The sequence below is a fragment of the Bubalus bubalis genome, chromosome 5 (genome assembly GCF_019923935.1).
Source record: "Bubalus bubalis isolate 160015118507 breed Murrah chromosome 5, NDDB_SH_1, whole genome shotgun sequence".
NCBI classification, from domain to species: Eukaryota; Metazoa; Chordata; class Mammalia; order Artiodactyla; family Bovidae; genus Bubalus; species Bubalus bubalis.
In genome coordinates this window covers 32687953-32832131 of record NC_059161.1, presented here as the reverse complement: position 1 = coordinate 32832131, position 144179 = coordinate 32687953, and positions in this window count along the sequence as shown.

Sequence of the window (144179 nt, the reverse complement as noted above, 5' to 3'; positions counted from 1 at the left end):
GTGTTTCTGTTTAAAGACACCTAATTTAATTTATACTTCTAACTCATTAACCTTGAACTCACTGCCAACTGCATTATAACTGGTGCCTGAATGAAACTTATCTAACACATCTGTTTTCTCCATAAGGCACATCAAACCTTCTTAGAAACACTGGAAAGGGCTCCACACTATGCTTGGGAGCATTTTTAAAGCAAAAACACGAACAAGGGGCACCAAAATGTGAAAAAACATGACACTAAATAGTCCATTAGAAGGACAGCTGTTTACTGCATGAGAGCTGAAGCAAGATGGCAGACCATAGTCTTAATTACCTCAGTTGCTCTGTGTATGTCCATGAATGCCAGTGGAAGGCCATAAGCACTGATTTTGGGGTTACAAATAAGTTTTAGAGAGTATATCAATATGCAAATACACAACCTGCAAATAATAAGAATCAACTGCATATTCAGTTTTAGTAGATATGGACACAGAGTTTCCAAAGTGGTTGTACAAATTAAATTTTTGAGAAATGAGTAGGTGAAACTGACATTTTAAATTTCATTTTTTAAAAGGTGAGTATGACAGCCTTGTCATAGTCAATGAAACTATGAGCCATGCCGTGTAGGTCCACCCAAGATGAATGGGTCATGGTGGAGAGTTCTGACAGAATGTGGCTCACCGGAGAAAGGAATGACAAACCACTTCAGTATTCTTGCCTTGAGAAAGCCATGAGCAGTATGAAAAGGCAAAAAGATATGACACTGAAAAAATAACTCCCAAGGTTGGTAGGTGACCAATATACTACTGGAGAAGAGTGGAAAAATAGCTCCATAAAGAATGAAGAGATGGAGCCAAAGTGAAAACAAGGTCAACTGGTGATGGAAGTAAAGTCTGATGCTGTAAAGAACAATATTGCATAGGAACCTGGAATGTTAGGTCCATGAATCAAGGTAAATTGGAAGTGGTCAAACAGGAGATGACAAGAGTAAACATCAACATTTTAGGAATTAGTGAACTAAAACGGACCAGGATGGGCAAATTTAATTCAGATGACCATTGTATCTACTACTGTGGGCAAGAATCCCTTAGAAGAAATGGAGTAGCCATCATAGTCAAGAAAAGAGTCTGAAATGCAGTACTTGGGCGCATTCTCAAAAACAACAGAATGATCTCTATTCATTTCCAAGGCAAACCATTTAATATCACAGTAATCCAAGTCTATGCCCCCAACCACTAATGCTGAAGAAATTGAGGCTGAACAGTTCTATGATGACCTACTAGACTTTCTAGAACTAACATAAAAAAATATATATCCTTTTCATTATAAGGGACTGGAGTGCAAAAGTAGAAAGTCAAGAGGTACCTGGAGTAATAGGTAAGTTTGGCCTTGGAGTTCAAAATAAAGCAGGGCAAAGGCTAGCAGAGTTTTGCAAAGAGATAGCAAACACCCTCTTCCAACAACACAAGAAACGATTCTACACATGGACATCACCAGATGGTCAATACTGAAATCAAACTGATTATATTCTTTGCAGTCAAAGCTCTATACAGTGAGAAAAAATAAGACAAGCAGTTGACTGTGGCTCAGATGCTGAACTCCTTAATGCAAAATTCAGACTTAAATTGAAGAAAAGAAAGTAGAGAAAACTACTAGATGATTCACATATGACCAAAATCAAATCCCTTATGATCATACAGTGGAGGTGACAAATTAATTCAAGGGATTAAATCTGCTAGACAACATGCCTGAAGAACTGTGGGTGGAGATTCATAACACTGCACACGAAAGTGAGTGAAAGTGAAAGTCACTCAGTCCTGTCTGACTCTCTTCGACCCCCTGGACTATACAGTCTATGGAAATCTCCAAGCCAGTATACTGGAGTGGGTAGCCTTTCACTTCTCCAGGGGATCTTCCCAACCCAGGAATTGAACTGGGGTCTCCTGCATTGCAGGCAGATTCTTTTGCAAACTGAGCTATCAGGGAAGCCACAACATTGCACCTGGCAGTGATCAAAACTATCCCCAAGAAAAAGAAATGCAAAAAGGCAAAATGGCTGTTTTACAAATAGCTGAGAAAAGAAGAAATGTGAAAGGCAAAGGAGAAAAGGAAAGATATTTCCATCTGAATGCAGAGTTCCAAAGAGTGGAGAGATAGGAGAGATAGGAAAGAGAGATAGGAAAGCCTTTCTCCATGATCAATGCAAAGAAATAGAAGAAAACAACAGAATAGAAAAGACTAGAAATCTCTTCAAGAAAATTAGAGATGCCAAGGGAATGTTTCAAGCAAAGATGGGCACAATAAAAGACAAAAATGGTATGAATCTAGTACAAGCAGAAGATATTAAGAAGAGGTGGCAAGAATACACAGAAGAACTATACAAAAAAAAAAGATCTTCATGACCCAGATAACCATGATTGTGTTATCACTCACCTAGAGCCAGACATCTTGGATTGTGAAGTCAAGTGGGCCTTAGGAAGTATCATTATGAACAAAGCTAGTGGAGATGATGGAATTCCAGCTGAGCTATTTCAAATCCTAGAATACGATGCAGTGAAAGTGCTGCACTAAATATGCCAGCAAATTTGGAAAACTCAGCAGTGGCCACAGGACTGGAAAAGGTCAGCTTTCATTCCAATCTCAAAGAAAGGCGGTCCCAAAGAATGTTCAAACTACTGAACTATTGCACTCACCTCACAGGCCAGCAAAGTAATGCTCAGAATTCTCCAAGCTAGGCTTCAACAGTACATGGACTGAGAACTTCCAGATGTTCAAGCTGAATTTAGAAAGGGCAGAGAAACCAGGGAACAAATTGCCAACATCTATTGGATCATAAGAATGCAAGAGAATTCCAGAAAAACATTTGCTTCTGCTTCATTGACTATGCTAAAGCCTTTGACTATGTGGATCACAACAAATTGTGAAAAATTCTTAAAGATATGGGAATATCAGAGTATCTTACCCATCTCTTGAGAAATCTGTATGCAGGTCAAGAAGCAACAGTTAGAACTGGACATGGAACAACAGACTGGTTCCAAAGTGGTAAAGAAGTATATCAAGGCTGTATATTGTCACTCTGCTTATTTAACTTAAATGGAGAATACATCATGCAAAATGCTGGACTGGATGAAGCACAAGCTGGAATCAAGATTCCTGGGAGAAATATCAATAACCTCAGATATGCAGATGGCACCACTCTTAAGGCAGAAAAAAGCTGGCTTAAAACTCAACATTCAAAAAAGAAGATCACAGCATCTGGTTCCATCACTTCATGGGAAAATAAATGGGGAAACAATGGAAGCAGTGAGAGACTTCATTTTCTGGGCTCCAAAATCACTGGATGGTGACTGCAGCCATGAAATTAAAAGATACTTGCTCCTTAGAAGAAAAGCTATGAGAAACCTAGACAGTGTATTAAAAAGCAAAGACATCACTTTGCCAACAAAGATCCGTATAGTCAAAGCTATGCTTTTTCTAGTAGTCATGTATGGATGTAAAAGCTGGACCATAAGAAAGGCTGAGTGACAAAGAATTGATGTTTTTGAACTGTGATTTTGGAGAAGACTCTTGAGAGTCCCTTGAACTACAAGGATAGCAAACTAGTCAATCTTAAAGGAAATCAGTACTGAATATTCATTGGAAGGACTGATGCTGAAGCTGGAGCTCCAGTACTTTGGCCACCTGATGCCAAGAACTGACTCATTAGAAAAGACCCTGAGGCTGGGAAATATTGAAGACAGGAGGAGAAGGAGATGACAGAGGATGAGATGGTTGGATGGCATCACCGACTCCATGGACATGAGCTTGAGCAAGTTCCAGGAGATAGTGATGGACAGGGAAGCCTGGCGTCCTGCAGTCCATGGGGTCACCAAGAGTCGGACACGACTGAGTGATTGAACTGAACTGATGACTGTTAATAGGTGAAAGAGTTGTTTGCGCCACATTCACATTGGTCTTTTTTTTCTTAATTTTATAAACTGCAATAGCCTCCTAAGTGGTCTCACATATTCTCTTCCGCCCCAGTAATCCATTCTCCTCCCTCAGCAGAGATCTCTTTTAAAATGTAAATACTATGTCACTCTCTTTCCTGAAACTCTGCAATGAATTCCCATTTCATTTGGAATAAAATCCAAACCTGGTTGAGGCCTTTGTGATCAAGTTTATCCTTGCCCCTCTGACTTCAGCCCCTCTCATTCTGGGTGGTGTCTCACCACAGTAGCCACACTGGACTTGTTGGCTCCTTGAACACGTATGCTTACTTTGTATCAGAACCTATGCCACTTTCTTTTACTTCTGCCTGAACGCACTGCCCCAACATGTTCTTAAATGTAGCTATGCTCTTCACTCAGATATATTAGTTTGAATATCTTTATATATTACCTGTCTTCCTCCTAGAGGCCTTCTTGTAGGTGTAGTTGTTAACATAGTGGTATGAGTTTTCATTTCTGATAACAATTACAGTTGAGCATCTTTGCATGTTTGTCAGCCATGTGGATATTCTCTTCTGAAAGTGCCTGTTTATGGTATTTCCTATTTTTCTATTGGGTTGTCTGTCCAGTGGATATTTAGAAGTTAGTTATCTATTCTAGACATGAGGCCCTTGAAAGACATATGTATTAAGAATGTAGTCTCTCATTTTGTAGTTTGCTTTGTTCATTCTTTCAGTGCTGTCTATTGTTGAACGTATGACCTTAATCTTAATATTATATAATTTTATCACATTTCCCCAACATGCTTAGTGCTTTTTATATTTCATAGTAAGAAGATCTTTGAGTATTCCAAGTTTACAGAGATGTGTTTGGACATTTAGGACTCTAATGCATCTGGGATTGATTTTTCAGCATGGTGTGAGTTAGAGATGAAAGCCTATTTTGTTCCACATGATGTCAACTTGACTGAGCCCCAGCTATTGAAAAGACCATGCTTCTCTTACTGCATTCCCATGTCAATTAAATGAATTGAGTTAATTATTCAGTATCTTTCCACAAAGAATGTCTCAGCCACAACTGACTTCACTGATAAATTCGTCCAAATATTTAAGGGAAAAATAACACTAATTTCATGCAAACTCTTCCAAACAATGGAAAAAGGAAGAACACTTCACTTTCTTTTTATAAGACTAGCATGCCTTTGACAACAGACCTGACAAGAATGATATAAGAAAGAAAAATTATAGGCTTATCCCTCATGACCACAGATGAAAAAAAAATCTCTAAACAAAATAATACCAGATTGACTTTATAAATGCATTTTTAAAGGATAAACCCTAATATTGAAAAAAATCAATCAGTAAAAATTGCTACATTTACATAAAAGGATGAAAATTATGCCTTCACTTCAATAGTGACAAGAAAAGCACTTGACATGCTCACCCATTCATAAAGAGCTCTCAGCAGATGATAAAAAGAATGGAACTTCCTTTATCTTATGAATGCTGCTTACTACAAATATTATGCTTAGTGGTGAATTAGTGAAAACTTTCTCTTTGTAGAAGGAATAAGACAAAAATGAACAATTCAATACAGTTTCTAGGAAAGAAGACTGAAGTCTCTGAATTAATTATAGATTTACTTAACTTTCATTTCAGTTCTACCAGTTTTCTTTAGGTGTTTTCAAGCTTTGTTGTTAGGTACATGCATATTTAAGATTGTCAAATATTCTTAGCAAATTGACCCTTTAATCATTTTTAATGTCTGTATTTATATTTGGTATTAGTTCTTCTTTTGAAGCCTACTTTGTCTGAGATTAAAATAGCCACTTCAGCTCTCTTTGGATTATTGTCTTCATAGTACATCATTTTCTATCATTTTTCTTCGTTCCTTCCTCCTTCCCTCCCTTACTTCCTGCTTTTCATAAAAGCTTTATAGATATACAATACAGTTGCTATAAAATCCACCTTTCAGTTTATACAACTCAATTTTTTTTATATTCACAGAGTTGTACCACCATCACCATAATCCATTTTAGAACATTTTCATCATCATGGAAAGAGATCCTGTACACACAGCAGTCACTCTCCACTTTCCCATTCTTCCCACTCTCCATCCAGACCCCACCCCTATACCACAGAGCCCTAAGCAACCAAGCAAACACTAATCTTTCTCTATGCTGCAGCTGCTAAGTCACGTCAGTTGTGTTCGACTCTGTGCGACCCCATAGGTGGCAGCCCACCAGGCTCCCATCCCTGGGATTCTCCAGGCAAGCATACTGGAGTGGGTTGCCATTTCCTTCTCCAGTGCATGAAAATGAAAAGTGAAAGTGAAGTTGCTCAGTCCTGTCTAACTCTTCGTGACCCCATGGACTGTAGCCTACCAGGCTCCTCCATCCATGGGATTTCCCAGGCAAGAGTACTGGAGTGGGTTGCCATTGCCTTCTCCGAATCTTTCTCTTGTATACCTGTGGTGGATTCATTTTGATATTTGACAAAACTAATACAATTATGTAAAGTTTAAAAATAAAATAAAAAAAAAAAGATTTACCTATTTTGAACTGTTCATATAAATGTAATTATACAGTGTGTTTTCCTTTGTGACTGACTTCTTTCACTTCAGTTCAGTTCAGTTCAGTCGCTCAGTCGTGTCTGACTCTTTGTGACCCCACGAATCACAGCACACCAGGCCTCCCTGTCCATCACCAACTCCCGGAGTTTACCCAAACTCATGTCCATTGAGTTGGTGATGCCATCCATCCAACTCATCACTTAATATCATGTAATTTTTTCAAGGTTGATCTGCACTGTAGCATGTACCAGTACTTCATTTCCTTTTATTGCTGAACAATATCCCATCATAGGCACATTGCATATTTAATTTTCTCCGTTCATTTGTAGATGAACATTATGCTGGCTCCACATTTTAGCTATTATAGATAATATTGATATAAACACACTTGTGTTATGGTGTGGATGCACATTTTTATTTCTCTTGGTTAATAGTCAGGAGTGCAAATGCTGGGCCATATGGCAAGTTTCATGTGTAACTTTTGGAGAAACTATCAGGCTGTTTTCTAAAGTGGCTACACCATTTTACACTCCCATTAGCAGTGTCTAAGGTTTTGGATTTCTTCACATTGCCACTAACATTTATTATTATCTAACTTTTTATTGTAGCTATCTCAAGGTTATAAAATGATATTTTTTCATAATTTTGATTTGTATTCCCCATATGAATAATGATGGCATGCATCTTTTTAATGTGCTTAGTAAATAAACGCTTAGTTGCTCTGTCATGCCTGACTCTTTGTGACCCCATGGACTATAGCCCACCAGTTTCGTCTGTCCATGGGGATTCTCTAGGCTAGAATACTTGAGTGGGTTGCCATGCCCTCCTCCAGGAGATCTTCCCAGCCCGGGGATTGAAGCCAGGTCTCCAGCATTGCAGATGAATTCTTTACCATCTGGTCAACCAGGGAAGTCCAATATGTATTTACCGGCCAGGTGTATACCTTCTTTGGAGAAATATTTATTAGGCTTCTTGTCCATTTTCTGGATTAGGTTATTTACCTTTTTAATATTGAGTTGTATGAGTTCTAAATATAAAATTTGTCAATAAAAAATAAAAGATTGGACATTAGTGTAGAATGACTTTATTAATTTTGTAATGGGAGAAAATGAAAGTCAATCAGTTGTGTCCAACTCTGTGACCCCATGGACTATACAGTCCATGGAATTCTCCAGGCCAGAATACTAGAGTGGGTAGTCTTTCCCTTCTCCAGTGGATCTTCCTGACCCAGGAATTGAATCGGGGTCTCCTGCATTGCAGGCGAATTCTTTACCAACTGAGCTATGAGGGAAGCCCAAATAAGGTATTATAACAGGAAAAATTCTCTGACCATAAATCTTAAAGCATCTCAGGCAGAAAGGGATTTACTTTACAGGGAGGAGTAGGCAAAGATAGAAAAAGCCAGTTGTGGAGACTGAGATGAGCAGATGGTTTGACTGGACAGTTGAGCCTGAAATGTTTGTCTCTGCGGTCAGTCAATTCTCAAAAAGGATTTGTGCATGTTCCAGTGCTTGTCTAAGCTCACGGATGGGTCAAGGCTCAGGGTCGTCAGGAGGAGAGAAGACTAATTCAAATTTAATCAAGCAAAGTTAGCAAGCATTAAACCCAGATTAATCAGTGTGGCCAAACAGTTTAACCAATTATTTATAAGAAAACAAATGACAATTTTGAGGGGCTGTGTCTAGCTTTGTCATTGATAAACAAGGTTTTCTTAAAGTATTAGCTAAGTCATATGGAAAAGAGTGGTTATTTGTAGCTAACCATTTCCTGAAATACAAAACAGTGGAGGGATTTCATAACCATTGTTGTTTTGTAGCAACTCACGACTGAAGTGACTTAGCAGCAGCAGCAGCAGGTAAAATTCAAAGGTCTCAAGTAAACTCAAAGTTTTTCATCCCTCATCTTGAGTCTAAATTGATTTTTTTTGCCATCCTATGAGTAGTCTTTTTACTTAATTGATAGTGTTCTTGGAAGAAAAGAAAATGATTCTTAATTTAATGAAGTTTATTTTATCTGCTTTTTTCTTTGCTTGGTTGTGCTTCTGGTGATGTATCTAAGAAATATTGTCCAATTCACAGTCATGAAGATTTATTCTTAGAGTCTGTAGTTTCAGCTCTTATATTTAGGACTTAATTTGAATTTACTATTGTATATGGTGTGAGGTAGAGGTGAAAATTCATTCTTTTATATATGTATATCCAGTTTTCTCTGTGCGATTTATTGAAAAGACTATTATTTCCCCATTGTTTAATCTTGTCATTCCTGTTAAAAGTCAGTTGACTAAAAATGTGAAGGCTCTTTTTGTTTTTCACAATTCCATATTATTGATAAGTGCCCATTCTATGCCAGTACCACATTGCATTAATTACTATAATTTTGTAGTAAATTCTGAATTTAGGAAGTGTGAATCCCATAACACAATTCTACTTTTTCAGGATGTTTTGGCTATTCTGGGGCCCTTGAATTTTCATATGAATTTTAGAATCAACTTGTCAATTTCTGCAAAGAAGTCAGCTGGAATTTAGATGAGGATTACATTAAATTTGTAGATCTATTAAGAAAATATTGCCATCTAAACAATATTGAGCCTTTTCAGTCATGACGTGGATGTCTTTCCATTTATTTAGATCTTTATTTTCTTTCAACAATGTTTTGAAGTTTTTAAAAGCATTCAGTTCAGTTCAGTTGCTCAGTCATGTCCAACTTTTTGTGACCCCTGGGACTGCACCACACCAGGCTTCCCTGTCCTTCACCAACTCCAGGAGTTTACTCAAACTCATGTCCATAGAGTCAGTGATGCCATCCAACCATCTCATCCTCTGTCATCCCCTTCTCCTCCCACATTCAATCTTTCCCAGCATCAGGGTCTTCTCCAATGAGTCAGTCCTTCGCATCAGGTGGCCAAAGTATTAGAGTCTCAGCTTCAGTCCTTCCAATGAATATTCAGGACTGATTTCCTTTAGGATGGACTGGTTGGATCTCCTTGCTGTCCAAGGGACTCAAGAGTCTTCTCCAACACCATAGTTCAAAAGCATCAATTCTTCGGTGCTCAGATTTCTTTATAGTCCAACTCTCACATCCATTGGGTCCTGGCTCAGACGGTAAAGTGTCTGCCTGCAATGGGGGAGACCCGGGTTCTATTTCTGGGTCGGGAAGATCCCCTGGAGAAGGAAATGGCAATCCACTCCAGCACTCTTGCCTGGAAAATCCCATGGATGGAGGAGCCTGATAGGCTATAGTGCATGGGATCGCAAAGAGTCGGACATCACTGAGCGACTTCACTTCACTTCTCACATCCATACATGACTACTGGAAAAACCATAGCTTTGACTAGACAGACCTTTGTTGGCAAAGTAATGTCTCTGCTTTTTAATAAGCTGTCTAGGTTGGTCATAACTTTTCTTCCAAGGAGCAAGTATCTTTTTATTTCATGGGTATAGTCACCATCTGCAGTTACTTTGGAGTCCCCCAAAATAAAGTCTGTCACTTTTTCCATTGTTTTCCCACCTATTTGCCATAAAGTGATGGGACCAGATGCCATGATCTTAGTTTTCTGAATGTTGAGTTTTAATTTTAACTCTTTTACTCTCCTCTTTCACTTTCATCAAGAGGCTCTTTAGTTACTCTTCACTTTCTGTCATAAGGGTGAGGTCATCTGTGTATCTGAGGTTATTGATATTTCTCCCGGCAATCTTGATTCTAGCTTGTGCTTCATCCAGTCCAGAATTTCTCATGATGTACTCTGCATGTAAGTTAAATAAGCAGGGTGACAGTATATAGCCTTAATGTACTCCTTTCCTGATTTGGAAGCAGTCTGTTGTTCCACGTCCAGTTCTAACCATTGCTTCTTGACCTTCAAACAGATTTCTCTGGAGGCAGGTCAGGTGGTCCGGTATTCCTATATCTTGAAGAATTTTCCATAGATTGTTGTGACCCACACGGTCAAAGTCTTTGGTGTAGCCAATAAAGCAGAAATAGATGTTTTTTTGTTTTGTGTTTTTTTTTTTTTCTGAAGTTCTCTTGCTTTTTCGATGATCCAATGGATGTTGGCAATTTGATCTCTGGTTCCTCTGCCTTTTCTAAATCCAGCTTGAACATCTGGAAGTTCATGGTTCACATACTGTTGAAGACTGGCTTGGAGAATTTTGAGCAGTACTTTGCTAGCATATGAGATAAGTGCAATTGTGCAGTAGTTTAAGCATTTTGGGGCATTGCCTTTCTTTGGGATTGGAATGAAAACTGACCTTTTAAGAGTATTAGCCTATCACTTTACTGCATAAATTTACTCTAAAGAATATTATTCTTTTTGATGCTGCTGTAAATAAAATTGTTTCCTTAATTAATTTTTTCATATTTTCATTGACACCACTTAAAATACAATTGATTTTTGTATATTGATTTTCTTACATCTTGAAGTATTGCCAAACTCCTTTATTAGTTCTAATAAATTTTCAGTGTATGCCTTAGTATTTTATATACAATGTCATGTCATTTGCAAATAGGGATAATTTTGCATTTTCCTTTCCAATCTGATTGCCTTTTATTTCTGTTTGTTGACTAATTTGCCCAGCTAGAACACCCCATAAGAATGTGACTAGAAATGACAAGAGTAAAAATTTGTCTTCTTCCTGATCTTAGGGAAAGTAATTCAGTCTTTCACCAGTAAATATACTTTTAATGTAGAGTTTTTTAACGATAACTTTTAACATGTTGAGGAAGTTCTTTTCTCTTCCTAGTGTGCAGAATTTTGTTTTGTTTTTATCATGAAAGAGTGCTGAATTTTGTTAAATCTTTCTGTCTATTGAGATCATGTGATTTATATTGTTTAGTCTATTGATATGGTACATTATGACAATTAATTCTTAGATATTACACTAAACTTTTTTATTCTTGTGTTCTTAAATTTTCACATATTTGTGAATCTCAAATTTTCTTTCTGTTATTAATTTCTAATTATACTCCATTATGATTGGCAGGCATATTTGCTATGATTTCAGTCCTTTTCTGCATATTGATTCTTGTTTTATGGCCAAACACATGGTCTACTCTGAAGAATGTTTTATGTGCTCTTGAGAAGAATGTTTATTCTGTTTTTTTGAAGGTGGAGTTCTCTACAATGTCATTAGGTCTAGTGGGCATATATTCTTGTTCAAGTCTTCTATTTTCTTGTTGACCTACTACTGGCTCAATTCATTATTTGAAGAGCAATATTCAACTATTTTTGTTGGTTTGTCTATTTCTTCTTTCAATATTGTCACTGTTTTCTTTTTGTATACTGTGGCTCAACTCTTAGGTGCATATATATTTATAATTGTTATATCTATTATTACAGATTCACTTTTTATCATTATAAAATGTTCCTTTTTAGATCTAGCAAAATTTTATGTTTTAAAGTCAATTTTGGCTGACATTAGTATAGTAATTCAAGTTTTCTTATTGTTGCTATTTGCACGTATATAATTTTCTATGCTTTTTCTCTTAACCTATTTATACATTTGATTCTAATGTTTGTCTTTTGTTGTTGCTCAGTTCAGTTGCTCAGTCACGTCCGACCCTTTGAGACCCCATGGACGGCAGCACATCTGGCTTCCCTGACCTTCACCATCTCCCAGAGCTTGCTCAAACTCATGTCCATTGAGTCTGTGATGCCATCCAACAATCTCATATTCTGTTGTCCCCTTCTCCTCCTGCTTCAATCTCTACCAGCATCAGAGTCTTTGCCAATGAGTCAGCTCTTCGCATCAGTTGGTCAAAGAATTGAAGCTTCAGCTTTATCATCAGTCCCTCCAATGAATATTCAGGCTTAATTTCCTTTAGGATTGACTGATTTAATCTCCTTGCAGTGCAAGAGGCTCTCAAGGGTCTTCTCCAACACCACAGTTCAAAAGCATCAGTTCTTCAGCGCTCAGCTTTCTTTATGGTCCAACTTTCACATCCATACATGACTACTGGAAAAACCATATCTGGGACTATATGGATCTTTGTTGGCAAAGTGATGCTGTTTTTTAATACACTGTCTAGGTTTGTTATAGCTTTTCTTCTAAGGAGCAAGTGTCTTAATTTCAATGCTGCAGTCGCCATCTGCAGTGATTTTGGAGCCCAAGAAAATAAAATCTGTCACTGCTTCCGCTTTTTCCTCAGCTATTTGTCATGAAATGATGGGACCCAATGCCATGATCCTGATTTTTTGAATGTTGAAGTTTTAATCAAGCTTTTCACTGTCTTCTTTCACCTTCATCAAGAGACTCTTCAGTTCCCCTTCACTTTCTGCCTTTAGAGAGGTATTATCTGCATATCTGAGGTTGTTGATATTTCTCCCAACAATCTTGATTCCAGATTGTGAGTCATCCAGTCTGGCATTTCTCATGATGTACTTTGCATATACCTTAAATAAGCAGGATGACATTATACAGCCTTGATATACTCCTTTCCCAATTTTGAACCAGTCTGCTGTTTCATATCCAGTTCTAACTGTTGCTTCTTGACCCGCATATAGGTTTTTCAAGAGGTAGTTTAGGTGGTCTGATATTCTCATCTTCTTTTTAAAGAAAATGTAATTTTATTTTTTCATTTATTTATTTTAATTGGAGGCTAATATTTTACAATATTGTGTTGGTTTTTGCCATGCATTGATGTGAATCAGCCACAGATGTACATGTGGTCCCCCAACCTGAATCTGCCTTCTTTCTTCCTCCCCACCCCGTCCCTCTGGGTTTTCCCAGAGAAATGGCTTTGAATGCTCTGCTTCATGCATCAAACTTGCACTGGTCATCTATTTTACATATGGTAATATACATGTTTCGATGCTATTCTCTCAAATCATTCCATCCTTGCCTTCTCCCACAGAGTCCAAAACTCTGTTCTTTACATCTGTGTCTCTTTTGCTGTCTTGCATATAGGGTCATCATTACCTTCTTTCTAAATTCCATATATATGCATTAATGTACTATATTGGTGTTTCTCTTTTTGACTTACTTCACTCTTTATAATAGGCTCCAGTTTCATCCATCTCATTAGAACTGACTCAAATGTGTTCTTTTTTTATAGCTGAGTAATATTCCATTTTGTATATGTATCACATTTCCTTATCCATTTGTCTGCTGATGAACATCTAGGTTGCTTCCATGTCCTAGCTATTGTAAACAGTGCTGCAATGAACATTGGGGTACATGTGTCTCTTTTAATTCTGGGTCCTTGGTGTGTATGCCCAGTGTCCATCCCTACACACAACACAACTGAACAAGTGAGCCTAAATAAGTGGCCACCTTTGCCCTCCTGTGTCAGGGCAGAAATTAGGCACTGAAGAGACTTGCAAACAGAGGAGGCCAAAATAAACAAAGAAGGGGGAACACTCTGGAAGTGACAGGTACAACAAATTAAAACCCTGCAGTTAATACTTAACTGTGCATTTGAGGGACGTGATACTCCCACCTCTTTAAGAATTTTTCAGTGTGTTGAGACTCACATAGTCAAAGGCTTTAGCATAGTCAATGAAGTAGAAGTAGATGTTTTTCTGGAATTCCCTTGCTTTTTCTATGAACCGAGCAATGTTGGCAATTTGAATCTCTGATTCCTCTGCCTTTTCTAAATCCAGCCTGTACATATGGAAGTTCTCAGTTCACTTACTGTTGAAGCCTAGCTTGAAGGATTTTAAACATTACCTTGCTAGCATGGGAAATAAGCACAATTGTACAGCAGTTGGAACATTCTTCAGCATTACCTTTCCTTGGGATTGAAATGAAAACTGACCTATTCCAACCCAATGGCCATTACTGAGTTTTCCAAATTTGCTGGCATATTGACTGTAGTGATTTAACAGCATTATCTTTTAGGATTTAAAACAGTTCATTCATTCATTCATTCATTATGTACTACTTTCTTTTGTATTAAGTGAATAATTTTTAGTATAAAATTTTGCTTCATTTAGAGCTTGATTCACTATGTTTTTGAGAATTATTTTAGTGGTTACTCTGGGGCTTATTATATTCATGATAACTTATCAGAATCAGATTCAAATTTATGCTAACAACTCCAGTGATATTTAGAAATTTTATTCTTATTTAACTATATTCTCACTTCTCCCTTTTTGTGCAATCATTATAATACATGTTACATCTATATATTTTAAAAACCCAGCAATACATTGTATAGTTGTTACTTTATATAATTTTATATCTATCATGGAAACTGAGAAAAAAAGGAAAATCATATTTATATTTAAAAAAATTATATAACTCTAAATAAAATTATATAACTCTAAATTATAAAACTCTATAAATATAGAGTTTTCATATTTACCATTCTGATTATTTTCATTTTCCTGTAGATCAAGTTATCATCTGGTATCATTTTCTTACTTCAGTGAATCTTTGGTCTCACCCACATCATTTGTATAGTTATTGTTAAATGAATTACCTTTATATGTTTTTATAGATCTAGTAATACAATTATATATATAACATATAGTCTTACACATATACATGACTTTTACAATTGCTTTAATTTTTTTTTTTTGAGCTTTTTTCTGTTTTGCATTTTAATTTTATTTTTTAAATATAAATTTATTTATCTTAATTGGAGGCTAATTACAATATTGTATTGGTTCTGCCATACATCAACATGAATCTGCCACAGGTATACACGTGTTCCCCATCCCAAACCCCCCTCCCTCCTCCCTCCCCGTACCATCCCTCTGGGTCGTCCCAGTGCACCAGCCCCAAGCAACCAGTTTTAAACAATTAAAGGATGAGAAGAGATGAAATATTTACTTTCATGTTTTTGTTTTATAATTACATACATAACTTTACTAATGCTCTTTGCTGTTGTTGGGTTTTTTCTTAGTTTTTTCTTACTGTTTGTTCTCAGACTAAGAAAAACTAACTTTAGTATTTCTTGTATGTTGGGACTGCTAGCAACAAATTCTTAGCTTTTGTGTATCTGGAATGTCTTCATTTCTCTTTCATTTTTCACAGATAATTTTGCTGGATATAGAATTCTGAGTTTGAATATGGAATATATGAATATGTCATTCCAATGACTTGTGGCCTCCATGGTTTCTGATGAGAAATCAGTTGTAATCTTATTGAGAATAACTTGTATGTGATGATTTAATTATAATGTGCCTTGGTGTGAATCTCTTTGAGTTTATCAGACTTAGAGGTTCTTATATGTGTAAATTAATGTTTTTTTCATCAAATTTTGGAAATCTGGGCCATTACTTATTCCCACATTTTTTCTACTTCTTTCTATACCTCCTAGTGTGTAAATAATAGTACATTTGATGGTGTCCCACATTTTCTGAGGCTGTGTTCACTTCTTTATTTTTTCAATTCCAGAATTTCCATTTGATTTTTTCTATAATTTTTGTCTCTTTGTTGATATTCTCTATTTGATGAAACATTATTTTCATATATTCCATTGGTTATTTATGTATGATTTCCCTGAGTTCTTTCAATATATTTTAAATGGTTCATTTAGATATTTTTCTAGTAGTTTCAATGTTTACTCAGGGGCAGTGTTTATTAATTGCTGTTTCCAATGTATGAACTATTCTTTTTAATTTCTATTGATCCCTCATATTTGTTGTTGCTGTTGAAAACCAGATGTTTTGGATATTATTATGGCAAGTCTCTAATTCAGACTCTGTCCCCTCCCCAGGGTTTGCATTGGTGTTTTTTGTAGTACTTCCTTTTAATTATCTGTTTGTTTAGAGATCTTAATGACACAATTTTGTAAAGTCTGTCTTCTTTGTCACACGTGCCCATGTAGGCTCTTTTCATTGCCTCAGCAATGAAATCAGCAACAAATTCATCTGCCTCTAAAAGTTTTCAGCAGTCCTGTAGTTTCTACCTCAGCATTGGAAGAAGCTCCAAACAAAGACAAGTCCTTTGAGCCAGTTTTCCAAGGAGCCAATGGAGGGGTCAAAACAAACAATCGCGATTCCTTGAGGATAAGGTCTTTTCAACTCCCTCTGGTACTGACTGGTACCTGTACCAGTATTGTGAACTGTTTTCTTTAGAATTACCTCTGAATGAGCAGGAGATGGCATCAGGGTAAACTAAACACCACAAAGTTTGCTATTTTTGCTGAGATTCAGTTGTTTTTGTTTGCTTGTTTCTTGGAGAGGTTGTTTTGCTTTTTGTAATGAAGCATTACCATGGTTTCTATAGGCTTTCATTTAATTTTTAGAGTTCCAAGAAATTGATTCTAACTTTTTGAGTTCTTTCCAGATTTTTCTTTTCTTTCTTTCTTTCTTTTTTTTTTTTTTTTTCTGCATCTGTTCCTTTGTTTTGGCTAATGGACTCATGGTGTCCCTCTTTTATTTTCTCTGACGTCTTGTAACCATCTTTTGATTTGATTGCATTATTTTTTTTCTAATTTGTTTTTTCCTTAGGTTAGTGATTTCAGCACTTATTTTTTAAAACTTCCTTTCTTCTACTTTCTTTTTGGCTTTGACTTAATCTTCTTTTCTAAATCTTTTTCAGACAGAAATTTAGATCTTTGACATTTCAACCTTTCTTTTCTTCCAGAATATGTATTTAAGGCCAGAGATTTCCCTCTAAGTATTATTCCAAGAGTCTTTGGTTGCTGTATCATTCATTATCTATGAGATAACAAAATTTTAGGGGGAAAGAAGGAAGAACTAATAAAATATTTGACTAATCCTAAGTAACACAAGAAAGCAGAAACAAGGAATATTAATCAAGTCCAACTGTAAGTTGTAGGATGGCAGATATAATCCAATTGTATTAGTCACTATGCAATATATAAATGGACTCCATGTCTCAAGCAAGGTGAAGATAATGATCATCAAACTAGAAAAAAGTTTATATGCTACTTACAAGAGCAATATGATTTAAATGAGAGGGCTCATAGAGATTGAAGTAAACATAATAGGGAAAGACTAACCCTTGAAAATATCAGTGAAAGAATGCTGATAGAGCTGCACCTAACATTATACAAAGTAATCTGTAAGGCAACTAGCACCACTAAAAATCAAGACATTTCATCATGTTAAAGGGATTAATCAAGCTAAAAGTTATCACAAACCTAAATATACAGATACCCAATAATCTCAGAATATATGAATCCACAATAGCCGAAACCAGAAGAAAGAAGATCAACACATAACCAATGTGGACAATTTGACAAACTCAGTAATGAATAACATGAGAAGATAAAACCTGGGAAGAAAATATGTCTATATGGAACAACAAATATAAGATCCAATGGATATATAGAAAACATTGAACCCAACAACAGAATTCACATTTCTTTTTCAAGTGCATGGGGTCACTTACCAAGATTGACCATATGGTGCCCCATGAAGAAGCCTCAGTAAATCTCATAAGATTAAAATTATTAAAATAATTCAGAGTACATTATCTGACCACAATGGAATTAAGCTAAGAGTCAGTAGAAAATCCCCTACTGCCTAGAAATTAAACAACTCATCTCTAAATAATTCATAGGTCAAGAGGAAATTACTCTTAAAATTATATTTTGAATTGAATGATAATGGAGATATGCCATATGTGGGTCTCCCCAGCATCCAGCTAACCCAGACTTAATCCTTGCCCAGAGGTAGGTCTCTAGAAACCTGCTTCAGTGATAAGCCCTGTGTGTGTATTCCGATTGGCCCATGTCCCTGTTTTGACACATGCTAACATGCCCGAAGGGCAGTGGCCAAGAGGAGTTACCCCAAGTCCGAGGTCAGGGGCTTGGGCCGAGAGTGCCAGGCTGTGACAGCGCAGGAACAGCTGAGAAGAGCTACCCAAGTCCGAGGTCAGGGGCGACTACCGAGAGGAGCTACCAAAGTCTGAGGTCAGGGGTGGCGGCCGGGAGGAGCTACCTCATGCCCCCACACCCGAGGCCAGGGGCGGCAGCCAGGAGGAGCAACCCCATGTCCAAGGAGCGGTGGCTGCATGTACGCAGGAGGGCCAAGAGGAGCTATCCCACGTTGAAGGTCAGGAAGGGCGGCGGTGAGGAGATACCCCTCGTCCAAGGTAAGGAGCAGTGGCCGCACTTTGCTGGAGCAGCCGTGAAGAGATACCCCACGTCCAAGGTAAGAGAAACCCCAAGTAAGATGGTAGGTGTTGCAAGAGGGCATCAGAGGGCAGACACACTGAAACCATACTCACAGAAAACTAGTCAATCTAATCACACTAGGACCACAGCCTTGTCTAACTCAATGAAACTAAGCCATGCCCATGGGGCAACCCAAGACAGGTGGGTCATGGTGGAGAGATCTGACAGAATGTGGTCCACTGGAGAAGGGAATGGCAAACCACTTCAGTATTCTTGCCTTGAGAACTCCATGAACAGTATGAAAAGGCAAAATGATAGGATACTGAAAGAGAAACTCCCCAGGTCAGTAGGTGCCCAATATGCTACTGGAGATCAGTGGAGAAATAACTCCAGAAAGAATGAAGGGATGGAGCCAAAGCAAAAAGAATACCCAGCTGTGGATGTGACTGGTGATAGAAGCAAGGTCCGATGCTGTAAAGAGCAATATTGCATAGGAACCTGGAATGTCAGGTCCAGGAATCAAGGCAAATTGGAAGTGGTCAAACAGGAGATGGCAAGAGTGAATGTTGACATTCTAGGAATCAGCGAACTGAAATGGACTGGAATGGGTGAATTTAACTCAGATGACCATTATATCTACTACTGCAGGCAGGAATCCCCAGAAGAAATGGAGTGGCCATCATGGTCAACAAAAGAGTCCGTAATGCAGTACTTGGATGCAATCTCAAAAACAACGGAATGATCTCTGTTCGTTTCCAAGACAAACTATTCAATATCACAGTAATCCAAGTCTCTGCCCCAACCAGTAATGCTGAAGAAGCTGAAGTTGAACGGTTCTATGAAGACCTACAAGACCTTTTAGAACTAACACCCAAAAAAGATGTCCTTTTCATTGTAGGGGACTGGAATGCAAAAGTAGGAAGTCAAGAAACACCTGGAGTAACAGGCAAATTTGGCCTTGGAATATGGAATGAAGCAGGGCAAAGACTAATAGAGTTTTTCCAAGAAAATGCACTGGTCATAGCAAACACCCTCTTCCAACAACACAAGAGAAGACTTTATACATGGACATCACCAGATGGTCAACACCGAAATCAGATTGATTATGTTCTTTGCAGCCAAAGATGGAGAAGCTCTATATAGTCAACAAAAACAAGACCAGGAGCTGACTGTGGCTCAGACCATGAACTCCTTATTGCCAAATTCAGACTGAAATTGAAGAAAGTAGGGAAAAACAACTAGACCATTCAGGTATGACCTAAATCAAATTCCTTATGATTATACAGTGGAAGTGAGAAATAGATTTGAGGGCCTAGATCTGATAGAGTGCCTGATGAACTATGGAATGAGGTTTGTGACATTGTACAGGAGACAGGGATCAAGACCATCCCCATGAAAAAGAAATGCAAAAAAGCAAAATGGCTGTCTGGGGAGACTTACAAATAGCTGTGAAAAGAAGAGAAGTGAAAAGCTAAGGTGAAAGGAAAGATATAAGCATCTGAATGCAGAGTTCCAAAGAATAGCAAGAAGAGATAAGAAAGCCTTCCTCAGTGATCAATGCAAAGAAATAGAGGAAAACAACAGAATGGGAAAGACTAGGGATCTCTTCAAGAAAATTAGAGATACCAAGGGAACATTTCATGCAAAGATGGGCTTGATAAAGGACAGAAATGGTATGGACCTAACAGAAGCAGAAGATATTAAGAAGAGATGGCAAGAATACACAGAAGAACTGTACCAAAAAGATCTTCATGACCCAGATAATCATGATGGTGTGATCACTGACCTAGAGCCAGACATCCTGGAATGTGAAGTCAAGTGAGCATTAGAAAGCATCACTATGAACAAAGCTAGTGGAGGTGATGGAATTCCAGTTGAGCTATTTCAAATTCTGAAAGATGATGCTGTGAAAGTGCTGCACTCAATATGCCAGCAAATTTGGAAAACTCAGCAGTGGCCACAGGACTGGAAAAGGTCAGTTTTCATTCCAATCCCAAAGAAATGCAATGCCAAAGAATGCTCAAACTACCACACAATTGCACTCATCTCACATGCTAGTAAATTAATGCTCAAAATTCTCCAAGCCAGGCTTCAGCAATATGTGAACCATGAACTTCCAGATGTTCAAGCTGGTTTTAGAAAAGGCAGAGGAACCAGAGATCAAATTGCCAACATCTGCTGGATCATCAAAAAAGCAAGAGAGTTCCAGAAAAACATCTATTTCTGCTTTATTGACTATGCCAAAGCCTTTGACTGTGTGGATCACAATAAACTGTGGAAAATTCTGAAAGAGATGGGAATACCAGACCACCTGATCTGCCTCTTGAGAAATTTGTATGCAGGTCAGGAAGCAACAGTTAGAACTGGAAATGGAACAACAGACTGGTTCCAAATAGGAAAAGGAGTATGTCAAGGCTGTATATTGTCACCCTGCTTACTTAACTTATATACAGAGTACATCATGAGAAACGCTGGGCTGGAAAGAAGCACAAGCTGGAATCAAGATTGCTGGGAGAAGTCTCAATAACCTCAGATATGCAGATGACACCACCCTTATGGCAGAAAGTGAAGAGGAACTAAAAAGCCTCTTGATGAAATTGCAAGAGGAGAGTGAAAAAGTTGGCTTAAATCTCAACATTCAGAAAACAAAGATCATGGCATCCAGTCCCATCACTTCATGGGAAATAGATGGGGAAACAGTGGAAACAGTGTCAGACTTTATTTTTCTGGGCTCCAAAATCACTGCAGAAGGTGACCGCAGCCATGAAATTAAAAGACGCTTACTCCTTGGAAGGAAAGTTATGACCAACCTAGATAGCATATTCAAAAGCAGAGACATTACTTTGCCAACAAAGGTCCGTCTAGTCAGGCTATGGTTTTTCCTGTGGTCATGTATGAATGTGAGACTTGGACAGTGAAGAAGGCTGAGAGCCGAAGAATTGATGCTTCTGAACTGTGGTGTTGGAGAAGACTCTTGAGAGTCCCTTGGACTGCAAGGAGATCCAACCAGTCCATTCTGAAGGACATCAGCCCTGGGATTTCTTTGGAAGGAATGATGCTAAAGCTAAAATTCCAGTACTTTGGCCGCCTCATGCGAAGAGTAGACTCATTGGAAAAGACTCTGATGCTGGGAGGGATTGGGGGCAGGAGGAGAAGGGGATGACAGAGGATGAAATGGCTGGATGGCATCACTGACTCGATGGACGTGAGTCTGAGTGAACTCCGGGAGTTGGTGATGGACAGGGAGGCCTGGCGTGCTGTGATTCATGGGGTTGCAAAGAGTTGGACATAACTGAGCAACTGAACTGAACTGAACCAAAGTGTCTAAATATCTTCCCCTCACTGGAGACACCACTGTGTATCTTCTATAGAACCAACACAATACCACAATCCAGTGTTTGCCTTCAGTAAGTCTTTGTTGGCAGAAAATACCTATCATTAACCCCTCTGATTCTCCTTGGTAAGACTATGCTTGCAAGGTGGAAAATGTTCTTTTATTCTAAGAAGAAGAAGAGTTTGAAGCTTTAGAAGTCTCTGGTCACCCTAGTAACTAATTCATGTTATTATTCATGCTTTTCAAACTCTTTTAAATCACCACCTCAAAGATACTTGACTTCCAAAGGACAGACTTCTTCCAAGTGGAAGTTTAATTTCAATTACTGTATCTGCAGTCCTATTCAAAATACCCTCAAGCGGCATACTTAACATAAAAGTCTGTTTAATTGCTAGCAAGTGGTAGAATAATCTTTTGAAACAATATAGCAAACATAACATAACATAATTAATTGAAATAATCTCAATGTGTTTCATGTGGTAATAACCACTTATGTAAGAGTAACACCATAGGAAAGAAAGACAGGAGAGAGGTAGTGGTGTATGTCTTAAGTGGCAAGCTTTACTAGTAATTCCTTCTACCCTTTCACCTGCTAGTCAATTTTGTATACTTCTGCACTTATTTTCAGCTGAATGAAATGAATCATTACCATATAAGCTGTTGGATGAATTGAATAATTGGCGGTGTACTTATTATCTTAGTCCTTTGAATTGAATGCATGAAACTAGAATTCAAAAACTGAAGCAGAAGAAAAAACTTAACTGGAAGGTATTTTTTCACAGGAACCAGGAAAACAACAGACTCATTCATTCATTCATAAATTCAAGACCCATCAAATTACTGATTTACACATGGAGTTCATGATTTTATTTGACTCTACCACAAGGCCTTTCCCCTGGTGCTAGGAGAAATATTAACAACCTCAGATATGCAGATGATACCATTCTTATGGCAAAAAGTGATGAGGAAATAAAGAACCTCTTGATGAAAGTGAAAGGGAAGAGTGAAAAGGCTGGCTTAAATCTCAACATTCAAAAAATGAAGATCATGGCACCTTGTCCCATCACTTCGTGGGAAATAGATGGGGAAACAATGGAAACAGTGACAAACTTTATTTTCTTGGGCTCCAAAATCACTGTGGATGGTGACTGCAGTCCCAAAATTAAGAAAACACTTTCTCCTTGGGGATAAAAGCTATGACAAACCTAGATAGTGTAGTAAAAATCAGAGACATCACTTTGCCAACAGTAGTCATGTATGGATGTAAGAGCTGGACCATAAAGAAGGTTGAGTGCTGGAGAACTGATGTTTTTGAACTGTGGTATTGGAGAAGACTCTGGAGAGTCCCTTGGACTGCAAGGAGATCCAACCAGTCAATCCTAAAGGAAATCAACTCTGAATATTCATTGGAAGGACTGATGCTGAAGCTGAAGCTCTAATACTTTGGCCACCTGATATGAAGAGCTGACTCATTGAAAAAGACTGTGATGCTGGGAAAGATTGAGGACAGGAGGAGAAGGGGCAACAGAAGATGAGACTATTGGCTGGCATTATTGACTCAATGGATGTGAATTTCAGCAGACTCCAGGAGACAGTGAAGGACAGGGAGCCTGGTGCACTGCATCCGTGGAGTCACAAAGTTTGACAACGATTTGGTGACTGAACAGAACAACCACCACAAGGCCACCTAAACCTCGGCCTCCTCTGTCCCAGGCATTCTCTCGTGTTCTCCCTTAGACCCTTGGACAACTCTTTGTAAATAAGGAAGCCCAGGCTCAGAAGAGTGAACTCACTACAGGTCTTGCTAATGTTTGGTGCCTTACTGTGGTGCAGAGGGCACAGGTATCAGTGAGCTTTGGGTTTAAGGAAAGGCAGGAACTGAGGTTGTTTTGATGGTACCTTGAACTTTATTTTACTAATGTGAACCTTTATTAACGTCTTTACTGAGTTTGTTACAATAATGCTTCTGCTTTATGTTTTGGTTTTTTAGCCACGAGGCCTGTGGGATCTTAGCTCCCCAACCAGGGATCAAACTCACACATCTTAAGGAAGGTGAAGTCTTAACCACTGGACTGCTAGGGAAATCCCTAGAACTTGCTTTCATCAATTGTGAGATGACAGACACAGACAGAGACAGCTGTTTTTGAAAGAAGAGTTTATTACTCACTATTCCCAAGAGGAGGGGCCACATGTCGACTAAAAAAATGCACAACATGAGAGTTGCGAGTTAAGTTTATTTGGGGTGAAATAAGGACTGCAGCCTCAGAGACAGCACCTCAGATAGCTCTGATGAACTGCTTCTAAGAGGTAGTGGGAGAAGGTCAACATATAAGATTTCAGTGAAAGGAAGTTCAGTGAAATCGAGCACTTACTTTACAAAAGATATTCTGCTAGTCACAAAGAGCAGATGTCACTGTGAAGGGATTCAGTGTTTTTCTAGATATGAAGAGATGCAAGGATTGGGATTATGAAATCAGTTCCTGAAAATATCTAATTATCTAAAGACCTGTTCCACCAGTTTCCCTGGAGCACAGAGAGCCTCACTCTCTACCCTGAGTTCCCTTCAGGGGTGTTGAAGGTCACAGGGTTCAATCTCAGCAGAGGCAGAGAGCAAATGCTTTAGTTGCTGTTTATCAGTCACTGGCAATTGCTCTTGGCAAATGCCAGTAGGTATTTGACACACCCCATGCCATGTAGGGCCACATGGGCACCAGGGTTGGTCAGGAAGCAGGAGGGGCAAGGGCAGTGCATAGTTTAGAGCCTTAATTGCAATTTACACAAGAAATGGATGAAGCATGGCCTGCAATTTTAGGATTGGATAGTTTGAATTATCTCAAGGGTTCTGGGCTATCAAGGTGGTTTCTGGTTATCTGATAACTGGCCCTGAATGGATTTAGGGTAGGGACTTGGCATATAAAAGTTAGATAAAGGAGGTTGGTGGAGAGGAGGGCTTTGGACTGATTGATTTGTTTGTGGAAAATGTGCTTCCAGGCAAGTTGTTTTGGTCTCTAGGAATTAGATGACCCTGGGAGGGTGGAGGGGTGGGGGTGCGGGGGTCTCTTACCTTGATTTCTCCCAAGGTAAGAGAAACCCAAGTAAGATGGTAGTTGTTGCAAGAGGGCATCAGAGGGCAACACACTGAAACCATACTCACAGAAAACTAGTCCATCTAATCACACTAGGACCACAGCCTTGTCTAACTCAATGAAACTAAGCCATGCCCATGGGGCAACCCAAGACAGGTGGGTCATAGTGGAGAGATCTGACAGAATGTGGTCCACTGGAGAAGGGAATGGCAAACCACTTCAGTATTCTTGCCTTGAGAACTCCATGAACAGTATGAAAAGGCAAAATGATAGGATACTGAAAGAGAAACTCCCCAGGTCAGTAGGTGCCCAATATGCTACTGGAGATCAGTGGAGAAATAACTCCAGAAAGAATGAAGGGATGGAGCCAAAGCAAAAAGAATACCCAGCTGTGGATATGACTGGTGATAGAAGCAAGGTCCGATGCTGTAAAGAGCAATATTGCATAGGAACCTGGAATGTCAGGTCCAGGAATCAAGGCAAATTGGAAGTGGTCAAACAGGAGATGGCAAGAGTGAATGTTGACATTCTAGGAATCAGCGAACTGAAATGGACTGGAATGGGTGAATTTAACTCAGATGACCATTATATCTACTACTGCAGGCAGGAGTCCCCAGAAGAAATGGAGTGGCCATCATGGTCAACAAAAGAGTCTGAAATGCAGTACTTGAATGCAATCTCAAAAATGACAGAATGATCTCTGTTCGTTTCCAAGGCAAACCATTCAATATCACAGTAATCCAAGTCTCTGCCCCAACCAGTAATGCTGAAGAAGCTGAAGTTGAATGGTTCTATGAAGACCTACAAGACCTTTTAGAACTAACACCCAAAAAGATGTCCTTTTCATTGTAAGGGACTGGAATGCAAAAGTAGGAAGACAAGAAACACCTGGAGTAACAGGCAAATTTGGCCTTGGAATACAGAATGAAGCAGGGCAAAGGCTAATAGAGTTTTGCCAAGAAAATGCACTGGTCATAACAAACACCCTCTTCCAACAACGCAAGAGAAGACTCTATACATGGACATCACCAGATGGTCAACACCAAAATCAGATTGATTATGTTCTTTGCAGCCAAAGATGGAGAAGCTCTATACAGTCAACAAAAACAAGACCAGGAGCTGACTGTGGCTCAGATCATGAACTCCTTATTGCCAAATTCAGACTGAAATTGAAGAAAGTAGGGAAAACAACTAGACCATTCAGGTATGACCTAAATCAAATTCCTTATGATTATACAGTGGAAGTGAGAAATAGATTTGAGGGCCTAGATCTGATAGAGTGCCTGATGAACTATGGAATGAGGTTTGTGACATTGTACAGGAGACAGGGATCAAGACCATCCCCATGGAAAAGAAATGCAAAAAAAGCCAAATGGCTGTCTAGGGAGGCCTTACAAATAGCTGTGAAAAGAAGAGAAGTGAAAAGCAAAGGTGAAAAGGAAAGATATAAGCATATGAATGCAGAGTTCCAAAGAATAGCAAGAAGAGATAAGAAAGCCTTCCTCAGTGACCAATGCAAAGAAATAGAGGAAAACAACAGAATGGGAAAGACTAGGGATCTCTTCAAGAAAATCAGAGATACCAAAGGAACATTTCATGCAAAGATGGGCTTGATAAAGGACAGAAATGGTATGGACCTAACAGAAGCAGAAGATATTAAGAAGAGATGGCAAGAATACACAGAAGAACTATACAAAAAAGATCTTCACAACCCAGATAATCACGATGGTGTGATCACTGACCTAGAGCCAGACATCCTGGAATGTGAAGTCAAGTGGACCTTAGAAAGCATCACTACAAACAAAGCTAGTGGAGATGATGGAAATCCAGTTGAGCTATTTCAAATCCTGAAAGGTGATGCTGTGAAAGTGCTGCACTCAATATGCCAGCAAATTTGGAAAACTCAGCAGTGGCCACAGGACTGGAAAAGGTCAGTTTTCATTCCAATCCCAAAGAAAGGCAATACCAAAGAATGCTCAAACTACCGCACAATTGCACTCATCTCACATGCTAGTAAAGTAATGCTCAAAATTCTCCGAGCCAGGCTTCAGCAATACGTGAACCGTGAACTTCCTGATGTTCAAGCTGGTTTTAGAAAAGGCAGAGGAACCAGAGATCAAATTGCCAACATCTGCTGGATCATCAAAAAAGCAAGAGAGTTCCAGAAAAGCATCTATTTCTGCTTTATTGACTAAGCCAAAGCCTTTGACTATGTGGATCACAATAAACTGTGGAAAATTCTGAAAGAGATGGGAATACCAGACCACCTGATTGCCTCTTGAGAAATTTGTATGCAGGTCAGGAAGCAACAGTTAGAACTGGAAATGGAACAACAGACTGGTTCCAAATAGGAAAAGGAGTTCGTCAAGGCTGTATATTGTCACCCTGTTTATTTAACTTGTATGCAGAGTACATCATGAGAAATGCTGGGCTAGAAGAAGCACAAGCTGGAATCAAGATTGCTGGGAGAAGTCTCAATAACCTCATATATGCAAATGATACCACCCTTATGGCAGAAAGTGAAGAGGAACTAAAAAGCCTCTTGATGAAAGTGAAAGAGGAGAGTGAAAAAGTTGGCTTAGAGCTCAACATTCAGAAAACGAAGATCATGGCATCTGGTCCCATCACTTCATGGGAAATAGATGGGGAAACAGTGTCAGATTTTATTTTTGGGGGCTCCAAAATCACTGCAGATGGTGATTGCAGCCCTGAAATTAACAGATGCTTAATCCTTGGAAGGAAAGTTATGACCAACCTAGATAGCATATTCAAATGCAGAGACATTACTTTGCCAACAAAGGTCCGTCTAGTCAAGGCTATGGTTTTTCCAGTGGTCATGTATGGATGTGAGGGTTAGACTGTGAAGAAGGCTGAGAGCCAAAGAATTGATGCTTTTGAACTGTGGTGTTGAAGAAGACTCTTGAGAGTCCCTTGGACTTCAAGGAGATCCAACCAGTCTATCCTAAAGGAGATCAGTCCTGGGTGTTCATTGGAAGAACTGCTGCTAAAGCTGAAACTCCAGTACTTTGGCCACCTGATGCGAAGAGTTGACTCATTGGAAAAGACCCTGATGCTGAAAGGTATTGGGGGCAGGAGGAGAAGGGGATGACAGAGGATGAGATGGCTGGATGGCACCACTGCTTTGATGTACATGGGTTTGAGTGAACTCCTGTATTTGGTGATGGACAGGGAGGCCTGGCATGCTGTGATTCATGGGGTTGCAAAGAGTAGATCACGACTGAGCATCTGAACTGAACTGAACTGATTTATATTAAATATAGTTAATATTTATTTTCAGTTCTCTATTTTTGTCTCTTTTAGTTTTCTTCAGTGTTGGCTTTATTCTTTTTAGAATCATTCCATTTTCATGGCATTCAATGACAACTGACTGCTTGAGATCCATATCAGACTTACAGTTTTTGAACTCAGAGCCACAATAAAACTAATGAAAATCATCTCTTTCCTGATAGTTCTAGCACATTCCCTCAGCAGCCTCTGATGAGTTCATAGGTCATCTTCCCACATCTTTGACATGGTCTTTAGTATAGGAGACTATTGTAATAAGTACCCCATGAGAAAGAGTAGGAGGAGATATTGGAAAGAATCCTGCACAGACACAAATGAGATGCCCAGTCCATTGCTGTAAGAAATACTTGTTCTGATAGATAGCTAGATGTGGTAGCTAAAGGGTAAAGGAGAGAGAGGTGACCAAGGTACCAATATATGTTATGTACTGAGTGTTTTGTTGTTGTTGTTTAGTTGCTCAGTTGTGTCTGACTCTTTGCAACACCATGGACTATAGCCTGCCAGGTTTCTCTATCCATGGGATTCTCCAGGCAAGAATACTGGGGTGGATTATCATTTTCTTCTCCAGGGTCTCTTCCCCACCTAAGGATTGAACCTGCATCTCCTGCATCACAGGTGGATTACTTACCATTGAGCCACAGGTTAGCATGTGACAGATTTATGGTGAGCATGTAACATGTAGTGTGTTGTATCATTTAATATTCACAAGAACCCTATGAGGTAAGATCAATTGTTACCCACATTTTAGAAATAAAAACCATGAGACACAGTGAGTAAGTGATAGAGCTCGGATTCAAAGCATGAAGATGAATCCAAAGCCAGGATCCTTTCAAGTCACCAAGCTGAAGCTAGTTTAGGCATCAGGAGAGATGATACCATTTATTTGGAAAATGAACAGTGCTATTGGGTCTTGGTGGTAGAGCAGAGAATCAAGCTACTCTTGGACATGGTAGGTTTGAAATGTCTTTGTGCATCATGAGAAGAAAGATCTATGTGTATGGAGTGAAAAAAAAGAGATCTGGGAAACAAATTTGGAGGCATTGAAGCTGTGGGCATGCCTGAGCTCTTCTGGAGAGAGGAACTGGTGAGAGAGAGCATGGCAATTGATAACAAATCTTGGGTACTTCCAACATTTCATGGCAAATTAGAGGAGAAAAAGAAGAATTTTACAAGGACAGGAAAAGAAAGAAAGAAAAATCTGATTAACAGAGGATGTTTCAGAAAGAAGGGAGGGTCTGTAGCACCAAATACTCTAACAAGATGAAAATTAGAAGTGGTCCATTGGCTTGAGGAGCATGGTTAAAATAATAAAAACTAGCTTTCTGAGTGGTGGAAGGTAAACTAGATCAAAATGGATGGAGGAGTAAATATGCATGTGTGTAAATAAATTGACTTAGTAAGTAAAAACAGACTTTTCAAGGTGTGCAGAAACAAAATAGGGTTTACCAATGAAACTGGGTGGAGATGGAAAGGGGTAGTAACATTTAACATGTTAGAAATCAGTGGATTCAATTTGAATATGAAGTACCAGTGTAAAACACTGCATGTGAACAGTATAAAAAGGCAAACAGTTATGACACTGAAAGATGAACTTCCCAGGTCAGTAGGTGCCCAATATGTTACTGGAGAGGAATGGAAAAATAACACCAGAAAGAGTGAAGAAACGGAGCCAAAGCAAAAACAATGCCCAGTAGTGGATGTGACTGATGATGGAAATAAAGTCCAATGCTGTAAAGAGCAATATTGTGTAGGAACATGGAATATTAAGTCCATGAATCAAGGTAAATTAGAAGTGGTCAAATGGGAGATGGCAAGAGTGAAAATGACACTTTAGGAATTAGTGAATTAAAATGGACTGGAATGGGTGAATTTAACTTAGATGACCATTATATCTACTACTGTGGACAAGAATCCCTGAGAAGAAATGGAGTAGCCTTCACAGTCAACAAAAGAGTACGAAATGCAGTGTTTGGGTGCAATCTCAAAAATGACAGAATGATCTCTGTTCATTTCCAGGGCAAACCATTCAATATCATGGTAATCCAAGTCTATGCCCCAACCAGTAACGCTGAAGAAGCTGAAGTTGAATGGTTCTGTGAAGACCTACAAGACCTTTTAGAACTAACACCCAAAAAAGATGTCCTTTTCATTATAGGGGACTGGAATGCAAAAGTAGAAAGTCAAGAAACACCTGGAGTAACAGGTAAATTTGGCCTTGGAGTACAAAAATAAGCAGGACAAAGGCCAACAGAGTTTTTCCAAGAGAACCCACTGGTCATAGCAAACACACTCTTCCAACAACACAATAGAAGACTCTACACATGGACATCACCAGATGGTCAATACTGAAATCATATTGATTATATTCTTTGCAGCCAAAGATGGAGAAACTCCATACAGTCAGCAGAAACAAGACCAGGAGCTGACTGTGGCTCATATCAAGAACTCCTTATAGCAAAATTCAGACTTAAATTGAAGAAAGTAGGAAAAACCACTAGACCATTCAGGTACAACCTAAATCAAATCCCTTATGATTATACAGTGGAAGTGAGAAATAGATTTGAGGGCCTAGATCTGATAGATAGAGTGCCTGATGAACTATGGAATGAGGTTTGTGACATTGTACAGGAGACAGGGATCAAGACCATCCCCAAGAAAAAGATGCAAAAAGGCAAAATGGTTGCCTGAGGAGGCCTTGCAAATAGCTGAGGAAAGAAGAGAAGTAAAATGCAAAGGAGAAAAGTAAAGATATACCCATCTGAATGCAGAGTCCCAAAGAATAGTGAGGAGAAATAAGAAAGCTTTCCTCAGTGGTCAATGCAAAGAAATAGAGGGAAATAATAGAATGGAAGAGACTTGAGAGTTCTTCAAGACAATTAGGGATACCAAGGGAACATTTCATGCAAAGATGGGTGCAGTAAAGGACAGAAATGGTATGAACCTAACAGAAGCAGAAAATATTAAGAAGATGTGGCAAGAATACACAGAAGTATACAAAAAAGATCATCATGACCCAAGTAACCATGATGGTGTGATCACCCACACTGGAATGTGAAGTCAAGTGGGCCTTAGGAAGCATAACTATGAACAAAGCTAGTAGAGGTGATAGAATTCCAGTTGAGCTATTTTGAATCCTAAAAGATGATGCTGTTAAAGTGCTGCACTCAATATGCCAGCAAATTTGGAAAACTCAGCAGTTTCCATAGGACTGGAAAAGGTCAGTTTTCATTCCAGTCCCAAAGAAAGGCAACGTGAAAGAATGTTCAAACTACTGCACAATAGCACTCATCTCACACGCTAGTAAAGTAATGCTCAAAATTCTCCAAGCCAGGTTTCAGCAATATGTGAACTGTGAACTTCTAGATGTTCAAGAAGGATTTATTAAAGGTGTAAGAACCAGAGATCAAATTGCCAACATTCACTGGATCATCAAAAAAGCAAGAGAGTTCCAGAAAAACATCTATTTCTGCTTTATTGACTATGCCAAAGCCTTTGACTCTGTGTATCACAGCAAACTGTGGAAAATTCTTAAAGAGATGGGAATACCAGACCACCTTACTTACTTCCTGAGAAATCTGTATGTAGGTCAAAAAACAACAGTTAGAACTGGACATGGAACAACTGACTGGTTCCAAATCGGGAAAAGAGTACGTCAAGGCTGTATATTGTCACTATGTTTATTTAACTTATGTGCAGAGTACATCATGACAAATGCCAGGCTGGATGAAGCACAAGCTGCAATCAAGATTGCTGGGAGAAATATCAATAACCTCAGATATGCAGATGATACCACCCTTATGGCAGAAATCAAAGAAGAACTAAAGAGCCTCTTGATGAAAGTGAAAGAGGAGAGTGAAAAAGTTGGCTTAAAACTCAACATTCAGAAAATGAAGATCATGGCATTCCAGTCCCATCACTTCATGGCAAATAAATGGGGAAACACTGGAAACAGTGAGAGACTCTATTTGGGGGAGAGGGGCTCCAAAATCACTGCAGTTGGTGAACGCAGCCATGAAATTAAAAGACACTTACTCCTTGGAAGATAAGCTATGACCAAATTGGACAGCATATTAAAAAGCAGAGACATTACTTTGCCAACAAAAGTCCGTCTAGTCAAAGCTATGATTTTTCCCATAGTCATGTATGGATGTGAGACTTGGACTATAAAGAAAGCTGAGCACTGAAGAATTGATGCTTTTGAATTGTGGTGTTGGAGAAGACTCTTGAGAGTCCCTTGGACTTCAGGGAGGTCCAACCAGTCCATTCTAAAGGAAATCAGTCCTGAATATTCATTGGAAGGACTGATGTTGAAGCTGAAACTCCAGTACTTTGGGCATCTCTTGCGAAGAACTGACTCATTGGAAAAGACTCTGATTCTGGGAAAGATTGAAGGCAGGAGGAGAAGGGGACAACAGAGGATAAGGTGGTTGAATGGCATCACTGACTGGATGGACATGAGCTTGAGCAAGCTCTGGGAGTTAGTGATGGACAGTGAAGCCTGGTGTACTGCAGTCCATGGGGTTGCAAAGTGTTGGACATGACTGAGTGACTGAACTGAACGTATCAGTGTAAACTATGTTTTTTCTTTTTTCTTCTTCTTTCCAAAAACATGCATTTTCTGACCTTGTCCACTGAAAAGGCTTTGGAGCAATGATGACCCAAAAGTAAGAAACATTCTATCATACATAACATGGTTGCTAGCTACCGTTTCCCCCTAAAAGGAACCAGATAGTCTTACTGAAATCAGTATTTCCAGGTATGAAGTAGAAAACATTTGTACATGTCTGGGACACCTTGTTCTTGAAAGCAAGAAAGGTTTCAAAGACCCATGGTTCATTCCAAAAGGACATAGGCATCAAAAGAAGGGGCTCTCTGGCCAACGATGAGACAATTCAGGGCATTGGTAAGATTGTTAATAAAATAGTGTGCTGAGGAATCTGCAACGAGGGAGAAAAGTAAGAAGGGAGAAGAAAGTGAGTTGGGAGGAATTGGGAATGGTAAGTAGACAAGAGGTTCTGTTGAGAACTTGAGGCACATTGAATACTGGAGGTGGAAGAAGGAAAAGACTTTGACCATAGAGAGAGTTTTGAGAAGTGATTGGGTGCCAAATAAATCCAATGACAACAATGCCTAAAGGGTAAAATTGGGTACAAGCCAAGAATGGTTGGAGAATATAAGTAAAGAGACCTAATCAGCTTGGCTGCTATGGCAAGATCACAGGATGAGGATTCTAACAGCAGACATTTGTTTTCTCAGAATTCTGGTGGTCAGAGTCCAGACCAAGTGCGATTAGGGCTGGTTTCCTGTGAAGACTCTCTTACTGGCTTGCAGATGGCCACCTACCTGGCATGCCCTCATGTGGCCTCTTCTCTGTGCATGAGAGGTGAAAGAGAGAACACTGGAGTATTTTCTCTCTCTCTCTCTCTTTTTATAAGAACATCCATTCTTTCAGGATGGGCTTCCCTTGTGGCTAAGATGGTAAAGAATCTTCCTGCAATGCAGGAGACCCAGTTTGATCCCTGAGTAGGGAAGATCCCCTGGAGAAGGAAATGGCTACCTACTCCAGTGTTCTTACCTGGAGAATTCCATACACAAAGGAGCTTGGCAGGCTACAGTCCATGTGGTGGCAGAAAAGTTTGACATGATTTAGTGACTAACACTTTCACACATTCTTTCAGATTAGGGCCCTACCTTTATGTCATTTAACCTCCCTAAAGGTCTTCTCTCAATGTACAGAACCATTGCAGGGGATGAGGGGAGGGTAAGAGCTTCATCCTAAGAGTTAGAAGGGGCAGGGGACACAATGAAGTCCGTAACAGAAGGCAAATGATACAGAGATAAGTGGATTGGATGGAATTTGTGATGAAGGATAAATACAAGAAGTGGGCCAGGAGACGAAGTCTTGGGTCAATCAGAGTGAGTGACTAGGACTTTGAAGGTGGAGAACAGTTTAAAAAGTATCAGAGATTCAGGAAACTAGAACATTTTACAAGAGATTGGAGATACCTGGAGTCTGTAATGAAGGCTGAAGAAGAGGTCCTGAGACTTCTTTAGGGCATGAGAATAAATTGCCCCTCAGATTGTGCTGAGAATACAGTGGGAGTTTGTGCAGCAAGTGCTTATGTGCTCAGCTGCGCCCACTCTATTGGGGCCATGCAGCTTAAGTTGGTAGAACGGAAGTAATTCACATCTTCCTCGTCAACATGATCTGGAATCCCCCCCTTGAAAACCTTGCCAAGTGTGGTGGAGTAAGTTTAAGAATGAGATATGGAGATGAAGAACCGCTTTCTCCCCACATATGTCACCCAACCTTTCATCATTCGTGATTGTTATTCCCTCCTGAGTGCTGGTGATATTTAGAAGACTGGGCCATGTTTTCTGTAGCAATTATGTGAATTTAGTTAAATGGCCTCACTGTTTACAAATGCTGGTCCAAGCAGAGAGGTGTCAGGAGGCATCTCTTAATTATGCTGCTGTGGGCAAACTGCTGGGAGTTGGGATGTACAATTTGGCTTCCTGGTTTATTCCCTTTCTGGCTTTCTTTCAATATAAAGAAGGCACATGAGCAATTTCTGTGCCTATGAAGTATTTTTCAGCATTAATTATTTTTGTTATTAGCTTCACTCCATAGCTATCATTCATTAAACTAATTTCTTTGAAGTACGAGGATGAAATTTCAAATGGGATGTTCAGGTCCTTCTAACTGCACTTGAAGTAAGAGTTATCTGTGAGGTCTGTTGTTTGGAAGCATGGGGGTCTTCTGCCATACAAGATAAATCAAAATCTAGGCATCGCTGAGCCTTTTTTTTTTTTTTTTTTTCCAGCAAAGCACCATGGAAAAGGAAATGGGGGTGAAAAGTGACAAATCAGCACAATTAAATCTGAAATAGCTGGCTTCCAAAATAAATTCATTCTTCTGAGTCAACATTGTTTTGATGTTTAGATTAGCTTTGTTTTTCAAACCCATGTTTCCCCCAAACTGATTATTTTCAGTATTTCAAGTACACACTTGCAAATTTCCAACAGAATGTTAATGTCCTCGACCTGTTTCATGAGTCAATCTGTATTGCAGAGCAGACTAATCTGTGCCAGCAATCACAAGAGATGGTCAAGAATGGTGATGAAAAGGGTTTCACCTGTTTCCACATGTCCCTCTGTTCTTCCAGATCCTCAGTTTCACTACCAGCATTCAAGGGGCAGAGAAAATGTGATAAGTCCTGTGCCTAAGCAGCTCACAGTCCAGAGAGGGTGAGTAAATAATGTAAATAATGGCCAGATACGTGAGTACTATGTAATGTACTCACATATCTGTAATGTGAGTACTTTATAATGGCCAGATATGTGAGTACCTACACATATCTGGCCATTATAAAGAGGAAGACAGTGAGAAGGACAAAGGGGAGGGTAGACATCCAGCTTCAGTCAGGGGATTCAGGACAAGCTTCACAGTGAAGGAGTCCTTGGAAGTGGATTTTAGAGTGTGCATAGCAGTTGACTTCCAGTTGGGGAGGTCTCCTGATGGCCAACTTGGGTTGTGTCAAGTCTCTGGAGGATTGAGACTAAAAATTCAAGGTGTTATGGGATTTTTCACTTTCTACCTATTCTTGAGAATCCCTTGGACAACAAGGAGATCAAACCAGTCAATCCTAAAGGAAATCAACCCTGAATACTCATTGGAAGGACTGATGCTGAAGCTCTAATACTTGGACCACTGATGTGAAGAGCCAATTCACTGGAAAAGACTCTGATACTCGGAAAGATTGATGGTAGAAGGAGAAGAGGGTGACAGAGGATGAAATGGTTGTATGGCATCACAAATTCAATGGAAATGAACTTGAATGAACTCCAAGGATAATAAGGGACAGGGAGGCCTGGCACGCTGCAGTCCCCAGGATCACAGAGTCATACATGACTAACTGGATAATAACAGCAACCTGGTGAGAACCTTTTGTCCATCTCATAAAAGCCTTTCCATGTCTCACTATGAGTGGGTTACACCTTTGGAAGTGACTTGTGGGATTTTTCCACACAGTCCAGAATAACTTGCTCTACAGATGCTTGAGGCTAATCTCTTTAATGACATAATTTAATAATCAGAAAAAGATGAGTGAATTTGTTATTCTGGGAGTTTTGTGGGAAAAAAAAATGGAGTCAGTTTGGAGTTCATTTTGTATTAATTACAACTCCTGTAGGGGAGAGAGAATGAAAGATACTGGAAGACTGATGGCTTCCTTGACAGAAATAGGCTCAGCTCAAGAACCCATAAGGATATCTCTTACCCTGATTTCATCTGATGATATGAAGACAGTTTCTGTGCCCAGCAGAGTGCTAATGCCTGGGTGTGTATGTATGTTTTATAATACTATACTCAGGGAGATAACATGCTTCTGAGGCTGAGATGAACACTGCCTTTTCCTGTTCCTCCTCCTGACATGTTGGAAGACTGTGGTATAGAAAATATATATATATATTTGGCCGTTTTATCCAGTTTCTGATACAGAGATCTTAAAACTCTTGATTAATAAGAGTATCTTTTGTTTGCTAAAGAGATGGATCATGATGAGCCCCTAGACAGCATAGATGAGGACTGGTCACCAGGAAAATCAGCCAAGTGATTAGTGGTTACAATTTTCAGTCCAACCCCATGGGTAGAGGGGCTAGAGATTGAGTTCAGTGACCAATGGCCAATAACTCAGTCAATCATGTTTATCTAATGAAACCTCAATTTAAAAATCGGAAGTGAAGTTCAGAGACCTTCTGATCAATGAACACATTAAAGTGTTGGTGACTTGCCCAGAGAGGGCATGGAAGCTCCATGGCCACCTGCTCTTATATCTTATATCTCTCCCATTGGGCTGTTCCTGAGTTGTATCCTTTATAATAAAACTGTAGGAGCAAGAATAGTGCTTTTCTGGGTTCTGGAGTCGTTCTAGCAAGTTGTTGAGTTTGAGAGGGCATTGTAGTAATCCCCAAATTTGTATTATGCTCAGGAGAAGTTCATGTCACCTGAGGACTCCATTTGCAGTTGACATCTGAAGTGAGGGGACGTCTTGTGGAATTAAGCCCTTAACCTATAGGCTCTGTCCCTAAGACAATACTTTGTTGACCTGATGAGAAGAGCCAACTCATTGGAAAAGGCCCTGATTCTGAAAAAGACTGAAGGCAGGAGGAAAGGGGAATGACAAGATGAGATGGTTGGATGGCATCACTGACTCAGTGGACATGAGTTTGAGCAAGCTCCAGGAGGTGGTGAAGGACAGGGAAGCCTGGCGTGCTGCAGTCCATGGAGTCGCAAAGAGTCGGACACGACTGAGCAACTGAACAACAACAAACCTGTAGGGTCTGAGTAATTCCAGGTAGTTAGTTACAGAAGTGAATTGAATTATTGGAAACACAGCTGGTGTCAGAGAATTGACTGTTTTTGGAAAACACACACACGCCCTTTATATTTGTGACAGGGTGAAGGAGACCAGCTAAAGAGGCCATTAAACTCATGATCCTTCTCCAGATGTTAGTCATAAACGCTTTTGTTTGGGGACATATCTATATACAGTCAGACAAAGACTTTGACGTGGTAACCCTTTTGTTGTTGTTGTTTTGTTCTTGAGAAAGAGAGCTATTAAAACACATCATGTCTAACTACAGCAGTGAATCCTTGAAGTTTACAGTATAGAACATGGAGACTTAAGAAAGATCATCCAAAAAGCCCCATCCTCTGATGGCCAATGGACCAGTCAGAATAACAATTTCTAAGCGGAAATTAATGAAATGAGAGAATTGCAGTGGTTTTAAGATCTTTGGAGAAGTATTTCTAAGTACATCACTCTCTGAGCAGTGTTAGAAATACTCTTATATGAATACAGATATTATCTCAGAGTAGGGAGACATGCTGTGGTATGTCTGAATCACCCCACATCTTTGCTCATGCTCAACTGCTTCTGAAATTTTTATCTGCAATACTATTAAGAAGCCTCTGAGAAAGAGTTGCTGGTGATTGCTAACACACTGCTTTCTCTCTGCTCACTAAGGAGAGATTATGGTTTTCTTTGTAGGTCAGTTCACAAACCTCAAAAAACTAATAAGCTTGGAGCAAAACTCCAGTGGGGAAATGTTTACTTTTTGTTCTTAAACCATCATAGCTGGTTTTATTAACACAGCCCTCATAATTTCTACATCTGCAAAAGCTTTGTACGCTAATGTGCAGAAGAGATCAGAGCCAGCACACGACTTGTCATGCTCCATAAAAATTTTATGGAAAATAAAATGCACTGTTCAGAAGATCAATACTGTTATTCTCTTTCAGCAAACTGTGAATTATTGTTTTCATAAAATAATAATAATGCCAGCATATTGATATTGAATGGGGAATTGAGTCTGTTGTCAAAAATAAAGTCATATTTAGTCTTTTAATGTCTTCTTGCATAAACACCCACATCAGAAACCTGGGCATCTGTCACTCTCTAAAGATAATGTGAACCAGAAATCATTTTGCTGCCATGTCCTTTGTTATTTCAGCAGCACCATTGCTCCTGTGTGCATGACTTATTTCTAAATGGGTAGAAGCTAAGAGGCCATACTGGCCACCCCATGGTGTTGAGATGCTCTAGAGAATTGTGTGTGTAGAGGGAGAAGATGGAAGAGAAAAGTACCAGAGGACTGGGAGAGATGTGGCTGATGATCTCAAAGGTCACTTTTAGCCCTAATACCACCATAGCCAGGGTCATGCTCATGTCACGGAAAGAGCATGACAGCCACATGGCCTGATGTCCATCAGTGGCATGGTGGGCAAACTACCTATCTGAGATGCAGACTCTGCTCAGGAATGTTCTTTCTCCAGGATCATTCTCTGTACATCCCTCAGGCTGACTGGAGAGGATACACATTCACTGTCTGGACCTGGCTTCTGTGTGAACCTCATTACCACATTCACTCAGTGTCCTTGTTTCTTCATGCTGATGACCAAAAACTCTGGCTCTGAATAACTTTAGCCTCTGCCAGTTGAAAAGTCACAATGTTTAGACGGATTGACACCTTGGTGTTAATGTTGGCATTAAATGATGGCCATCTACATAATTTCTACATCTGCCATGTAGGAATTTCTCCTGCTGCCATTTCTCCATCCCAGCTGATATCCAGCTGCAGAAGGCCACTTCTGAAGCCTCCAGACTGGCAGGTATGTGGGGCCTGGAGTGGGAAACCAAGGTGGATGCCTTGGGGCTCTTGGTTGTGATAAGTTGTGCAGAATATGGTGCTTTCTAGGCTGACAAGAGGTCATCAGAGGGACCCTGGGATGAGGACTGATCAGCACATTTTCCTTAGAGGAAGGAGGAGCTACAGCCTGGTGTGTCATCCCTTGGGTGGCACCCAGATCCACAGAGGGCTGGGGAACAGGTAAACAAAGGGCAGAGGGACTGCAGCCCCAGAAACTCCAACCTTGGAACCCAAGAAGGCTGGGATGAAAGAGCCCTGCCTTTGTGCTTGGTTCCCAGATAGGGAGCTGATGCCTTGCCACCTGCTGCCCAGCAGTTGCAGCCATGAGCTCTTAAAGAAAAATAATAATGCATCTGAAGGATCTGCACCCAGTGTGAGGAAGAAACAGAGCACCCCAGATTGGTGGCCTCTAGGGAGCTGAGACACAGGAGAGCAAGTTGCATAAAACAACAAAGAACAATAAGATTAAATTACACCATAAGCAGACCTTCTGGAAAACAACAAATTAACATAATATGTTTCTTTAATTAGATGACTCTGTAGATGAAATTTAGAACCCAACTTAGTGGCCTAAAGGAGAGGTCACATAGTAGGGGTCACAGGCCAAATATGGCCCATTATCTGTTTTTGTAAATAAAGCTTTATGGGAACATTATCATGTCCATCAACTTATGGACATGCATTTGTGTCTGCCTTTGCATTGTAACAGCAGAGTTGAGTGGTTGGGACAGACTGTATGGCCCACAAAGCCTAGAATATTTACCACCTGAGTTTTTTTCAGGAAAGTTTGCCAACCCTTGGGCTATAAGATGAGAGGAATTTCTCAAGACCCAACAAAAAGCCAGAAATGGAAATATTAACAAAAACAGCAGGAGATGTGGAATATCCATCCAAAACAGTAATATAAGAATATTGAGAGTTCCAGAAAAAGAACAAAATCAGGCAAAAGAAGATAATAAAATAATTCTTACGTAAGTCATAGAAGTCAGTTTCCAGGTGACAGGTGGAAGGTGTTTATCATAAGAAGGAATCTTTGCTTCATTCACAGCTCTGACCTAAATGCCTGAGGCAATGGTGTCCAGAAACTATCTATTCTGTGAGATTTCTTCTCATTCTTTCCCCAATATGCCCTCCACCTTTGCCCAACTTTTCTCTTTTCCAGGAAACTGACCTGGAGGAAACGAATACATGATCCTTAGATCTTTTCTATCTTTCTTTCTTTTTTTTTTTTTTTTTTGGTTCTCTTATTCCTGTTGGATTCTGCCAAGGAGTGGGGAGGGCGGCAGCAGGTCAGAGGGAAGTTGGCCAAGAGACAGTAGCTACTGCCAGGGCATCTTCTCCATACAGCTCTTTTCAGGTTTCTGTAATTCACCTCTCCAGCTGTGTGGTGCTAACAAAACCCCCATACTCCCCAACCCATGTTCCTGTTATCTTGCCTCACCTTTGTACATGCTCCCTTAATCTCCCCGACCCCCAGCTCAAGTTTGACATCTATTTACTGGTGAGATCCTGACATACACAATCGTTTACTGTGGTGAAATATCCATAGCATAAGATTGATTATACCAGCCATTTTAAGTATATAATTCAGCAGCATTAGGCACATTCATGATGTTGTACAATCTTCACCAAAAAGATCCATCTCCAGATCTTTTTCACCTTCCCAAGCTGAAACTGCTGCTGCTGCCGCTGCTGCTAAGTCACTTCAGTTGTGTCTGACTCTGTGCGACCCCATAGACGGCAGCCCACCGGGCTCCCCCATCCCTGGGATTCTCCAGGCAAGAACATTGGAGTGGGTTGCCAAGCTGAAACAGTCTGCTTTAAACATGAACTCCTCGTCCCACCTCTCCCAGTCCCTGGCAGCCTGCATTCTTCCCTCAGTCTGAATTTTGACTACCATAGGTACTAATATAGGGGGAATCATCACACATTTGTTCTTTTGTGTGTCGCTTATTTCACTTAACATAATGTCTTCAAGGTTCACCTATGTTGTATCATGTGTCAGAATTTCCTTTCTTTTTAAAGCCAAATATTTTCTCATCATTTCTATCTTTTGGCTATTATAAATAATGCTGCTATGAACATGGGTATACAAATATCTGGGTCCTTACTTCCAATTCTTTGGGGCATATTCCCAGAAGTGAGATTGCTGGACATTTTTGATCTATTTATTAAATGAATGAATGTGCTAAAGAGAGATTTAAGAAAATCAAATTTTAAAAGTTAATAAGTTCTAAGTAGGATTAATGGAAAAGAAAATACTCTTTGTAAAATTCCTAGTTCCAAGGATAAGAAAAAAAAATCACATGTTTTCAATGAGGAAAAATAAAATAGACAAAAAAGAAAAAAGAGATTTGCCTCTGGCTCTAATGCACAAGCTTGAATTAGACAAAGCTCCCACAGAGAACTACAAAAGCTGAATTAATAAAATTAATAAATATATTTAGGGAAGGTCTTGCAGAGCTACCAAGGGAACCAGGACTTGAGGAGCAAAAATAATGGCAAAGATGGAAACGTAGTAGGAAGGGGCTGAGTATTTGCTTTTACTTTTCACCTTGAGATCTTTACCAATTTGTAAGCAGTGGCCCAGAAGATGAGAATCTAACAGAAAATAGCCAGAGGATAAGCAACTAATCAGATCTTTTGACATTCTCTTGTTGGTGAGGAGATAAAGGTAAATTTCAAGACTTGACAGGGTGTTTGTAGTAAGCATACCAAGTTTTCACTAGGACTTCTGCAATCTAGTCAATAACACTAAGAATAAAACAGAAATTGACCAGCATTTATAAAACTGACCCCAGTTCAGAATAAGCATGACCACCAGTTGGTTTAAGGTGTTCAGTTCAATTCAGTCGCTCAGTCGTGTCCGACTCTTTGCGACCCCATGGACTGCAGCACACCAGGCTTCCCTGTCCATCACCAGCTCCCAGAGCTTACTCAAACTCATGTCCATCCAGTCGGTGATGCCATCCAACCATCTCATCCTCTGTTGTCCCCTTCTCCTCCCACCTTCAATCTCTCCCAGCATCAGAGTCTTTTCAAATGAGTCAGCTCTTCGCATGAGGTGGCCAAAGTATTGGAGTTTCAGCTTCTATGTCAGTCCTTCCAATGAACACCCAGGACTGATCTCCTTTAGGATGGACTGCTTGGATCTCCTTGCAGTCCAAGGGACTCTCAGGAGTCTTCTCCAACACCACAGTTCAAAAGCATCAATTCTTCTGTGCTCAGCTTTCTTTATAGTCCAACTCTCGCATCCATACATGACCACTGGAAAAACCATAGCCTTGACTAGATAGACCATAAATATTGAAAATCAGTGATCTAAGTATCAATATCAAGAAGTTAGAAAAATGGAAGGAAATAGAAAAAATATATAAAAATAAAAATACATGCATCATGTGCATGTATACATATAGAGAAAGAAAATCAACAGTGACAAAAATTAGTTACTGGAAAAGACTAATAAAATGAATAAATCTCTAGCAAGATTAATTGAGAAGAATAAAGAAAGCACAAATCACCATTATCAGATTGAAAGAAAAGAAGATCATCTTATAAAAAATAAAAATAAAATATTTTGAGCCACTTTATGCCAATAAATAAGAAAATGTAGATTAAATGGAAGAATTTCTTTAGAAGCAAAATTTACTATATTTACAAGGAGAAATGGAGAAGGCAATGGCACCCCATTCCAGTACTCTTGCCTGGAAAATCCCATGGATGGAGGAGCCTGGTAGGCTGCAGTCCATGGGGTCGCTAAGAGTCGGACATGACTGAGCGACTTCACTTTCACTTTTCACTTTCATGCATTGGAGAAGGAAATGGCAACCCACTCCAGTGTTCTTGCTTGGAGAATCCCAGGGACGGGGGAGCCTGGTAGGCTACTGTCTATGGGGTCACACAGAATCGGACACGACTGAAGTGACTTAGCATAGCATAGCATAGCATAGCACAAGGAGAAAAATAAAATATTAATAGATGTATAACTGAGTATTACTCAGCCATTAAAAAGAATACATTTGAATCAGTTCTAATGAGGTGGATGAAACTGGACCCTATTATACAGAGTGAAGTAAGCCAGAAAGAAAAACACCAATACAGTATACTAATGCATATATATGGAATTTAGAAAGATGGTAACAATAACCCTGTGTACTAGACAGCAAAAGAGACACTGATGTATAGAACAGTCTTATGGACTCTGTGAGAGAGGGAGAGGGTAGGAAGATTTGGGAGAATGGCATTGAAACATGTAAAATATCATGTATGAAACGAGTTGCCAGTCCAGGTTCGATGCACGATACTGGATGCTTGGGGCTGGTGCACTGGGACGACCCAGAGGGATGGAATGGGGAGGGAGGAGGGAGGAGGGTTCAGGATGGGGAACACATGTATACCTGTGGTGGATGCATTTTCATATTTGGCAAAACTAATACAATTATGTAAAGTTTAAAAATAAAATAAAATTTAAAAAAAAAAAAAAAGAAAGAAAAAAAAAGAAAAGGCAAAAAAAAAAAAAAATTCAATCAGTAATTCAAACTTTCTCACAAAGAAAACTCCAGGACCAGATGGCTATAACAGTAAATGCTTCCAAATATTTAAGAAAGAAATAGCTCCAATACTGCAATATTGTGCAAACTTTTACAGAGAAAACAGAACACCATCAAAATTGGTTATCAGATCTGCATAACTTTGATGCCAAAACCATAGAGGAACTTTACAAGACAGGAAAATTATAAGATGGGTTTTCCACTGCTGACAGTGATTAATTAACTACTACAAGAATTTTCCCTCTTGTCATAAAAGACAAAATAAATGAAAGAGCAATTTTTAGATATTGGACACAGGAAGCACATGGCTGTGATCCCTGAGAGAATGGAAACAAAGTAAGGCATGGGATTGTGCCAGCACGGTCTCAGCACAGTCTGAGGCATTTTCCAGTCAATAGTACAGGAAGGGTCAATCCAAATAGAACACAACACGCTCATTGAATTGAGGATAAAGAAATTGGAGTTAACAAGCTGAGACAGCTAGAAATAGTAAGGCAGGACAACAGAGAGGAGGTAGCTGCAGAGAGAGAGATAGAGATCTGCAGAAGGTCCCATAGATATGCATCTGAGTGCAGACTGGCATATGTGTGGAATGGAACCCCATAAGGCTGAGAGAAAGAGGGAAAGAAAAAAAATGCAGCTGAAAAGTAATAAACTAAAACCTTCTTGCAACACACACAAGGCTGGAAATAGTTTGTGTTTCTTCCAACCAGAGTGAAGAGACACTGTCACATATACAGCACTGGGTAGCATTCTCAGACATGATTGTCTCAGAACACACATGAAATAAAGTTAGACTGCATTCTGTTCTAGACACCCTGACAGGGTCCAAAGGCAGAAGTGATAGAGATGTTGAAATTAGGAGATAAAGACATTAATGACTAAAAATGACTACTTAAGTATGCTACAGATGCTCAAGAATGAAGGAGCTACAATGAGCGGAAGCATGAAAGTTTTTAAAGAAGTCTAATTTAAGCTATAGAGATGAAAAACACAATAACTTCCATGAAAGATATACTAGGTTGGATAAATAGCAAATTAGATTTAAAAAATCAGACATAGCAATAGAAACTAGCACAAGTAAAAGAAAAGGGGGAAAAAGTAAAAATTAACAAAGCAACCATACTATGGACAATACCAAATTATCTAATATAATTGTAGATATATGATAAAGGAGAGAATATATCTGAAAACAAAATACTGAAAGGTTTCCAAATATGATAAAACCAAAATTCCACAAATCTGAGTCCCAGTGAACCCCAAGGAAAAACCATACTAAAGCACATTATAATCAAATTGTTGAAGAACAGCCATGAAGAGAAAATTTTAAAAGCAGTTGGAGTAAAGATATATGTTACATAAGTGAAGGTCACTCAGTCATGGCTGACTCTTTGTAACCCTACAAAGTATACAGTTCATGGAATTCTCCAGGCCAGAATACTGGAGTGGGTAGCCTTTCCCTTCTCCAGGGGACCTTCCCAAACCAGGGATCAAACCCAGGTCTCCCACATTGAAGGCAGATTTTTTTTTTCCAGCTGAGCCACCAGGGAAGGCTGGTGTTATGTAAAGAGGAATATGTAATGTTATGTAAAGAGGTAAATATATAATGTTCTGTAAAATATGTTAGGTAAAGAGGAATAAAAATAAGTATGTAAGCAAACTTCTGTCAGAAGCTGTACAAGCTAGAAGACAAGGCCACTTGTTTGAAATACTAAAAGAAAAAAAAGTCTGTCAACCTAGAACTCTATGGCTAATGAAAGTGTCTTTCAAATGTCTAGGCAGGAATAAAGACATTTTTAGACAAACAAAAGCTGAGAGAATTCATCACTATACAAGAAATGTTATAGGAAGTTCTTTGGAGAAAACGAAATGATACCAGAAGGAAATTTAGCTCTACACAAAGGAATTCAGTAAAGCACCAGAAATGGTAAATATGTGAGTGAATATAAGACACTTTCCTCATTTTTAAATATCATTAAAGAAAAGTTGTTTAAGAATAATAAAAAATGTGTTTATAACATACATATATTTAAATATACAACAACAACACAAACTATAAAGAGAAAGAGAAATATATTCTTGTAAAGATTTTACAATGCATGTGACGTGGCATACTATTGTTTGAAGATTCACTATGAAGACTTAAATATGCAAATCCCACAACAAAAACAACAAAAATTAATAAAATGAAGTATAGAAAACAAGTTAATAGAGGAGATAAAATGAGAACACAAAAATACTCAAATAATCTGAAAGAAAATAAAGAATAGGACAGATAGGAAATAAATAGCAACATGGCTGATTTAAAACCAAACATATCAAGGAGAAAGGGAAAATGAATGATCAGATTCTAAATTTTATATGAAAACACAAAGGCCTAATGATAACCAAAACTACCTTGAAGAATAAACTCAATGATTCTCATTAACAGTTATAGTAATTAAATCTGTATAGTATTCATGGACAAGTATACAGTAATAGAACAGAAAAAAGAGTCCAGAATCACAGCCCTTCAATTAATGGACTGGGAAAATTAGGTTATCAATTAGTGGACTGGATCAATTAAATAAACAATTGGACTGATAGACTGAATAACCATGTGTGAATGAAAATAATGAAGGCAGTGATCAAAATCATCCCCAAGAAAAAGAAATGCAAAAAAGCGAAATGGTTGTCTAAGGAGGCCTTACAAGTAGCTGAGAAAAGAAGAGAAGAGATGTGAAAGGCAAAGGAGAAAAAGAAAGATACATCCAGATGAATGCAGAGTTCCTAAGAAGAGCAAAGAGAGATAAGAAAGCCCTCCTCAGTGATCGATTCAAAGAAGTAGAGGAAAACAATAGAATGGGAAAGACTAGAGATCTCTTCAAGAAAACTAGAGATACCAAGGGAACATTTCATGCAAAGATGGGCACAATAAAGGACAGAAATGGTATGAACCTAAAAGAAGCAAAAGATATTAAGAAGAGGTGGCAATAATACACAGAACTATACAAAAAAGGTCTTCATGACCCGGATAGCCACGATGGTGTGATCACTCACCTAGATCCAGACAACCTGGAATGCAAAGTCAAGTGGGTCTTAGGAAGCATCACTATGAACAAAGCTAGTGGAGGTGATGGAATTCCAGTTGAGCTATTTCAAATCCTGAAAGATGATGCCGTGAGAGTGCTGCACTAAATATGCCAGCAAATTTAGAAAACTCAGCAGTGGCCACAGAACTAGAAAAGGTGAGTTTTCATTCCAATCCCAAAGAAAGGCAATGCCAAAGAATGCTCAAACTATTGCACTATTGCACTCATCTCACACACCAGCAAAGTAATGCTCAAAATTCTCCAAGCTAGGGTTCAGCAATATGTGAACTGAGAACTTTCAGATGTTCAAGCTGAATTTAGAAAGGACAGAGGAACCAGAGATCAAATTGCCAACATCTGTTGGATCATCGAAAAAGCAAGGGAGTTCCAGAAAAACATCTACTTCTGCTTCGTTGATCACGCTAAGGCTTTTGACTGTGTGGATCACAACAAACTGTGGAAAACTCTTAAAAAGATGGGAATACCAGACCATCTCACCTGCCTCCTGAGAAATCTGTATGCAGGTCAAGAAGCTGTATACTTCTCCTTTGCCTTTCACATTTTTCTCTTTTTTTTTTTTTCTCAGCTATTTGTAAGGCCTCCTTAGACAATCACTTTGCTTTTTGCATTTTTTTTTTCTAACCTGTGCAAGGTTAGAACCAGACATGAAACAACAGGCTGGTTCCAAATTGGGAAAGGAGTCTGTCAAGACTGTATATTGTCACCCTGCTTATTTCACTTATATGCAGAGTACATCATGCAAAATGCTAGGATTGATGAAGCACAAGCTGGAATCAAGATTGCTGTTAGAAATATCAATAACCTCAGATATCTGATGATACCACTTTTACAGCAAAAAGCAAAGAGGAACTAAACAGCCTCTTGATGAAAGTGAAAGAGGAGAGTGAAAAAGCTGGCTTAAAGCTTAACATGCAAAAAACTAAGGTCATGGCATCTGGTCCCATCATTTCATGGCAAATAGATGGGGAAACAATGGAAAAAGTGAGAGATTTTATTTTCTTGGGCTCCAAAATCACTGCAGATGGTGACTTCAGTCATGAAACTAAATGTTGCTTGCTCTTTGGAAGAAAATATATGACAAACTTATACAGCGTATTAAAAAGCAGAGACATTACTTTGTCCACAAAGGTCCATCTAGCCAAAGCTGTCATTTGTCCAGTAGTCATGTGTGGATGTGAGAGTTGGACCATAAAGAAAGCTGAGTACTAAATAATTGATACTTTTGCACTGTGGTGTTGAAGAAGACTCTTGAGAATCCCTTGGACTGCAGAGATCCAGTCAGTCCATCCTAAAGGAAATCAGTCCTGAATAATCTTTGGAAGGACTGATGCTGAAACTGAAATTGCAATACATTGGCCACCTGATGCAAAGAACTGACTCATTGGAAAAGACCCTGAAGCTGGGAAAGATTTAGAGCAGGAGGAGAGGGGGATGACAGAGGATCAGATGGTTGGATGGAATCATCTACTTGATGGACATGTGTTTGAGCAATGTCTGGGAGTTGGTGATGGACAGGGAAACAAGGCATGCTGCAGTATATGGGGTCAGAAGGAGTTGGACATGACAGAATGACTGAACTGAACTGACTCCCTTTCACTTCACACCATACCCCCAAATCAATTCCAGGTAATCCAAGAGCTTGATACCAAAGGTACATCAATAAACCTTCTAGAAATTACAGAAGCTTTGACTCATTCTATGTGTGAGAATATTCTATACCATCTTCTAAAAGAATGATATTTTTGCACTTCTCTGTTTGTATATTATAAATTACCTAGGATGGTTAGATAGTATCACCAACTCAATGAAAATGAATTTGAGCAAACTCTGGGAGATAGTGGAGGACAGAGGAGCCTGGTGTGCTGCAGCCCTTGGGGTCACAAAGAGTTTGACATGACTTAGTGACTGAACAACAAAAATGTACTTATGCATGGCTCAGTAACATGAGGATGACCTCTGAGCCATATTATAATTCATTCTGTCACAAAGTCAACCTGCAATGTTAACATAGTCAGCTCATTCTTTGAAATCTGCCTGAAGAAGCCAGCCATGCCAGTCTCTTCCCGGGTAGCCCCAAGACAGTCTGAGATGTCCTTTTCTACATTTAATCAAGCCCTTGAAATTATATAGTTCTGCATTTGTTACCTGCCTAGTTAGAGTAGAAGCACTCCAATTAAACACTCACAAAATAAAAAGGAAGACAGACAGTGGAATTAGGTTAGTATCGGGCTCTTCTTTTGCTTCTGAGGAAACTAAAGGCTGGAATAACATGGACAAAATATGGAGGAAGAAGGACTGCCCCAAGGAAACCTGAAACCCTTCATCTGACAGGTGAGAGAGAGCTCCAGCATGCTGGGACTCAGAGACTCTATCTGGGGTTTTTAATATTAAATCTGACAAAAACCTTGAAAGTGCACACACACACACACACACACACAGTTCAATGTAAATCTACAATGATAAAGTGACTGGAAATGTGTAAAGCAAGTAAAATAACTGCCGAATATGAATCCTGAAATAGAAAAGACATGCTTGCTGACTGGAGTGAACATACTTACAGACTGCCACAGAGCTCTCTCGGCAGATCCGAGGGGGAGGGAGAAGGTGGAAATCAATGTGTTTGAATTTCACATCTGCCTCGTCAGATGGGGTAATACTATTTTGGTGGAAGAAAATAGCTGGTACCTTGTTTTCATACAATAATGAGGAAATGCTTGTTTGATTATGAATATAGCAGATGGAAAAATACTGTGAAACTGGTTACCTCTTGCCACAAGCAGCCCCAAATGTAATGGCTTAAAACAATGATCATTTCTCATGACTTGTTTAGGTTGACTGGGGTCACTGGTGTGGCTACATAGGAACTAGGGATCCCTGTATCTCTCCCTTTCCATGTGCATGAAGGTTCTCACAGGGTGTCTCACTCTTAAAGAGCATTGCTGAAGCTTCTACACACAGAGGCAGGGACAAAATTGCAGGGGCAGAATTCCCAAAGATTATTAAGTCCTCAACTCTATAATTGGCACATCAGCTGCCCTACTCTCTTGGTTAAATGAAGTCATGAGTCCAATTCAGATGCAAGAGGATGTGAACACTGACTCCATCTGTTACTGAACTCAGGTTCAGCTCTTCATTGCTCAAGAACCCAATACCAAGAGACAAGTGTTGGGTAAAAGGAAAGATACCTTTACTGAGGAAGCCAGCAATCCTGGGGAGAAGGTGGACTCATGTCCCAAAGAACCAACTCCCTCTTGTCCACCAGGAGGAAGAGTTTTTAAAGGGAAATTTCAAGGGTGCACAAGCAGGGGTTGGGGTTTAAATGTAGAATACCAAAGTTAGCTCTGATGGTCATATTGAAATTAGTCATATGGTGGTCTGATCAGTGTCATCTTGATTGTTTTAAGTGCATTTCACCTTAAGTTCCAGGGTCAGTTTTTTCCCATTTCTCTGGGGCCAGATCTCAGAACTGTAGCAATTTACGGCATACCCACAAGTTGGTCATCACATAATTAACTTCTTGCACCTAGTTAGAGTTTTAGTATCTGTAAAGCATCTTGAAGGATATAGCTCAGAATACAATCTAAAGCCCTTGAGGAGGAGCTAAATGTTCTTGACTTTGTTTAATGGCTAAACTATTATTAATTTGTTTTATTTGACCGTTTTCCTTCATTTATACATATTCTCATTTCTCTGATTAAATTTATTCTTTGGCTAAAGGTTTTTTATAAGCAGGCAGAGGATATGGGGGAGGGGTCTGTCCCATAAAGGCCCCATAGGAGCCTGCTGTGTTACACATTTCTTAATGGAAATGCTATTGGATATGGCTACAGGGAAGTGAGATTCACTGTGGGCTTTTATTAATATTAAAAGGACCAAATACGATATCCAAATACAGCTTCCATTAGCAACCACAAGTCTGTTGTCTGTGTCTGTGAGTCTATTTCTGTTTTGTAGATAAATTCATTTGTGTGATATTTTAGATTCCATATATAACTGAGTCACTTTGCTGTATGGCAGAGATTGGTATAACCTTGTACATCAACCATACTTCAAAAAAATTAAATTAGAAAAAACAAATACAACTCCCAAGTGAATGAGGGGAAAGAGAAGTCAACAGTGATTTGATAACACCATAAAATGTAAATGTAAGAAGGAAAAAAAGTAAAAGAAATAAAGCAAGATGGACAGAGTAAAGCCAAGTGAACTTATTATGAACTTATTATGCTGAATATGATGCAGATAAGCTCAAAAGAGAAGAATCTGGTCCAATTTTATTCACCATTAGAAGTTACAGAAATATAAATTATAAACAACTAGATACTATAAAAATAAATCAACAAGTAGATAAGTATTTTATTTTACTTTAATTTAAATAATTTAGAGATTTATTCCAGCAATGAAAATCTGACTGGATGTTACAAACTCAATTCAACAAAATCAATTCTATCAGAAAATAAAGGAGGGAAAGAGTTATAATCAAATCAGTGATACTAAAAAGGCAATTATTAAAATTTAGATAACATTGATAATGAAAATCTCTTAGTAGAAGGACTAAACAAATACTATTTAAATATGACAAAAGTATTTACCAAAAAAAAAAAGTGTAGTTGCTCAGTCGTGTCTGACTCTGTGACTGTAGCCTGCCGGGCTGCTCAGTCCATGGGATTTTTCAGGCAAGAATACTTGACTGACTTGCCATGCCCTCCTTCAGGGGGAATCTTCCCAACCCAGGGATCAAACCTGGGTCTCCCACACTGTAAGCAGTCTCTTCACCGTCTGAGCCACCAGGGAAGCCCAAACCCAGCAACAAATATTGCCCTTAATGGATGTACACTACATGTGTTTATCTTAAAATTGGTAACTAAGAAATTTTCACTAGCACGGTTATTATTCGACATTGCTGGAAAGGCAGTGATGATATAAGAAAATGAAAAAAATTAGCATACACATTAGAAAAGAGATAAACCTATCCCTTTTTGTTTATTTTGCAGATGTGGCTGCATAGTAAAAAAAAATATTGAAGATACTAATAGTTAAGTAAACAAAGTACTTGAATTAAGAAAGAAATTTGATAAAATGGGTTGCTAAAAGAGAATTATAGAAAACAATAGTTTTTCTTTATTATAGTGAAAACACCTGAAGGAAATAAACAATTTAAAAAAGACAGGACTTGTATAGAGAAGAGACAGAGAGAGGAAGAAAAAGAGGGAAAGAAAGTGGAGGAGGAAGAGGGGGAGGAGGAGGAGGAGTAGGGAGGGAGGGAGAGAGAGAGGCCGGTGGGGAAACAGAGAGACAGACTGTGCTCTGTGTTGTTTGGTTGGTTGGTCATGGGAGCTTTTTTGGAAGTTAGAAGAAAAATATCCTTCAAATTCATGTGAAGGAATTGGTACTGAGAAAAACCAACAGCGCTTACCTCTCCTTTTCAGATACCAAAACAGACTGCACACAATTTACTCTGGTGGAGAGATTGCATAGAAAATCCAAAAGCAGATCTCAGTGTAGGGAACATTTTGCTTTCCTGGGAAGAGGATGGATTAACAAATGGTGTTAGTGCAACTTGCCATCTTTCTGGAAGAAAATAAAGCTCAGCTCCTTCTTTATACCACAAAAATATATGAACTACAAATGCACTAATGACCACTGCAAATCTGTAAAACTTCTAGAGGAAAGAAAGAATTTATTAAGCAGAACCAGAAACCCAGCAGCTATAAGATAAAATATAGATTTTATTAAAATTTTAAAAAGCTTCTGCTGGCAAGAAATTAAAAATAAAAACAGATTTCTAAAATACTAACTGTGTCTATGACAGACAAAGTGTTAATAAGTATAATATAAAAGTCTCTAATATCTGACAAATAACAGGAAGACAACCAGAAATGGGCCAAGTATATTAGTAGGCAATGCAGTGATGAGCAAATGCAAACAATTAATAAATAGAGAAAGACTCTCTTACTCATCAGCAGTTGGACAATTTAAAGTCAAAAGGAGGTATATCATTACAACAATCTGACTGTAAAAATTAATGAGAACTTTAACACTTACTGTTGGCAAGATACTTCAGAGAACATATTCCTAACAGTTTCTAATAGACATGTACATTTTAACAGCTATTTGGAAAGCATTTGACAAAACTAATTAAAATTAAGCATATAGATTCCATCCTATCACCTAAAACTACAAAAGCTGGTACCTAAAGTTATATATTCATAATTACATAATATGTAATTATTATAGATGATAGATACAAATAGATACATATATGTAGACAGAAAATAGGCAGATTCTGTAGATTTACTCCATGTGGTTAAAAACCAGGAAAAAAATAAACAGTTTAATGCCTCTAAAGAAAGGAATGAATGGATGAAAAATGGTAACCATTACATTAACAAAATAAGAAATGTTATTCAGAGGTTAAAAGAATAAACTAGTTATAAAGGCATCATTTTAGAAAACATACAAAATTTTAGTATGTATGAAAATATGTGTGCTTTTTTGTAACTGCATGTCAGTGGTGAACTATGAATGGACGTTAATTTACAAACATAGGTTAATATAATTTGGAAGTGGTGTGATTATGGTAGATGGAGAAGGAGAATGGAAGTAGAGGCAGTAGCATGGTGGGAGGGCAGGCAGGGAGAGAGAGAGAGAAAGAGAGTGACAGGGAAAGAGAGAAAGGAGATGGGAAGAGACAGGAATCGAGAGAAAGAGAGAGAATTTTAAAACTTCAGCATGCATAACATGATTCTGTTATTTATTTATGATTTATGTTAAAGAATATGTGTGTGTAGGTTTATAATGAAGATAAATATGACCACAAAACTTTTTAGCAATGTGCATGTAGATTCTTTCTGTTTGAATTGAATTAACCCATTTCTGTTCTGCTGTGAGAAGCAGCAGAAGGATTTGGCTAAAGGCACATTTGGAGTTAAACTGTTTAGATTCCTATCTGACTCCTCCATGACTGTCTGGTTTGGACCACACTGTTTCACCTCCCTGTGCTTTCTTTCCTTATCTTCAACATGGGAATAATAATTGTATCCACTTAGCTTTGTGGTGAGAATCAACTCATTTAAGAACTCAGAGCATGCCTAGTATATAGCAAGTTCTATTTTCTGTTTTCAGTCGTAAGGGAAATCAACCCGGAATACTTATTGGAAGGACTGATGCTGAAGCTGAAGCTCCAATACTTTGGCCACTTGAAGTGATAAGCTGACTCACTGGAAAAGACCCTGATGCTGGGAAACATTGAGGGCAGGTGGAGAAGAGGGGAGCAGAGAATGAGATGGTTGGATGGCATCACCGACTCAATGGACATGAACTTGGGTGAACTCCGGGAGATGGTAAGGGACAGGGAGGCCTGGCTTGCTAAAGTCCATGAGGTTGCAAAGAGCTGGACACATCTTAGCCACTGAAAAACAACAACAGTAATTTTCTATTGCTAAAATTATTTATAAGACCAAGAAAAACTAATTTTTTCCTTTATTTATCTTTTATTTGTGCACCTAATAAAAACTCCTTACTAACACTAACTTTTTTCCGCCAAATCTCTTGTGTTTTATAGATATGCAATTATAACATAGGGAAGGAGAGTGCAATTTCTTCTTTATCCTGATTTTTACCTTTTTCTTATATCTTCACATTTTCTGAAACTTTGAAGAATGGCCAATAACAAAGATGATAACAACTATCTTGTCTTTTTCCTGATTTTAATACATACCATTTCAGTTATTCACCATTCAAAATGATTTCTGATGCTTGTCTTGAACAAATAAACTTTGTCATATTGTTTCTTTTATTTATATTTTACTTGGGATTTTTATTGCTAGTGATCACTAAAATTTTGTCACATGTCTTCTTAGGATCTTTTCATATTTTTTTTTTCCCTTAATAAGTTAAAAAAATCATGGTAGCAAATTTCAAAATATAAAGCATGTTTCCATTTTAAGAACATACCCTGCTTGATTATAGAGTTCTATTCTTTTTTTCCCTAGTCATTATGCATGTATTTTTTTGCCACACAAATTTGAGTTTTATTCTTTTGATATACCACCAGCTATATGAATTTCTCAAAACACCGTTCAGAGCAGTCAGTTTACACTGATAAATGGAGCTGGCCTGTGATTGTCTTTCTTTGCATTGCATTTTGCACTATCTGGAGGAGCTGTGTGCTTTATGAAGTACACAAAGGTGCCTGGCGAGGATCAGGTTGGGTAGACGTTTCTAATTTGCATGAAGGCACCACAGGGGCTGGAGGCAACCAGGATGTTATAATTGATCATTTCTCTTGTTTCCATATACATTTAAAAGTGTAAATTATACCCAAATTATCTGTTCTTTACATATTAGTTAGACTTACACTGTGAACTCATTTCTTTACAAACAGTACATCTTCAATTGCCTTTACAATCTTTTCTTTGTCAATTAGACAATTCAGGTTTTCTATTTCTTCTGGGGTCAGTTTTGGTGTCATTCATATTTCTTAAAAAATTGTCTCAGAGAAACAGAAGCACCATTACCTCAGGCAATGTTCCAGATATTTATTTTTCAGCAGTGTTGTATATGGGCTTCCCTTGTGGCTCAGCTGGTAAATAATCCACCTGCAATGCAGGAGACCTGGGTTTGATCCCTGGGTTTGGAAGATCCTCTGGAGAAGTGAAAGGCTACCCACTCCAGTGTTCTGGCCTGGAGAATTCCATGGACTGTATAGTCCATGGGGTTGCAAAGAGTCAGACACAACTGAGTGATTTTCACTTTCACTTTTCACTTGCAGTATTGTATACAGGGGCAAAAAAGCTTTAAACAAAGGAAATGCTCAGAGGCTCTATTATGAAATGAGAATAATGTGGAATATCATGCAGCCATCAAAAATAATGAGTTCAATTAGACAGATTTTTGCAATGTTTTGTGGCATGTTAAGAGCAAGATTCCGAAGAGTTTACATAGCATCACCTCAATTTTAAAAATAAGCAATTACCAAGAACTCCTCTAGATCAAGGACCTGCAGTCACATTGCCAGCCTGTATTTGAATCTTATGTGAAGTTGGTCACCTTCTTAACCTCTCCGTACCTCTGATTCCCTGCATGTAAAAATGGGAATAATGTGGCAGCTACTTCTAAGAGCTCTGAGGATTAAGTGGGAGTGGAGAGAAAGTAGTGTCAAGAGCATAGTACCTACGCTGTGCGAGTTCACTATTGTTTTGCGTGTATTAGTATAAACATAAACACAGATATGGTCACCTTAACACAAAAAAAAGGTGTGAATGGATGTACACCAAATTACCTGTGGGGAAGTGAGGTTGATGTGTAGAAAAATTGAAAAATGAAAAGACTCTAGATAAAAAAGTGAAAGTTAAGCTTGCAGTTATGTTGAAACATATGTGTGTGTGTGTGTGTGTAGAAATGTACAAAGAATTGTCATCACACATGTTAAAAACTGGGAACTTCAAGACAATTCTGTAAAATGAAATAATGCAAAGAGATCATGTAGAGGAGTCTCTTTCATTCAATTTTTTTAAAGGAAAAATAGGAACAATAACTGCCAGTAGATTGAGAATATCCAAGGCAGGATGCCAGAAGACCTGTTGATTGTATTTTCTTGAGCAAAAGAAAGATTGACAAACGTCTCCCTCTTATGAAAACAATAACTAAACATGTGGAGGAGAAGGGAGGGGAGCTGTTTAGTAACAAAATGTCACATAAAGCTTATGGTTTTGCAAGTTCTGCTTTGTTCCCAGCCCCACTAAGCCTGTCTGATGAGGCTGGCAGTGCTCACCTGGCAGCCAACCTAAAGAGTCTTCAGACCCAGTACTTGCTCACTGAGTCAAGTGCTATCGTCAACGGACCCCATGGCAGGCACTTCACAAGCCCCCTCGGATCATCTGGCATTTCCATCATCTTATGGGGAGGCACCACCATTACACAGCTACTTATAGATGAGGAAATGGAGGCTCAGACAGGTTATGTAGCTGGCCCGAGGCCAGCATGACCGGATGTGGAGCGTACGCTGTGAGTGTGAAACCATATGAAAATAAGCCAAGATGCACACCAAATGTTTCTCTCTTCAGCCTCTTGAATAGGCTTAATCCATCTGGTTTGAAAGAGGCAAAAATTTCCAAACTGTGTTTTATTTACTTACCAAGATTATCTTTAGCATCTTACAAAATAGAACCAGTGAAAACAAAGTTATTTATGAAACTCATGATGTTTTATGAATAAATATTTCAGGAGTGTTTGGTCAGAAAATCTTTGCTAATATTGCAAAACAAAGGCAAGTGTTAATTGCTCAGTTGTGCCCCTCTTTGCGACCCCATGGACTATAGCCTGCCAGGCTCCTCTGCCCATGGAATTCTCCAGGCAAGAGTACTAGAGTGGGTAGCCATTCCATTCTTCAGGAGATCTTCCTGATCCAGGGATCAACCTCAGGTCTCCTGCATTGTAGGCAGGTTCTTTACCATCTGAGGCAACAGGGAAACCCAAAACAAAGGCAAAGATGCTCCTGAATTGAATCTTTTTTTTTTTTTTTTCTGAAAAGATTTTGTGGACCATAACCACATCTTGCAAAATTTCCCTGAGCAGGCAGTTCTCTGCTGTGGGGTACAATCCCCAATCAGGACCTTTCTTCAGTTGGGACCTCACTTTATCATATAAGGTAATTGCATTCTGGAGTTGGCAATATGAAACTGGAGCAAATCCCAAAGACCCAGAAATGAAAGCACTTAAAAGTTTGTGACATCTGTTTTTATTAAAACTTGACATCATGTATCAAATAATATTTATAGCAACCCCCTTCTCCAGTTAAAGAGGAGTCTGGACTTGGGAGAAATCATCTCTTATTGGCTTAAGTTACAGAACAGCCAGGAGTGTGCCCATATCTTGGAACAACATGAGTTGGAGGAATTTCAAACCCTGTGAATGTCCACTCTACTCTGGCGCTCTGTCCTAATATTCCAAATATACGTTCTCTGAAATAAAGATTTTTACTCTGGAGAGGGTTAATTCTAAAGTGAACATTATATATCAATAAAGCATTGACAGTATCTATCAGCTTAATATATTTTCTCATCTTCCAGTCCTTCATATTAGTCTCCAAAAAGGCATTGAAATAGTTATAAAAAGGTGAGCTGAATCCAGAGTGAATTCTATGGAACTTGAATTTTGCTGAATACTGGTTCTTGGTAATTTTTAAGTGTCCCTTGCAAGACCTATCTCTTGACAAGCCCACCTTCCTATGCCTTCAAAAACCTGAGTAGCAATGAGTACACTTCATCCCAGGATTTGCCAAGACACCAGGGGCAAACAAGGCTTCCCCAGAGGCTCAGTGGGTAAAGATGCCTGAGGATGACTGCAGGGCAAGAGATAAAGGAGACGTGGATTTGACCCCTGAGTCAGGAAGATCCCCTGGAGGAGGAAATGGCTACCCACGCCAGTATTTTTGCCCTAACAGTCCCGTGGACAGAGGAGCCTGGCGGACTACAGTCTACGGGGTTTCAAAGAGTTGGACACAACTGAACAGCTGAGCACGGCACAGGGGCAAACAAGGCGGCCATGTGAGCTGCTCCTGAGGTATGAAGAGGGGCTACTCGCCTGCCACAGAAAGGAGTTCATCACTCCCAGGAGTTCTGGTCTTTTTTGTTTCATTCTCATCACTTGACTTTGCATGTGGCTTTTAATGCTCATATAGCCAAACTGAGTGATTTTTATATTTTCTGACTCCCTGAGTTTATGTCCAAAGGTATGCATGAATTCATATACTTTCTAGTTTCCTTTTTTGAGCTTTATGTTCTTACATTAAAAGAGACATTAGGTACCTGGAGATTTCAACCAATGACACTGTCATTTTTAATTATGAAATCTCATACATGCTATACTGTGTGCAATATACCTGACATGTTAAGAATAGTGAAAGAAATTTCCTGAAAGCAGGATGAATAGTCCCCCACTGCATGGGTGATCCTTCCTTTACCCCAGCCTTACCTCCCAGATGAATTTCTTCCATGACATTTATTGGCCCCTTGCTTTTCTTTAGAGAATTACTAAATATCCACGTGTCCATAAACAATACACTTAGTATTGCATATTTTTTAAGGATCCATTTCTTTGACTAAGCTGTGTGGCTGTGTGGCATGTGGGATCTTAGTTCCCAGACCAGGAATCGAACCTGTGCTCCCTGCAGTGGAAGCTCAGAGTCCTAACCACTTGACCACCAGGGAAGTCCAATTTTTAATATTTTGAGCCAATTACCCTTCCTCAATATGGTGCTCCTGCATTACTTCTCCCTTGGGTCTTCATGATAAACATCTACATTTCTCTCCTTCTGTTCATGCATTCTCTCTGCTGAAGACCCTTGTTTGTTGTTGCTGTTGCTTAGTCACCAAGTCGTCTCCAACTCTTTGCGACCCCTTAGACTGTATGTAGCCTGCCAAGCTTCTTGGTCCATGGGATTCTCCAGACAACAATACTGGAGTGGGTTACCATTTTATTCTCCAGGGGATCTTCCTGACACAGGGATCAAACCTGTGTCTCGTGAATTGGCAGGCGGATTCTTTACCCCTGAGTCACCTAGGAAGCCCAAAGACCCTTTTACTAAAGCCAAGTTCCTTGAGGTGGTAGCTCTCCAAACACCACCTGCTTCCTCTGCCTTCCAAGCTCCCGGGTTTCCATCCATAGACCTCGGCACCCACTACTTTCTAAATTGCTCACTCTGCTCCCACCTGCTGGCCTCTTGCTGTTCCTCCAATGTTCCCAGCACACCTCCATCTCAGGGCTTTTGCTCATGCTGTTTCATATCTTTCCTCCACATCATGGGACCCAAACTGGCATCTTCTTGGTTCAATCTTGCCTTCTCCATGAGGCTTTTCAACTTGAACTTCAAGAGATGGCCTTCCCTGTCTGCTTTCCTGCCTCCTGCCTCCATGGCACCATCTCCATCTAACAACTACATATTTAATCATGTATGTATTTATTTTGTCCAGAACATGGTGGTATGTATTTTATTTCCACCAGTTTTCAGGATTGGAGAAGGCAATGGCACCCCACTCCAGTACTCTTGCCTGGAAAATCCCATGGATGGAGGAGCCTGGAAGGCTGCAGTCCATGGGGTCGCTGAGGGTAGGACATGACTGAGCAACTTCACTTTCACTTTTCACTTTCCTGCATTGGAGAAGGAAATGGCAACCCACTCTAGTGTTCTTGCCTGGAGAATCCCAGGGATGGGGGAGCCTGGTGGGCTGCCGTCTATGGGATCACACAGAGTCGGACACGACTGAAGTGACTTAGCAGTAGCAGCAACAGCTTTCAGGATGCAAAGATCATGTGTGGGAGTCTCCTGTGTGTGTTTTTGTGTCTACTGTGTATCTACACACCTTGCTTTAGCAGAGTGCCTGACACATAGACCCTCCATCCACAGATAAATATTTACGGAGAATGACCTGTATGCATTCTTCTGTAACTTGCTTTTTTTTTTTTTGGTTTGGGGGGAGCGTTTAGCACAAATCGTCTTTGCTGATCTGTGTGTCTGTACTTCTTTCATTTCCATGGCTGTGTGTATTCCACTGTGTGGACATGGCATAATTATGGATCCACTCATTTCAGGGGTTCCCATTTCTCTAAAACTAAGAATATATTGGCACCCCACTCCAGTACTCTTGCCTGGAAAATCCCATGGGCAGAGGAGCCTGGTAGGCTACAGTCCATGGGGTGGCTAAGAGTCGGACACGACTGAGCGACTTCACTTTCACTTTTCACTTTCCTACATTGGAGAAGGAAATGGCAACCCACTCCAGTGTTCTTGCCTGGAGAATCCCAGGGACGGGGGAGCCTGGTGGGCTGCCGTCTCTGGGGTTGCACAGAGTTGGACACGACTGAAGCGACTTAGCAGCAGCAGCAGCAGCAAGAATATATATATATATCCCCAATATATTTGTATATTATAGCCCAATATGGTTTTGTATGTTTCTCCCAGTGAACACATGCAAGAGTCTCCAGGACATTGCTCTCTGAGTCTATTTTAATCTATGCTTCTGCTGAGCTTCATTGTCTGGCAGGTATTGGGTGACTTCATCTTCCTTACTTTTGCCTGGGCTGTGGTATTAATTCTAGGTGCTGTCCCTTAACCTTGCTGAGCATCTTTTTGTTCTGAAAAAGTCCAGTCCAGCCTTAAAAGCCAAGAGTCATGGCCTGGGGCTGCCTGGGCCCGATTGTCCTTCAGCCGCTTTTCCACCTTCAGGGGAGGGCAGACTCCAGGGTTCATCATGATGATGGTTTCCAAGACTTTGGTTTTCTTAAGTTTGATTTCCCCAAGCCTCTCAGGACTCCTGAACCCTCCCTGCTAAAAATTGTTTGTTATCAGAACCACAATGCATTTTGCAATTATCTTGCCCCATGGCATCTTCAATTGTCTCCATCAATTCCGCTCCCTGAGTTTGCCTCTTTGGGGAGCCATTCCCTCTTTCCAGTCAAGTTCTCTTCATCCTTGTTTGCTCTCAGAAAATGCCTCTTACCTTCTCCTTTTACAGCCTCATCACGGCAGTTTATGGCAGAAAGAGTGAAGCTGATATGTGATGGAGAACCTGCAGAGAAATCCTTTGAGTCCTGGGTTTCCAGGAGACACATGCATTCCTTCTGAGGAATGATGCCAAGATGGTTTTACTCTGTAGATCCAGCATTTTTACTATAATTCAGGGACATCTGCCAGATTTATTAACTGGCTGGAGAGACAAACTGGGGAAGCATTTTCTGCTCCAAATCATTTTAGCTTTGGAAAGCGACATGCTGTTTTATAAGTGCACAGGAGAGCCTCACAACTTTCAAAAGTGGAAAAGGAAAAGTGATGGAGGGTGTCCCTGACGTCTTTATAGATGCATTTGGATATTGACTTGACTGCTGTAAACAAGAGATGCCAAATAATACTGGCCAAAATAAGAATTCATACATTTCCTTCCCACAAAGTGCAGGACTCAAACCTCTCTTCTGTTACCAGGCATCCATCCAATGTCACTGTGATCCTCTGGTCCTCAATTGGTGGCAGGGAGAGAAGCAAGGAGCAGTAGCTTCCTTGAAGGCACAACTTGGAATCAGGATGCATCATACTATACATGGCTGCTTCAAAAGGCACAGGAGACTGGAGAGCTAACCAGCCAGGGGGCCATGTTCCAGGGTGCACACTATTATTCTGGATGAGGGGAGAGGAGTGCAGACCTGCCATGACAGAGAACACAAGGGTTCCTTATCTCCTACCCATCCAGGTTCTGTGCTTGTCCCCTGTCTGGTTAAGGAGACAGCAGACCTGTTGTCTGTGAACTCTAGGAGGAGACACATAGTCTCACTTCCAAGATCTGCTGCTTCCCAGACACAGGCTTTGGGCAGATGGTCCAACCTTGACTCCTTAGTTGCTTCATCTGTTAAATTGAACAACTGACTCTCCATCATAGAAGTGGTCTGTTTTTTGAATGGGTCTCTCTATTGTTCTATCTTCTTAATTTTATTAGGAATATTCATTTGGGCAGCAAGAAGATCAAACCAGTCAATTCTAAAGGAAATCAACCCTGAATATTCATTAAAATGACTGATACTAAGCTGAAGCTCCAATATTTTGGCCACCTGATACGAAGAGCTGATTCACTGGAAAACACCTTGATACTGGGAAATATTGAGGGCAAAAGAAGAAGGGGGTGGTGGCAGAGGATGAGATGGTTAGATAGCATCACTGAGTCAATGGGCATGAATTTGAGCACACTCTGAGAGAAAGTGAAGGATAGAGGAGCCTGACATGCTGCAGTCCATGGGATCATAAAGAGTGGGACATGACTTAGCGACTGAACAACAACAACAGGGCTCCCCAAACTCAGTTCCAAGGAAGTTGGAACTTGCCCCTCTCCAGGTTTCTGTCTATCTTTTGCTGCCTTGGGCATCCTGCCCTTGAACTGTGATCTGCTCCTTGCCACATCTCTGAGGTTCCTGGAGGCCCTGACTCCTCTTGGGTCCTTATCTCTCTGTCCAAGCCCTTTGCTCTCCTGCTCTTCTGAAAAATAGGCAGGCCAGCCCTGGGGCAGCTGATGGCAATGCAAAGTGCCCCTCCCTCTTCTGCCAGCTTATCTCTGTTCTGGATGAAATGTGTGTGTGCATGCGTGCGTGCATGTGTGTGTGTGTGTATTGGGGTGGCTAGTCATTAACAAAAGCCCTGTGCTCAGATATGGAGCTTTAATGGAACCAGGCTCTTGGCTTCATGATTTTATTTCATATCCAGCAAGATTCAAGATTCCAGAGTGACCTGGTAGTGCTTCCTGGTTAAGGGTTCTGGATCAGCCACCTGGTTCTGTCCAGTAATGGGATGGCCAATGACTCAGCATCCCTGGGATGAGTTTCCTCATCTGCAAGACTGAGGAAAAATGACACTTACTTCATGGGGTTAGGATTAAATGAGATGACACATGAAAACACTTAGGATATTTTCTGGCATATCAGATCAGATCAGTCACTCAGTCATGTCCGACTCTTTGCGACCCCTTGAATCGCAACATGCCAGGCCTCTCTGTCCATCACCAACTCCCGGAGTTCACTCAGACTCATATCCATCGAGTCAGTGATGCCATCCAGCCATCTCATCCTATGTCGTCCCCTTCTCCTCCTGCCCCCAATCCCTCCCAGCATCAGAGTCTTTTCCAGTGAGTCAACTCTTCTCATGAGGTGGCCAAAGTACTGGAGTTTCAGCTTTAGCATCATTCCTTCCAAAGAAATCCCAGGGCTGATCTCCTTCAGAATGGACTGGTTGGATCTCCTTGCAGTCCAAGGGACTCTCAAGAGTCTTCTCCAACACCACAGTTCAAAAGCATCAATTCTTCAGCACTCAGCCTTCTTCACAGTCCAACTCTCATAACTGAATGTTACCTACTGCTGCCATCGGGCTTCCCTGGTGGCTCAAACAGTGAAGAATCTGCCTGCAATGCATGAGACCCTAGTTCAATTCCTGGGTTGGGAAGATCCCATGAAGAAGGGAATGGCAACCCACTCCAGTATTCTTGAATCCCATGAACAGAGAAGCCTGGAGGGCTATAGCCCATGGGGGTCTCAAAGAGTTGGACACAATTGTGTGACTAACACTTTCACTTCACTTTTCACTGTTACTATCACAATTAGGAAATCTCAGATATTTCAGTAACCCCTGCTGTAACCAAGTAACACAGAGTCGCTTAGACAACAGAAATGTGTTGTCTAGAGTCTTGGAGGCTGGAAGTCCAGGATCCAGGTGTCGGCAGGGCTGGTTCCTCCCGAGGCCTCTCTCCTCAGTGGGCAGATCGCCTTCTTCTCCCTGTATTCTCACGTGGCCATCCTTCTGTGAGTGTCTGTGTCCTGATCTCCTCATAAGGACACCAGTCGCATTGAATTGGAACCCACCCTAATGAATCTCTATAAAGAGCTGATCTCCAAATATGGTTACATTTGAAAGTACAGGTATTTAGGGCTCCAACATATGATTTTGGTGGAGACATAATTCAGTCCATAACATCAGGTTTTGGGGATTTTGATTTGCTCAACGGATGTGTTTGGGTGGCACTTTTTTCCCCCCCTAGAATCCATTATGTATATTTTTTCTTAATTAAAAGAAAGAAAAAATCTGAGTTTTCCTTTTCCTTATGCAAATACGATTTGCTTTTAGATGAGAATAAAATCATAGGAAATGGAGTCTGCACCATTAGAGATAGAAATGGTAATGAGTTTTAATAGTGCATTTTGGTTTTCAGTATTGAAATGAACTTAGAGAGGATGATACTGCGGCTCAAAGTTATTAGCTCTCCAGTCACATGACAGACAGCTGTAGAACTTTAAAAAAAAAAAAAAGCTAAAACCTCTGAGCATTCTTTAACATCAGCTGTCGGCTCTGACACTGGGCTGCAGACCAATATTACATGGCAGCTAATAAAGCAATGAGCTTAAACTGGGTATAGGCTATTGATTTAAAGCACAAGTATGTAGATTAAAATCTAGCCCCTGAGAATCCATTTTATAAACTCAGAGTATTTGTCTTGAGAAAGTGAAGCCTAAAGTGGGAAAGAGAAGGTTGCTAAGTACCAAGGGAGTCACTGAACTAGTTAAATTCTTAAATGGTAATTGTCAGTCTTAACTGCTGGGAGACAAGAAGGCTGGAGTACAGGAGAAAAGATGACACCAGGGACAGGTCAGGTGATGGTCCCTTCCTTTGGGCTCCTTGTTCTGTAAATAAGTAGACTCGTCTCTGCAGGTGGAAGAAACATCTGAGAAATTGACCTCCACATCGACATTGTTCGTGGGCTTCCCAAGTGACACTTTTCTTTTCCCAGGTAAAGAACCTACCTGCCAATACAGAAGACCCAAGAGACAGGGGTCCAATCTCTGGGTTGGGAAGATTCCCCCTGGAGGAGGGCATGACAACCCACTCCAGTAGTCTTGCCTGGAGAATCCAATGGACAGAGGTGGACATGACTGAAGCAACTTAGCATGCAGTTGACTCTATTTGTACAACTTTGTACCTTTGAGTGGAATATCATTGTAAGATGAGTGTGTTTCTCTGAGAAATATAAGAGACTCAAGAAGTAAAATCATTGCAGTTCTAAGTGTGGTATGAGTCTTTAAAAATACAGTACAAATAGTGATTTTTGTAAAAATATCTATTTATTTATGTATTTGTCTCTTTTGGGTCTTAGTTGTGGCATGATGGATCTTTGATCTTTGTTGTGGCTTGCAAGATCTTTAGCTGCAGCATGTGGGATCTAGTTCCCTGACCAAGGATCAAACTTGGGACCCTTGTATTGGAAATGCAAAGTCTTGGCCATTGACCCACCAGGGAAGTCCCCTAACTAGAGATTTTGAGCAAACCTTTTAATAGAAATAGGGCTTCTCAGGTGGCTCAGTGGTAAAGAATCCGCCTGCCAATGCACAAGACACAGGAGACACTGGTTCGATCCCTGGTTGGAGAAGATGCCCTGGAGAAGGAAATGGAAATTAATTTATATGGTACAAATCCTTCACCAGCTACCCACTGTCTGATGGACTAAGACAGAACATCCAGGGAACTTCCCTGAGTTGCTATTTCCAAAGTCCACATCTGACAGCTCGTATGCAAGGCTCATTTGAGGAGCTTGTCCAAAGCTTGCTGCCCTGTCCTGTCCCCTTCTCACCCTCAGATTTCATCTCAGGCAATCACGGGTCTCAGTTCTAGATGCCTATCAGCTTTCTAAGGAGAAACGGGTACCCAGGGGCTGTACATAGGCAAGGGGCAACCTCAGTAGCTTACTTGAGTGTCAGTCCTCAGATAGTTTTCTCAGTTCTGTGAGGACTGTTAGTGTGCAAATCTTGTTTTGGGGGCCCATGCATGATGGGTTTTTTAATAAAGTTGAAAGCTAGTGTGTGTTTGGGGTACATACATATTCATTCATGTGTATTTGATTGTCTATCTGGGCTTCCCAGGTGGCTCAGTGGTAAAGAATCCACCTGCCAATGTAGGAGATGCAGGAGACAGATTTCATCCCTGAGTCAGGGAGACCCCCTGGAGGAGGAAATGACAACCCACTCCAGTATTCTTGCCTGGAGAATCCCATGGACAGAGAAGCCTGAGAGGCTACAGTCCATGGAGTCACAAAGACTTGGATACAACTGAGCACGCATGCACACATGTGCAACTCTCTATCCATCCCTCTATATGCACACAACAGACACACACACACACACACACACACACCCATCCATCCATCTAGACACAAACACATATGCACATATCCATCCATTCACCCAGACAGATAGATAGACACACATGGACACACACATACACATGTCCATTCATGTTCACCCATCCATTCACCCATTCTTGTACACATATATACATTCACACACTCACATTCACCCTTCCATCTTCCATCTTCCATCTATACAGATATAGTCCGTCTTCCATCTATATAGATACATCTTCCATGTATATAGATACACACACACACACACACACACACACACACACACTAACACATTCATCCATCCATCTAGTCATCAAGACACATACACACACATAGAACCATCTATCCATCCACCCATCCATCATCCATTTATCCACCTAGGCACAGTTACACACACTCATATACATCCATTCATCCATGTAAACACACACATTCACACACACACACACACTCATGCACACACACACCCTTTTCACTGAAGACATCTAGCTAGACTGATGAACTCTTAATGCAGCATGGTGGTTGGCCAGCAGGACTCTGAGCTGATTGGGAAAGTGACTTCGATTAGACCATGAGGCCTCTCTGTTGGATTTGATGCTTTGTTCCTAATGCAGCATGAGATCCTAAAATTCTTGCTCACTGGTTCTCTGCAATCCTGCCATCCTGTGTGTGGCTTAATCACTCAATAAGGAAAGAGAATTTGGCCTGTGTCTGTTCATGGAGAGAAAATGAGGATGTGCAGTTGTTAGAACATTGTGGGGTCCACTGTCCTGCTGCAGTAGAGACTCCTTTCTTCTTGAGCAGAACAAGAAGTTCTGTGCTGATATGATTTTTACATCTCAGAATGAGCTAGCAGCAAAGCGTGGTGAGGGAAGAGATGGGACTTGAAACACACCTGTTAGCAGCAGTCCTACTGTGAACAATTAAACCACTGACAAAGGAAACAGTAGCTTAATCATCCTGTGTATTAATATCCCTAGCCTCAATGTTCCCCAATGTTTAAAACAACAAAAAGTGCTTTTGGAACCTATTGGAAACCACTGGAGCCTACTAATGCATGCCAGCTCCTGGAGAGCCTTGAAATTGAAGTCAATTTGCCTTAATAAAGCTGTTTAACATTAATTTAAGGTGGACCTATGCCAGGTTTGAGAAAATGAAGAAAAATGGAGTGGGTGGTTACAACGAAGCATAATTCTGGGTTAAGAAAGAGGGGGACCCAAGTGCCTCAGCTCCACAAAGCTATTAAACTATTCTGGGTTCTATAGGAAGCAACATTCTCCCACTCGCATCTTGTGCTTAGAATTTTGAATCCTCACACAGTTTTGATAGAGTTTAACCTCTTTAAGCTGCTATAGTAGAGGTAACAAATATTAAAATGTTGTTATATAAGGTCCAGTGAAGATCATGAATTTCTTGAATCTTTTGAAAGTCTTCTTTCTGTCAGGAAGTGATATTTTCATAAATTAGAACAATGGTTGTCAGGGACCTTGAGTTGGGGACAGGAGGGAGTTGATGGAATGGGAGGTTTTGTATCTGATTTTTCTCGTTCTGACTGTTTCTACAAGAGGCCACATCAACCTTGCTGGAAAGCTTGCCTCCCAAATTAAGATTTTGAGAGTTGTCAGGATTCAGAAATGTCTCTGCTAAGTTCGCTGAGGCAAAAAGGATTTGTTGACAAAAATCCCTTCACTCCCTGTCTTTGTTCTTAAATTCAATCATGCTATTCAAAGTGCAGTAAATATTTAGAAGAAATAAAAAGTCCAACTTGAGGGACTTTCCTGGTGGTCCAGTGGTTGGAGATTCACCTTTCAATGCATGGGGTACAAGTTCAACCCGTGCTCCAGGAGCTAGATCCCATATGGTTCACAGTCAAAAAAACAAAACATAAAACAAAAGTAATATTGTAACAAATTCATTTTTAGAAAATGGTCCACATTGAAAAAATAAATAAGTTAAATTGAAAGTCCAACTTGAATATACCCTAACAAAGCATACCCTGAATACTCACTGGAAGGACTGATGCTGAAGCTGAAGCTCTAATACTTTGGCCACCTAATATGAAGAGCTGACTCATTGGAAAAGACCTGATGATTGGAAAGACTGAAGGCAGGAAGAGAAGGGGGTGACAGAGGGCTAGAAGGTTGGATGGCATCACTGACTCAATGGACATGACTTTGAGCAAGCTCCAGGAGTTGGTGATGGACAGGGACGCCTGGCACGGTGCAGTCCATGGAGTCTCAAAGAGCCGGACACAACTGAGCACCTGAAAGGCAACAACAAAGTATACCCTCTCCTGGTTGAGGTGGAATGTTCCAGAGAAAACTCTCTGAGATTCCAAGATGGCCATCAGTTTACCTCAATGCTTGGCTCCCTGGTGACAGAGTAGACCACAACTAACTAGTTGCCCCAGTGGCCCAAAGTGATTTTAAAAGTGAAAATGCTCTTAAAAGGAAAAGGGTGGTTGTTATTTCGTTCCTTTGTACCATGTTGCAACGTGGAAGCCTTTGTCAGCCTCCTACGAAGGCTAATTTTAGCTATTTGTTGAGTTCCTACTACATGCTGGGCACGGTGGTAGACATTTAAGAATCCATTAAATTATGTTCTGCTCATAATAGTCTGGCAGGGGTGGTGTGATTCTCCTATTTTGTGTATGAAGACAATGAGATTTGGAGAGGGCAGGCAGCTCGGCCAAGGTCAGACGGCTGGCAGGCAATGGAGCAGGAATTTGCATCTACAGAAAGGCTCTGTTTCATGGCAGGCTCTTCCTCATCTCCATAACCATTGTCACAGGCTTCACCATTGTCATTTTGTTGTTTTGCTTAGAGGCTAACGTGGGGAGGGAGCATCACTTCCTGCAAATTACGCCTTTGCCAGGATGAAATATTAGTCATACCAGCATAATGGGCCTGACGTTGCTGTGTGCTCTGAAACTTTCCAAACAAGTGGAGGGGAAAACAAGAGCCAAAGGAAAAGCTCTGTTAATTCAAAGAGACAGCATGGACCCCAGTCTTGGAAAGGCCTAAACGAGGGCTCAGTGAAGGCAGAAATAATTGAGGTGGAGACCCCATACACACAGAGAGGGTAGGTAAAAGGATTTCCCTGTGTCCCAAGGCACAATGGCAAAGTTAGTGACAGTGAGGACCCGTTCATTCATTCATTCTTTCATCCAATCAGCATTTATTGAGTAGGGAGGGAGCTATGCCTACTGAAGACAGAGCTCAAAGAGACGTGGAACTTACATGCTAGTGTGGGAAGCAGACAACAAATTAATGCATAAACATGTATTCCATCATTTCTATGGAGAATCACTGAGAAGAGTAAGAGGGGTAGGAGGTACCAGGCTGGCGTGGGAGTGGCTCCTGTGTCTGATAGAGTCAGGAAGGTTCTGCTCAGAATGTCAGGGATGAGCAGAGGTTTGAGGAAGAGAGGAGATATGTGGACTATCTTGGGGAATTTCTTGGAATACGTGAAAAACACACTTTGCAGTGGAGGGAGAGCCAGTGCAAAGCCCTGAGGCTGAAGGATGCTTTGTGTGTCTGAGGAACAGCAGAAGGTGAATGAGATTTGAGAGGAGAAAACAATGGAAAGGTTATGTTGATTAAATTCACAGACATAGCCAGGAGCCCATCATCTGGGGCCATGTGGATCATAGTAGGAGCTTTGGGCTTAACTGTAATTGAGATGCGAGCCATTGGGGGTGGTGAGTAGAGGATAATCCCTTAGAAGAATCGCTCTGACTAAACTACTTACAAGACACTCAAACACAGAAACACAATCCAATTGGGAGGTTCTTGGTGTAGGTGAAACCTAGGGATACTGATTAGGTCCTGGCACAGCAACAGGGCAGAGGATGAGATGTGTTCAGAGTCTGGACACAATTTCAAGGTAGATACAGCAGGGATTGCCAACAGATGGACTGTGGGGTGTAAGGGAGAAGAATGAAAGTTAGTTTTTGCCTGAAAATCCAGAAAGATGGTGCTGCCATCAACGGAGATGAGGGAATTCATAGGAGGACCAGTTTTTGAGGGTTTAGTAATCAGGACTGTGTCATGAATGTGTTAAATTCAATCTTGCTTCTATATTGCTAAGAAGATATGGAACAGGCATCTAATATCCAAGTCTGAAATTTTAGAGTTTAAATGTGGGGGTTTTGGGAGAATTTAAAATCAAGGGTTGGGGACTTCCCTGGCAGTCTAGTGGTGCAGACTTCACCTTTCAATGCAGAGGGTGTGGATTTGATTCTTGGTTGGGGAGAGATCTCATGTACTTGGGGCCAAACAAATAAACAAAAAGAAAACAAATCATGAAAAGACTGAAGCAATATTATAACAAATTCAATAAAGACTTAAAAATGGTTCACATCCCAAAAAAAGGTTTAAAAAATCAAAGAATGGAATTTAGACAGACGGGGCAAGAAAATTCTAAGGTGGATTTCATGATCCACCTTTCATGATCACGTCTGTGAGGGATACCCACACCCCCAATGAATGTAAGTGGAATCTATGGCCTGTCTCCACCCAATAGAATATGCAAAGGTTATGAGACATGTGATTACATTACCACAATTTTTACAATTGTTACATTGTAACACTGCCATGCTTGTCTTGAGAACACTCCCACATGCTGGCTTTGAAGACACAAACCACCAGTGAGCTACTATTTGGAGATAGCCACTTGGTGAGAGGGCTTCCCTAATGGCTCGGTGATAAAGAATCTGCCTGTCAATACAGGATATGTGGGTTTGATCCCTGAGTCAGGAAGATCCCTGGGAAGAGGAAATGGCAATCTACTCCAGTATTCTTGCCTGGGAAATCCCACAGACAGAAGAGCCTGGTAGGTTACAGTGCATGGGTTTGCAGAGTCAGACACTACTGAGCGACTGAGCATACACGCATCTGGTGAGGTGCTGACAACCAGCAAGAAAAAGAGCCCTTAGTCACATGAACTTCAAGGAACTGCAACAACCATGAGCTTATGGGTCCTTCCCTAGTTGAGCTTCAGATAGGACCACAGCCCAAGCTGACACCTCCATTAAGACTTTGTGTCTCCTCCAGCAGAGAATCCAGTCAAGCTGTGCCTGGACTCCCCACCCATGGACACTGCAAGACAACACTTGGGTTTTGGAGAAAGCTTCTACCTTTGTATTTATGTGTTATGTTGGAATAGAAAACTAACACAAGAGAGAAATAGAGAGGTCAAGATGTGACCTCCAAGTGGGATCTGTGGCCTTTCTTCAGAAGGGACTCTGGAGCCAGGTAGCCCCGTGGCATGGACAGAGCACTTGATAGTGGTGTGTGGTGTAGCCTGCCACTCGGGAGACTGCAGAGAACTTCCACCAGCCCCAACTGTACTGCTTCAGATCCGTGCCAGTGGATCTGAATTCGGTAAACTGGGCAGTGAGGGGCTGACTGGCAGGTGCCCAAAAGCCAGCCCGTCCCTCAGGGCTGCACGGTACACAGTGCAGCAAATTAGCTCTAAATAGAAAACAGAACATATGGATCAGGAGATAATGTTTCCTTATAAATGACAGCCCTCTGGGCTACACACCCTCCTGATCTAAGACGGTTTCATTCTCTCTTTCTTTCCCCCATCCTGCTCCTCCTGTCCAAGACCAGGAGCCAAAACTCCCCTCCTGTTAGTGTTCTCAGTGGTTATTTGCAGAGGGATTCTTATTGTAATCTCCGAGGTTTGCTGTTTTGTTTTCCAAGTTGCAAAGGGCATAAGCTCTCAGGTATCCCTGTTGACTGCCCGAGCAAGTGGCTTCTGGCTTCTCTCTACTGAATTCCGAAAAGTGCTGCTTGGTTTCCACGCCAACTCATTTTGTTGTTCCCTGGGGCTATGTCTTTTCTCACAGATGGAATATTTATAGACAACAGGAGAGATGATGGTGACTTTTCTAATTACACACCATCTGAGGAGCCTTTTCATTCATTCAACCAACATTTTCTAAAACAAAAAAGTCCTTGACCCTGAGATGCAAAGAAAAGTGAGACATGAGCCCTGCATGGACACTGACATCATCTAAAGAATTGCTTCCCAACACCTTGAATGACCTGAGACTTCACACCAGGGAGCCAAACCCCGGTTCTTTGGTTTACTTCCTGCTGACCATTCATCAGCACCCGCCTCCCTCAGTAAATGTGGGCAGGAAATGAGTAAGTCGGGCCAGCTCCTCTCCCCACTTGCCCACAGAACTTGTTTAAAATGATAGTTTGGTCAGGAAAGAGGCAGATGTGAAATGTCTCTAAATATACAATTGTTCCACTATGTAAGAGAGTTCACGATGGGGAGAGGATATCCCTTACCAGAAGGAAGATGACTTTCCTGGGTTTTGTAGCTTGCATAAAGAGTGTTCTCACAACTATGGAATTGATGGGAGCAAAAATAAGGAGTTAGATTAGATTGTTTTAAAGACTGAAAATGGTTATTGCATACAGGATAAGCTACATCTCTTCCAAAGGGCTCTAGCTTTCTAGAGCTAGAAAGCTCTATGTAAGAAGTCCTTGCTCCATCAAAGAAAAGTGATGGCAAACCTAGACAGAATATTAAAAAGCAGAGATATCACTTTGCAGACAAAGGTCCATATAGTCAAAGCTACGTTTTTTTGCAGTAGTTACAGATGTAAGAGTTGGACCGTAAAGAAGGCTGAATGCTGAAGAATCGATGCTTTCAAACTGTGGTGCTGGAGAAGACTCTTGAGAGTCCCTTTGACTGCAAGGATGTCAAACCAGTCAATCCTAAAGGAAATCAACCCTGCATATTCACTGGAAGGACTGATGCTGAAGCTAAGCTCCAATACTTTGGCCAGCTGATGTGAAATGCCAACTCATTGGAAAAGACCCTGATGTTGGGAAAGATTGGAAGGAGAAGGAGGCAACAGAGGATGAGATGGTTGGATGGCATCATTGACTCAATGGACATAAGTTTGAGCAAAGGCCAAGAGATAGTGAAGGACAGGGGGTCACAAAGAGTCAGACACAACTTAGCAACTAAAGAACAACATGTAATAAATCAGAAACATGTGTCACAGGGTTTTGTGAAGAGGTAACTCATAGAATACAAGAACTAGTCTTGTGTTTTGCTGGAAAGATCAAAATTTCATTCAAAAAAGTCTTTTTTATTTAAACTTTTTATTTTGTATTGGGGTAGTTTTAGGTGATTAACAATGTTGTGGTAGTTTTAGGTGAACAGCAGAGGGACTCAGGCATACATATTTGTGTGTGTGTTAGTTGCTCAATCATGTCCAACTCTTTGCAACCCTGTGGACTATAACCTACCAGGCTCCTCTGTCTATGGATTCTCTGGGCAAAAATACTGGAGTGGTTTGCCATTTCCTCCTCCAGGGGATCTTCCCTACCCAGGGATTGAGCCCAGGTGTCCCACACTACAGGCAGATTCTTTACCATCTGAGCTACCAAGGAAGCTCCAGGTAGCTTCATATACATGTATATGTATATGTGAGTGAAAGTCACTCAGTCATGTCTGACTCTTTGCAACACCATGGGTTATACAGTCCATGGAATTCTCTAGGCCAGAATACTGGATTGGGTAGCCTTTCCCTTCTGCAGAGGATCTTCCCAACTCAGGGATCGAACCCAGGTCTCCCGCATTGCAGGTGGGTTCTTTACCAGCTGAGCCACAAGGGAAGCCCAAGAATAGTGAAGTGGGTATATACAGGCATACATATACATGCATCCATTTTCCCCTAAAATCCCTTCCCATCCAGGCTGACACATAACATTGAGCAGAGTTCCCTATGCTCTACAGTAGGTCCTTGTTGGTTATCCATTATAAACAGCAATATGATTCAGCCCCCAACAAGCAAGCACTGGGTGCTGTCCCAGGTGCTGGGGATGATGCAGCAGCGGTCACAACATACCCCAGTTCTCACTCTGTTGGCTCCTGCAGTCCATAGAGTCTTAGACTGCACGGAGCTCTACTAAAATGGGATTCAAGAACATATTTAGTCACTGATCTTCAATTTTTTGGGCTTTGGGAAAGCCTTCAGCCTAGATTTTGCAATTTGTCAAATTTGAATCTATCCCTCCATAGTGGATGGGAGGTAGAGGTCTGAGAAAAAGAGACCTACCGTACTTGTCCAAAGGATGTCTTTGTTCCTTTGACATTAAAGGTGCAAGTCTTATTCTATGAATGAGCAGGCCTTTAAGGTACAAATATGCAGACTCAACTTGAACAGATCATTTTTCTTACAAAGCCACAGCCCCACATCAATGTTGCAGACATGTCTGGAGAACAACCAGTGAGCATCCCAGTGATCCACCTCTTTTCACACAGTTAAAGAATACCTAGGAATGATGTTCCTAAACAAAGGCACGTTAAGTGTTTTAGACACACTTTAAATGAGATTATTATAGACTGAGAAACATTCCTGCCTTAATTAGAAAAAAATCTTGGCGCTCATACTGGGAAGCTAATTGGCTCCATGAAAGCACTGAATGATTCCTAATTTTGCTAGTTAGAGGCACACCTGGTGACTCTTCTCTCAGTGGTACCCAAAGCCTTGGGCAAAGAAGCTATAAAAAGTAACAGCTGCAGTGAAAGCAAGGCTTTAGATAGACACAGAACTGAGACTTTGCTGATGGGCTTCATCCCCAGGCACTGGGTTGGTGGGCAGGCTTGGTGGGTGACCCAAGAAAGCTGCAGACAGAGGGACCAAAAACAGAAGGGATGCAATCAGGAGCAGTCTTGTCTCTAATAGAACTGAGGAGGTTTTGGCTGACGTAGAGTGTCTTTGAGGATGGAACTGTGAGGGCAGTCAGCCACCTGAAATAGTTTCCATCCTCTTCATACAAAGACTGGAAGCCAAGAGAAACAGGTGAAAAGGTAGATATGGACAGAAGACATTGTAGCCACTGTGACTCCAAAGGGAGGGAAGACAGCAATGAGGAGGAGGTCTCTAGCCTTTGAGTGGCTGATTAGCAAACTGTGCAGCACACCCTGTCCTTCCGAGGAGCTGATCTAGATGCTGAATCATGGACCAACCTGGGAGAGCCTGATCCAGGCTGGGCTTGGAGGGGTCTCAGGGCTGGGGGTGCATCCTCGTCACCACCTGGAGCTAGCCTGCAGCTAGCCTGCCCCCCTCCCTATTTCCTGTGTCTACACGGTGATGCATGGAAGCCTTTGGAGTATAGACCACATTTAGCAGGGTTGGGATATGAACCAGTCCCTGTTACATGGGTGGGCGATGATGCCCCCTTATTCTGAAGTCCTTCAAAACTGGCTTTCCATTAAATGGAAATGATTTTGTGAGTACCACCTGGCACTTCAGCAGAATGGGTACAACATCATGAATCTGTCAAAAACAAAACATTCTCACCCAAGATGATGAGTAGAAAAGGCTTTATCTCTGAGTCTAACAGAAGCTTTCTATTTCTTTATTGCACTAACATAGACAGTAACAAAAATACACACACAGGAAAGACTGACCATCCTTAACCATCCTGCTTCTTATTAAGACATCTGACTCCTCTGTCCTTGACTTACCTTGTAATTCAGGAAATCGCTCCTGATAACTACTATTCCCCCTCCTCTGCAGCAAACTCAAGTTCGCACACACACACACACACACACACACACAAGCTTTGCAGATCACTTATCTGAAAGCAGATGTTTGAAGACTAGCCTCTCACCTGGGAGACTGTCTGTAGCTGAATTTGTCTCTGAATGAAGCCCTTTGAGTAATTGCTGTATTATGTAAGCACAGGCTAGTCTATCACTAATAAGGGAAGTTGTGAAGCTGAAACTAGCCCACCGGGGGGGAATGATGCTTTTCTACCCTCTCCTTCTTCATGGGGCTTTTTTTTTTTTTGAAGGAAAGATTTGTTACTATTGAGCTGAAGACTTCAAAAACATTTTGCCAAAGTAGGGCACAGGTGACTTAACCAGGTCAAATGACTTTTTAAAGGCTTATACTTAAGTACTAGTCTTCTTAGTTAATATCCCTCAGACTTCAAAAGGTATATATATATATATATAAAGATTCAGAAGGAAATTCGGGGAGCTCAGGGGGGACTGGGGGTGGGCAGCATTCCCTTAACTTAGACCATGGTGACCCAGATCATTAAAGAGTGTTTTCTTCATTTTTAGATTGGCTGACTTAAAAAAAAGAATCTTTTTTTGAAAACACAAAAAGAATGTCTTAGCCTGAGACAAAGGCTTTAGTTCAGTTCAATTCAGTCTCTCAGTCGTGCCCAACTCTGTGACCCCATGGACTGCAGCACACCAGACTTTCCTGTCCTTCACCAACTGCCAAAGCTTGCTCAAACTCATCTCCATCGAGTCCAAGATGCCATCCAAGCATCTCATTCTCTGTCATTCCCTTCTCCTCCTGCCTTCAGTCTTTCCCAGCATCAGGGCCTTCTCCAATGAGTCAGCTCTTCGCATCAGGTGGCCAAAGTATTGGAGTTTCAGCTTCAGCATCAGTCCTTCCAATGAATATTCAGGACTTATTTCCTTTAGAATGGACTGGTTTGATCTCCTTGCATTCCAAGGGACTCCCAAGAGTCTTTTCCAACACCACAGATCAAAAGCATCAGTTCTTCAGTACTCAGCTATCTTTATGGTCCAGCTCTCACATCCATACATGACTACTGGAAAAACCATAGCTTTGACTAGATGGACATTTGTTGGCAAAGTAATCTCCCTGCTTTTTAATTTGGTCAGTTTGGTCATAGCTTTTCTAAATTTTTTTGCACCTTTTAAAAAAGGTGCAAGCATCTTTTAATTTCATGGCTGTGGTCATCATCTGCAGTGATTTTGGAGCCCAAGAAAATAAAGTCTCTCACTGTTTCCATTGTTTTCCATCTATTTGCCATGAAGTGATGGGACCAAAGCCGTGATCTTAGTTTTCTGAATGGTTAGTTTTAAGCCAACTTTTCCACTCTCCTCTTTCATTTTCATCAAGAAGCTCTTTAGTTTTTCTTTTCTTTCGACCATAAGGGTGGTGTCATCTGAGTATCTGAAGTTATTGATATTTCTCCCAGCAATCTTGATTCCAGCTTGTGCTTCATCCAGTCCAGCATTTCTCATGATGTACTCTGCATATAAGTTATATAAGCAGGGTGACAGTATACAGCCTTGAGATACTCCTTTTCCTATTTGGAGCCAGCCTGTTGTTCCATTTCCAGTTCTCATTGTCACTTCTTGTCCTGCATACAGATTTCTCAGAATGCAGGTAAGGTGGGCTGTTATTCCTACCTCTTGAAGAATTTTCCAGTTTGTTGTAATCCACAGTCAAAGGATTTGGCATAGTCAACAAAGCAGATGTTTTTCTGAAACTCTCTTGTTTTATTTTAATAATCTAATGGATGTTGGCAATATGATCTCTGGTTCCTCTGCTTTTTCTAAATCTGTCTTGAACATCTGGAAGTTTACGGTTCACGTACCATTGAAGCCTGGCTTGGAAAATATTGAGCATTACTTTACTAGCGTGTAAGATGAGTGCAATTGTGCAATAGTTTGAACATTCTTTGGCATTGCCTTTCTTTGGGATTGGAATGAAAACTGACCTTTTCCAGTCCTGTGGCCACTGCTAAGTTTTCCAAATTTGCTGGCATATTGAGTGCAGCACTTTAATAGCATTATCTTTTAGGATTTGAAATAGCTCAACTGGAATTCTATCACCTCCACTAGCATTGTTCATAGTGATGCTTCCTAAGGCCCACTTGTGTTCACATCCAGGATGTATGGTTCTAGGTGGGTGATCACACCATCATGGTTATCTGGGTCATGAAGATTTTTTTTTTTTGTACAGTTCTTCTGTGTATTCTTGTATTCTGTGTATTATTGCCACCTCTTCTTAATATCTTCTGCTTCTGTTAAATTCATACCATCTCTGTCCTTTATTGTGCCTATCTTTGCAAGAAATGTTCCCTTGGTATCTCTAATTTTCTTGAAGTGATCTGTAGTCTTCCCCATTCTATTGTTTTCCTCTATTTGCACTGATGATGGAGAAAGGCTTTCTTATTCCTCCTTGCTATTCTTTGGAACTCTACATTCAAATGTCTATATCTTTTCTTTTCTCTTTTGCCTTTAGCTTATGTTATTTTCTCAGCTATTTATAAGGCCTCCTCAGACAACCATTTTGCCTTTTTGCATTTCTTTTTCTTGGGGATAGTCTTGATCACTGCCTCCTATACAATGTCATGAACCTCTATCCATAGTTCTTCAGGCACTCTGTCTATCAGATGTAATGTCTTGAATCTATTTGTCACTTCCACTCTATAATTATAAAGGATTTGATTTAGGTCATACCTGAACGGTCTAGTGGTTTTCCCTACTTTCTTCAATTTAAGTCTGAATTTTGCAATAAGGAGTTCATGATCTGAGCTACAGTCAGCTCCCAGTCTTATTTTTGCTGACTGTATAGAGCTTCTCCATCTTTGTCTGCAAAGAATATAATCAATCTTATTTTGGTATTGACCATCTTCAGTGGGAGTAACTTATTTGTGGTTCCAGGTAGAGGGAGAGAGGACCAGGAAAGGAGGAAGAACCAACACAAAACACATGCTAGTTATGAAATTCAGCAAATAAAAAATCAGGCTGCCCAGCTAAGTTTGAATTTCAAATGAACGACAGATACATCTCTTAGCATAAGTATATCCCATGCAATATTTAGGATACACTTCCACCATTTCTTTGACTGAAATTCAAATGTACCCAGGTATGCTGTACTTTATTTGACAACCCCAACAAATAGGATCTTCTAAGAATTGACAGAGGATGAGATGGTTGGATGGCATCACCGACTCAATGGACATGAGTTTGAGTAGGCCCCAGGAGTTGGTGATGAACAGGGAAGCCTGCTGTGCTGCAGTCAATGGGGTTGCAAAGAGTCAGGCACAACCGAGTGACTGAGCTGAACTGATGAGTTGGGTCTTAGAACCACCTAGTCAGGGGCTGAATGGAGGGGTATCTGTCCTCATCAGACAAGGGTTCCATATTGCATGGTATCTCTTCCACACTTCTGATTGTTGATGTGAGAGAACTCATCAGGTTTACACAGGGTTCCCACACCCACTGGGCATCAGAGAATCTTGGGGATGGCAGTGCAAGGTGTGCCATAGGCCTCAGTCAGGGTGCTGGTACTTTCATAAAGCCAGCCAAGACAAGGCAAAACTCATCCCCATCGCAGCAGCTGGAAGAAAAGTGAAGCCAAGAGGGTCTGTTATAGGATCTAAGAGATGTTTGAAGTACACAGATCCCTAGAAAGGACAGAGAGCAGGTGTAGGTCTCAATGATTCATTTATTGGTTCACTGAACACGTACTGACCATGGACGTGCTAGGTGCAGATGAGCATGAGAGACTTTCATAAAGAACAAGAAATAAACACTTTTTTGGTATAATTATTTTGCACATTGTAGATAGCTAGACGTATGGAGGACTTAACATACCACAAGTCAATCTTCACTAATGGGAACAGGAAGAGATGGATGGATGCTCCCATTCAGCCCCTGAACAGCTGGGTTAAAGACACATTTCATGACTTTTCTCAGAAGGTCTTACCTTTTAGAGTTGCCAGATAAAGTACAGAACACCCAGCTGAATTTGAATTTCAGATAAATAACAAATAACTTCTAATATATCTCCAATATTGCATGGAATATATTTATCCTGTGCTGTCCTGCATCTTCTGCCCTCCTCAGAGACACTGATGGACAACTCAGAAGATGGGCTATGTGGTGACAAGCATTTCAGCTGTGTTGCTCACTGCTGTTTCCTATTTTCATGGAACAGGACCTGGTACATTGCAGGTGCTCCTGGATGCTCATTGTTCAAAAATTCTCACTCTAAAGTGAATAATTCACTGTGTAACACATCATAAGCTCTCAGGAAGAGGGGAGGGCATTGCAAACTCTGAGGCAAGAAAGACATGGCACATTTGAGGATGGAGGGAGAGGAAGGGCAGTGTGGTTAGAGCATGGACAGCAACCAGAAATTCTGAGAGAGGGTGAAGGTGGGTAGAGACAAGATCACAGGAATCTTGAGTCATGATAATAGCCAGGTATGTTTGCCCAGGCAAGTAGGAAGCCCATAAAGGGTTTTACACAATGGAGAGTCATAAATATCCTCATTTTTAAAATTAAACTTTTCATCTTGACATAATTATAATTGACCTGTGAATGTAAGAACAAATACACAGACATCCCATGTTTTCCACAATGGTAACATCCTGCAGTTACCAGACAGTCTCACAACCAGAACATTGATGTTGATAAAATACAGAACATTCCACCTCCACAGGGACATTAACACTGTTGCCCTTTTATGACCACATCCACCTCCCTCAGATCTCCAACTCCTTCTCAACCCCTGGCAACCACAGACATTGCCCTCTATTTTATAATGTAGACATTTCAAGAATATTACATACATGGAATCATAAAATATGTAACCTTTGGGATTGGCTTCCTTCACTCAGCATAATTCATTGGAGATTCAGGCAGGCAGCTGAGTGTGTCAATAGTCTGTTCATTTCTGCTGCTTGTAGTGTTACCTGATGTGGTTGTACTACAGATTTTGTGCCATTTACCTATTGAAAGAGATTGGACATTGGATTGCTTCCGGTTTGGGGGTTATTAGGGGATTAAAGCTGCAATAGACATTTCTGCCCATGTTTTTGTGTGAACATAGTCTTTATTTCTTTGGGATAAATGCCCAGGAGTGCAGTTGCTAGATTTTACGCTATTTACATGTTTAGCTTGTAAAGAAAATTCTAAGCTTTTTCAGAGTGACTGTCCCATTTTCAATTTTCACTAACAATGTGAGTGATCAAGTTTCTCTGCATCCTCGCCAGCATTTGGAGTTGTGGATTTTTTTTTTTTTTCTTTCTTTTAGCCATTCTGAAAGGTGTGTAGTGTTATCAACTTGAGATTTTAATTTGCATTCCTTTCATGGCTAATGATGTTGAACATCTTCTCATGTGGTAATTTGACATCTGTGTATCTTCCTTGGTGAAATCTTTCTTCATGGCATGTGCCCATTTTCTAATTGAATTGCTTTTTTTTTTTTCCCAAGCACTATTGACTTTGGAGAATACTTTGTGTATTTTAGATACTAGTTCTTTGTCAAATATGTGGTTTGCAAATATTTTCTGCCAGTTTGTAACTTGCCTTTTCATCCTCTTAACAGGGAATTTCACAGAGCAAAAGATTTTAATTTTGATTAAGTCTAATTTACCCAATTTTCCTTTTATGGATCATGCTTTTGGTGTCAAATCTAAGAACTCTCTGGCTGTCCTAGACACTGAAGTTTTCCCCTGTGCTTTTCTCTAAAAGGTGTATAGTTTTACATTTAATTCCGTGATCCATTTTGAGTTAATTTTGTATAAGGTGTGAAACTTGGGTTAAGCTTTATTTTTTTTTTTTCTACTGTGGATGTCTACTTGTTCCACTACTGTATTAGTTTCTGGGGGGTGAGGGGTCTGTTGTTAACAAAGCACCCCACCCTGGGTGACTTAAACAGTGGACATTTATTCTCTCACAGCTCTGGAAGTCAGAAGTCCAAGACTAAGGTTGCAGCCAGGTTGGCACCTTCTGAGTCAAGGAGAGAGACTCTTATCCAGGCTTCTCTCCCAGACTCTGGGGGTTGCTGGTGATCTTATGTTCCTTAGATTATAAAAGCATCATCCTGACCTCTGCCTTTATCTTCAGAGAAATGGTCTCTCTCTGTTTCTTGACTTCCTTGTCTCTCTGTGTCCGGCTGTCTCTGTGTTCAGATGTCCCTTACTATAATAACACCAGTCATATTGAATTAGAAATCACCCTAGTAACCTAATTTTAGTTGGATTACTTATATACAGACCTTTTCCCCAGATAAAGTCACAGTCAGAGGTGCTGAGTTTGAAGATTGCCACAAACCTTTACTGGGGAGATACAATTCAATGCATGAAAATGCCATTTGATGAAGAGTTTTTCTTTCCTCCATTGAATCACTTTTGCACCCTTTTCAAAAGTCAATTTGGAATATTTTTCTGGATTTACTTCCAGTTTTCTGTTCTGTTTCATTGCTCTATGTATCTATCTTGACAATACCACTTACTCTAGAAAACTATAGCTATATAATAAGTCTTGACATTGAATAGACAATCTTTCCTTTTTATTATTCATTTTCAACATTATGTTAACTATTATATTTCCTTTGTCTGGTATTCCTATCTATTTAATAATTTCCCACAGTTTGTTGTGATCCATGCAATCAAAGGCTTTAGCATAGTCAATGAAACAGAATTAGATGTTTTTCTGGAATTCTCTTGCCTCTTCCATGATCCAGTGAATGTTAGCAATTAGATTTCTGGCTCCTTTGCCTTTTCTAAATCCAGCTTGTACATCTGGAAGTTCTTGGTTCATGTACTGCTGAAGCCTAGCTTGAAGGATTTTGAACATAATCTTACTGGCATTTGAAATGAGTGCAAATGAACATTCTTTGGCATTGCCCTTCTTTGGGATTGGAAGGCAAGGAAGAAGTGATGCTTTCAGATTGTGGTGCTGGAGAAGGCTCTTGAGAGTCACTTTGACTGCAAGGAGACTAAACCAGTCAATTCTAAAAGAAATCAATCCTGAACAGTCACTGGAAGGACTGATGCTGAAGCTGAAGCTCCAATACTTTGGCCACCTGATTCAAAAAACCAATTCATTGGAAAAGATCCTGATGATGGGAAAGATTGAAGGCAAAATGTGAAGGAGATGGCAAAGGATAAGATGGTTAGATAGCATCACCTACTCAATGGACATGAATTTAAACAAACTCCAGGAGATAGTGGAGGATAAAAGAGCCCGGTGTGCTGCAGTCCATGGAGTCACGCAGAGTTGAACATGACTTAATGACTGAACAACAAAAGCTCCTTTATCTTTGGGTATAAACTTTAAAATAATTTTTCTATATCTACAAAAATATCTTGCTAGATTTTGATGTGAATTATGCTAAACTTGTACATCAATTAAGGAAGGATGGACATATTACTGTTTTTAATCTTCCAGTTAGTGAACACAGTATCTCTCTCCATTTATTTAGATATTTGATTTCTTTCATCAGCATTTCATAGTTTTAAGTAAACAAATTCTATGTGGTTTGTTAGAGTTACAACTAAATATTTAATTTTAAGTAACTATAAATTGCAATGTATTTTAAATGTTGGTGTCCATGTATAATACATTGCTAATATATAAAAATACAATTAACATCTACATGTTTACTTTGTATCTTGCCACTTTAATGAACTCATCTCTTTGCTCTAGGAATTTTTTTGGAGAGCATAAGACATGAAGAGGAATAACTAGCAGCTGCTGGCAAGATCAGACAGTGAGAAACCTAGAAAGGTAGTTCTGAAAGTAACCAAAGAGAAAGTCTAAAAAACAAAGCTATGGGGTAAAAAATCTACTTGATGAATGAATTCAAGAAACTAGATAGAGCTGAAGAGAACATTAATGAAATCAGCTAAAATGTTATAAAATGGATTAATGAAATTAGCTAAAATGTTATAAAATGGATAAATGTTGTTATAAATGGATAAATGTTGCACAGAAGATAAGGGGAAAAAAGGGAAGAGATAAAGGAGATTGCTAACAAAGAGATAATAAAGATTGACAATGAAGATTGACACTCTAAAAGAAGCTTAAAAAGCGATCATGAAAAAAGTTTAGATGTTGTAGGGGTAAGACATAAAAACAAATCCAAATCTAGAAAGTGTAATGAAATTGTAGGAGGCTAAAAAACAGGAGAGGGAATTTTAAAAATTTCCAGAAAGAAAAGAAAATTATTTATAAATGAATAGCAATTAGAATGAGAGTATATAAATGCCATAAAATCTTGGAAAGGTAAAAGATTTTCAAAAGACAAAGAGGAAATAATAATCTAGATTTCAATGTTGGAATAGTTGTGATTCAAGCTTGAAAGCTGAAAAATATTCACACATGTGTTTCAGTCATATAAGACCAAGAGATTTTTATATTCATTGGTCCTTCCTTAAATAACCTCAAAAGGAAGTTATTTTTATAAAATAATACATGTAAACTAAAATAAAATATGTAAAATATCAAATGTTGGCAATGATGTTGAGAGACAAGAACTCTCATCTGTAGTGGTGGGATGCGACACAGTGATTACCCTCTGGGAGAGCACTGGGCGTTGCCTAGGAAAGCTGAGATCTGTTGTTCAATTGCTAAGTCATGTCTGACTCTTTGTGACCCCATGGACTCCAGGCTCCTCTGTCCTCCACTAGCTCCTGGATATTGTTCTAATTCATGTTCATTGAGTTAATAATGCTATCTAACCATCTCATCCTCTGCCACCTCCCTTCTCCTTTTGTCTTCCATCTTTCCCAGCATCAGGCTCTTTTCCAGTGAATCAGTTCTTCATATCTGGTGGCCAAAACATTGGAGCTTCAGCTTCATCATTGGTCCTTTCAATAAATATAATAATAATACATTCCTGTAATATCCTTAGGATTGACTGAGGTATGTAACCCCAAAACCCAGAAATGCTGTTTTTTTCTTATATCCTACACTAGAAACTCTTCCAGCTGAGCTATTTCAAATCCTAAAAGATGATGCTGTGAAAGTATTGCACTCAATATGCCAGCAAATTTGGAAAACTCAGCAATGGCCACAGGACTGGAAAACATCAGTTTTTATTCCAACCCCAAAGAAAGGCAATGCCAAAGAATATTCAAACTACCACACAATTGCACTCATTTCACATGCTAGCAAAGTAATGCTCAAAATTCTCTAAGCCAGGCTTTAACAGTACATGAACAGAGACCTTCTAGATGTTCAAGCTGGATTTAGAAAAAACAGACAAACAGAGATGAAATCGTCAACATCCACTGGATCAGAAAAAGCAAGAGGATTTCAAAAAATCATCTACTTCTACTTCATTAACTATGCTAAAGACTTTGAATGTGTGGATCACAACTGTGGGAAATTCTTCAAAAGATGGGAATACCAGACCACTTTACCTACCTCCTGAGAAATGTGCATGCAGGTCAAGAAGCAACAGTTAGAACTGGACATGGAATGACAGACTGGTTCAAAATTGGGAAAAGAGTATGTCAAGGCTGTGTATTGTCACCCTGCTTATCTAACTTATATGCAGAGTACATCATGACAAATGCCAAGCTGGATGAAGCACAAGCTGGAATCAATATTGCCAGGAGAAATATCAATAACCTCAGATTTGTAGATAACACCACTCTTATGGCAGAAAGTGAAGAGGAACCAAACAGCTTCTTGATGAAAGTGAAGAGGAGAGTGGAAAAGCTAGCTTAAAACTCAACATTCAAAAAACTAAGATCATGGCATCCAGTTTCATCACTTCATGGCAAAAAGATGGGAAAACAATGCAAACAGTGAGAGACTTTATTTTCTTGGGCTCCAAAATCACTGTAGATGGTGACTGCAGCCATGGAATTAAAAGATGCTTGCTCCTTGGAAGAAAAGGTATGACAGAACACCTAAACAGCATATTAAAAAGTAGAGACAAAACTTTGCTGACATAGGTCCGTCTAGTCAAAGCTATGGTTTTTTCCAGTAGTCACGTATGGATGTGAGAGCTGGACCATGAAAAAGGCTGAGCACCGAAGAACTGATGTTTTTGAATCGTGTTGGAGAAGACTCTTGGGAGTCCCTTGGACTGAAAGGAGATCAAACCAGTCAATCCTAAAGGAAATCAATCCTGAAAATTCATTGTAGGAACTGATGCTGAGGCGGAAGCTCCAACACTTTGGCCATCTGCTGCAAAGAGCCTACTCATTGGTAAAACCCTGATGCTGGAAAATATTGAAGGCAAGAGGAGAAGGGGATGACAGAGGATGAGATGGTTGGATGGCATCACTGACTCAGTGGACATGAGTTTCAGCAAGCTCTGGGAGATGGTGAAGGACAGAGAAGCCTGGCATGCTTCAATCCATGGGGTTGCAAAGAGTCGGACACAACTGTGCAACTGAACAACAAGAAACACTTATTTGCATGCAGCAGGTGATGTATGCAAAGATCTCTTTTGCGATGAGGTCAATTAGAGGGAAAAATGTGAAAAAACCTAATGTCACCAACTGAGAAGTATGTAAATACATTATAGTGTAGTCTTATGATGGAGTACTGCCCAGTCCTTGGAGAGATGACTGTGTTTTGCTTGAATCAGCTCAAAAAATGAAGTTGAATTTTCAGAAGCATAATATTAATAGACTGACACATACAGAATTGTCAACCTTATAAAAATTTTATACAAAATCATGCTAAAAATGTTTCATCTTGTAACATTATACATGTGTATGTGTGCATCAGTTCAGTTCAGTTCAGTCCCTCAGTTGTGTCCGACTCTTTGCGATCTCATGAATCGCAGCATGCCAGGCCTCCCTGTCCATCACCAACTCCAGGAGTTCACTCAGACTCACGTCCATCGAGTCAGTGATGCCATCCAGCCATCTCATCCTCTGTCGTCCCCTTCTCCTCCTGCCCCCAACCCCTCCCAGCATCAGTCTTTTCCAATGAGTCAACTCTTCCCATGACGTGGCCAAAGTACTGGAGTTTCAGCTTTAGCATCATTCCTTCCAAAGAAATCCCAGGGCTGATCTCCTTCAGAATGGACTGGTTGGATCTCCTTGCAGTCCAAGGGACTCTCAAGAGTCTTCTCCAACACCACAGTTCAAAAGCATCAATTCTTCGGCGCCCAGCTTTCTTCACAGTCCAACTCTCACATCCATACGTGACTACTGGACAAACTATAGCCTTGACTAGACGAACCTTTGTTGGCAAAGTAATGTCTCTGCTTTTGAATATGCTATCTAGGTTGGTCATAACTTTTCTTCCAAAGAGTAAGCGTCTTTTAATTTCATGGCTGCAGTCACCATCTGCAGTGATTTTGCAGCGTGTGCATAGTAGGCATATACAAGCTTGGACTAAAAGGATGTTGTTATTTGTTAAAGAAACATTCATTCTGAGACTTGTTACAGCGGTAAGGAAGATTTTACTGAAGACTATTGCAATATAGGAGAAAGCTTGGACTAAACCCCAAATACAAGAGATAAGTGGGGATTTATAGCTAAGATGCGGGTGTAGGTGTCAGTGGATGGAAAATTATGAAGAACAAAAACATTAGGGTGGAGGGGTTCTTGCTAGAGTGATTTAACAGGATTTCTGCTAAAGGTAAACTAAGGTAATCAGCTACCAAAGGTGGGAGCATTCTCACCTAACTGACTCATCAGGATTCTTATTACCACCGCACTCAGCAGACTGAAGATAGGGCCCAAGGATGAGGCCAGGTGGAGGACAAGGCTCAAAGAGGCTGCCCACTGTTTGGTCAAGGGGAGAGTCTTAATCACTACAAAGAGTTGGATCATGGTTCCTACTGGAATACTTCCTGTGGAGAGGAAAGGTGGGGATGATTCTGAAAAAGGATTCAAGGGGAATCTTAGGGACTTTATTGCTTTTATGTTCAAAACAATTTGAATTGAAACAGCAAATGACATTCTAAAAATATGCTGAATACAAAGGAGTTTGTGACATTTTTCTATGTGTTTTCCTATGCTTTGAATTTCAATAGATTGGATGAGGCAAGGTAGACACCAAGGCAGCAGTGAGAGGTTCTGGCAGAGATGTCAGTTGTTCACACCAGGATGGTAGGGCTGGACCTGGAGAGAAGGCTATGGTCCAGACAGAAGCACAGGGACCCAAGAATAGCAAGGCCACTGTATCACTTATCTACTGCTGACAACCAAACACCCCAAAACAATAGAAACCTTTTTTCCCCTCTGTGAAATGGCCCGCCAGTGCTGCTGGCTTGCCTCATCTCATTGGCTGCATTTGGAGGTGCTTACCTAAGGGTCAGCTGCAGTGCCTGGCATGGCCCAACCATTCCTTCCTTGTGGGCCTTCATGCCATGGTCATCTTTGATGACTGGGTTAAGCCCCAGTGAAGGAGTGCTTATCTAGTCTCTCTGTCCCATTTGCTAATGAGCCGTTGCCCAGAGCAAGCCACAGCATGAGATGAAAACAGACAAGTGAACAGTGGACTGATCTACTGGGGACTGCTACTCCCACAATCTACCACAACAATCTTAAAATGAGTAAGATAGTGTTGTATTGACATAGGCATAAAAAAAGCAACACATTAAAGCCAACAACAACAGCAGGGAAGGATGAAACAGATGAAGCTATTGAAGAACAAGGAGGGATAATTTGCCTTACCAAGAATTATCACAAATGGTGAAAAAGGATCGCTTTTTTAAAAACATGTTGTCAACAGTACTAACTATGAAATAAAGGATGTATAAATTTGATAATATTAAAATTAGGAATCAGAAATAATATATCTGGAGGTTTTTTCATTTGTTTGTTTTTTTTGTTTGTGTGTTTTTGTTGTTGTTTCATCAACAGAGAGCTAGTGTCCAGATTATAAGGGGCTTCTCAGGTGGCTCAGTGGTAAAGAATCTGACTGCCAATACAGGAGATGCAAGAGATGCCAGTTGGACCTCTGGGCTAGGGAGATCCCCTGGAAGAGGAAATGGCAACCCACTCCATTATTCTTGCCTGGAGAATCCCATGGATAGAGGAGTCTGGTGGACTACAGTTCAGAGGGTCCCAAAGAGTTGGACCTGATGGAAGAATCTTAGCGTGCTTATCCAGATGATTGAGAGAATATGGATGATCCATCAGGATCCTTCCACAGCCTCTGTTCTGTATTCTTTTATGGGATGATGATAACTAAAAAAACCACACAACGTGAGAGACACACGTTTCATTGGAGGCAAAATGAGGGCTGCAGCCAGGGAGATAACACCCCAGATAGCTCTGAGAAACTGCTCCAAAGAGGCAGGTGAGAAGGTCAGTATCACATGATTTTGGTGAAGGAAGAGTCCATGCAATCAAGCAGATATTTTTTCCAGAAGGTTTCTGCTAGCCACAAGGAGCATATGTCACCATGAAGGACGTTAGTGCTTTTTTGATATAAGGAGATAAAAGAATTGGGCTCATAAAATCAGCTCTTAAATATATTTGTCTGAAGACCTGTTTTGTCAGTCCCACCTCCACTCGCCCACGTCCCCAGCACACAGGGCCTCATTTCTGATCTCCACCCTAAACTCCTTTCAGGGGTTGTTAAAAATCAGCAGCTATAGCAGCACATGATTTAATCCTTGTAGAAGTAGATGGCATGTGCCAAATTGTAGGTGATGGGATGATAGTGAGAGGTTGTATGAATCAACCTGGAGAAGATGGACAACCCTTCAAGCTTCATCCACAGCCGCTGTTCTGTTTTCTTTTATGGGATGGTCAGTTGGATATGCCACAAGAGGAGGCAGAGGAGAGACACAGGAAAAAAAACAAAGTTTATTACACTTAGGAGTCCTAGACGCAGGAGCCAGCATGCCATGTGGGGCCACATGCGGAAGCACCAAAGTGATCAGGAGGCAGAAGGCAGGAACAGAGTGGGAGTGGGGAGCTTTTTGAAAGTAAAAAGTGTTGGTGGCTCAGTTGTGTCTGACTCTTTGTGGTCTCATGAACTGTAGCCTGCCAGGTTCCTCTGTCCATGGGATTCTCCAGGCAAGAATGCTAAAGTGGGTTGCCATTCCCTTCTCCAGGGGATCTTCCTGACCCACGGATGGAGCCTGGCCTCCTCCTGCATTACAGGCAGATTCTTTACCACCTGAGCTACCAGAGAAGTCCGGGGGAGCATTTAGGCAAGGTCTTTATTAGGGTTTCTGCAAAAAAGGCAGAATAGGATGAACAGCTTAGGACTGGCTACATCTGAATAATTCTGGCTAGCTTTGGGCTACAGGGGTGGTCTCTGGTTACCTAGTGCCTAGCAATATTCCTTTGATTAAAGCTCTACAGTTCAGCAGGAATATTGCCTCCTGGGATGTTGGGCAGGAGAAAGAAGGTCTGGCTCTGGGTTAGTCACTTTGCATATCAAAGGCCTGCTCCCTGCTGGGTCCTTTGCTCTCTCTCTGAATCTGCTGGCTCAAGAAGGGGCAATCTCTTCCCAGCTAGAAAGGTTCTTTTGTTATTGTTCTCTTAACTTTTTTTTAGGATGCTATAACATCTTAATATGCACAAAATTAAAAGCATCTACAGTATTAAAAGCATCAAAAGCCTCATAGGCATTATATAGGCATGCCAAAAATGATGAAATGCAGTTGGTCAATAAAAGTGAATAAAAAGCCACCAACCCGATTACCAGGAGCTTCCCTGGTGGCTTAGATGGTAAAGAATCTGCTTGCAATGCGGGAGATTTGGGTTCAGTCCCTGAGCTGGAAAGATCCCCTGGAGAAGGAAAGGGCTAACCACTCCAGTAATCTTGCCTGGGAAATCAGAGAAGCCTGGCAGGCTACAGTCCATGGTGTTGCAAAGGGTCAGACACGACTGAGTGACTATCATTCACTGTGACCCTGAACCTCATTACTGATTGGGAAAATGCAAAGTAAAACCACAATAAGATACACTGCAGACCTCAGAAGGGTAAAAGCTTAAAGACCTGACAACAGGAGGTGACGAGAAAGATGAGGAGTTGCAGAGGTTCCCATTTCCTCTTGGGGGGCTATACATTTTATACAGGGGACCCGCAAAGGGAATTTTCAGAGCAGCAAACTGACACCAACCTGGATGTCTATCAACTGTATGGCAGAGAAGTGAGTCAAGGAGTACTTGAAATGGAAATGAATGTTACAGCTAAAAACACTCACCGAGAAAGGATAAGCTACAGAAGCAAGTCACAGAGAACCCATGAGGTCTAATTCTTTTTATGTATGATCAGTAGCCAGTGGAATCTATGTTCTGTGGTATAAGGCTCTGTATGTGGGTGGCAAAGCAATAGATAAAAGCAAGAGAATTGTTGTTGCAAAGGAGCAAGAGTATGGTTGGGGAAGGAATGGAGGAGGGACAGGCCAAGACCCTGGCCAAGATCTGTTTCTTGGGTATCTAGTTGCCCCCTTTGTAATTATTCTTAAAAAGAAAGAATAACGAGGGTTGAAAGGGAAGAGTGGGTGAAAAACATCAGAGAAGGGCACCAGCCACAAGGTCAGTGGCTTTTGGGTACAGGCACTGGTGATAGAGGAAGCTGTATGAACAGCAGGATATCTGGAGATAAAATTGGGGTGATTCAGTGATGGATTAGATGGGGAGGTGAGGGAGAGAGAGTTGGGCAGAGGGGTTCCTAGCTTTCTTTTTTTCTTTTAACACTTTATTTATTTGGCTGCACTGGGTGTTAGTCGCAGCACCTGGCATCTTCCACCTTCTTTGGGGCATACACGATCTTTAGTTGTGGAATGCAAACTCTTAATTGCCACATGTGGGATCTAGTTTCCCAACCAGGGATTGAACTCGGGTCCCCTGCACTGGGAACATGGAGTCTTAGACTCTGGACCACCAGAGAAGTCCCAGGATTCCTAGATTTCTGGTTTACTTCCTAGGTTCATGGTGATTTGTCCTCTTGAATAAGTAAGGGATCTTAACTTTTTGACTTGGTGGTGTATTGGAGGCTCTTGGTCAAGGAGACATCAGCCACGTGGTTTTGGTGCTCAAAGAAGTCACGGGAGCTAGAGATGCAGCTTTCAGAAATGCCTGTGTGCAGTTTTGACAAAGCCACGAGTGTGGGTGAGAGAGCCAGGGGGCTGGGGACAGTGAGAAGAGAAGGTCGTCTGGGCCTGAGTCCATGCACACACACCTGCAAGGTATGGCAGCCCAGAGCCCAGAGGGGTTGTCAGTTTGAGGAGATGATGATAGTTTAATGTGATGAATGCAGAAAGGTGGGGTGTGATGAAGTCTGAGACACATACCTTGGATTTAAGATTTGAAGATAACTGGTGGCTTCAACCAAAATCGCCTGGATGGTGCAGCTGGGGATGGAAGCCAACTAGGAGAGGGTAATGTGAGGCTGAGGGGAGAGGCAAGGTGCCACCCTGTCCATTAGCAAAGACAGCACACCTGCCAAGAACCAGGTTTCACATACGTGCATCATCCATGCCATGCTGCCAAGGAGCTGTCAGTTATATCTGTCCCTGCATCTCCAGCCCCTGGGAAAGTGGTCTGGCACATAGTAGGTCCCCAATAAAACCTGCTGGATGTGGATGAAGCATATCCCCCAGTTTCCAGCATCAAATTCACCCAAAATGATGTCATTTAATTTCCATTTCACGCAGCTGTGTTTCAAATATTTACACCTAAGCAGAGATGCACGCTAATGGAAGGTTCATTCATTATACACACATTGTTTTAAACAGCCCTGTAATCATGAGATGAATTCATAGCAAGAGGAAAACTAACTGCATTATATCATGTCAGTAATTGAGAGTTAACACCAGAGCTCTCTCTTGCCCTGGAGGGTTGGACACCTGGGAGAGTGTTGTAACAAATGTCAGGGAAGGAAGCAAAGTGACAGCCATCCCATTGAGGGCCAGATTCTCAAGCATCCTCCATCTCAATCCTCAACTACTCCTCTGAGTGAGCAGGTGGGTCCCCAACAGCACAAGGGGAGCCTCGTGCTCGAGGGTCCACAGCTGGTCCTTGGCAAAGATGAGATGCAGAATGCATACCCACATGTCTCAGTTTACAGCCTTTCCACTAAGACCCATAACCTTCCAGAACTATCCATACTCAAAAGAGTAAGTTCCTGGCATGCAATCATCAATCATTTTCTGGAGGCAAGGACAGAAAACCAGCAACTTTCCAAGTGCTGTCAGTGACTTAGCACACACCTGGGAGTGTCTCCAGATATTTTTATCCCCACTAACTTCTTGAGCAGTTTCATAATTTTAAGAGAGAATCTCCTGTAGCGCCCCAAGAGAGGCCCGGCTTGTCCAAGTACTGCTTAGAAATCAACACAGGAACGCAGTTTAAGTAGAGCTAGAAAACACTTTCCTGAATTAGACCAAATCAGGCACCTGCCTCTTCTAGAAAGCTTCCCTCGATATTCATCCAAATTTCCAAAATACACACCTCCAGAATTGACAGTGCATGAGCATCCTGCCTTGTCTTCCTTTGTCATACTGTTATTTCAGGTGACCTTGCCAACTTGACCAAAGTTCATGGTTCCCTGGAGGGCCAGGAGGGACCAGATCTACCAGGGTAATGTTTTGGAGCCTACAACCCCATAGGGCTGGTTCAGTTCAGTTCAGTCCAGTCACTCAGTTGTGTCACACTCTTTGTGAGCACATGGGCTGCAGCATTCCAGGCTTCCCTGTCCATCACCAACTTCCGGAGCTTGCTCAAACTCATGTCCATCAAGTCAGTGATGCCATCTAACAATCTTATCCCCTGTTGTCCCCTTCTCCTCCTGCCCTCAATTTTTCCCAGCATCAAGGTCTTTACCCATGAGTCAGTAGTATTGGGCTGATAGTATTTTAATTTTTTTAATTGTACTAGAATGGCTTTACAATGTTGTGTTAGTTTCTGTTGTACAACAGCGTGATCAGTCATGTGCTTATGGCCCATTTGCTCTGTCATGCTCAACTCTTTGCGACCCCATAGACTGCAGCCTGCCAGTCTCCTCTGCCAGTGGGATTTTTCAGGCAAGAATACTGGAGTGGGTTGCCATTTCCTTCTCCAGAGGATCTTCCCAACTCAGGGATCAAATCTGTGCCTCCTGCAAGTCTCCTGCATTGGCAGATGGATTATTTACCACTGAGCCATCAGAGCATATATCCCCTCCCTCTTGAGCCTCCCTCCCACCCAACCCTCTAGGTCAGCACATAGCACCGAGTTGAGCTCCCTGTGCTCCCTGTGCAGCTTCCCACTAGTTATCTATTTTACACATCGTGTATATTTGTCAATGCTACTCTCTCAATTCACCCCCGTCTCCTTCTCCCGCAATCCCCGCCCTGTGTCCACAAACCTGTTCTCTACATCTGCACCTCTATTCCTGCCCTCCAAATAGGTTCATCTGTACCATTTTTCTTAAAATAATAAAACGTAGACCCTGAATGCTTGACCTGGGTCATTTATTTTCATCCTTACAGTCAAAAATATTTTTAAGGAGAGATGCTCTTTTTCAGGCCCGTTTTATAGATGAGGAAACTGAGGCCCTTGGAGCTAAAACCACTTGCCCAAATCACACAGCCCTTCAATGAGAAGCAGCCAAGATTCCAACCTTGGTGTCAAATGAATCTTGCCTCAGAGAGTGTCCCCCTACCTGACTTGCTACCTGTTGCCTCTAGCACCCCAGACTTTTTAGATGAAGGTAAGGTTTGAAGAGGAGTTGGTGACAAGTCAAGAGTCGCTCCAGCTTCTTGCTCAACTGTTGTCTCAGGTTTAATCTGGAATTTTCTGTTTCCCTTTGCCTTGCTCCTCAGCTGGGGCTTTCTCATTAAGAGAACCAAGCATATTTGTTCCTCTGCTTGAAGCTGCAGAGGCAAGAGATTTAAATCTGGGAGCGCTGAGGGGACATGGGTGAGAAAACAAAAGAAATAGCAATTTTGAAAGCGCACGGATTAGCCCAGAGGCTGTTCTCTGTTTTCATCTTTCGCTTCCACACAGAGGGTTTTATGCATAGCCTCTCCCACTCTTTTTATTATTATTATTCCTCATCAATTACAGAGGCCCGTTTGCAAGAGATGACAGTGAGCAGAGATTGGGTGGTGGATGCTTTTATATGCAAAGTGTGCCTCTTAAAAATGGAAATAAACAGCTTTTGCTTGGAGTGAAGCCTTTGACTTTGCAGTGGAGAGTCATTCCTGACTCTGCATCTTAGCGTTGAGGGGAACGTCAGATCCAACACAAACTGAGATGACCCAGATTGGCTGATGGATGCTATTTTGGGTTTTATTTTTATTTTCCGACTCCAAATGCTATAGACTGAAACACAGATTTGTTCTCGGCATTGATTCCTGGGATGTCTGCACGCATTCTAGGTGCTTAGAAGAACGCGGTGAAAGGGGAGAAACAGGAAGGAAAGCAGCAGAGCCATTTGGAAAAGAGAGGAAAGTCTTCTGTAATTTCCAAAGCTGTGATTTATTGCCATATTCAGAAATTAATTATAGCCTGAGGTCCCTGGAACGAAGTAGGGTGGGGGAACCAATATGACAGTTCACATCTGGTGGGAGACACAGCTGTTCCCACTTCGGAAAGCTGCCCCATCCCCAGCTCCCCTGCAATAAAGCAAATGGCCCTTCCTTGCAGGCTGTCTCCTGGGGCCAGAGCACCAGCAACGTTTGGAACATCATCAGCATCTTTTCTCCCTATGGGTCCTGGGGAGAAAATCACATTCTTGATACAGCTGGCATCCAGAGCAGCAGTTTTAAAATGAAGATATACAGCCAGTGGTCTCTGGTCTCTGCTCAAGGTAACCTCTGCTGACTCATTATGTGTTTAATAAGATCTCTCGTCCAGGCAATGAAGGATGGATTTGTGCTGAGATCAAGCAGGGCTAGGTGAAGGAGAAGGAAGAAGAGAGGGCTTTAGAAGTGAGCTGTTTTTACCTCCTTAGAGTCTGTGGCCCTCACCAGTCATCAGCCATCTGCTCTGAGTGTTCCCATCTCTCCAACCAGTAAGAATCAGAGGAGGCCAGGGGTCTTTGCTAATAGTCTCCCTTATCTGCTGGTGCCACACAGACCATGGAAATAGCCCTTCACCAAGTTTACAGCAAAATCCTTTCCCAGATGGACCAACGATGTAGCCTCATGCTCCCCTCCTCAGTGCAGCATCCCAGGACAATAATCAAGAAACCGGGAGATTATTAGCATTTTGGGGTATTTTCGGAGGCGTGCAGGGCCCTGTGGGGCTCCTGGGCATAAGGCCTTTGTGTCCCCCATTTCTTTGACTATAGGGAACAGCCTTCATTAAGCCTCCATGACCTTCCCTGAGTTCCAATGGGCAGACTCAAACACTTGTTGATTAGGGAAGGGAGGGGATGCGAGACCAGGGAGAAGCAGTTAAGAGCAGCCTTGGTGCAGGATTGTTTCCCCATCAATGGATACACACAACAGTATCTTTGAGCTATTTTACAGATACTGAAATCCCCTTCAGTTGGGAGAAATTAACAATTAACAATGGAATACTGCCTACAAGCATGTAGACCCCAGGCCAGTGGGACCTGAAGGCTGACAACATGGAGCCCCCTATTTATCTCACCACAAACCATCAGAAGAGTGTCCACAAGTTGATCATGCCCTCTTTGGACAGTTAATATAAAACTTCTTACTATCTTTCCCAAGTGGGGACACATGGTTTTGAGTGCCTGAGTCCACTATGGCCCCCCTTGTCTGCCTGGCAAAGTGATAAAGCTACCCTTTTCTACTTCACCAGAAACTCTGTCTCTGACATTTGATTTGACACTTGAACATAGAGAAGTTGAGCTTTCGGCATCATTTTTTTTTTTTTCTCCCAAGACTATGAGACTTGAGTAACACATTTTTTCAAATACCTATTAGGTGTTCAGCTATGAGTGACACAGGCCAAGTTCAAGTTGCCTTACTCTTCAAACAGATTTGAATCAGTTGAAGAACCCAGGCTGTGTAAGAGGTGGACATAGGGGAAGTGGGAGTGAATGCCCAGAAGACCAAGGAAGGTAGAATATCAGCGAAAATTGCCCTCCTCCCTCTCTGGTCTCTGCTGGACCTAGGACTTAAATTGATATAAGGCAGATGAACAAGAGAAAACCATACAGATGTTCACATTTACAGGGGAGACCCCACAGGAAAATGAAAACCCAAGGAAGAGGAGAAACCTTAGTGCCCATAAACCAGGTTGAATAAAGAGGATGATTGCAGAAAAGAAATCGGAACAGACGGGGAGAGTCAAGGATGGCGGGAGTCATTCTGACAAATCTGTACAGATTTCTCTCTCATCCTCAACTCCCATCTCTGGGGATAAGAACTTCTTTCCTCTTGATACAGACAGTGTATCTCCCACTTGGGAGTTTTATGTCCTGCTTTCAGGGAGAAAAGGGGTTCAGAGCATCTTTCTTGCACCTGCTATTTTTCAAGTGCCTTTAGCTCAAAATAATTCTAGGCCAAAAGGGCATATTTGAGGGTGATATTCTCCCACCCTTCATAGGGATTTGCAAAATGAGATGGCTTCAAAGCCTGCTCCATGGATCTCAGCTGGGACTCAGTGTTTGAAGAGAGGGTGTCTCCTTGGAGATAGAGGTATTCAGGCAGAACACAGTTAGGGGATGTTTGGTGCCATAAGCCTGGTGTGTCTGGGGATGTAAAGGGCCCTCTGGTTGGGCGCTATGCTCTTTGGAAGATCATAGGAAATTGCAGTGTCTAGGTAGGTTGTGAGCAGATGCAACCAGATGGGGCCAACCAGCTAGAGGAGATGGCAGATTCAATTCCCCCCAGGATGATGGCAAAAGAAGCTCTAAAGTCAAGTTCTAAGCTGACTGCTCACTCATTCCTGCAGCGCACTAACAGTAGGATTGAGAACAACATCTGGTGTCACACAAGTGAGGCGGCAGCCTTTGAGCCAGTCCGCAGGCAGCGGCCCCTGCAGCCCCTTCACTCAGTCTGGGTATGATTAATTCCCTTGATGGTCAATCTTCCTCTTCCCATCCTCCCACACCCGGCCGCCTCTCCTCTTGAGCCCCAGGGGATCTGCACACTGCAGGCTCTGTGTCAGGATGCTTGTGAAATGAGATGGAACACACAGATGCTGGATCCGAGTAGGGGGCATCCAGGGTCCCAGCAGTGTGGAACGTTCCACTGCTCAAAACAGATGAGAAGGAAATGAAAGTCAGCCAGACAGAGACTTTGTTATCCAATATCTAAGCTCTCTTTTATTTATTTTATTTTATTTTATTTTTAAACTTTACATAACTGTATTAGTTTTGCCAAATATCAAAATGAATCCGCCACAGGTATACATGTGTTCCCCATCCTGAACCCTCCTCCCTCCTCCCTCCCCATTCCATCCCTCTGGGTCGTCCCAGTGCACCAGCCCCAAGCATCCAGTATCGTGCATCGAACCTAAGGTCTCTTTTAGAATGTTCATAGTCACACTTCTCACATGTCTGGGAACTGAGAGAAAGGGGTGATCCTGGGGACCAAGGTCAGGTGGGGAACTGTGTTGGGGAGTGGACCCATCCTTCACAAGGTGGATCCAAACCCCACCACGTCTGAATTCCATCCTGGCAGTGCCTTGTGACCCAACCCTAGCAAGATGCTTACATCCTCAGGAGCACCTTTCCTTACTGTGAGAGTGAGCCAGAGAGTGGCTTTGGAAAGGTGTGGCTAGGAGCTCAGAGCCCCTCCTCTGCAGACCTGAGTGAACACTGGTCTTGGCATCCCATTCTCAGGAACTCCAGGCTTATAGGGAAGACAATATGAGACAATAGGGCTGTCAGTCAAGCCTGTTTTTTTGCTAGATGTTCTAGCAATCCTAGAAGGAGGTCAGTTTATATCTCACCTTCTCCCACATGAAGCTCTGCCTGTTCATTGAGCCAAGGTAATAATATTGCTAAAATATCTCCCAGTAACCCTCTCTTTCTCCCCAACAAGCTTCTAGGTTTCTCCGCACAGTGATAAGGAATTCTCTTGACCAAACTTTAGTTTTAGCAAGAGTCTGGCTTAGGCAGTCTAGGAGAATCCCCATGATAGGGATAGAGTGGTGTGGTGGTAGTTTAGTGACTAAGTTGTGTCTCACGACTGGAGACTCCATGGACTGTGGCCCTTGAGGCTCCTCTGTCCCTGGGATTTCCCAGGCAAGAATACTGGAGTGGGTTGCCATTTCCTTTTCCAGGGGATCTTTCTCATCCAGAGGTTGAACCCATATCTCCTGCATTGGCAGGTGGATTCTTTACCACTGAGCCACCAGGGAAGCCCCTTTCGCTAATATACATATGATTTAAATCACACCTTGATAGTCCCAGTTAAACCATATAGAGTCAAAGGAGAAACTAATGATTTAAGCCTTGACATCTGCCCAAGAATGAGGAAGATGGTGGTCTTCTTTCCTCTCACCTCCTATTTTTAGAAATTATAAAAATGTAACCCTCGTTGTTCTCAGGGCTGCATTCCCTTGCCTCCCTGCTTGTATATCTCACAAGTGTCCCATGCTAAGAGACTTACTCTTTGCCTATCACTTTGCTTCATACTGAATTCCTTCTGTGACTAGACAGAAGAATCTGAGCTTCAGTAAGTCCTGACACCAGATGTGCAGCTTTAATTAAAAGGCAATGTGTTTGAGTCCCCTCCTGGTCAGGGATTGTGGGCTCAAACCAATCTGAGTCTTAGTTTGAGTCCCACCCAAGAAGGAATGTGGTTTTAACCACTTCTTCAAGGTCCAAACAAGGTCCTCCTGATAATTTTTTTAGCCAGTGACCCCTTTGCCCTCCTGTTGGCTATAAACCCCTTCTCCACTCTCCTGTTGTAACCTGACCTGAGTTCAGTCTCTCGCCTTCACTGTCTTAGCCTTGACCCCCATGGCAACAGTGCTAACGTGTGTCTTCCTTGCCCACTGGACTCTGTCCACTACAAGTTTTCTTTCATAAATCTATAACTAATCATTCCCACAAGGAAAGGCAGGAACCATTCACTGTTTTGCTTTTAAAAGTGAGAAACCCAAGTGCATCCCACAAGGTCATGAGTCACAAGGAGTGAATGAGAGATTGGAACTGCTGCTGGCCTGGAGTAGGAGCCCCTAGCAGTGTCAGCCCCTTGACATTTGCTGTCCTCTGCAGTCAGGATGGGAAAGAGGTAGCTGGAGGGTCGGGGAGTCTGCAAAGACCATGTTTGCATGTGATTGTTCAGTTCAGTTCTGTTCAGTTCAGTCACTCAGTCATGTCCGACTCTTTGTGACCCCATGAATTGCAGCACGCCAGGCCTCCCTGTCCATCACCAACTCCTGGAGTTCACCCAGACTCACGTCCATTGAGTCAGTGATGCCATCCAGCCATCTCATCCTCTGTCATCCCCTTCTCCTCTTGCCCCCAATCCCTCCCAGCATCAGTCTTTTCCAATGAGTCAACTCTTCACATGAGGTGGCCAAAGTACTGGTGTTTCAGCTTTAGTCTCATTCCTTTCAAAGAAATCCCAGGGCTGATCTCCTTCAGAATGGACTGGTTGGATCTCCTTGCAGTCCAAGGGACTCTCAAGAGTCTTCTCCAACACCACAGTTCAAAAGCATCAATTCTTCGGTGCTCAGCCTTCTTCACAGTCCAACTCTCACATCCATACATGACCATTGGAAAACCATAGTCTTGACTAGATGGACCTTTGTTGGCAAAGTAATGTCTCTGCTTTTGAATATGCTATCTAGGTTGGTCATAACTTTCCTCCCAAGGAGTAAGTGTCTTTTAATTTCATGGCTGCAGTCACCATCTGCAGTGATTTTGGAGCCCAGTAAAATAAAGTCTGACACTGTTTCCACTGTTTCCCCATCTATTTCCCATGAAGTGATGGGACCAGATGCCATGATCTTCGTTTTCTGAATGTTGAGTTTTAAGCCAACTTTTTCACTCTCCACTTTCACTTTCATCAAGAGGCTTTTTAGTTCCTCTTCACTTTCTGCCATAAGGGTGGTGTCATCTGCATATCTGAGGTTATTGATATTTCTCCCGGCAATCTTGATTCCAGCTTGTGCTTCTTCCAGTCCAGCGTTTCTCATGATGTACTCTGCATATAAGTGAAATAAACAGGGTGACAATATACAGCCTTGACGTACTCCTTTTCCTATTTGGAACCAGTCTATTGTTCCATGTCCAGTTTTAACTGTTGCTTCCTGACCTGCATACAAATTTCTCAAGAGGCAGATCAGGTGGTCTGGTATTCCCATCTCTTTCAGAGTTTTCCACAGTTTATTGTGATCCACACAGTCAAAGGCTTTGGCATAGTCAATAAAGCAGAAATAGATGTTTTTCTGGAACTCTCTTGCTTTTTCCATGATCCAGTGGATGTTGGCAATTTGATCTCTGGTTCCTCTGCCTTTTCTAAAACCAGCTTGAACATCAGGAAGTTCATGGTTCACATATTGCTGAAGCCTGGCTTGGAGAATTTTGAGCATTACTTTCCGCCTTTTCTATACAAGCAAAGCACAGCATAAGGAGCAGGGCTTCCCCCAGCCTTGTAAATAAAGATTCTAATTCTGAAAGAGGCAAAAGGTAGGAAGGATAAGTCCAAGGGCAGAAAATGTAATTGCAGAAGCTGGTGACTTCTGAGTGTTTCCCACAAGTATTTGCTTGACTTGAAGTATTAATTAGAAGCATTATCTGATAATTATTTTCTGATTATATGTCTTTGCATCTGTCATCCCACACAATAATTAGCTATGACATGTTTAAAACCTGAGAGATTATTCTGAGATTTGAAGGACCAGAAGGGAGATTGACAGGCATGAATCTGTAAGAGGGTCAAAGGTGAGCATAAAGGACTGGATTCATGCATCTTCTCATGTCTATGGGTGTGGGACTCAATAGCATAAATTGCGGCTTCTAATTAATCTACACTCTGGTGTGTCCAGGTTTCTCTCATTGCTCAGATGGTAAAGAATATGCCTGTAATGCAGGAGACGTGGGTTTGATCCCTGGATCAGAAGGATCCCCTGGAGAAGGGAATGGCTACACACTCCAGTATTCTTGCCTGGAGAATTCCATGAACAGAGGAGCCTGGTGGGCTACAGTCCATGCGGTCCAAAGAGTCACACACAACTGAGTGACTAGCACTGGTTTGTTCATCTATTACCAAAAAAAAAACAAAACAAAACACTTAATTTTGAGTGGAACACCCAGAACGCTCTGAAATGCTTGCATATCCATTCATTTTTCTACCTCCTACCAGCATTTATTTCTTGCAAAGTATGGAACATCACCCATATGAATCAGCCGTTTGAAAGGGAAACCATTAAAGGCATTAGATATCTATTTAGAAAACCTTGGATTCAATTTAGATTGTTGCCCAAACAAAAATTTTTCCCAGGCTTTTAGTTTTATATACCATTTCTCTTTACAAATATGTGTTTGTATAGGAGGCAATTAGAATCTTTTCTAAGTTATTTGTGCAAAGAAAATGAATCGGTGCTTTTTTATTTCAATGTAAATAAAATGAGCTGTAATAACCCCCAATTAGCACATTAAAATAAGTTGAAGATTTGTTTTATCATTTCATTGTAGAGGAAAAAAAGGCAGCAATGAGAACCTTATATTAGTGACAAAAGCAGAATCAGTTGTTTGCCTTGAAGAACAGAGAAAATCTAATTTAAAACTCTTTGCTTCGTTGATAATTAATTTCACACCAAACATGCCATTAGAAGGTCTATAAAACATCTGATAGTTTTTAAAAAGCCAAACCAATGATTTTCCCCCTAAATGAGAATGTCGACACTAAAAATTTAGCATGCATGATGAAACTGGGAGAGGAACAGAGCCAAATCAAAAGTTTTGTCTTCCATTCTTCCTTTCGAAGTTGGCAACTCAAGGCATGAATTCTAACTTTATCAAGTGAGGGGATAATTGGGACCTTTTAGACAATGAAAGTGAAAGTCGCTTAGTCTGACTCTTTGCAACCCCATGGACTATACAGTTCATGGCATTCTCCAGGCCAGAACGCTGAAGTCGGTAGCCTTTCCCTTCTCCAGAGGATCTTCCCGACTCAGGGATCAATCCCAGGTTTCCTGCATTGCAGGAGGATTCTTTACCAGTTGAGCCACCAGGGAAGCCCTTTTAGACAATAAAGCCCACCAAAAAAGTAAGTGAATAATCAGAAAACTCAGGTGTGTGTGTGGTGTGTAGTGGTACACGTGCATGTGTTTGTGGATGCAGGAGTGTGTGTGTGTGCATGTGTATGTGCCTGTGTGTGCACTAGCGGTGTTCAGAGACAGAAATAAGGATGATGTGAGTCAAATATTGTTTTGAGTACATATAAATATGGATGATTAAGAAATCTGAGATAGGCAACTTCTTTTGGGGTTCTCAGTGTGGAACAGACTTATAGTAGATGACAGGCACTATTTAAACTACACAAGTAAATTCACGCATCACAGAAAAATGTTGTCCCTGAAGGATGGATAGGTCAGGGTAAACACTCTAGTGCATGGACATGTGGTTTAGCATTCAACTTTGTGTTCCTTAACCAAAGCAGAGACAAAATGAGATGTTTTAGGTTTGCTAATAAGAATAAATAGCAGAAATTATCCAACAGAATTGTCCTTTTGCTGTGGCCATTGATGCAATTCTCAATTTCAGGGTCTCACTCCCAATCCAAGTTTGTATTTGGTGGATGATCAGCAGGCATGCAACCAATCTAAGAGGTCTCCTTATCTGTCCAAGTAGAAGTCTGAGCTTCAAGGAGAACATTCATTGGAATGACACTGGAAAGTAGAATCAAGGAGAAATTCTAATATCCAGGAATTAGGACAGCCCTAAGGAAGTAATGGTTGTTGTTGTTCAGTTGCTCAGCTGTGTCTGACTCTTTGTGACCCCAGCACATGTGGACTGCAGCATGCCCGGCTTCCCTGTCCTTCACTACCTCCTGGAGTTCACCCAAACTTAAGGAAGTAGAAGGATGAATGAATGGAAAATATTAATAGCTTCATGTGTTTCTTGATAGGATTAAGTATGACTTTTTGTAGTGTGATTTGTTTTCCCTTATGCCAGTGGGCTTCCTGGTTGCTCAGATGGTAAAGAATCTGCCTGCAGTTCAGGAGACCCGGGTTCAATCCTTAGGTTGGGAAGATCCCCTGGAGAAGGGAATGGCAACCCACTCCAGTATTCTTGCCTGAAGAGCTCCATGGACAGAGTAACCTGGCAGGATACAGTCCATGGGGTCGCAAGGAGTCGGACACAACTGAGTGAATAACAGTCTCACTTTCATGCTAGTGGAAGATGAGAATTTCCAGGAGAGAGAAGGTGAGGAGGTATGTCGAAGTTGGGCCCCATGCCCTGCCTTAGCCAAGGGAAACAGGAGGCTTTTGACTGACTTGACAGCTCCACAGAGATGCATATCTTAAGGAACTGGAGTTCCTTTCGAGGAAAATCCAGGTGCTGTTACCAAAAAGGGGAATTGGCATTCAGTTTCATGTCCCTCTCTGAGGTTCTTGAAGTACACTGATTGGTGACCAGTTCCTGGGCTAACCTTCCTTGACCTGTGGCAGTCTTTGACCTCATAAGTCTCCTGCCCTTCCTAGGAACACACTTGTCAGTTGGCTCACTCATACTGCATCTTCCTCAGTTTCTTTCCACTCCCTGGCTGCTTCCTCCCAGTTCTAGGATAAAGGGATCCATCCTTGTTCAACTCTGCTATCCTGAGGCCAGACTCCCATCACATCTCCCCAGACCACCCACACGGCCCCTTTCCAGGTTTTTCTCTCACCACTACCTCCCTCTAGTTTCATCCCAAATAGAACATGCATTCGTGCCTGAACCCTATAGATGGTTCCCAACAAGCTCAGAATCAAACCCCAAGGACTCACCATAGCCCATTTTCCTTTCTGACTTCATCCCGATGTGAATCCCCTCACCCACCTCACTGCTGACCTTTGCGCTTTCTATGCCTCCCCCAGCTTTGCCTCAGCCTGGGTGGCCCTTCCGCCAGATGCCTCCTCATGCCTTGCCCTCTCACTTTCAGCACCTTGGTCAGTGGTCATGTTCCTGGTGAGGCTTTCCTGTACTGTGCTGCAGTGTGCTTAGTTGCTCAGTCATGTCAGACTCTTTTCAACCCCATGGACTGTAGTCCACCAGGCTCCTCTGTCCGTGGGGATCCTCCAGGAAAGAATACTGGAGTGGGTTGCCATGCCCTTCTCCAGGGGATCTTCCCAACCCAGGGATTGAACCCAGGTTTCCCATATTGCAAGTGGATTCTTTACTGTCTGAGCCACCAAGGAAGTCCTACCATCTCTATTTATTCTCTCCATACTCATTACCACCACATTAATACATTTTATTATTTTACCCATTTATGTTGCTTATTGCCTCTGTCCTCAGAATAAAGTTAACTCCCTGAGCATGGGAAGCTTTGTATAGTTTTGTGTATTTTGTTTGCCATTCCATCCCCAAAACCTAGAATTATAATTGGCATGTGGTCAATGCTCACAAAATACTCATTAAATTAATGAATGGACTTGTGGAAAACTAATACTATATCACAAAGTAAATTAACAGTGTTAGATATTAGCTCAGCTGGTAAAGAAACTGCCTGCAATGCCAGAGACCTGGGTTTGATCCCTGGGTTGGGAAGATTCCCTGGAGAAGGGAAAGGCTACCCACTCCAGTATTATGGCCTGGAGAATTCCATGAACTTTATAGTCCATGGGGTCACAAAGAGTCAGACACGATTGAGCAACTTTCACTAGGCATTGAGTAGACATTTGATATACTTATTTAGTAAAGTAAGAAAGAGGTCATTGGTGATTTCCATTTACTTTATCTGAATAAATTGTGGCTGCCAGCATCCTTGGCTTGTGGCTATATCAGTCCGGTCTCTGCCTTCTGTGTCTGCTTGTCTGTCTTCCTCTGTGGTTCTGTTAATTAATGTAAGGACACTTACCACTGCATTTAGGACCCACTGGGTTAAGATAATCTCCTCTCAAGATCCTAAACTTATATCTACAAAGACTTTGCAAATACAGTAACGTTCAGGATTTTGACATGAATATCTTCAGGAGAAGGGGCATTTTGTGGTTAACCACAACCCCAATAAGGCAATTACTATGGCTTCTTGCACATCTCAGTTGGGGAACTGAGTCCTGGAGAAGTGAGATAACTCACCCAACGATAACGATAACAGCCAGAAAGGAATAGAACCAGTGACTCAGACCATATGCTCCACCACTGTCATTGCCCTGTCACGGTCATCTTAGAGGGTGAGGAACCCCGTTCTATTCTAATTCTACAATTCTGATTCTTAGTCTAATTCCACACCCTAATTATTCAGGTCCAGTTGGAGTCTCATCTGCTTCTGATGGCATCAAAACATCATTAAAGGGTCTTCAGAACCCAACAGCCAGTGAGAGATGCAGCCTGGGCCAGGAAAACCAAACCCAATAACACCCCAGCCCTGAATCCCTCCATAATGAGATCTCAGTTATCATGTTCTGATGGGTCCCTGATATTTTCCTTCTGCCCAGACCATCCCCATGGAGTTAAGATTCATGATGGTCAGGGATTTCCCTGGTGGTCCAGTGGTTGGGACTGTGTACTTCCACTGCTGGAGTCACAGGTTCAATCCCTGGTCAGGTCAGGGGAGCTAGGATCCTGCTTGCTGTGTGGCATGGCCAAAACCCCAAAATAAAAAGATTCATGATGGTCAGAGCGAGGGCAGGCACCCTGACAGCAGAGCAGTGCAGACAAGAATCTTTTCTATGCTGGAAGAAAAAGCCACACCCGATACATTGGGACACACTGCTATCTCTTGTCTGGAAGCTGCCAAGTGGAGGCCACGGCCAGGACATGCCAAAGCAAGTCCACATATCACTGGCATCTGGCCAAATCCATTGACAATACAGCACTGTTCTACTGGAGGCCCTCATTAAATGTCATCTCATTTAAGAGTTGGAAAGGATGTGTACACCACCAAGTTCAAGGCCCTTATTTAGAAGCAGGGCATTTGAGGCCCAACTAGCCTGAATGACCTTGCCTGGGGCACAGAGTGACTCATCCAAGTCCCAATTGAATGCCTACTGAGCAGCCGTGATGGTGAGGGTCATTCCTGCCCCTTTCTGTAGCCTCCACACTGATGGGGATGTTTGTTTTATTCCCAGCACAGGAAGAAGCTACAGTGGGTCCTTGGTGAGCCGAACCTGCATTCTCAATATGAAGCACTGAACTCCGCTCTTAGAAGACCCCTAGGAGCTTCTCCAGGGCTCCTCTGGTTCCCATTGTGACCTGGTAGTGTCTCCCAACCCCAGTCTTCATAGTTGGCAGTGGCTTTGAGAAGCTAACCTCAACCTGTGGTCTCTTTGTAAGGAACCTAACCCTACTAGTATCCTAGAGCAGTGGAGGTGCAGATCCCTGGAAATCTTGTGCACCCCTTGAATGGCTGCACCTCTCCATCTTGAAGATGGGACCTTTTTCTTAATTAATTTTTTTTTATTGAAGGATAATTGCTTTACAGGATTTTGTTGTTTTCTGTCAAACCTCAACATGAATCAGCCTTAGGCATACATATATCCCCTCCTTTTTGAACATCCCTCCCATCTCCCTTACCATCCCACCCCTGAAAAGGGGACTTTTAATAACAAATAGAAAACATATCATTCCTCCCCAGCCACATGCCACTGGCAGGAAGGGTAATCCCCAACCTTAAAGAGCCCTTGGTTTAGTCAGGAAGAAACACAAGCAAAGAGATGATGGCCATTCAGTGCTGCTGTGATGGGGAAAGAGGAGAGGGGTAAAGAGCGGAAGGCATAGTCTTAGAAGGCTTTCTGGAGGAGGTGGTGATGAGCCTTGAAGGACTTGAAGGAACCACTTAGACACAGGAGAATGGGAAGTGATTTCTGGGTAGAATAAGGCAGTTTGATCAAAGGCAGAAAAGTGGAAAGACCCATGTGTGTTAGTTTCCTGGAGCTACTGTGACATATTCTCACAAACTGATGGCTTAAAACAGCACACAGTTCTGTGCTTACAGGAGGCCAGAAGTTCAAAATGAAGTTGTCAGCAGGGCTGCACTCACTCTGGAAGGTCTAGAGGGGAATCTGTTCCTTGCGTCTTCCAGCTCCTGATGGCTGCTGGTGATCTCTGTGCCTATAGTCGTGTGGCTCCTCCTCTGTGCATGTGTCAAGCCTCCCTCTTGCCCTCTCTTATAAAGACACCTGCGTGGCATTTGGACCCACTTACATGACCTGTGATAATCTCTGCATTTCAAGATCCTTAAGTAAATCACGCCTGCAAAGACCATTTTTCCAAGTGAGGTAGCATTCACGGGTTCCAGATATTAGAACCTAACCTGGGGGCTGTTATTCCCCCATCACATCATTTCATGGGGATGGGACCTGGCAGCTGTTCGGGTCAGCATAAGTGGAGCTCAGAGCAGGGACTATGGTAGCACCAGAGGCAGGGCAGGTGCTGGGCTGCGAGAAGCCTTGTACATTCTGCTGAGTCTCAACTCAGGTCAGATTCCCAAACACTTATTGAACCAACTACCCTTATCATGACCATATCTTTCACTCTCTGGGCTTTGGGAAGTTAAAAACAACCAACAGTCCTGTAGATAGTCACCCATTCCACTCCTGGACATGTATCTAGAGAAAAACATGATGTGAAAGGATACATGCAGGCCAAAGTTCATTGCAGCACTATTACCAATAGCCAAGACATGGAAGCAACCTAAATGTCCATTGACAGAGGAATGGATAAAGAAGATGTGATACATATATGCAATGGAATCTTACCCAGCCCCTTAAAAAGAATGAAATAACGCCATTTGCAGCAACATGGATGGACCTAGCAATTGTTATACTGAGTGAAGTAAGTCAGACAGAAGGAGAACTATTGTATGATATCCCTTATATGCAGAATCTAAAAAGAAAAGATACAAATAAACTTAATTACAAAACCTAAACAGGCTTGCAGACTTAGAGAATGAGCTTATGGTTGCTGCGGTATGATAAGCAGAATGGATAGTTAGGGAGTTTTGGATGGACATATACACATCGCTAAAATCAACATGAATGACCAACAAGGTCCTACTGTACAGCACATGGAACTCTTTCAGTGTTCTATGGCAACCTGGATGGGAGGAGGGTGTGGGGAAGAATGGATACATGTATATGTATGGCTGAGTCACTTCACGGTCCATCTGAAACTATCACAACATTGTTAGCTGGCTATTCTCAAATGCAAAATAAAAAGGGGTTTTTTTTTTTTTTTTTTAACTACCAACAGCTTTGCAGCTAGCCATCCACATTTTCAACCATCCTTCAGCCAGTCATCCAGCAAAGGCTTTTTAAGTCAGAAAACATTTTTCTCTCAACTTTCCCTTTCTTAATGTACAACATGAAGTGGATTCACATCTGGTAGGAACCCAGCTTCCACATTTACTTGCACAATAAGTCCCCTCTGTTTGAATGAGTTCCATTCTGAGAGTACATTCCTTAGTCCAAATTGTTTATAAGTCCAACAGAGTTAGCCTAGGTACCCAACTAACTCAGTTGGCTGTATAGTCTTGTATGGTAATAGGTTTATAATACTTTTCACATAGACAATGCATTAAAAACAAGCACACACAAAATATTTTTAATTTTATAGTACAGTACCTCAAAAAGTACAGCAGTACAGTCCAACAGCTGGCATACAGGGCTGGCATCAAGTGAACAGGCAAGAAGAGTTACTGATTGGAGGAAAGAGAGGAGGTAGGAGATGGTAGAGGTGAAGGATCATCAGCAATAGGAGATGGAGGACAAGTTGCAATTTCACTCACACTAGCTGTTGATGGAACACATGTTTGCATATTTGAACATTCACAACTTGAAGGTTTATACGTATGGGGTTTTCTGTAATGGTCACAGCACTTAAGCTCTGTAATAATGAGCACTTTTGTGGAGCCCATGCAAGGCATAGATGAACACATTTCATTCTCACAACAATCCTCTGGGACAGGTAATCCTATTATCCCCAACTTACAGGTGAAGTAAAGGAGACTCAGATAGGTAACCCGTCTACATAGTGGGGAATTGATGGAGGCAGGAAGCTAACCCAAGAGGCAGGCTGCATCCTGCTTTCTTAATCATCATGCTCTAAATACAGCCTCTCAGATTCATCACCTTCCATCTCATGGGGAACTCAAAGTATGCACTGCCTAGGGGAGTCTGAAGATGCAAGTGGGTGACCCAGGTAGGACTGAGAGGGAGCTCCACACTGGTACATACTCAATGAATGGTTGTTATAACTACCCATTTTTGAGGGTAGAGTGAGGGGGTTCTGCTAACGTTGGACAGTTCCCCAGGGTTATTTAGCTTGTAACTAGGTGAAGAAGAGGCAGATGCACTGGGAAGGAAATGTCCAGGGGAATCTCTCTCTGGATTCTTTTTATAAAGATATTTCTTTCTCTCTCTCTTTTTTTTTTCTGGCTCTGTTGGGTCTTACGTGTGGCACACAGGATCTTTGTTGCATGTGGGATTTAGCTGTGGCCTGTGGGCTCTGGAGCTCCTGGGCTCAGTAGTGGTGGCAAGCAGGCTCTGTTGCCCCACAGCATGTGAGATCTTAATTCAACCAGGGATTGAACCTGCGAACCCCGCATTGAAAGGCAGATCCTTGGACCCTTTATTCTCAGGTTCCATTGCCACCTTTACATGGTGCTCTCCCACAGTGCATCTCTTCCTTCTGGGCTTCAATTTAGCATCTGGGGCCACTTGAAGAATCCTTCGATTAGGTTCCTGGGCTGCTTATAGCTGGGATGTGCCCTTCTCCTCCTGGGGTAGGGGGAGAAGGGTCTTCAGGCTGGGAAATTAGAACAAGGAGATAGTCTCTCTCTAATTTAATTGCATCTCTGCTGGTAATTCAGAAACCATCATTTGCACACGTTTCTGAAAGGCTTTTCAAAGAATTTAAACACGCCACTTAAAATTCTCATTATGGTGGGAAATGGTTCCTTGGGGGCCCAACAGTTTCCTTTTGGTCTCACAGTCCCTAAAGGTACAGATTTCAATTTAGAGCTTTCCACGTGGAAGCCGCGAGCCTCACGTGTAGCTCCCTCCCCACAACTGGGCAAACTCACTCATTTCCAAGTCATATGAGTACGAGAAAGCATTCATCAAACTTCCGTAATGTAATGGTCCTTGCTTCTGGGATGAAATGCAACAGGTAGATAGAATTACATCTAATGCATATTTATTGGCCAATCTGTTCGTTTACTGAAGAACATTAGTACAATTGGTAACAAACTTTCTGTTGACTTATATGAGTTTGTACAAAACTGAAGGGGCCCCTGCACTTCCCCAAACCATGATTGCATTTCTCAGGAGAATCTCACTTTCAAATGATCTTGTTAGATATTGTTAGAAATTGATACACTTGCATACCATGAATGTTAACGCTCAGAAAACACTCAACGGCTAATTAGCGCGCCCAAGTTTTTCCCTAATTAATCAGTCATGAAAGAGCAACTCCAGGTGACTTTTCTGTGGCTGAGCATCAGCCAAAACCTCTGTATTTATTAATCTTGATGACCCGTCAGTCAGCTCAGGCAGGCTCCTTCAAGGTGACCAAAAAACCAAGAGCACGCTGGGGACTCAACCCATGTCAAGTTGAGAGTCCTTTGGACAGACAATTAAGTTATTCCCAGTTCTGTCCATACTTCTTGACACATTAAACTTCAGAAATGGCTCAGGGTTCACTAAAAGTTAGCATTCCTAAGCTTCTTGATGATGCCTTTCTGAGGAATCCAGAGAGTTTCATTCATGAGTTCTCAGTGAACACTCCGTGCACATCCAGCCCTGCAGACAGACAGACAGACGGAGAGCTGAGGCCCTCTGTGAGGTGGATGGATGTGCTCACAGGGACAACAGGGATGGTGGTGACTCCAAGGTCCAGAATGGGTGGAGTAAGTTTAGGGAAATCTAAGGGGAAGAAGCATGAAATCAAATTACCCTTGGCCCAAATTCTGGTAAAATGGAAGCCCATCTCAGGAAGGTCAAGGATCATGTTTGTAGACTTGAGTGCTTTGGAGAGTATTGAAAATCCTTGTGTGTAAAAATGGGGCAGAACAGGATTAAGGAAATGATGAACATTTGCTCTGAGTGGAGACCATGGAGCATAAACGATACTGGCTCCAGGGGCACCCAGAGGGGTCCCAGGACACCAGCCCCGAGGGTAGCCATCCAGTACCTCCACGGTGTGGCCACTGGCAAGAGCAAGTCTCTTTGAACAAAACAGAGCACTCTGGACCTCCTCCCTGCCAACAAGCCATGGTGCATCCCCTCCACCCCCCAACCCTTTCCCCAAGGTACCACTTTCTGGTTGCTTTTGCATTTAGAGACCCTTTCTAGGCAGGGGGCCACCTTGCATCCCACCTGGGTCTGATGCTTGGGACTTTGGTCTAGGGCTTAATTTGTCTGTTTGGGGAAGAGAGGTGTTGAGCAGATGGAGTAATTGGTCACTGCTTCCCAGGGACACAAATAATAAATGAGCTGGTCCCCCAAGCTAAGGGTCTGGTTGTCAGAACGGCCACCCATCCTCAGCTCCCATCAACACTGCAATTAGTGATTCCAGCCCCAAAGCTCACTGGTTTGGGGAGTTGAAAGTTCATTAACAGTTTAAACAAATTCATTCATTTAGGTTTACCTTAAAGAGTTTTCTGTAATCGCCCTCATTACATTTTTTAATGAGATTGGCAGGATAGTAATTAGGAAAACTCTTCTTCAGTCAGGGGCACTTGGGTGTTGTACACAAATATGTCACCCTGTCACACACCCCCATGATCTGGAGGTGACTCACCCCTGAGTGTCAGCCCTGGCTGTGAATCACAGCCCACTGAGACATGGAAGCATTCAGCTCAGGAATGGCCTGGCTGGGGAGGAGGGTGAGAAAATTTCTGGCCTCCAGGAGAATAATTTTTTTTTAAGCTTTTTTACCTTGATCCTTAGCCCCAAGAGTCCCAGATTGTTGGCCAGCATGGCCTCTGTGCCCACTGCTTACCATAACAGTTGGAACATTGACTCCAGAGTTTCTATTATGATTTCCAAAGACAGATGAAGACTCAGTCTCTCCATGCAAAGTCACAGTCAAGAATCTGATGATGTAGTTAGCTCAGACATTTCATTAAGTAGAATATTGTCCATGGGATTAAGAGAAAAGTGTGTTTCTGTAAGATCATAATGGATCCAGCTTTGTTTTAAATGGACGGCAATAAAGACGGGCATGGCATGGATTTCACCATTGAAACACATAAGTGGGTTCTGATTCATTTATACTTCCTTGGCATTGCATCATTTCTGTCATAAACTGGTTTGTAATAAAATCTGCAAATAAAATTTCTGATGGGGAGTGTTTGCCATGCACAGTGGAAATTTCCTGAGCTTCTGGCTTTGGGAGTTTTACTCTTGGTATTCCCAGCAGTGTTGTTTGAGATGCTTTGAGAGTCTTCTTTCCTATTGGAAAGGGAAAAAGCTCTGGAGAAAACACAGGAAGCTCTGGGTGCCCAAGGGTGCAGGCCCATCTCAGCTGTGGGATCACCATCCACAGACAGAGGCCCTCCAGGTAAGTTCAACTTCCTATAATCTTCCGGCCTTTCCACTGAGTCAGCCCGATCTAAGTCACTAGCCCCTCAGTCTCAGCATTGGAGTCTGGCATTTTAGGAGAGAAGAGACTGATACGGACTCACAGAGCCTCATAGGAGGCTCACCCTATGCCAGCTTCCTAATGCTCCTGGGGATAACTCCAGACCCACCTTCAGGAAAAGCAACACAAGACGAATCTTAGGATCTCCCCAGTGCAAGGTCACCTGGAAATCTCCCCTCATTCATCTGCCTCTGAGTCCAGCGTCTCCTGTTTGAGACCCACTGGAGGGTGAGGGCACTGTCTTGGTCCATCCTGGCTGCTATAACAGAATACCATTGACTGGGTGCCCTATTAACAACAGACAATTATTTATTTTTAAAACATTTTATTTTGTATTGGGACATAGCCAATTAACAATGTTGTAATAGTTTCAGGTGAACAGTGAAGGGACTCAGTCATACATATATATATATATGTCTTTTCTCCCCCAGACTCTCCTCCCATCCAGAGTTCCACACAGCATTGAGCGGAGTTCCCTGTGCTCTACAGTAGGTCCTGTATGCTGCTGCTGCTGCTGCTAAGTTGCTTCAGTCGTGTCCGACTCTGTGCAACCCCACAGACGGCAGTCCACCAGGCTCCCCGTCCCTGGGATTCTCCAGGCAAGAACACTGGAGTGGGTTGCCATTTCCTTCTCCAATGCATGAAAGTGAAAAGTGAAAGTGAAGTTGCTCAGTCCTCTTCACGACCCCATGGACTGCAGCCTACCAGGCTCCTCCGTGCATGGGATTTTCCAGGCAAGAGTACTGGAGTGGGGTTCCATTGCCTTCTCCGTCCTGCAATACTACCACATAACAATTACGTTGGTCAGCATTGAGAGAAATAACTGAACAAATAAATTAGCTCGTTGAAATAGCAGCCAAGAACAAGAAAAACTAAGAGTCCTTGACATATCCAAATCCTGTATAGGTTATTCATTTTAATTATAGCAGTGTGTAGACATCGATCCCAAACTCCCAAACTATCCCTTTCTTCCATCTACTCCCCTTGGTAGCCATAAGTTCACTCTAAAAACAACAGATATATATTCATCTGTTATTAAATATTTAATAAATCTGATTTGTTTATCAACAGTTCTGGAGGCTAGAAGTCCAAGATCAAGATTGGACACATTCAGTGTTTGGTCAGAACCTTTTTCCACATGACTGCCTTCTCACCGTGTCTACCCATGTTGTGGAAAGGGCAAAAGAGCTCTCTGGGGTCTTTTTTATAAGGTCACTAACCCCATCCCGAGGACTCCACCCTCATGACCTCAGCACCTCCCCAAGGTCCCATGTCGATACATCACTTTGGGAATTAGGTTTCAAAATACGAATACTGGGGGGACACAAACTTTCAGTCCATTGCAGGGACCATAACTGGGAGCCTAGAATTATCCTGTTAAAATGTCAAGTGACCAGGAAGTGTGCTTTCTGCCACTTGCTATCCCATCTCTGACTTGGGAGATGATGGTTAGGGTGGGGACCACAAGGGATGAGGAAAAGCAGGCCTGTGGGGCAGAGGCCCTGCACCTCCTAAAGGCAGGGTCTGATGTGAGAGGCCCTGTGGGTCTGGACTCAGTCCTCCAAACACTGCCATCTACTGGGAGCAGAGCCCTGGTGTGGATGTGCCAGTATCTGCTGTGGGGAGCCTAAAGGGTCTTCTGAAAAAGATTCAGTTGGGTGCAGTGTCATGGTGTGAGCCTGCCTGTGCATTTCCTGGGGCTGGGATGAGGCCCCAGATGGGAGGAGAGGTGTGGAGCACCTTACCGACCATTGCTCTGAGCTCACCCACATTTATCTTTATCTGTACATGAGATGCCTGATGAAACTGACCCAAGCTGAAGGCTAGGTGGGTAGACCTGTGGTTGGTGCCCTCTGAAGATCATCTAGAGGGTAAGATGTATAAAAAATTTTTTGCATGAGTTTGAAATTACTCTACAGATTTTTAAAACTTATTGCTCCCCCTGTGCACACCCTTCCATGAATTTTGATGAAAATTCAGGCCTGAGTAGTGTGCTTCGGAAGGTAAAAGATGGGCTTCCGCACGAAGCAAGACTCACGCCTTGCCTGGGACTGAGGTTCCTGTGATTTAGGGTGATTATGGCTCAGCTGTAATGAATGCATATTAAGCTTTCCTTTCGAGCCCACAGAGCATTTGATTCATAAACAAATTATTCTGAGCCTGTAATGCAGGAGAGAGAAATAGCACCTAATTTAACCATTGAATCAATGGTGAGACAGTGCAATGTGGATCGCACAATTTGAAGTATAATGGAGAAAATGAACATGAGAGCAAGAAGGCAGGATGCTTGTAAGGGCAGCTGAGGGGCCCTGCAGTGAAGATGGGATCAGACAGCATGGTTAGGGTGGTGTCCATGCCAACAGGATGCCTTCCCACTCAAACAGCTACCCAGCCAGCCCTCAGGGGTGGCCATCAGACAGTGTTTGACAGATGCCTGGGGTGGGGAGGATGAGGGTGCCCCAGGAACAGCAGCAATGGTGGAGTCAGTCAGAGTGTGAGCCCAGTCTCCCTCACTGTCATTGCTGGGCTTCCCTGGTGGTTCAGATGGTGAAGAATCTGCCTACAACATGGGAGACCTGGGTTCAATCCCTGGGTTGGGAAGATTTCCCTGGAGAAGGGAATGGCTACCCACTCCAGTATTCCTGCCTCGAGAATCCATGCACAGAGGTGCCTGGCGGGCTACAGTCCATGGGGTCACAGAGAGTTGGACTCGACTGAGGAACTACACTACTACTCACTGTCATTGCAAAGCTGCAAACAAGCCACTGGTTCTTCTGAGCCCCAGTTTCCATCTGCAGAACACAGCCATGATTTAGAAATTAGAACCAGACTACACAGCATGAAATGCAGAGTTTCTGGCTCTGAACTCTGTTTCTACCTTTTGATTGGCCTTAGGCAAGTAGCAAAAACCTGGCTTTGCCTCAGTTTCCCATCTGCAAAATGGGTTGATGAGAGTGAAATAATACAAGTCAACAGCTAACTGTGGCACATAGCAAACCCACAATAAGCAGAGCTCACAGTTCATCAGAAGCTTGTTGCACCCAAACCGGTTACAAGCATCCAGCCCCATTCCAGGTTTGCTCTCATGCTGCTGCTGCTGCTGCTGCTGCTGCTAAATCACTTCAGTCGTGTCCGACTCTGTGTGACCCATAGACGGCAGCCCACCAGGATCCCCCGTCCCTGGGATTCTCCAGGCAAGAACACTGGAGTGGGTTGCCATTTCCTTCTCCACTGCATGAAAGTGAAAGTGAAGCCACTCAGTCATGTCTGACCCTTAGCAACCCCATGGACTGCAGCCTACCAGGCTCCTCCATCCATGGAAGTTTCCAGGCAAGAGTACTGGAGTGGGTTGCCATTGCCTTCTCCACTGCTCTCATGGAACCCACATAAATGTCTTTTTCTTCTTTTCCACAAATCCTAGATCTCATCTTCCAGTTGCAGGCTCCCTTCATCTTGAGATGATTCTCATTCTTCCATTGTAGACATTCTGGGGCTTTTTTTTATACCAGTTGCTTGAATCTCCACTTCTGGATGTGCCTCACACAATTTGGGCATAAATTTTTGAGTAGTCATTTCCCAGAATGTGTCCCATGGTGCATGCATCCCCTCCCAGAGCTTATGAAGGGGACAAAGAGTGGTCCCATAGCCCCACCAGCAGCCTGCAGCCTCCCATGATCCACTGGTTACCCACCGCCCAACTTCAAGGCAATTTTGTTGTTGTTCAGTTGCTAAGTCATGTCCCACTCTTTGCAACCCCATGGACTGCAGCACACCGGACTCCTCTGTCCTCCACTATCTCCGGGAGTTTGCTCAAATTCATGTTCATTGAGTCGGTGATGCCATCCAACCATCTCTTCTTCTGCTGCCTCCTTCTCCAGTTCCCTTCAGTCTTTCCCAGCATCAGGGTCTTTTTCAACGAGTCAGCTCTTCACACCAGATGGCCACAAAGTATTGGAGCTTCAGCTTCAGCATCAGTCCTTCCATTGAATAATCAGGGTTGATTTCCTTTATAATTGACTGGTTTGACCTCCTTGCAGTCCAAGGAACCCTCAAGAATCTTCTACAGCATGACATTTCAAAAGCATCAATTCTTCAGTGCTCAGCTTTCTTTATGGTCCACATCTCACACCCATACAAGACTACTGGAAAAGCCATGACTTTGATGTTTACTGCCACTCAAATGATGATCAAAGTTTGTCCATCCAGCTTGGGGTAGCACCAACTTCCAGGTGATGGGCACAATCATATTTCTTTTCTGGGTGTTGGTATTTCACCCTGATCTCGCCACCTGATTACAATATTTTGTGCCTGAATATCATCTGGAATTGCTTGACTTGGTGAACCCGTGTCTTCTGACTCAGAACCTGTTTCTTCCTGACTTGACTCATCACTTCCCATTTCAAAAGTGGGGGGTGGGGGCGCTGAATAAGCCTGTGTCTGGCAATATTATGTACATATCCACACGCCAAAAATAGTTTGCACACATCAGAAGGGCACAGAAAATGTTCCATCACATTTGCTAAACCTCTAAATCAAAATTTTATGATGCCAATGAGTTTGCTCAGTCTCCAGTCTGGTGATTTTTATGAGATTCATTTTTTCTAAAAGGAAAGAGGGAGGTGAAATAGGAGTCGTTAGTCAGGTTGTCTCAAAGGATAAACACAGAGACCCAAAACAGGAAACACAAAAAGTTTAAAGGCAGCTGCACCATTTTGAAACAATCAGATAGAAAATAATAAAGCACAGCCACTCTTGGTCAATGTCAATTATGTCAGGATGGCAGACTTAGGGAACTCAGGCTCCTAAGACTCCCTTCAGACCCTGGAAATTTACTGCATTTCATGGTTACAGTTTCAGGAGGTGGCACCCATAAGAGCCTGTTAGTCACTCACTCGTATCCAACACTTCGCGACCCCATGTACTGTAGTCCTCCAGGCGCCTCTGTCCGTGGAATTGTCTAGGCTAGAATATTGGAATGGGTTGTCATTTCCTACTCCAGGGGATGGTTCTGACTCAGGGATAGAACCCAGGTCTCCTGCATTGCAGGCAGATTCTTTACCATCTGAACCACCAGGGAAGCCTTGATGACAGTAATTCTTGAGATGCAGGATGGAGCTTTGGACTTTATTTCATCTGAGGAAATGAAAGACAGTCATGAATGTTTCTGTGATGTTAACTGTGGGCAATGCATGTTATCAAGCATTTCATTTTGTTGGTTCTGAGCATTCATACAGTTGACGACACTTTTGAATTAAGAATGTGTGGGCTTCCCTGGTGGCTCAGTGGTAAAGAATTGGCCTGCCAGTGAAGGAGACATGGGTTCAATCCCTGGTCTGGGAAGACCCCACATACTGTGAAGCAACTAGACCCATGTGCCACAACTACTGAGACTGTGCTCTAGAGCCTGAAAGGCACAACTACTGAAGCCTGCATGCCCTAGAGCCCATGCTCTGCAGCAGTAGAAACCAGCACAGTGAGAAGCCTGTGCACTGCAACTAGAGAGTAGCCCCTGATTGCCAAAACTAAAGAAAGCTTGCACAGCAACGAAGACCCCGCACCGCCAAAAATAAATACAAATTTAAAAATTACCAAAAAAGAAGGATGTATGTGCAGCTCAGGCCTTTGGAAGTTAGGGGAGGGGAGGGAATGGGAGGGGAGCCCTGGTGCTCATGAGCCAGGAGACCATGCAGTCATGGATGATGGGTGTGTTGACGATGCCCAGGGTCCCGACAGTGAATCTGACCAAAAGCTTGTGAAGACAGATGGTTGAAGCATATGGCTGAAGGGGCAGCATGATGCCAGGCTTCTGAATTCAAGTGTGGACTTCTCATTTTAATAATTGAGTGAGGAGTGGGCTTTACAAAAATCACCAATCTTTATAATTGAGCACCAGAAAATGGTCAGTGGGCAGCAGTCAGTGGCTATCTAATTAGGAAGGCTGGGCTCATGTTGGCTGGCCATCTTGGAGCTCTGGTCCTCAGCAAGGGTCCCTCTTCTTTCCCCCCGGCCTCCCCAGAGCACAGCAACACCATCCTGCCCCCTTAGAGCTGTGCCACCTGCCCACGACCTTCCTAAAGATGAGATTCAGTAGATCATGCCCTTGGCAGATTCCTTCTTAGCCATGAGCCAAGCTGATGCTAGAGTAGACACTCAGTTGAAGGAATGAATGACTAGATGAATGAATGCATTGATGATTAAATGAATGAATGAACAAATGAATGATCAAGTGTGGAATCCTTAGTTAAAAGATTTTCTCAGACAGTCATTGTGAAACTCTAGTGCAGGAGTACTGGATATGTTGCTTGTATGCTCAATATATTCCATTTTATTTACAATATTGCTATAGATTAAATGTTTATGTGCAACAAATTTCATGTGTTAAAATCCTAATCCCCAAGGTAATGATGTTGGGAGATAGTGACTTTGGAGGGTGATTAGGTTTAGTTCCCTTATGAATGAGGCCCAAGAGAGGCAGCTCACCCTGTCCACAATGTGAGTTTTACAGTGAGAAGACAGCCATCTGTGAATCAGGAAGTGAGCTCTCACCAGATGTCAAATCCAACAGCAACTTGATCTTGGGCTTCCCAACTCCAGGGCTGTAGGAAATAAATTTCTGTTGTTAATTAGCTACCCAAAGGCTGGTATTTTTGTATTCACTGCGATTGAGCCTACTGCAATGGGAGTTCCACTATTTGTGCATATAAAACTGTGTTAATAATTCATAACAGTTTAGGAGTAGGGGTTACCACTCTTCCTACTGTGGACTTGAGACAATGAAGGCTCAGAGTGGCTGAGTGTCTGGTCACAGAGGGTCACTGGATCTCCTGACTCCAGACCCTGCATCCTGCCTTTCTTCACTTTGAAGGAGAGTCTGATCACACAAGACTGGACATCCAGAAGCTCAAATGCTTCTCCAGAGGAAAGAGGGAAGGTGGCTGCTCTGGGTGATGAACTCCTAAAATTTGTGGGGTTCATTGTTTGGAGAAGTCCTCACATGGTTAACAGGAAAGGACCAAGAGGCCCACAAGGATGCTGGCTATCTCCCTCTAGGACTGCCCATCATGCAGTCATCAGGACCAGATTTTCCTTCAAGGTCACTCATTCATTTCTTCACTCCTTCATTCACCAAACAACTGTGAGCTCTGCGTAGCAAGAGTTCTCCAGATAAACAGAATCAACAGAACATGTCTACATACAGGGAGATCTATTGTAAGTAATTGGCTTAAATGATTATGGATGCTGGCAAGTTTCAACAACTGCAGGATTGGCCATCAGGCTAGAGACTCAGGAAATAACTGGCATAGTTTGAATTCAAAGGCTGCCTGATGCAGAATTCTGTCTTGTTTGGGGGATCAGTCTTTTGGTATGCTTATATCTTCAACTGATTAGTTGAGGCCCATACACACTGGGTGAGGGTGGGGGCAGGGGGCAACCTGCATCACTTTGAGTCCACAGATTAAAATGCTCATCTCATCCACAAACATCCTTCTAGAAACATCCAGAATAATGTTTGACCACATCGGTGGTACCTTGGCCCAGTCAGCTGACACATAAAATGAACCACACCAAGCTATTTTAGGCTACAAACAGAACTTTCTTGACTGTGATATAGATAGATGATTAACAGTAATGCTGTGTGTTAGGCAGTAAGTGGGAAGGGGTGACTTCAAATAGTGTGTCAAGGGTCAGGCTCCTTGAAAAGGCACATGTGAGCCCAGGGTGAAGGGGCCAACTGAGAAATCCAGGTAGATACTCAGGGGTAAGGACTTTGGGTGTGAGGGAAGGAAACGCAGGGAGATGCAAGGGATGATGGTGGAAATGGTGGTGGAAGAAGTCTTTAGGGCCAGCTTGAGAGCCCCTACAAGGCTCTTTGTTTCTCCATATGTTCATCACATTGAAAGGAATGAGGACTTAGAGAGACAGATGAGCCTGAGCTCTCCTGCACCTCACTGCATGTCTCTTGGTCTTGGTTTCCTTAACTACAAAGTCAGATGCAAACAACCTTGGATGGTGGCCGTGGGATTTAACCTAGCCTCCTGGCACTGTATCTCAAGACTGAGAATCACTACAAGGAGAATTTGAACTTCATTGCTTTTGTCTGGGACTCAGAAGACCTTTCAGAGCATTTACAATTTGAGTGAAATGGTCTTTAAGCCAGAGCTACCCACTGGTAAGGAATCCATTTCCCAATGCAGGAGATGCAGGAGATCGGGAGATGTAGATTTGATCCCTGGGTCAGGAAGATCCCTTAGAGAAGGAAATGGCAACCCACTCCAATATTCTTGCCTGGAGAATCCCATAGACAGAAGAGCTTGGAAGGCTACAGTCCATAGGGTTGCAAAGAGTCGGACATGACTGAGCTACTGAGTACTCAAGAAGGTCTTTAAGCCACATAGACATTTTAAACCACAGACATCCTTTCCTACATGCTGTATTATTAATACAATGGAAACTATTGGCACTGATGAATACCTTTTCTGCAAATTGGGGATGAACTTTCTTCTGCCTGTGCACGCATCTGAATTGTGTATGCAATGTCAATGATTAGGAAGTTGTATCTCTGAAGCAGGATGATACAAACTCAGCCTTGTAAAACTGTGCCAAGGAAGATTCTTCTCCATCTCACCCTAGATCTGCAGCCCCACCAGGGGCACTGCGAATTACAAGAGACAGGGGGTGTGCTGAGCATAGGAGTCACAGGGGACTGATGACTCATCTTAGAGTTTGTCATAAATTGTGGATGCCTCTTGCCCAATTCTTTTTAGAATTCATGATAAAGCTTGTAAGCTGTTATGACTCAGTGATTCAACACTAGACCCACATTTACTGCTTTTCCTCTTTCAAGCTTCTAGATCAGCCTATAGGAGAAATATCTTGAAAATTAGAGGCTAAAAATTGTCTCTATTTACAACAACTTATATACAGAAATCAAAAATTTAGCATTTTGCCCCCAAAATATTGAAAACTAAGGTTCTTGTAAGAGGTTTTTTTTTTTTTTTTCTTTCTACCGGTTTCAGTTGCGATTTTGGTGTTCCTGATTCTCAATTCTTATTGATTTTGCTTGAAGACAGTGAGACGGAATAATTTGAGACTTGTAAAATAGACTGGTACTAATAGAACATCAGCCTTGTTTTGTTTCCATGCATGATTTCCTTGAGGAAAGAGCTCTGCTGGTTTCAAAGTGGTTTGACAAGGATTCCTTCATGCTTCACTGCTCATCAGCTCTGGCTCTGACTATCATTTTCTCAGAGGTGCGTTTGGGGTTTGTTTTCCATTGTCTTGAAGGAAGTTGAATTCCTGTGTGAATTACAGAGATGAGAGAGGGACCCAGGGCAGCACGTGGTCCCTACATCAGGTGTATGGCCATTAGCCTGCTTCTCCATCTGTCTAATCCTCTTTCACAAGATGCAGGAAGGAGCGGTGTTTGATGAATGAAATCAGGCCAAGGAAGTAGAGAGCTGATCCCCTGAGACTGTGTTTAGGGGCTTCCAAAAGGGACACAAATCGCTCACAGGACTCGTGCCTCCTGGGGCATCAGCTCTAGGGCCTCCAGGTGCGCACGGGACCCCAATTTCAGACTGATCTTCCAGGCATGGACCCTGAGCACGACTCACAAACTGCTTGCAAGCTCAGACAAGGACCCCTCGGCAGCTTCTGTGTTTAGATCTAAGCTTCCAATCAATTAATAACAAAACAGCAGTGTGGAGTTTAGAGGAGGCACCTTAAATAGTGTTGACAGCAGGCGGCTTGGTGCTGTGGCCATGGGCCCCCCAACACCAGGGAGGGGAGGGTCTGACTCCCTCTGCATTTTCCATCCTCTGCCCTCAGGTCCTAACTGTGGGTTCACACTGGCCTTTCCAAGTGAAAAGAATCTAGAATTCCACGTGGATTGTTGGCATCTGTGCAGGTGTCATCTTTAGAAGTATGTGGGTGTTAGGAGGTATGTGAGAGAGAGAGAGAGAGATTGAGATTCACCCCCTTGACTGGCAAACACCTAGAATAAAGTTTCTTGATGCCTTGTTTTTGTGTGACATTTTGAAAAGATTAGTGTGTAGGTGTCCAGGTATTAATATTGATCGCTGCTCATTCCTTTGGGTAAACAGTGGCTTGAACACACCACCCCTTGCTTGCTTCAATAAGAAAGAGCAGGAGAATAAAATCATCCTTTTTTTCATCTTTACGTGATGGCTGTAGAGGCTCTGAATCGAGGGAGCGCAAGTGGCAGCAGACACGGGAGATTTCAGCTGTTGTGAAGGCACGTCCATGGGCCCCACTGACGCCCCCATTCCCTGCAGAGGCATGGTGGCTCTCCAGGGCTTGGTCTCCCCAGAGGTAAACCCAGAGGCCTGGGATACGATGGAGGCCAGGGGCTCCAGGAGAGCATAAGTTTCCTGGACCACACAGGGGGTGCTGCTGCACCCCATTTCTCATGTGTCCCTGGTCATGGGAGGCCCTCCAGCTGCCCTCCAGTTCCTCTCAGCCTCTTAGGAAGGACATGGCCTCTCCTGATCCACTAGGACATGCAACTTGGTTCAGATGTCTTGGCAGAATGTGAAGAGGATCTCCCAGAGCAAGCCTGGTGGGTGAGGTTGTGTCGCCTCCCGGCGGCCCCATGGGAGTCCTGGGGACTCTGCAGTCAGACTGGGGAGCAGAGGGGAGCCATCGTGTGCCTAACACACTGGTATTAATCACAGCATTTATTCCTATAATTATTCATTTATTTAGCCTATGTGATTGAGAGTGACTCCACTTTGGCAGGGTCTGTACTGTTCATGGGTTGTGATTAATGTTAAGGGGGTGGATGATTAAAGCTCATTTTCTTTCTAGGGTTTCTTGAAAGGACAGCACATCATTTGGGGTCTTGACAGGTGGTTCCCAGGGGCGCAGGCTGGGGACTCCCCAGGGCTCCCTTCTCTAATTGCTTTCCAGAGTGGTTTTGCTTTAATTGGCTGCCGCCAGTGGTCCTAGGAACCAAAGGCTGCATCATTTCAGTAACTGAGGATCTCCGTCTCCACTATCGACGCTCTCTTCTTCCAGCCAAACAGCAGCTAGCGATTGCAGCCAAGCCCTCCTGTCAAGCCTCTCCCTTCCTGATGCCCTGGGTGTGTGTTTGTCAGCTGTGTTTAGCCAGCAGCCCTTCTGGGCAGATGCTTGGGTTGGGATGGGTGTCAGGGTCGGCCTATAAGTCAGGATCCTAGCGTGTCTCCAGAAACTTACCCTATGAACCAGAGTTTTCCTGGGAAGATGGATGGGCGGATGGATGAGCAGCTGTCCAAGTGGACACTCTTCTGCACCTGCACCAGGCTTGCTTCTGCTTCGAAGGCACCAGGTGTCAACTGAGGGGGAAAAGTACACAACCTGAAAGTTGAGAATTATGTTTTATTTGGTTGATTTTCTGAGGATTTAAGCCCAGGAGGCAGCCTCTCAAAAATGGCTCTGAAGGACTGCTCCAGAGAGGTAAGGGAGGAGCCAGGATACACAGGAGTTTTTGCAACAAAGACCAGCTAGTCAGAACATCAAAAGGTTACTGCTAGCTAAAGAAAACTAGATGTCTCAGATTAATGAGTTTAGTGCTTTCTTTTTAAAAGAGTTTTTTTGTTTTGTTTTTAATTTTTGTTCTTGTTTTTAAGAGAGAGAACAGTTAGATTTTCAGGAGGTAAACTATGCTAGTCACTTGAATGATGGGATATATCACTTGTTGTTGCTGGTTTTGTTCAGTTGCTTAGTTGTGTCTGACTCTTTGCAACCCATGGACTGTAGCCCCCACCAGACTCCTTGGTCCATGGGATTTCCCAGGCAGGAATGAACCCACTGAAGTGGGTTGCCATTTCCTACTCCACAGGATCTTCATGACCCAGGGATCGAAACTGTGTCTCCTGCATTGCAGGCGGATTCTTTAACACTGAGTCACCTGGGAAGCCCCAGTGCTTTTCTATGTATGGGAAGTTGCAAGAGTCTGGGCTCATTGGACTCACTCCTTTGATATTCATCTTAGCTCTCCAGGGCCAGTGTTTTGTTCTTTCTCCATCCTGAGTCCCCACAGGGTGCACTGTTAGTGGTGGTTGGAGCAGCTGAGGGCTTGGCAGTTGACAGCTTCTTTGTCTCCATTCTGAGTCCCCTCAGGGCTCATCATGGTAGCAGGGAGGGAGATGCGTTGGGGGGTGGGGGGTCGGGGCGCAGGCGGGGGGCGGTGGCAGTGACTTGATGGCTGCAGCATCCTTTGTCTGCTGATACTGCGGCACCACTTTTCATTCACACAGGTATATCTTACTGGATTCCTGGAACCAGCGACACCTACGAAGCATCTCTTGGGCATCAGGAAGCTCGAGTTTTCTCCTCCCTTGAGTCAGAGACATGAAAGAAGGGCCACACCTAAAATAATGCCAAAGAACTTTGAAAATGATTGCTCCTAGAGTCATCCGTAGCCTCTGGAGAAGTTAAACTAAACATCTCCAGGACTCCATCCTGGTTCTAACCACAGGACAGGACAGGTTCCATCTTCAAGGACCAAAGGGACCCAGAACACCATCGCACTCCAGTTAGTTGTCCAGGTTCCTGCCCTCTGTCCTGGCTCCCTGGGTTTTGTTGTAGTACTTCTTAGTGAAAATGTCTTGCTTTTGGAAGAGCTTAGTCTTACTTGAAGGCTCAAAGCATTCCAGTAACCAAGGTCCCTGAGCAGGCACCCTTCCCCCTTCTATGTGCTAGAAGCAACAACATCGGGGAAATGCCCAGAGTGGTGCCCAGAACATGAGAGAGACCCATGCATTTCTGTCCCCTCTACTGTCACTGTGGGGTGCAGGTGGCCATGTGCCCCTGTCACCCTGGGGACACATGTGTCACCATGAGCACAGCCATGAACTTGACTTTGGCTGCCTGCAGAGGAGGCTTAGATATGGGTGCATTGTCAGCCAGTGGACATCAAACAGCATTAAAATAGAACACTGAGCTGAGAGAGAAAATGAGAGGCCACTTCCTGTGGCTGCAGAAGGCAGGTGAAGGCTGGAAGGCCATCAAGGAGGAAGATAGCTGATGGGACCCTCAGAAGGACAGGATGCTGGTGGGTCTCCAGGGAAGAAAAGTTATGACAAACCTAGACAGCCTATTAACAAGCAAAGACATCACTTTGCCAACAAAGGTCCATCTAGTCAAACCTATGATTTTTCCAGTAGTCATGTGTGGATATGAGAGTTGGATCATAAAGAAGGCTGAGCACTGAAGAATTGATGCTTTTGAACTGTGGTGCTGGAAAAGACTCTTGAGAGTCCACTGGACTGCAAGGAGATCAAACCAGTCAATCCTAAAGGAAACCTACCCTGAATATTCATTGGAAAGACTAATACTGAAGCTGAAGCTCCAATACTTTGGCCACCTGATGCGAAGAGACTACTCATTGGGAAAGACCCTGATGCTGGGAAAGATTGAGGGCAGGAGGAGAAGGGGGAAACAGAGGATGAGATGATTGGATGGCATCATCAGCTCAACGGACATGACTTTGAGTAAACTCCAAGAGTTAGTGAAGGATAGGGAAACCTGGTGTGCTGCAGTCCACGGGGTCACAAAGAATTGGACACAGCGGAGAGACTGAACCACAAAAACTCCAGGGTAGGAAGAGCATGCCTGGGAGGAAAGCGTGTTTGCTGAGGGCAGAAGTAAGGGCAGGGATGAGCAGGACCCCACCTGGACTGAGGGGCAGGTGGGCCAGGCAGAGCTCAGGGAAGGCAGCCAGCAGAGACTAGTCAGATCATTTCAGCAAGAAGCCCCTAAGTTTCTGGTTTCTGGGGTGATCAGTGTGGTGGAAACAGTTTTGGGAAAATGCTGATGATGCAAGACAGGAGGTGGGGGAGGCTTCTCAGAGTCCACTGCAGGACAAGGAGGCAGGACGGCTCTAGTCATCCTGCCACCTTCTCACTGGCATTTTCCCATGAAAACTCCTGTGGACTCAGGTTGGAGATGAAGCTACCCAGTCGAAGCCATCAAGGCACTGGTTTGGGGTGGAGGAGGCAGCCTCTCTCCCCCAGGGATCAGTTGGGGGGACACTCATTATTCCCCAGTGCCTCCTGGCCCCCCAGGCCTGAGCACCCACTCAGACAGAACCAGCCGAGTGATTAGGTGATGTGTCTTATGTGGTGGGTAAGAGGAAACGCAGAGCAGGGAGAGAGAGCAGAGTGGTCTCCTTGCCAGGTCACAGGTGAAGCCTCTGCAAGGTAGTGTCCGAGCAGGTGGACAAAGTATCAGAGCTTCAGCTTCAGCGTCAGTCCTTCCAATGTATATTCAGGGTTGATTTCCTTTAGGATTGACTAGTTTGATCTCCTTGCAGTCCAAGGGACTCTCAAGAATCTAGCCCTAAATCTAATGGCAAGTGTCCTTATAAGAGACACACAGAGTAGAAATACACAGAAAAAGGAGGAGGCCATGTGGAGATGGAGGCAGAGGATGGAGGGATGCAGCTACAGGCCAAGCAATACCTGGGTCACCAGGAAGCAGAAGTGAGGAATGGGCTCTTTTTAGAGCCTCTGGAGGGAAGATGGCTGCCAGCATCTGGATTTTATATTTCTTCTCTCTAGAATTTTGACAGAACAAATTTGCATTTTTCAAAGCCCCCCCGGTTTGTGAGACATTGTCACAATGGCCCTAGGACAAGAATACAGATATAGATGTGAACTAGTGGCATCAGGACTGCTGAGGTAGCTTTGGAATGCGTGTTCTTGGATCCCACTGTTGAGTTAGCATTTAAGGAATCCCATCATTTTTAAAGGCTCCCAGATGATTCTTACACGTGCTGTCCATGGACTTGAGCTTGAGAACCACTGTTCTGATCCAATCCTCTCTTTAAGCAGTTGCAGGAAGAGAATTTCCTCCATGACCTGGAGCACGCTGGGAGTACAGGGTCCTAGTCCCAGCAATACCACCAACTCCTTACTCACAACTCTTTGACGAATGACTGGTGGATGGGCCAACGGTGTGGGTGAAGGATTTCTCAGCCTTGTCTCCCCTGGCTTCTCTAGAAAACAGGCTCAAAGCTGGGTTCAGGGACCTTGGGGAGGGGACCAATGTCTTTACCTTCAAGAAAGATGACTGGTGCTGACATTCCCACATTTTTCTCTCCTTATCCAAGCCTCCTGCCATTTTGGAAAACCACAACTGGGTACTGATTTCTCCCTTACCTTTTCTTGCATTGTTTCTTCTTAGATGAGATTCAGGCTAAATGTACTTTCAGGTAGACCTGGGGAGGAGAGCATCAGCTCCAATTTACTCATTAGAGTAAAAACATAATCTCATAAAGTCCTAAGGACAGCAAGGACAGCCTCATGCAACTCAAGTATCCATCTGTTGACCCTCCCTTCCCCTCAGACAGAAGAAGGACCTCAGCCCACTGGATAGGGTCAACCTGGGAGCCCTAAGAAGCAGCACTGCTGTTAGACATATGATTACTATGTCAATATTACTACCACCATTTAGTTAAATTAAATCTACTCTTCAACTATTTTTGTAAGAAATCAATATATGGCACATGTATCTCTCTTTGTCCTGTCTTATTCTTTTCTATTTGGATACACTTTAATCATTCCATATAATTCAAAAAGGAAATCGAAAATGAAAGCTGCCAGGATTAATTTGTCACCAATCAATTTTCTCATATTTGGGACAATCACTAATGCATCGGCGCCCACCCACTCTCACCCTCCCCGCTTGTCATAATGGACTTTGGTCGATATGACTTTTGATGGCAAAACTCACCCTCTGCGACCTTCTTGTGAGCCCTCCTGTCATCCTGTCTGTGGCAGAGACAGTAAATGGTTGTGATAAGCCATTTTATGTTATGATGTGCATTCTTTAATCTGAAATATGTTTGCTCCCCCTGCAAATCCCACTGCAAAATGAAAGTCAACTTTTCTTCATTGATCAACAAGAGCCTTTACTGACAGTCACTGTGCCAGGAGCAGGAGATATGGATATGAATGAGCCACAGTCTTATCCATGGTCTTACTGGGGGACAAGAGGAACCCTGCAATTCCCAGTGTAGAGAGGGCTGTGCTAGGGATACACAGCTGGGGCTTTGGGAGTGCAGAGGGGGAGCCCTGCCACCAAGGAAAGGATGGCTGAGGAAGTGTTTTATGGGGAACTGTAGGTTAACCCAGAAGGACCTTTCCATCTGGCAGTGGAGGTTGGCCAGTGGGGAGGCTTCATAGCACAACATGTCCTACGACTCTGAAGACCTGAGTTCAAATCTTAAACCCATAATCAAGCAGAATCTCATCCCTGACTCCATGCACATTAGGAGTCCAGGGTCCTGGAAGTTCTATTACTAATGTCTCACTTGGGGCTTTTTGCTGAATGGTTAGTGGATGGGCCAAGAGTGTGAGTGAGGGGTTTCACAGCCTTGCCTCCCCCGATTCCTCTAGACAACGGGCTCAAAGCTGGGCCCAGGGACCTTGGGAATGGGGGACAAATGTTTTTGCCTTCAAAGAAGAAGAAGAAGACTGGTGCTGACATTCTCACAGTTTTCATTCTTTATCCAAGCCTCCAGCCACTTTGGAAAACCCCAAATGGGTATCCATTTACCCCTCACTTTATCTTGCATGATTTCCTCCTTAGCTGGGATTCAGTCCAAATGATTTGTGATGCATTGTACTTCCAGGTACACCAGGGGAAGAGAGCATTAGCTACACTTTAATCATTAGAGTAGTGAAATGATCCCACAAAGTCCTAAGAACAGTGAGAACAGCCTCATGAAACTCAAATGTCCATCCCTTGGCCCTCTCCTCCCTTCAAGACTTTAGCACCATGGATGGGGTCAGCCAGGGAGACCTAAGAAGTAGCATTGTTCTTAGTTATATGATTACTATATTCCTAAGCCTCAACTTCCTCATGTGAAAATGGAAATGGTAATTTTACTCTCTTGGCAGAGTTGTGATGAGGTTTAAATGAGATAATCCATGCAAAGCTCAAAACCTAGTATACGTCCGGCAGACTCTCAATGTGTCAACTGTCACTGCCACTGCATCAACACAGGCTTTGTCTCCATCATCACAGGCTCCATCTCCATCATCACTATGGCTTCCATTGTCTGCAAACCCCCAGTCCCCCAAAACAACATGGCAACTTGAGAAATCTTGTACATAGCACCCAACCTGGCCCTGTGTCAGGTTAGGGACATGGTTACCTGGCAGATGTGCCTTCTTCATCCAGTTGATAACACTTGCCTTTTAATGTACCATCAACAGAGAAAGGGCTACTAGGAGCTCCTCATTACAGGACCAATTTTGGTAAATGTTCTGTACGTGCTTGGGAAGAAAGCACCTGCTCTGTTTGTTGGATACACACTCCATGTACCACATTCATCAGTGACATTATTTAATTTTTTCTTCCTTTAGAAATTTTGCCTGCTTTAGTCATAATTTTGGTAAAGATCCAATAGGATTGTGGATTTATCTATCTCTCCCTATAATTCCATCAGCTATTGCCTTATATGGTTTGCAGCAATTTTATTAGGTGAATACAAAGTAGAATTGTTATGTTTTCCTGGGAAATTGACCAATATATCATAATGTATTAACTCTATTTCTTTTAATGCAGTTTGGTATTATATGCTATTTTTTCCTGACATTAATATATCTATCATACATCCTGCTGCTGCTGCTGCTGCTGCTGCTGCTGCTAAGTCACTTCAGTCATGTCCAACTCTGTGTGATCCCATAGACAGCAGCCCACCAGGCTCCCCCGTCCCTGGGATTCTCCAGGCAAGAACACTGGAGTGGGTTGCCATTTCCTTCTCCAATGCATGATAATGAAAAGTGAAAGTGAAGTCACTCAGTCGTGTCCGACCCTCAGCGACCCCATGGACTGCAGCCTACCAGGCTCCTCCATCCATGGGATTTTCCAGGCAGGAGTAGTGGAGTGGGGTGCCATTGCCTTCTCCTATCATACATTCTACTGGTTCTTAATTGCATAGTCTAACTTTTTCCATCCCTTTGTTTCTAAACATTTATCCTCATTTTTAACGTGGGTTTCTTATAAGCATAAGTTTGAATGTCTTTTTAAAAATTGGATCTCACAATCTATGTCTTGCAAATTTAGTCCATTTACATTTACTGTAATTACAGATACATAGCATTCATTTCCACAATTTTACTTTCTACAATTTGTGTACTTTTACTACATTTCCGTCCTTTCTTGCCTCTCCTTTTTTGAGTTTGTTTTTTTTTTTCTAGATGTGTGACTTTGGGCAAATCACTCAATCTCTCAGTGCCCTTATCTATAAAAGTAAACATGGTAATAGGGGCCCACATCAGTGAAACATTTTAAGGATTACATGAGTTCCTATATGAAAAATTTTAGAGTAGCACCTAACATCATTAGCATAGTCTTTGCACTTTAGTTTCTTATTTCTCTTTTTCCTTTTTTTTTTTTTTTTTTTTAGCTTAGAATTTATGTACCATTTCTACTCTTTCAGTAGTTTTCCTTGGAAATTCATCATGAATACTTAATAAAGCCTAAGGCAACATTACAACCCCCAAGTAACCAAAGCAAGAGCCTGAAAGCCGTGCTGCTTCTGACCTTGATATTTCTACTCAAAATTCTCATGAATTAGAAATATTATTTTATTCAAATACTTTTCCTATTAAAAATTATTGTGCACCAACTCTGTGCCAGACAGTGTTCTGGGCTCTGAGGGTATAGATAAGGCTCTTTGGATTTACCTGTTTCATTCTTCACCATCCCTTCTGGTGCTCACACCTTCTTTCTGGAATCATTTTCCTTCTCTTTACAGTATAATTACTTTCCAAGGTTGAGTGGAAAGGTGGTAAATTCACTTTATTTTTATTTATTTAAAATATCTTTGGGCTTCCCTGGTGTCTCAGTGGTAAAGAAACCATCTGCCAATGCAAGAGACATCGGTTCAATCCTAGGTCAGGAACATTCCCTGGAGAAGGAAATGGCAACCCATTTCAGTATTCTTGCCTGGGAAATGCCATGGACAGAGGAACCTGGTGGACTACAATCCATGGGGTCCCGAAAGAGTCAGACATGACTTAGCGACTAAACAACAACGTATCTTTTTTTTAATCTTTTGCTGAAATCATAGTTCTAGTCTAATGTTAAATTTCTCTCAAGGGTTTGAAGGTGTGACTCCACTTTCTTCTAGTTTCCATTTTGCATTTTGAGACCTTTTCTGTCAAACAAATTGTCACCCCTTTACAGATTTTTTTTTTTCTCTTTGGGTATCTCTTTAAGTTTTGCATCTTTCTGTTTGGTTATCTGCACTTTTACCACAAGGTGCCCAAGAGAGTGGATTTTTTTTCCACTTATTCTTACGAGGCAGTGTGCTTCTTACATCTGTGGATTCGTATCTTCCAAAAACGCTGTAAAACCCTTGGCTATTGCATCTTAACATATTATCTCTTCTCATTTTGAGGTCTTTTCCTCTTCTGGAACTCCAGATAGATTTACACTGAAGTCTTCCACTCAACTGTCCATACCTTTTGATCTTTCTTGTTTCTCTTCTTTTTAATTCTCCATGGTTTATTATGGGTTATTGCTTGAGGTCTATCTTCCTGTTCATTAATTCTTTCCTCAGTTGTGCCCAGTTTGCTTTTCTACAAAGACACTAAATTTTTCATTTAAATAATTTTACCCTCAATTTCAAAAAGTTCTGTTTTTTCGCTCAGTCTACCTGCTGCTGCTTCCTCATTTTGCAATTCTATTTTCATTTTTTCTTTAAATGTTCCTCACACTGTTATCTGGTATTCTTCTCATAATAATTTTAGCATTTCATTTCTTGGGAAAATAAATCTGGATGTATTGTTTTTGCAGATTTTTACTCTTGGTAGATTGTCCTGGTGATTGTTGATCATGAACTCAAATCAGTGAACCTTCCTGTAGGTACCTAAATGGAGAATATTTTCCTCAAAAGAGGATTTTTATTCACTTCGGCCCTAAGTCTGTGGAAGCCATCACTCATGGTTGTTCTATCTTCCTTCCACAACTCCAGGCTTCATGTGGAGTCTTGGAGTTAATTTTTCTCCTTGCTCTTGGCTTCCTGCAAGGAAGCTTTGCTACACACATGGTTCACAGCTCAGGGGTTTTGCTTTTCTAGCTCCCCCTTTTAAGTCCTCTTTAAGTTTTCCATGCAAACCCAGTGAGGCAATAAAAATTATGCTTTATGCAAGAACCAATTGTTTTGTAGCTAAGAGGCTCCCAAGAGTATCTCTCCATTTCTCATTGTCATAATCCTTGACTGAACATTAAAGGGAAATGTAATTATGAGTATGATGTCATTGACAAAAAACCAGTAATGTATCACATTTCAGATGATTCCAAATGAAGCTTTGGTCTGTTTCTCTCTGCTCACACTTTCTTATCACCCATTACACAATATCATGGTTTAAAGGTGATCCTACAAGGCTGTAGGATCCACTAGGAAGTAAAGTGTAGAAGGGGAGGACTTCTCCCGAGTTATTCACCAATGTTTCCTCATCATATACAGCAGTCTCTGGCACATAGTAGAAGTTAATTAAATATTTGTTGTCTTCTGAATGGACATCAGGTTGACTCTCCAAGACTTCTTCCAAATTAAGAAGAAAACTGAATTCTCATGTGCTATCTTCCCATGCCCACTGCCACACACACACACACACACATACACACACACACAATGCTAGTATTTGGGAGAATCTGGGCATAATTTCAATAGCTTTTTGACTTTCTGCATGTTTTGTTATGTCTGTCTGCAGGCTGTGCACACCCACAGGAGAGGACCGGCCTTCTACTGTGAGATGAGACTATTCCTGGGCCTGTCTCATTGGGAATGTCTTCCACAAAGTATTAAGTCACCACTTGTTTTTCAAGTCTCATCTGGAGCAGAGGTTCAAAATCACCTGGAAGACTTGTTCAGACAGAAATTGCCGGCTCAACTCTCAGAGTTGCTAATTCAGTAAGTCTGGAGTGGGGCCCAAGAACTTGCAATTCTAGAAGCTTCTGTGCCACGACTGGCCAGTGTCCACGCATTGAGAACCCCTAATCTAGGGTTTTCTCATGCAGCCATTCATTGGGCCATCTCACTCATTTGGAGGTGTCTCCAATTGGAGTCTTAGAAACCAGTGTAACTCCCAACAGGAAAAACAATGCTTGTTCTTTTCTATACTTTCTGTAACGGGGGCATATTTACTTTGTACTTTTAAAAAATCCAACTAAACATGTACTAAACACACACATATCCACAGCACGAGACCCTTCTGGATCATTCTAAATTCCCTCCATGGTTGTGGCTTTACAGAAAATTAACTTTAAAACAAAGTGCCAAAGCAAGCACAGGAGAAGCAAGTTTGATGGGTACAAATTGCAAGTTCTCATATGCAAATGCATAATAATCAGTTGTTTCAGCAGCACATCTTTTATCCCGTCCCTTCTGGAAGGCTGACACCTCCTGCCTTGTTTTGTTGAGAAGATTGATGGTCTAGGGTAGGGATACAGACAAAGCTCTCAGTGTTCTCTTTCATCCGCTGCTCATCCCAGAGCACAACCACTGTAATAAATGCAGTGTAAAAGATGGGGTGTCAGCATAATTAGTTCTTCAGCAGAAAGATAGTTGGTGATTTATAGACAAGCGTCCATGCATCCCTTTGTTCTTAACCTAAAGTCAATAGCAAAATGAGAAAGTCCAGTGGAGATTCATGGACAATCCAGTTTAGTTGTCTTATAGACAGAGTATCACATGTCAATATAATATTACTATCATCCAGAAAAAAAAGAGGTATTATAAAAACCTTGCCTCATTTTTCTTTGATCATTTACTGTATCTCGACCCTGACACATTAGCAATGCTGATCAGAAGTTGTGTCTCTCTTTTCTCACCAGGCCTCCCTTCCTTCTTTTCCCAAATTGAAGACTCACCTGTACAGAATGCTCCTCTCTGTTGGCACAGAGTGTGAAAGTGTTGCCCACACACTGGTTGGCTCCTAGGGGCCACAATCCATGGTGCCTTGTATCCATGCCGTGCTGCTGAGGGCCATGCTCTCCCCTCCCTCTGGCTGAGATGAAAAAGGTTTTAAAGTGAAGCAGCTCAAATCCAGGTTGAAGCCATGAAGGGGACTCTGAGCAGGTGAAGACACTTTCTCCCTCTGCCTTTCCCTCTCCCTGCCCAAGGTCTCTTGCCACAGGTACACGGCCAGGGGTGTTTGGGGGCAGTCATTGCTGGGTCCAGAATTTGCATGTGTGCTGGTGCCATCAGGTAATAAGACCAAAAAAAACAGCCAACCAAAATAAAACTTTTTATTCACTGGAAAGACTGATGCTGAAGCTGAAACTCTTGTACGTTGGCCACCTGATACAAAGAGCCAACTCATTAGAAAAGATCCTGGTGTTGGGGAAGAATGAAGGCAAAAGGAGAAGGGGGCAGCAGAGGGTGAGGTGGTTAGATAGCATCACTGACTCAATGGACATTAATTTGAGCAAACTCCAGGAGACAGTGAAGGACAGGGAAACTTGGTGTGCTGCAGTCCATGGGGTCCCAGAGTCAGACATGACTTAGTGACTGAACAGCAATAACATCAATGATAAGGCAGAAACTGGAGAATGTAGTTTAGGGTTACAGCCACAGGGGACATCTTGATTCTCAGCCTCCAAGTGAAACTTACCTACCCCTGGGTCATCACAGGCAGCGCTGTAAATGGAGCAAGGTGAAGACAGAACTAAGCCATCTGAGCCACTTCCTTTTCCCAAACTCACCAGTGATTGTTGTCTAGAGGTCAGGGGAGGCCATGGGTGTTTTTGTCCTTTCCCAGGGAAACGTGAAGCCAAGAGAAGAAGGTTCTGCTTCACCTACAACTTCTGATATGGACTCAAGATACTATAACAAGAGGGTCCGTCTTATGAGTGGTCATGGGGTCATGTACTGAGTGGTAACTGCTGGCATCCAGCTAAGTGCCCAGCAACTCACATTTGTAGAGACATCCATGGGGTGTCACCTCTTCTGCCAAGAGAGCTGGGGCTGGGCAGAGCTGCTGTGGGCCATTTCACAAAACGAGGCACACTGTCCTGCCTTTCTCTTGCATGGTAACGATGTGGGTTGAGGCAGAGGTCTGGGGGAGGAGGGTCACAAAGACTTCCTCTATTCCTAGTGCTGGGGATGCATTGGTCCTTCTGTGCAAACAGGAGCCTCTATCAGCAGAGAAGGGAAGATTAGGCACAGCCCTCTGTCTACACATTCCCCCTCGAGGCCCCTGCCGACACAAACTAGCATCAATGTCCCTCTCAGGTTCCCTGTCCTAACCCCCTTGGTCCCTTAGTCCAGCCCATTTATTTTCATCTCAAAGGAAGAAAAAGTCTCATTTGCCTTGACCGGTGTCCATTGAGCCTCTCGTGTACCAGGTTAGTCTTTTTTTAGGGCCAGAAGACAGACTCCCAATGTTTTCTGAAATGGAAATAGAATTCCCAAGAAAGAAACAGTGATAGGGGAGGGGAAGCTGTGCAAAGGAGAAAGGAGGGGGTCCAAAGGAGGGTCTCCATCACCAGGCGAAGAACTTCTAGAAAGCTGGGCGGTGCAGCCCAAGCCTGGCTGAGTCTGGCAGCTGCCTCCAAAAACAGACCAGGAGGCCTTTCTCCTTCTGGAACTGTCATTCTCTGAGGTCATATACAGCCTCCAGCATCCTCTAGGCTCCCCTCTCTAAACTCATTCATATTAGGGGAAGGTAGCCTTTCCAGGGGGAAGCTTTGAGCATCTCTCTGGGATGTTTAGCAGTCAGGGTGTATGAGGGTATGGAGTACAGTGACCAGGAGCACTCCAGAGGGTCCCTTCACTTCTTTACAAGGAAGGGACTTTGATCTCCCAGGCCACGTTCATGTCCTAGGAACCCACACTTTGATAAAGAACATGCACTTATTTAGTATTCATTTGGTTGCACCAGGCCTTAGTTGCAGCATCTTCATTCCAACACATGGTATCTTTAGTTGTAGCGTGTAGTTCCCTGGCCAGGGACGGAACCCAGGCCCCCTGCACTGGGGTCCTGGAGTCTTAGCCACTGGACCACCAAGGAAGTCGCTGATAAAGAAACTAGAATGATGGAAGAGGAAACACGTTGAGAAAAAAATAAAAAGGGCTCCTGGTTTTCTAACACATCCCCAAATCCACACTTTTTTCTTACTTTATCTCTTCCTTATAGCCCTTGCTTTGTGGATGTCCCAATTCATCATTTTCATCTTATCCATGATGTGGCACCTGGAGGAAGAGACTCCTCAGACTCTCACAATTCAGTGTTTGTGCAGATCACTGGATGGATTTATGTCTTTAATTAAGGCAGTCTTTCTGGGAAAGCACTGGTTAAACCACGGAGCAGATGTGGCATTGCCCATAGGAGGGTATGCTTTTCCGTTTAATTACAGCTACAAGGGCAGCAGCGAAGCAAGTATTTTCCGTGGATTCAGACAACTGCTGAGGCTGTAATTTAGGCATCCTGATTGTGCTGTTTGTCTCCCCACACTGTCCTTGGGCCTTTGCCTTGTGGTCAAATACAAGTTTATAATCCACTTCCAACCAGATTGCATGCAAGAGAATTATAGGCATTTTTCTAAAATAAAAAATACATCTCCATATATAAGGACAATTGCATTCCTAGTAGCTCACATTATAGTAATAGTGGGAAACAGTTTCTATTATAAGTTTCTTTTTGATCGATGTAACTCACTCTGAAAATGTCTTTGGGGCCTAAATCATTTCCTGTTGGTCTTGGCCAGAAAACAAACTCTTCTTCTTTCCTTTTCAAAAGCTTTTAGAACTTAATCCACTTAGCCATCTTGGGAATAATAAAAAGCCAGGGGAGGAAAACAAACCACAACGGTCGTGATTCTGTTGACTCACAGCATCATTCAGGAGCGAGCCAGAACTATAGCTCTCAGCGGTGACTGGGTGGAGTGGATCCCAAAACATGGGAAACAGCAGAAGTCCCATCTGAATAGAGAACCACAAAGCTTCTCTTGAGGACTTGAACATGCTATGACCTTGGGCCACAGTACATAATAAAATTCCGATCTTACCCTGGCTGGCCCCATGCACATCGTTTGACCAAGTTAATTCCTTATTGAAATGAACACATCCTTCTTATCTCACCAGAGGGAAAACACATGCTTTCTCTCATCTTACACCAGGGTTAACGACCCAGATGGGATAAAGGCATCCTCAGCTGACCGTGTGGCTGACATTTGTGTCTCTGCTTCAGTCAGTTGGTTTCATCTTCCCTTTGATTTCACGTCACGCACTCCAATTAAATTTCACCAATATATTTGGACCTACTTTTTAAAATGATTTTATTTATTTATTTATTTATTTTTGGCTGCATTTTCACTGCTGCGTGGGCTGTTTTCTAGTTGCAGCGAGTGGGGGCTACTCTCTTGCTGTGGTGTTCAGGCTTCACATGGTGCTGGCTTCTCCTGTGGCAGAGCACGGGCTCTAGGGCACTTGGGCTTTAGTAGTTGTGGCCTGTGGGTTCAGTAGTGAGGCTCCCGGGCTCTAGAGCCCAGGCTCAGTAGTTGTGGCGCATGGGTTTAGTTGTAGGACTCGCTTTTACAGGTAAGAAAGTGTCCTAGGAACAGACCAAGAAGCTCTCAGGAGACTTGCTGTGTTTGATTTAGTCGCTAAGTCCTGTCCAACTCTTTGCGACCCTGTGGACTATAGCCAGCCAGGTTCGTCATCCTTGGGATTTCCCAGGCAGGAATACTGGAGCGGATGGCCATTTCCTTCTCCCATGGATCAAACCCATGTCTCCTACATTGCAAGCAGATTCTCTACCACTGAGCCACCTGGGAAGCCCTGCTGGAAAACTGGAGTGTCTGTTCAAATCAACCTTGAGGGTACACTCCCAAGATTTTTCCTGTTGAAATTTAAGATGAAGGTCAAGTCTTGATTGCAATCTTTGTCACTAGCTGAATGGAAGACAGACCTAAAAGCCACCTGACCAATCGCGTGAGTCACAAACTCCACAATACCCTTCCTTGTTACAGAGTTAAAAGTTGCATCACACCCCACTCTCCTAATTGCAGATAAGCTCTGGGAAATTGATGCTAGCTTAACAGCATCCTACCTGTGGATTCCATTTTCATATCAAGAAGGGACAGACTCTGAAGTATGAAACCTACACATTCTATGCACCATATTTAAGCTGATGTCACTGCAAATGTTCATTGCATGATCTGAGAAGTGAAATACATGTACATTGTTTTTCAGTTGCTAAGTCATGTCTGACTCTTTGTGACCCCTTGGACTGCAGCATGGCAGGCTTCCCTGTCCTTCACCATCTCCCAGAGTTTGCTCAAACTCATGTCCACTGAGTTGGTGATGCCATCCAACCATCTCACCCTCTGTGGCCCCCTTCTCCTCCTGGCCTCAGTCTTTGTGCACATACCCATAACAAGCACCTACAGCGTGCACACACCCTCCTGAGGTGCTGAAGATATTCTCAGAACACTCTGACGTCTGAGTCCCTGCCTGCTTGCTCCCTCCCTGACCCACAATTTTTTCCTCGTGGTTCTTCCTTGTGCAAAATTAACTTGCACAAGACCATTTCCCATAGGTCTTGGAAAACCTATTTGTCACAGACCTGTGCCTATGATGTCTAAGATGACCCTGCTGGCTTCATTACACATGAAAGATAAGCTTGGAGCTAGTTCCCAGTGGGGCGTCTTGGCAGGTCCCCATGGGGATCAGTGATAACTGTCTTCAGGTTGACAATCTATTTCTGTGGAACAAAGCAAGGAGACTTAGAATGTGTGAGCTTTAAATCTGACACTCCCTTGCCCTTGTTTGTTTTTGAGAAGCACCCGGTTCTTGTGGATGGGCTCCAGGGCCGGAACCGGAGACCTGAGTTCAGTGCTCATCCTTGGCCGAGTCTGGCTTCCTCAGCCATGAATCAGAATTGGACATTGCTAGCTTAGCCATGGGAGGGCTCAGGCAGGAGGGTGCTTTAATCTGAAGTTGTGTCTCATGTATTCTATTCTTAAGCACTTCTCATAGTTCATAACCATCACTGTAATTGGTTCCTAGTGATCAATGTGAATGTTCCTAGGACCCAGGAAAGGGGGAGACACAGTGTCCTGGGCTTTATCTGATCCAAGTGACTTTAAATGTTGGGAGGGACGGGACAGGACAGCAAAGTTGTTTGGTCAGTTTCTCTTCTTGTTGAAGTATCTTTATGCACTCTCTCAGGCTTCCCAGGTGGCTCAGTGGTGAAGAATCTGCTTGCCAATGCTGGAGACCTGAGTTCGATCCCTGGGTCCAGAAGATCTTCTGGAGAATGAAATGGCAACCCACTCCAGTATTCATGCATGGAGAATCCCATGGGCAGAGAAGCCTCGCAGGCTGCAGTCCATGGCATTAAAAAAAACTCAGATATGACTTAGCCACTAGAAAACAACAATGCTCTCTCTCAGTTGAATGAGCCAACACACACAAGAACATAAAGGGTAGAAGAGATTGGATTTGAGCCCAACTCAGCCTGTATTATTCCCAGGCCAGGGGTTTGTCCATTAGAGCCCACCTGTGAGCCAGCCTCTGAGGTTTTCACAATTTACCTCCCCTCCCAGGTCTGGGAGAGACCCTGCACCCTCCCTGTGCTGAGGCCCAGCTCTCCAGGAGAATTCTTAGAAGTTTCCATGTACTTAGAAGTTTCCTTGGGAAACACATGTAAATCCACATTCTGTAACTCTGGCCCATGAACACAGCAAAACATGCTGACTATGCCTCACTGGGGGCTCAGGCAAATGCAAGAAGTCCACCCTTTTATGGGACACACCTATCAATTAAAGTCAATTTTCCCCACGGAAACTGACTGGCAAATGAAGAAGTGAACCACACACTAGAATTATTTTACCACAGCAATTGTTTTGGCACCAAGTACAGAGAACCACAACTTGTAAACCCAGCCAAGCTCTGACCCACAGACACTACCTGGGTGCCAGCCAGCAGGCTCATGAAATGCCCTCCAAAGCCCTAATTAGTACAACTTTGACCAGCTCAGGATCTACCGGTGCTAAGCATGGAAATGCTTATTCTCTGGGAATTAATAAATGAACACCTGATAACAACCAGGAGTAATTGCTGTACCACCAAAATCTAATTTCTGTGAAAACACAGATTCCCCAAGTTTATGAAGCATCAGGAACACAACAGGTCCAAGGTCCAGGTTAAGACTGTGCCCAGGACCCTGATGATGGTTGAACAGGAATAGTCTTGCATCCTTCTAAGACCGTGCCCCCAGCCATGATAATGGTTGAACTGGAATAGCCCTGCATCCTTTACAGCCTGGATTAATAGTCCTGTTAATGAGGAATGTAGAAGATGAAAAGGAGTCATCCTACTGGACTCCATGGCATCAGGAGACTTGTGCTCAATGGTTGAACTATAGCAAATTGTCTCCCTTGTCTCCAGCAGTAGAATTGACCAGTTAGTCCCCTGGGAACTCCCATGCTTGGCCCAGAAACAAGAGTGATGTGAAGCTCACTGGCCACAATTGAGCCTCCTGTGCTGAAGAAGAGAGTCCACTCGAGTCCTGAGACACCCATGATGGTTAATTCCAGGTGGCAACTTGACTGGTCACTTTGCCCAACTTTCAGTCAAACACTAACCTAGATGTCTTGATGAAGGTATTTTTAAAGTTATTAACAGGGTGCTTTTGAACTGTGGTGCTAGAGAAGACTCTTGAGAGTCCCTTGGACTGCAAGGAGATCCAACCAGTCCATTATAAAGGAGATCAGTCCTGGGTGTTCTTTGGAAGGAATGATGCTAAAGCTGAAACTCCAGTACTTTGGCCACCTCATGCGAAGAGTTGACTCATTGGAAAAGACTCTGATGCTGGGAGGGATTGGGGGCAGGAGGAGAAGGGGACAACAGAGGATGAGATGGCTGGATGGCATCACTGACTCGATGGATGTGAGTTTGAGTGAACTCCGGGAGTTGGTGATGGACAGGGAGGCCTAGCATGCTGCGATTCATGGGGTCGCAAAGCGTTGGACACGACTGAGCAACTGAACTGAACTGAACACTTAAATCAATAGCCTCTGAGTAGAACACACCTCGGAGAAGGCAATGGCACCCTACTCCAGTACTCTTGCCTGGAAAATCCCATGGATGGAGGAGCCTGGTGGGCTACAGTCCATGGGGTCGCCAAGAGTCGGACACGACTGAGTGAATTCACTTTCACTCTTTACTTTCATGCATTGGAGAAGGAAATGGCAACCCACTCCAGTGTTCTTGCCTTGAGAATCCCAGGGACAGGGAAGCCTGGTTGGGCTGCTGTCTATGGGGTTGCACAGAGTCAGACACGACTGAAGAGACTTTAGCAGCAGCAGCAGCAGAACACACCTTGGATTTGTCTTGAGGCTCAGCTGGTAAAGGATCCACCTGGGATACAGGAAACCTGGGTTCAATTCCTGTGTTGGGAGGATCCTCTGGAGAAGGGAAAGGCTACTCACTCCAGTATTCTGGCCTGGAGAATTCCATAGACTGTATAGTGCATGGGGTTGCAAAGAGTCAGACACAACTGAGTGACTTTAACTTTCACTTTCAGAACACACATCCTTCATAGTATGAGTGGGTGGGCCTAGTCCAATTTGTTGAAGGTTTTGGGAGAAAAAGACTTGGGTTCCCCAAGGAAGATGGCCTTTTAAAAACATTATTGAAGTATAGTTGATTTATAGTTGTGTCAATTTCTGCTGTACAGCAAAGTGAGTCAGTTATTGAATATAATATATATTCTTTTTCATATTCTTTTCTATTAATGATTTATCACAGGGTATTGAATATAGTTCTCTGTGCCATATAATAGGACCTCACTGTTTATCCATTCTATATAAACCAGTTTACATCTGCTAACCCTAAACTCCCACTTCATCCTTCCCACACCACTTTCTCCCTTGGTAATCACAAGTCTGTTAATTATGTCTGTGAGTCTGTTTCTGTTTCATAGATAAGTTTATTTGTGTCGTATTTTAGCTTCCACATATAGTGGTATCATATGATATTTGTTGTTCTCTGACTTACTTCATTTAGTATCATTTCAGTTCCATCAACTCCATTGGGTTGGTGATACCATCCATCCATCTCATCCTCTGTTGTCCATTTCTCCTCCTGCCTTCAATCTTTCCCAGCATCAGGGTCTTCTCCAATGAGTCAGTTCTTCACATCCGATGGCCAAAGTATTGGAGTTTCAGCTTCAGCATCAGTCCTCCCAATGAATATTTAAGACTGATTTCCTTTAAGATGGACT